The sequence below is a fragment of the Electrophorus electricus genome, chromosome 14 (assembly GCF_013358815.1).
Source record: "Electrophorus electricus isolate fEleEle1 chromosome 14, fEleEle1.pri, whole genome shotgun sequence".
NCBI lineage: Eukaryota > Metazoa > Chordata > Actinopteri > Gymnotiformes > Gymnotidae > Electrophorus > Electrophorus electricus.
Window position 1 is genome coordinate 8024444 of NC_049548.1, and position 144179 is coordinate 8168622.

General features: G+C 38.2%; 1 protein-coding gene across 1 annotated transcript; it reads right to left on the reverse strand.

The window, feature by feature from the left end:
- Positions 1-2206: 2206 nt before the first annotated feature.
- LOC113576448 (cadherin-18) lies at positions 2207-63457 on the reverse strand. Its single transcript, XM_027008511.2, has 12 exons — positions 63324-63457; positions 52195-52853; positions 41448-41742; positions 36587-36706; positions 26300-26467; positions 24840-25027; positions 23669-23922; positions 19586-19722; positions 16764-16885; positions 14830-14947; positions 6319-6570; positions 2207-3074 (listed from the first exon to the last, which is right to left on the reverse strand). Exons 2-12 carry the CDS (start codon positions 52441-52443, stop codon positions 2512-2514), a joined length of 2466 nt encoding a protein of 821 aa, XP_026864312.2. The 5' UTR covers positions 52444-52853; positions 63324-63457; the 3' UTR covers positions 2207-2511.
- Between the last annotated feature and the right edge of the window lie 80722 nt (positions 63458-144179).

Consider the following 144179-nt stretch of genomic DNA (forward strand, 5'->3'; position numbering starts at 1 on the left):
CAAATTTACCTGGTATCCTGAGAACTGCTGCATAGAGCAAAAACAGTTCAGTGATGTCAGACAGAGGGAAATGAATGCTTGACTAAATTTTGTGAGACATCAGTGTTAATGATGGCGCTCCCTGTATCAACCAGCCAATGACAACACCAAAAGATCTGGCCCCTTGCAGCCATCCAAATGCCTGGGTCAACATTCCAGGTAATGTTATTGGTGAGACTGACAAATCAAGATTTCACAAACAAACATGGAGGCAAATGTAAATGTGCGATTTTGTCAAAATACGCAATATTTATATGCAACATTTTATATGCACTAAGAACAGATAAAAAATAAATTAATTAACTTGGCCAAAAAATGAATTAATGAATAAAGAAACCAATGCCTATAAATCTGCTCTTCTCTTTAAATAATTTGATATTGCTATTGTTGCACCTACTTTGACATTATCATGATTAACCAAAGCAAAGCATTTTTAACACGAACTTCTACTCTTAGTGAACAGATCCATCTGAATATGCAGAATGTGTTGTGTGCAATGTGGACTTCCTGAACAACTTCGTCCACTTTACTACTAACAAATCAATGTAAATGAATCCCTGTAATAAGCATTCCTATTGCACCCAGCACCCTAGAGAATTCACATGCATCTACAACTTTGTTACATGCAGAGGGTCAAGTGATGGCACGTAAATAAATTGGGGTGCTCTCTGAAAAAGGCCAGAGGTCGCAGCATGTATGGCTGAACTACATCTTTGTGAGATATATCAGCCATAGAGTCAGGGGGAAGGTGAAAATATCCAGTGATAGTTTTGACTTCTTACTTGTAGCCTCTTATTAACAAGTATATCTGTTAACAATCATATGCATCTACAGCCCAACAGTATCATAACAATAATTATCAATGGCATTATTCCTTGACGGACTATAATTATTCTAGCATTTATTTGAGTGTAAAACCAGTGGCACCACTAAGTAATCCATGCAGTTTAATGTGCTGAAACTAGATGAGGCTCTTAGAGTTCTTATTGCAATGAGGCCTCCCCTTGTGTTACATCATCTACTTGGATTGGCCATTTGTCATGCATTTCAAAGTATGTAGGGCACAAAATTAGCAAAACGCAAGCAAGGTTACGAAAACACCAATATGTTGCAATACTACCAATATGTTGTAGCAACAGTTATTAAACACCCACGAGAAGAGCTTCTGTTCGAATCTGATCATATTTTGGCAACAATGTGATGACTCATTAAAATTCTTGTCAGAGTGAGTCTGTTTATATGGAAAAAAAAAATCTGCATTCTTATCTTTTGCTCTCTGAGCACATGGAGATACTGATAAGCACAAGCCAACAGAACTCAACACCCTCCCATCAATCACAGAATGATACACACACAGTAGCAGTAGGAGATGAGGATGTAAAGAAGCATCAAATTATTGATTAATATTTCTTTTCAATGACCTATTCTGCATGTAGACCCAGGAGGAGTCTGTCCAGAGGGTACAGAGGCTAATGTGTGGAGAACCCACCAGGAGGTCCAGATATCAACTGTAATAAAAGCCAACTGCTACAATGATAGTAGCCAAGCAAGCAACATATTTATCCAATAGCAGGATCAGATCACAAAGGGGAAATTTTGGTACTGCAGATATGGAATGTTCTAATGTGTTGGAGCATCCCAGTCGTACTGGTTTTTCAGGACCTACAGACATACTGTCTTTGTTGCTCTCATACTGTATCATTTGATCTTACTGTGTAAGCCCTACATTCTTCATATTAGTCTAGTAAAGTTTTTAGTCTTTGTTCTGAGAATTAGGCAGTTGATATTACGAGAATAAGCACTTTCAAATTAAAAACACTTCTATCTCTCGGTATATACTATAACTGATTAGCATGATTACAGAGTGCAAACAATCACATTGCTCCTTCTAAAATATTTCACAGCAGATTGTTAATTATCTAATTAATTAATCAGTTCATTCTTTTACTTGTGCTTGGTTGGCTTGTTTAAGAATGGTGAATAATAAAAAAATATTGTTTGTGAGTTTTCTGAATGTCACAAAAGTATAAAATGTTTCTAGGGTGCAGCTCACAGAAATGATTTTTTTAAATGATCTTCTTAGATATTTTACCCATAAGACAAAAAAGCAGATTAGACAATAAATAATCAGTTACACTTTTTATCACATATATCCATGTGTCCAGAATGTAGGACTTTATTGAGCAATAAAAAATATACACCAGGGAAAATATTTTCCTTTTTCCATTATTGTTTTACCTTTTTAATGATCTCCCATTCTTCCCTCTTAGGACCAACAGTTTCAAAGATCCACAGGCTTGAGAAGAAAAATGCAAGTCAGTCTATCTTTATTGCTGACTTGATTGTTCAGAGGGATAGTAGTCCAAGAACATTTCACTTTATTGATAAATCAATGAAAGCCAGGGTAGCAAAAGAGCATTTTGTCTTTTGTTTGTGTGAATTGTGTGACAGATTTTTTTTTTTTTTTTTTAATTAAGTCTGTTTGTCTGCTTCTTTCACATTGGATTCGGCATCTATGTCAATTTCTTCTCCACAGTGTCCAGCTAGTTTTTGAAATTCTTGACCCCAGTCATCCAAAAAATTGTAATCCTGTTCAAAATGGATTCCACCTGATCCAATGGAGCTGATTGAACCTGCTGGTGACCCTTGGCCTTCATATGCGTAGGTCTGTAATGAATCATAAGGCGGTACACTGGTGTCCTGGTCTGCCTCCTCAAGTCTCTGACTGAGAAAGTCATGAACATCCATTTCTTCATCTGTTTCCAGGAAGGAGGGGCTATGTTGCTCACTACCATGGCGACAGGGCAGTCTCCTTGACGACCCGGGGCGCCCACCCTCGGGCCGTATGTCTCTTCGGAACTTGAGTTCCTCTGCGGCAGATGGGTTGCGCAGTGCGATGATGTCAAAGGCCTCTGTGTCCTCCTCTCCACCCCCCTCATCATCATAGGTAACCACATTTTCCCGAATGTCCTCTTCTGAGATTACCAATGGCTCCTTCTTGCTTCGTCGCAAAGTGATGAACAGGATCACAATCGCTGAAGAGACAAGCAAAAAACTTTATTATTCAAACCAGCTTGTTATTGTTTTATATCTTTGCTTGTATATTGACATGTATTTGGGTTGCAAGTGTATCTGAATTACTTTAACTCTAAAGATGCAGAAAACCCACCTTTTAACACAATTAGACTACAGTACAGCCAGAGTCCATTCTACACAGTTAATTTCAAGAGAAGCTGTTACAAAAATGAATCATAAAGAATGACTCTCAATGGAAAAGTAGTAGTATGATATGACATAAATAACTGCTAGACAACCGTATGGTATGAATTCAAGTAACAGCAGTAAGTTAAAAGAAGTATCTGTGATTGATTCTGGAAAAACAAGGCATTATGATCAGACGCTTGTCCTCAGGCCACAAAGCACCCTCACAGGGAGGAGCAGAGAGCAAGGCAATCAACACACAAAGGAAACTCTCATCATTCAATAAATTCTGCAAGAAGAAGGTATGCATACTGCCTCATCACATACTGTAAATAAAACACATTCCATTCCATTCCATTATTGAGAACCTGTAGAAAACATGTACATACTGTACATTTAAGAAGGTCATCAGTAAGATTTAATTTCTCCTGCTACACTTCCAGTATAAAAAGTAAAAAAAATTCACCTAGTTGTAATGCTATTGTGCACTAAATTAGCATTCAAACATGGCCTCAACGTAATATGCACATCAGTGAAGATTCAAATTCTATGCCAGTGATCAATTGATGTGAATGATGATTCTTTGATATCCCATTAGGATGTATAGTTCCAGTGATGCATTCTGTTGCTGTAAGTCAATGGTATGCAGCAGCCTTCACTGACTTAAATGTCAGTGGTTAGCTTGGATGTAATTGATCAAATGAACTATTGTCACACTTGCTCAGGAGGACACCACCTCTGGCCACCAGAGGTCAGGCTCACTGGAGTACTGAGCACCCTTCCCCCTTGTCTGTCTGCTCATGGCTCTCACTTGTTCTTAGTTAAGTCATTAGTGGCAGTGTATTTAAGTTTAGTTGCAAAGCCTAGCCACTTGCTAATTTGTAGCCAGCATCTCTTGAGCATTTTCTATATCTGTCTTCCTTTGCCTAGGTTTGACCCCGTGTTTTGTCTAGTTATCAGGACTTTGGATTGTCTCCTTTGTTTTGTTTCCTGGCTACCTGTTGACCACTGGTATTTAGGACCTACACCTGTTTCTTGGAATATTGATAGGGGATTTGGGCCCTGGATTTGTCTACCTCCCTGTCAGTACTCCTCACCTGCTTCTGCACAAGTTGCCTGGTCTCGTGAATATGACAATCATACTATGGAGAGAATGTACAGTCCATTCTACTTTCTTCTTCTTGAGCTTCAGTATTTTAGTAATACCACTGATTGACATCTGCACAATCTATTGCATGGTGCTAATGGTGCCAGAATTAGAAATTTGAACACTATACTATTAAAGAGAAATGCAAAGAAACAAGTTTCTTCTGTTCCCTCCAAGCAGTGTGAGTTGATTGGTAATTGCTTGTGCCATGTGGTGTGAAACAGTAAAGAACGTTATATGGCACATTTGAGAAGGCTGATTTTCATTACTTTTTATTGTCATGCAGATGGTGCAAGGCGCTTTAGGCTGAAAAATCTGTTTTGGTGCAGTTCTGACTTGCTCTGGAGTCCGAGCTGGGCTATTTATACACTATTTATCTAGGATATCTGTCCTGGAGGAGTTGTCTAGGTGAACACTGTATGTCTCTGTGATTGGAGAGGATGATTCCCTTTCCAGTCTAGCCCAGAACAATGAAGGTAACAGGAGAGATAGGAAGAGAGAGAAACAGAGAGAGGGGGAGAGAGGAAGGAAGAGAGAGAACCAACATTCTTGCTCTGTTTTTAGCTCTTGCACTTTTTAATATGAACCTTTCAACTGTTGCAATCATACATTGTTTCTCCCACTCTCCTGCTGTCCACTGCCCCATACACACCTCCTCTGCCTCTCCATTTTTTTCCTCACATCCCACCTATTCCCTGCACTTCTGTTCTCTCTGTTTTTCAATAATCTGAAATATTTCTCTTCACTTTGTGTTCCATTCCCATTCAGATTCTATTTTATTGTCTTGTTATTGTATTTCTTTATCCCAGGCATTCTTTCCCTCTATGCTTTCATTTTAAAATTCTTATTAGAATTCAAGTCTTGCCACATCCAGCTTTCATTGTCCTGAGCTGCTGACCTAGTGTGTATATGCCCCAGTCTAAATGCTGGATATGAATATTTATAACCTTTGTACCTGACCAGATCTTTGGAACTTGGCTATGCACCACTCACGTGCATGCAGACACACACACACACACACACACACACACACACACACACACACACACACACACACACACACACACACACACACACACACACACACACACACACCCTCTACACCTTTCTGGAATTATAGCAGTCTTCCTTTTGCTTTACACAAAAGTTTCTTTTTCTTATTGGCATTGGACTTCAATTCTTTATGCTGGCACAAACTTATTTTCCACATCTGCAGTAATTGCACCTCTTGTGGATTTAACGGCAGATACCCATAACTGGTTCAAAAGCAGAACAGAGGGGGGAAGATAGAAATCCAGAGTTTCTTGCCAGAACTGAAGAAATAACAGTAATATAGTAACAAAGCGGTAGTAAAATTAATGACAGTGTTATATAGATGTGCAAAGGTTACCTTTAATAAAGTTATAACACTATAACTGTTGTCTTGGCACCAGTAAAATATAGACCCAATAGATCCTATCCAGCATTTTCTACTAAAGGTCAATATCTAGGGTTAAAGGGCTTTGGAGCCATTAACTCCATTGGACACTGATTACTGCAGACCTTCTGTAGAAAGCTCTAGCCTGGAATGACATCTTGTTGAAATAGTAGATACTAGGACTTAAGTGGTAATTAGGGTGATTCTTACATGGTAAGAAGATTAGACAATTAGAATTTGAATCTGGTCATCTGCACAAATGCTTCTTTGTGCTGCTAAGATCAAGATCACTTTAGAAAGAGAAAAATCAAATGTTAAAGTGGATTTTTTGATAAATTCTTCAAAGCTATTTGACCTACCAAAGAATTAATGTATAGCACAGTAACAGCCAAGAAGTCAGTGTTCAAACTGAAGATGTAAAACAGAATTAAACTTATTTCAAAGATAGTCAACTAAAACACAGCATGCAAGCAGGCTAGTGGAAGTGGAAGTGTAGCAGGTTCAGAAGACTCACCCAGTAGTATGAGCACACACAGAAGGATGGCGATGAGCGCCCCTGTGCTGAGGCCAGCTGAGGAGAGGAAGGCCTCACCCTGGCACACCCTAGGCCTGGTGCCACGCTGGCATGGGCACACATGCAAGGTTAGCGTGCTGGTGCTGCTCAGGAGGGGCTCGCCTCCGTCCCACACTACCACCGGCAGCTCGTACAGCTCCTGAGTGAGTCTGTGGAACCGGCGGCGACGGGCCACAATGCTGGCCGTACTGTCTGAGAGAGAGAGAGGAGCAAGATTGGTGTAAGAGAAAGAAACAAGGAGTTAGATGAGAAGAAAAAAAAGTGACATGATAAGGTGAAAGACAGAAAGAAAGCACAACAGATTGAGCCAGAAAAGGAGACAGAGACACAAAGATGATTGCCAAAGAGGACAGCAGGAGGGACAATGAAGGCAGGTGGCGAATGAGAGAAGGAGAGAAAGACAGCAAAGGGGAAAGTGTGGAATAAAGAGGCAGGGGAGTACAGCGATAGGATCATGAAAATAACAGAGGGAGAAGGACAGAGATAAAGGGAGGATGAGGGAGAAGAAGAAAAAGAGAGAAGAGACAGATCATTAGATTAAATTAGACTGGTTCGAGTCCAGGCCAGTCTCATTCAGGCTGTCTGGCTGCTTCGTGCACTTTCACAGTGCTTAGGAGCCCATTCCCACAGATGGGCTTTTAATGGGAGAATTAAGGTGAGGTGCGGGCACTTAGAGCACAGAGCAGATGAGTCCTAGCTAATACCTCCAACCTGGAGCACTGAAGGCAAGCCACTTAACCAGAACATCAACCTAACGAGGTTCCATCTCTGTCCCTCTCTTTCTCCCTCTCTTTTTCTGAAATGCTAAATCTTAGCTGAATTCTGTGTGGGATGGAGAGAGAATGCTCTACTGCTGAGAATGAGTGGAGCAGTGTTTAAAACAGAATGCAATGGTATGAGGCAGATTTTGCTAATGAGAAACAATGACCTGATCAGTTGGACTGAACAAGGCAGAGATGAGCTACAGATAGGGACTGGTAGAGGATGTTACCACATGCTGCAAGTGTTGAGATGAACCAGCGTACGTGAAGAGTTTCTGGCAAGTATTATAGAGTTCTATCTGAAATGTTGTACCTACTGAAAGGTTACATTTGGGTTACATTCTTCATTTCTTGCCAAAAGCTCTTTATATATGGCAACATTTCCAAAACAAACTAACTTAAACTGAGCCTAATCCCAAAATAGTTTCCATGGTGAATCACCACCAACAGTGCAATTTATGCCAATATTAGCTTTAATTTAGGTTTACAAAATGTATTAGCTCACTGACATCTATATTATACTTGCTCTTTCAGTATTACTGTTCATATACTGTAGAATTGGATTTATCTTCTAATCTGTAGATTCCCTGCTCTTTTGTAACAAGGTTGCCATGTTGGTGCTCTGAAGCCAAAACTTTGTGGTTAAAATGTTTGAAATTGTTTCACCTTAAACGGCTATTTGCAAATGGACTGAAGATGCTTTTATGTAAAAAGAAGGCTATAAATGTCTAGCCCCTGGAGTACTGGTCTCATGATAAGGGGCATCTGCACACAATTTGAATATTGTATAGTGGCACTCATGGTGCAGTGTGGTGGCAAAGGGAAACACACTGGTCCTAATGCTTGCATGGATAGAGTGCACATGCATGTTTCAATGCATGGAGACATGATGAAGGTCCCTGGCCAGCTGTTGGGTACAGATCCATAATGCTCACAAAGTTCACTTTTTCACAATCGTAGATCGGATTTTTTCCACATGAGCTTGCTTTACCTGTACAAATGTGCCTTTTCACATTTTTTTTTGTGCTCACTGCACCCATGATTGCATGTGTATGTATAATTGTGTGCATGTATGCTTATGTGTTTTTGTTAGCCACACACCTACACAGATGGTGGAGTGTCTCGAGCAAGCGGGAAGGTGTGTCTTCTGTTTCTAAGAACCGTTCCCATCAGCACACTATGAAATGACTGGACAGAGTATATACAGAGAATAATTATAATGGCCGACAGCTGAGGACACACCATGGTTTATTAACTCAGAAGATAGAGAGAGGGAGAGCAGAAAGAGAGGGAGAGAGAGAGCACCTGAATCTGGTCTAAGCTCCGCAGTGAGCTAGGAAGTGCTATGATGTTTGCACTGCTGCCTTTCATATTCATAATAACACACTATCCAATTTAACCTGACAGTCAGGAGCTGCAGGTGCACTGCCAGACCCTCTCCTGTCCACTCAAGAGAGCTGTTTGGGTCCTATAGGTCAGCACTATGCAAATGAAAATCAGACACATCCTGCAAATGACAGGTTCCCTCTATTACATGCAAATAATGCTTCAGCACAAGCCAATATTTTTATTAAAATAACAAATGATAAGATGCATTTTGTTTATTATGTAGGCCTGTATATTTACTATTTTAACTTGAATTGTAATGCCAGGGTGTGCAGGTAGTTGGAGACTTGGTCAAATGTGGTGAATAAGATATATCAGGAGAACTCTACAAAGTATTCATTTATTTGCTATGCTTAGAGCTTGCCAGGAGTAATCACATTGAGATCAAGCCTGGCCAGCCTGTATGTCTGACCCTGTGTGTGTGTGTGTGTAAGACACAGTCTGCAGTAACACTGTGTACCTATGAGAATATCCTTAGTGTGAGGATCGTTAAGCAACAGCATGAGTCACTGACTGCCAAATGGCAGCATTCTCTCTCTGTCTCACTCTCTGTCTCATCCTATTCTACTGAGCCAATATACATGTAATTTGTCTCCTTGGTAGTTTAGTGTGGGGAAAATTAGTAAACTTCAAGGACACCCCTTGTGTTGCTGTGAATGCTGGGTAGTGGGGTGTGGTTATTATTGATGAACAAATGGTTTGACTATCTTTTCTGCAGCTTCTCAGCAGGTTCTGGATCCATGATGTGTACATATGTGTTTCTGAATATTTTCTGACCAAAAGGCCACATCTTTAAAAGGAAGAGAGTTCATGAGATCCTGGGATAGGACTCTACAAGCCTCTTGGTTGAGGGTTATTCCAGCATTGGTCATTTACAGCAGTGCAAAGATGGCATAATAGGACCTCATTCAGCATTCTGTGAATAACCCTGATTTTGGATATTGTTCTAATTCCTTGAGAACCACATATTTTTCAAATGACATGGTCCAGGTTCCTGATGACACAATGACATGGAATTCAAAATGACAATAAAATAGCTTTCCATCCTAAAGAAAAATCATTAGCAAAGCACTTAAGGGACTGTTTTGTAGTGAGGATTTTCTCACAGGAAAATCTCACAAGTATGTAAAATGGCACTGCTCCATCCCATAACAACATTTCAACCAATCAGAGTCAGTAGACATGTGAGCAGCACGTGAACGACACATCAGCTAATTAAAATTCCCAATATCTTCAGCCTGACAGCAGTAGTTTTCAAATTTGTTGGAAGGTCTTTCTGTATTCAAATGTGCCTTTAGAAATAAACTGATCTATTAAAGTAACAATCATTTGGAAATCAGAGATTTGGTTTAATTGCCTGAAAAAGAGCAAAATGTCACCGTGATGAATTTGCACTTGAAGAAAGATCAGGGGAGAACATTCTTGAGCTGGGATATGCTTCAGCCTCTTTTATGAAAAGGAGTGAATAAAAAAAACCAAATTAAATAATATCTTTGTGGTAACACACAAAGCCAAATGATAAGTTGCGCCCCCAGGTTACCTAGATTTAGTTGGTGCACAATAGCCCCACCCTGGGAGTGTGTGAATGTGCATCATCTCAGCTTGTGAAGCTGTCCACCACCAATTTTCTGCAAAGCTTGTAATAAAAGGGTAAACTGCCCGGTTCTCTGCATGTGACTTAGAAGATGCCCTCCTCTGGCTAGTATCACTCTGCATGGACAGATAGTGAAAGAGATGGAGGATTCCTGGCCACCTAGTGACAGAATGGCAAGTTGTGCAGTCATGCAGTTCCAGCCAGATGGCATTGGCAGGCTTTGGCATTGCTACATTGAGAATGGAACTCTTAGCCAATTGCGGCACATGAGAGCTTGTGTAATTTAACACAAAGTTTATGGTGAGGTAATACTTAAGGAACTTATAGATTTTCAAAGGAAATGTGACTCACTTGAATCAAAAACTGGACCAAACAAAAATAATTTCTTTTTAAAATAAATATTACTAGCCAACGGATTGAAATGTGAGGGCAATCCTTGATGTATGGTTAGAAAACTGAAAGGGCAAGCAATATCTTCTTCTCTTAGAAGCATTCAAGAATAAGACAAACTGCTGAGGGTAAGTCTAATCTCCTGTCTCAGGAAAACATTAACATTTTTGTAATAGCTTCCAAGACTCAGAGTGAGTGGCCAACAAGTGCATAACTGTATTAGGGAAATAGCTGCAGACTGAGAAATGAGCCTGTTAAACTGCATGTGCAATCTAATGGGGCTTTAATATGGCTGACTGCAGTCAGCTGAAACAGGAGAAAAATGGCATCCTTAGCGAAGCCTAGCAAAAAAAAACCAAAAAAAACAAAACAAAACAAAAAAAAGTCCTCTTGGCTATATGTGTGACTAGGTGATAAAGCAGCAGAAAATACACCAGCAGTTGATCTGACTTTTTTGACATCCAAACTCTACTTGCATATTTGGAAATTCAGCATCTTCCTGTTCGGGTGTAAGGGTATTTTTTTATGTTTAGACTACAGAGGATTTGGGACCTGGCTAACATCTGTGTGAGCCGTCTGCATGTTGAGCAGGTAGGCAGAAGCTGTCCCCCTGAGGAGCCCAGGAGGGATGTGGTGTGGATAGCGCAGAGAAGGCTGCTGTTAGCCTCAGGGTCAGCCACTGTGAAGGCACAATGGGCCTCTCTGTAAGGGTGTATAAAGTAAAGAGAAATTGAGAGAAGGAAAGGGAGTGAAGTAAAGGAGATGGGACAGGAGAGAAATCATGGGTGAGATGGACAGGCCTTGCAAATGTTTCCTTTGCACAACATCCTTAGATGTGCATGTAATTGTGACAATGTGTCCAAAACACCATGCCATAATATTATTCCCTGTTTGGCTTGCCTGGCTATCAAGTTTCAAGTTTGGTTTATTCGTCACATACATAGTCATACACAGTATAACTCGCAGTGAAATGGTGGAGAGTGCTCTGTCCAAACTGAGGGAAAAAAAAACAGGGGTGCATAGAGAAATATAGATATTCTCTATATGTGAAATATATATATGCAAAGATAAATATATATATTCTATGTATGTACAAAATATATTAACAATGTATGTACAATATATGTATATTATGATTATATACACAATGTACAATGTATATGGTTGTGTATATATGTACACAATCTACAGAATGTACAGATCCATTTCGTACAATAACATATCTACAGTTGTTGTGTAACAAGGTAATTGAATATAAATATATATATACAGATATACAGTTATGTTACATGGTGGTGGTGGTCCCCACAGTTTATCAGTTTCCCTGATTCAGGGCCCGAATTCAGGCCATAGGGCTGGTCCTTGCACCCCTGCTCTGGATCATTGCTTCATCAATCAGAACTATTTAGGGACTGAGATTTGTCTCTCTGCAAGGTTTGCTAGTAGTCCTAGTCATTGCACTTGTATTCTGGTACTTTGGTATTTTTTGGCTTTTTATTCTGTTCTCTAGTGGGTTTTTTTTTTGAGTTTGTATTTGCTATTTAACCCTTTTTTTCTTGTCTTATGATTTTTCATTGCTCACACCTTATTTTCAAGCTTTATTAAACTTTGCATTTGCATCCCTAACTAATTGTTGCTATTAACATAATCAGATTAGATTTTCTCTGCTTTTCTGTCCAGGAATGCCCTATAGTGGACACAGAGGGAACTTTGAGCTTTTTTCATATACAGTACTGTCTTCTAATTGTCTTGTAATTGTCTTGGTCATGAGCACCTTCATGATCCATCATACACAGGCATGGAAGTTCAGCATCCATACCAATGCAGACACCCACAGACAGACAGCAACACAGGCTCTTTCCCTGACACTAACTGCAGGTTAACATGAGAAAAGGCTCTAGTGGAACAGCTCTACTTTAGCAAGGAGAACACATGGATGATGGCCTGAAGACAGAGACCTCAGTCCTCTACAAAGAGACAGGGGAAGAGAGAAGGAAAATAGTAATAACCAGAAGGTGAATCAACAAAGGAGAGTCGATTCTTGTTAAACAGAGAACAGTAATAATGAGGTATGAAGTAATGGGAGGAATGCGTGTGTTTGCATATGTTTGTGCGTGTGTGTGTGTGTGTGTGTGTGTGTGTGTGTGTGTGTGTCTGTATATATGTGTTTGATTAGCATTGAAATGACTCTGTGATTATGTGTCTGGTACATGGCAGGGTTATGAGTTTCCATGAGTAGTGATTGATGCCTCTGTGTTAGTGTCATTTTCAGCCTCTTCCGTGAATATTCCCTTGCTAATCACCCTTGATGCCATTCCAAAGTCAGGTTGAGTGGTTCACATAATCAAAGTGAATATCTTTAAGGGCTCTTGTTTATGCTTAAGGCCCTTTTTACCCTGCAATGTTATGCACTGAGCGACACTGTAATTACAAAGTAATTTTTGTGCTGAGAAAGATTTTGACCATTAAACCTTAAGGGTACTGAGGTTGCTGTTAATAAATTTACAGCAGTAAATGCTAAAGCATGGAGAGATGTAGACTGATGTCTTTCACTGAGGGTTTAGACTGACTGTGTGTGCATGTCAGGAAAGAAACTGAATGTAAAATCAGACAGAAGCTAAAACGCTTTTACAATACATCACCAATGCACTGCTGCTGCAAGAAAGGATGGAGTGTTTCTCAGTGACTCCTTCAAATGTGAAAATGACACACACTGGCTATTTTTGAACCTCTCCAGTACTTTGTAGTCATTTGAAAGGGTTGCAGGCACACACACGCACACACACACACACACACACACACACACACACACACACACACACACACACACACACACACACACACACTCCTCACTACAAACTTCAGCACGTCATGGACCAGTAGCAATAAAGACTTACACACTCTCTGCTTAAGACTGGTAGATACCAAGCATCCAAATGGAGGGAGGGAGGGAGAGAGAGAGAGAGAGAGAGAGAGAGAGAGAGAGAGGAGAAAAAAAAACTTGGGAACCCACACATTGTGGATAGCTCAAAAGGAGAAGGGCTGAAGCCAGAACACTCGAGAGAGAACACTTGGGAAAATTAAGTAACCCACACACTATGGATAGCTCAAAAGGAGAAGGGCTAAAGCCAGAACACTCTCAGCAATCCAACCATTTTTCTTTCCATTATCACATCGATCGCCCTGCCCCCACTACCATGCTCTGTGTATTTATGTTGAGCTCCTCCGTTCTGTCTGTCTCCCTGTATCTACACACAGAAATTCCTACCATTCCTATAAGCATCTCCAGCCCTGCCTATCTCTTTCTCTCTCTCTCTGCTCAAATACCTCACTGATTATTGAGTAGAGAGGTGGAGACCAGCACATCACACCTGGGATGAGAGCAGTCTCCACGGTAACCTCTAGCCAGCAGGCACACACAAGTATTAGGTTAAGGCAGGTGGTTTGGGTGTGGATGGAGCATATAATCCATTTGACAACAACGATGGCTGGGTGGCTGGAGTAATAACCCTACACCCACCACTGCCACTTTGCTTAATGATGGCTGGGTGGAGCAACAACCCCACACTCATCACTGCCACCTCACTTAACAATGGCTGGGTGGAGCAATATCCCCACACCCACCCACTTGTAGCACTGCTGTGTTAAAGCAAATATTAATAATAATAATGGCGCAATGAATTGTGTAAGAAAATGGACATAAAATGATAAAACTAAAATAAATATTTATGCTCTTTTTTTCCCCCTCTCATTTACTCAAACACATTCTGCACTGTAGTTATAGCACCCTGTTACACTATGACCAAAGGTTTTCTGCCTGGAAGTCCAACTTAAATTATTCTTTTTAGGACTGCATTTCTGATTTCTGGGATTACCTTATCTTTAGGCCAGATTTAATTACAGTTAAAGTGTTGCTCTTCTTCGTTACCCTGACTGAATCTGAATATTGTTTTCAGCGATTTACACAAGAGGATACATATTCTAACAATGCATTCTTGACTAATTACCAACCAGCATAAATCCATTCAGAGAGCTACAAATATTGCAGTGTATCCATGGTTTTTGTCATTAATTGTACAGTTTTTCCTCAGTGGAGAAGTTAGGAAATATACACAGCAAAATCCCAAATGTTGAATTATTACCTAGACTCCAGCTGGACTTAAATGAGCATTGTAGGTATTAATTAATTATTAAGGATATCACTGTATATATTCCAATATACACTTATATCTCCCCTCTGTCATTTTGTCTCTCTTTCTCTCTCTCACGCTGTCAAATACACAAATGCACACACATCAGTAAAGTTAGTATATTGCATACCTTCATTGTCCTTTAAGGTAAAGTTGGGATTAACTGGAATTCCCCCAGGGAAAGAGAAATAAAACCTCTGTCCATTTGCAAAGTCATCCTTATCCACAGCAGTGAAAGTCTGTATGACCTGTCATTAGCAGAATAAGAAAGACAGGAATTTCTGTAAATTATGGTGGTTTAGCAAACACAGCTGCTATATGGGAAGAAAAGCAATACTATTGTAAATCATGTTGCCTCTTCATTAGTCACCACATATCTCAATCTGGTAATGAGACACTTAGCTTGTAAACTCTATAGATTTGGAGAAAAATGACAATGATAATTAGAATCATCATTCGCAGTAAAGGCTGCCTGAAGTCCCTCACATATTCATTTCTGTTGATGTTTTGGCTGAAGAAGTTTCTAAGTCTCTTTAACTGGAATATGCTAATCACATCACATTTATCAGTCCCAGCAGTTGTTTCGGGCCATCTGCTTGTTGTGGGAGTGACTAGCACTCTGCTTCCTGCCTGCTTTTCATCTCTTCCCATTTCAGTACCAATATCCTAAAATGTCCGCAGACATCTCCTTGGCTGCCAGAGCTCTGCCCTTCTTGGAGCTCTGCTATTCCATTTGGCTGCTGGGCACAGAGATTCTCTTCCCTTGTAAGTGTTTGAGGCCCCCGCAGACCTCTTGAGCCAGAACTCCTAAGAACGGGATAGAGGCCTGTCGCTGGTGTCTGGTTAACAGGAGCATTGGGGGTGGGGATGCTGCACTCCATGACCTCTGTGCTGTATCTTGAACCCTTGTTTCTTCTTCCTGCCAGCATGGCCATGATCTCCACCATCCCAGAGAGACTTTTATTGGCACTGGGCTGAGCAGGTCTTGCTCTTAGCTTGCAGTGCCTTGTAGCCTGTGAGCATGCTAAAGGCTTTGTAAGACATGGGTGGGAATGAAATTATTTTAAAGGCAGGGATTTAAAGAAATTTTACCTGTTACTGTAGTAAATGATTAGAACAGTAAATTATGATTAAGACCTGTGATGACTGCCAACATGACATGGTATGTTTTAGCATCTAAAGTAATACTATTCATCCTTGATTTGTTCTGTTTCTTTTAATTGCATAGCATGAATTCTACAGTCTATCATGTGATAAGGGATCATGCTATTACCTTGTATTCCTGCTCAGTCTTGTGCTGATTGGATATAAAAACTGTGTTGATTGTAAAATGTTCTTGGGTTCTAAAAAAGATGCTATTTAATTTGTAAGAAAGAGGTGCAAAATATATTGGTGGATAAGGACATTGCTAAATATCAGATCCATTGCAGCTTCTCACAAGCACTGTCCATTTGGAAGACATGGTCATGTGCATAGACAGGTCTGAAAAACAGACTTAATCTAGTTTATTGACCTGCTTTTTGCATCTTAGCATTCATTGTGTTTAGTTGATTTTGATGTATTATTGCAACTCTATATCTTATGCTCTGGAAGCTGAATATTAAAGACACATTGTAGCCCTTTTTTTGTTGTTCCCCTTCTGTTTCCCCCCTCTGTCTCTCTCCCTCCTTCTTTCTCACTCTCTCACTCTTTTCTTTCTCCTTTCTTCTTTTACCAAAGCTCTCCCTCTAACTCCTTTACTTTCCTCTCTCTTTCTCTCTCAATCACTATAAGCTGTTCTTGTATATCTGCAGTGCTCTTAAATTAAATGAGAGTTCTGTTCAGAGAGGAAAATAGCCATGTGCTTGGAGCTGAAGCAGTCATGCTTGGCTGCTTGGCTTCTCATTCTGAATGACACATGATTAGCATACCCCTCCCTCACCTGCTCCTTCCCTCTCTGTTCCTAGTATCCTAGTATCTTCTCTCTGTACTTATATTAGTAAATAAACATTTTGGCTAATCCTGTGTGGTGTGTTTGCATATGTGTATGTATGGGATATGGAGACTTACTTTTCTGAGACTTACCTGTCCTGCTCTGGTGCTTTCACAAATTATGATTTCCTCCTCTATGCTGATCTCTGGGGCATTGTCATTTATGTCCAGTACCTGGATTGTCACAGGGACATGACTCTGAAGACTTGGGTTATCTGTAAATGACAAAAATATCCACTATAAAATTCATGGTGGTAGCTCAAGTTAGGTTGGTCAAGAATTATACATAACACATGGCTGGACATTGCACTGTTTCTGAATGGTACATGTCTGAACACATTGAGAGACTGGGAACACACAATTAAGGATATATCCTGTTCTGGCTTTACCACTGTCATTTTACTCTTTTAGCAGACCAGTTAGCTTCCTGGCTTTAAAAGGTCAGTTAACGCTTTTAAAAAATAATCAATAAATAGGTCCCTGGCCTAATAAAATGTTCAGTGAGGTTTTATGAACATCTGTTGAGCTGGATGTAAATGAGACACACAAACACTGAAACCTCTTGCCTCTGTCCTAGCATACACACTATTGTTGTACCTGTTAACAGTTTAGCTTATTCCAATGCCTATGAGGAGGTTTACACACAATAAACAAAACTGTCAGAGTTATACATACTACAACTGTAATGAAATTCTTAATACTTTTATAATAATAATGCATGTGACAGAGAATTACGATTTCTAAACACATTGGCTAATATAAACCTTTATTACTCATTCCTATGAGAATACTGAAATTTTATTACTGTGATCTTTATCTTTCACTCCTCAAAGAACAAATTTTGTATTTGTAGGAAATACCTTAGTGTCTTTGGTATCCTGGATTGTGAAATAGGTAACTGTATTACAAAATATCTAAATTATATAGCAAGAACAAAGAAAGCTGAGCTCATGTTGATTAAAATAACCTGAGCCACAACAGAGAAAAAAAGAAACCCAAATTAAAAATAATATAAAACATAAAATGATACATGGATACTCCTAAATGAGCATGAAAAAGACAGACTGACTGATGTGTCCCAGTGTTCCTGATGCATTTACTCTCAATCAGCAATGAATTAATAAACCATGTCTGTTTTCATCCATCCTCATCCATTTACTGCCCAGTAGTCAAGTACAGCACAGCAGTACTACCTGGGAAATAAGTAAGCAGTATCCAGAGAGGTGGCTTTTATCTCAGCCTGAGCAAGGGGGAAAAGGTTTGCTTTGTGTCAAAAGGGAACATAAATTCATGTTCCGAGTATTTAATTTTGGACTAAATCTTGGATTAAGAAGCCTTAACACATTTGTGTGTGCTCATATGTTTGTGTTTATTGTCTACCATAGGTTGCATCTGTGTGACCTCATTAGACTGAAAAAACCTACATTGCATTGAAAAATAAAAGGCAAAAAGGCAAAAAGCTGCCTAAATTGCAAACTTTTTCCCTCTCTACAAATCTAATCTTTAGGATACCTATCATTTGGTTTCATGGATGACTAACATTTGCTTTTCAGGTTGGCTTACAATTTGTTGTTTGACAGATTTGATGCTATCATGGTGGCTCACTACAACCACACACCTGAAAAGTGAGTCAGGATGCATTTGCTCCCAGGGGCCACTCTATATTGCCATGGTAACTGTTTATAGGTGCCCTGGCTGTTCTAGGCATTACACCTGGATTCCCTCTTTTTTACTACAGACATGGTAAAGTCACATAAGAGCTATGACTTTTAAGGTTTAAACTGTAAAGGGTTTGTGCTTTTGTCCAGTGCTAGGTTACCCCAGGAAAAGACTATTACATTGTCAAATAGGGACTAATTACTTCCTTAGCAATATGGCAATATGGACATGTTTTTGACTATGTTTTTGTGTGTGTGTGTGCAGTTATGTTATAAAACATCTGTCAAACCATAGCATGATCTATAAATAACAAAAATACCTCTTAAACCCCTACATACTAATGCAAAGCCTTAGCCAAAGTGACTAACACTTTAAACACATCATCCACCAGCAAACCATCTCCATGGCAACAAACAACACTGTGCCATTTGAAGATACAAACAAGGTTTTCGCAGTCAATTTAACTATAGACTAATATGGACAGTGTCTGCCTACAGAAATAATGAAAATGTCCACCTTGAATTTCCAATTTCAGCCACAGCAATTTTGTACTAGTGTTTTTTCAGTGTCTGATAGCAGTGGAATATCATTACCAGTGAATAGACTTTACTATTAGTTAAGCATTGGTGCTGAAGGCTAGGCAAGAGGGGAATTGCTTTGAGAAGATCTACAGCTGAACTGTAACATGGTTTGACTCATACCAGCCATGAAAAGGAGCCATGATTTTTTTTAATCACCTTTTTGGGAACTGACCCATGAGTGATGTTGATTTTGTCACAATATCTCAGCTGTTTAAATTCAAATACAAATACAAATCTGGATGCCACGTCACACACACAGACGCCTGGCCCCAGCCAGACACTTTTGAAGATATGTGACCCCCAAGAATCCTTTCTTGGAAGGCCACTCCCTGCCCAGAGCTTGCCCAGAGACGGTCTAAAGCCAGGCGTTCCAGCTAGAAGGCAGCAAGCCTGAGTTTGATCACACATTTGGCACTACCCGGAATGAGTGGGTAGCTATTAAAGTCCATGGTGATGTATTGATTGGCCAAAGTGAGATTGCTGCATGCACTTGGGAAAAGTAGTGAATCCAAACATGTTGTGTAACATAAAGTATAATGGAAATACAGGGCAATGCTACCAGGTGACAGAGCCTCAATATGAAGCATAAAGCACTCAGTGAATCTTGCCTTTGTTATAACTAATATGTATACTGTGAAAGCAGATTGCCCAATCAGAATCACCCATGGAACTTACCCTCTTCTGTTGCCATTACAGTGATGTTGTGCCAAGGTATGTCTTCTCTGTCCAGAAGCTGAGTGGTTCTGATGACTCCACTGACAGACTCGATGTTGAAATACCCCTCTCCCTTCTCATCACGTTCAATGAAATATCTATATATAGAAAACAGAGAGAAAGAGAGAGAGAGAGAGAGAGATCATTAATAATGCATAAATCCTCCCATAGCTTCCATCATCTGTACAGCATTAAAAACAAAGATATCATGGTTATGCATGATAATGGGAGTGCTCTTATTATTTAGGCTTGATATTGGTTGCCTGCCTACTACATAGAGGATCATTGGTAGACCCATACAGCATATCAAATTCAATTTCATATAAATTGGTATAGCAATCATATGCTAGTGTTTTTATAATAATCAAGAATTCTGTTTGGTGGACTGTCTTGCACCTAAGCAGGCTGGCTATGTGAGGTAATATAACAGAAAGTCCTCACTGGTGGATGATGATCCATGACTCACCAACACTAAGGATGACATTTATAAAAAAAAAAAAAGTCAAGCAAAAGTCATTGTGTGTGTGTGTGTGTGTGTGTGTGTGTGTGTGTGTGTATATATATATATATATATATATATATATATATTCTGGTTTTGTAGCATATATAAACCAGTGGTGATCGTGTGTACCAGCAGCAGTATAGTTCAATAGAGCATTACAGAGTCAATAGTGCATCAGCATAATCTCTGATCAATAATTTGTAATCTCCTTTCAATGTTTTGTGTTTGGACCTTGAGCTCCTCTAAACTGCCTATTCAAACACAGACACAGACAAGACAAAAGTCATTTGATTTGCTGGCCTAGTGGCATTGTGCTTTTCATGTAAAATAACACATTCATAAAATTTTATAAATCTTCCCATAAACTAGTTGTTTTAAAGTAAAACATATTTGTCTTTTCAGCAGTTAACACATCAAGGCCATACAATTAAATGTATATAAAAATATCTATTTTAGTTTCACAGATTTGAAATGATATACAAATCAAAAAGGTGAGAGGGAGAGACAGAAGGGAGACAGAGAGAGTGAGGGACATGGAGGGATCTGAATGAGAAGGAGATAAATGCTTCACAAATGGTGGTACTAAAATCTCATCTGAATATAAAGTTTTTCTGCTCTGTTTGTGCCAAGAACTATGATGACTGACTCATTGTAAGGTTAAGGTAATTAGAAAATAAATGTATATTGATATTGACAAGGTTAGCACCGACTGGAGCTCTTTGAGAATAACTTGGATAAAAATTGGAGTAATAACAAGAGCCAGAAAAACAACATAAGACATAATGAAGCATTAATTGTATGACAGTTCTTACTAATATTGTGATTATGTTCAAGAGAAGGACTGTCATGACATGGTGCAAATATGAACTTAGAAATGGCAAATATTTTTGTGCTACTAAAGAATCCACTGATGAGCTAATCATTCCGCATATAGCAGCTGCTCAAATGATCTTTTTTGTTTATTTAGAAAATAAAATGTATTGCATTTTCATTTTACTTTTCCATTTCGCTATATCAACATTACGTTGCATTCCATAATCTGCTAAATTATGATTGTTATGCAAGCCTATAATGTACATAATTTTCCATCAAAATGGTCCACAGTCAGGCTGTGACCTTTGTCCTGGATGACTTCAGGGGACAGATATGATCAGATGTCATTTACCAGGAGCAGGCATGCTCCATCAGAATCTTATCTTCTTCTTATCTTCTAAATCTACGATGTTATACAGTACTCCTTCAGATACATCATATGCTGAAGGGCAAAGGCATTTAGTCCTAGTTCAACCCCAATGGAACAGGCAGAGGCTTTCTTGAAGTGCTAGTGATTTTAGATTTCAACAATTATTATTGAATAATGAAAATAATAACAATGCATTTTATTTATGTAGTGGCTTAACTTTGAATACAAAGAGAACACAACAACACAATATTATTAGTAATAATAATAATAAATATACAATTAATCAATTTTTGAAAAGATACAGAATAGAAATAAGATGATAGAAGAAACTATGAATTTGAATTTTTGTTAATTTTATATATATCAGGGTAAATGGGGTATAATCAATTACTAAAGTAGGTTGTGCTAAGTGTGTTAAGGTGTGTCCTAAATTCTTGCTGCCATAGTGGACATTTCAGAGAATGGAATGGAGAGCAGTATAAGTGGAATGGAGTGTAGGGATGAAATTCAAAGAGGGAGAAGGAAGGAAGAAAACTCAGTGCTTTGTATGTAACACGGAGCTTAAATTGAATTCTGATAGGTTATTGGTAGCCAATGTAAATTAAACAGAATTGGAGTAATGTGCAGATTACCTTCTATGTATTTATAGGTGGGCAGCTAATGAATTTTAGATGTATTGCTGTATAATGGGGGATTTAGTAGTAAGACCAGAAAAAAGGAATGGCAGTAATCTAGATGAGAGTTGATAAATGATGGACTAGGATTTTGAAATAGTAAAAACTGAGAGTGGGGGTCATAGATAAGCAGCATTGCTGCTTTAGTTATGGAGATAATATGCGCTTGGAAGGAGATTGTGGGTGCAAAGATAATTCCCCAGATACAAAATATATTTGAGGGGACAGTTGGAAAAATTGTCTAAGGAAGGATATAAATCACTGACCCCAGAAATATTTGATAACATCCAGTGTTTGATTTCTTGAAGACAGTCTAACAGAGAAACAGGATGGAAAGAAAAAGTGGGTTGAGTGGACTGAGTATTAAGATAGATTTGAGTGTCATCAGCGTAGAAATGAAACCGCAGATCATGCTGCTGAATTACAGTGTCAAAAGGTAGCATATAGACAGCAACCACAAGGACCTATGACAAACCCCTGGGGAACATTTGGAGACCAGGGCATTGAGAGATTTAAATTGTATACTGGATACTATATTAAAAGCAGCACTAAGATAAAAAAGGAGTAGAATATTAATAGAACCAGAATCAGCCGAATGGAGGATATAATTGAACAATCTATGAAAGGTAGTTTCTGTGCTTTTGGGAGATTGAAAATCTGACTGTACAATCATTATGGGACATTTGTGCTTATAACAGACAGGCCGCTACTTTCTCATAGACTCTTGCAAGATAGAGAAAATTAGAGCTGGGCCTATAGTGGCTACAAGTATAAAAGCCAAAATAAGATAGTAGGAGTTACAGTGGCAATTGATAGAGGTGGAGGAACCACACTGGAGGCTGTAGAGAGCTGTGAGAATACAGAGAGACAAAATTTAAAAAGTAAAGATGGGTTGCTGGGTTGGTGAGCAAAACTGAATAAAGGATTGATGCTATAAGTGCAAGTGAACAGAATCAGCTGCAGGTCAGGACAGGACTTGATCATATATGCTGGGTATTTTGTCTTGGAAATTCTTAAAACAGTCATTCTATGAAATATAAAAGTGGGACAGTGTGAAGGCAAGGGATGAGTGAGCTAGCTGATAATTGTGAAAGTAGTAGTGGCTCTGTTGCTGTTCGCTGATGATTCCAGACTGGTAGCCAGGTCTAAAAGCATGAAGAGCATCTCTGTATTGATTAATGTGGTTAGTGTACGCAAGCAAGTTCTCTGTAAGTAAGGTTTCTTATTAAGATGCTCAAGGTATCTAAATTCAGGTATCTAAATTTAAGATCAGGGCTGTACCAGGGTGAGGTGTGTATACTTGTTTTCAGGGGGTTGGAGAAGAGATGAATATAGTTTGCCATTGGGAATTTTACTGGTGATTGGGATTTGGATTCTAAACCTAGAAACATTTAAACTCTCTATGGCCTTGCTTTCCCTAACTGGCATCCTGGACATTAAAGGTCCATATTTTTAGGAGTGAGGTAGGAAGGCCCAGGGGGAAGGCCAGAACAGAGCAGGTGATGTAAGGAACAGGTAGTAGTATAACTGGCAACAACAAATTGACCATTCAAATATAGTCCTATCAGATTGGTTATGAAGAAGACAGGCAGAAATGAATAGAAAATGTATGTCAGGTTCACTGGGATTTTGTTCCACATACAGTAGTCAAGCATGAATGAAGCCCTTAGGTCTCCAAGTCTTACCTGACTGGACTGTTCTTGCTGTCTGGGTCATGTGCAGTTACTGCCCCCACCTCTGTCCCGATCTGGGCATTCTCATACACATCCATAATATAGTAATCCATCGAGAAAACAGGAGGTTCATTCACATCACCCACTGTTATCTTGAGAGTAGCATCATCCTTGAATGTTCCCAAATAGGAGAAGCGAGGGTCCAGGTGGGTATTCTCGGCTACAATGTGAAGAGTGTACTGTCGCTTCTTTTCATAATTAAGGGGCTAGAAGGCAACAATGAAAAGATAATTAGGTGTTTTGGGGGCTGAAAAGCAGTGTAATTATTAGATCAGGGACAAATATAATTTCTGATGTAATAAATGTAAGTATAATAGTAATCTCCAGTGTGGTCATCTTGAACAAAAATAAATGAAAAGTTCACAATAAACATCCACAAAAATTATTTACCAGTATTTAACAGAGGTCAGAGAATCTGTGGCATAATTACTTCAATAGGGCCTGGGTGTGTTTGTGGGCAGAAGACTAGAGGCATTTAGTGATAGTACGGTTTTACATTTGGCCAAAATAGTTAAATTTTTTAATTGAAAAGACTTGAATTACATTTTGCTCAGCCAAATGGCTGCATTGCATAAAAGCTGAATTGTGATGCATTTGGATAGATTGTTTAATGGATGTCTTTCTTGTACATGGAGGCTGAAAGGTCTTCTGAATGAGGATTTGTCAATATGACCTCCAACCTTAGTTGGCTGGGTCTCTGACACGAATAAAAGGCTGATATTGGTTTTTGGATGAGCAACAGATTCACTGGACTCAAACAGAACTTTGACCCATGAGACTATGCTTGCTATTGTAAGTGATATCAGTGTAGCTGTAATATTAGCTTTTATTACCAGGTTTGCCCAAGAGGTTACTGCACTGAACTCTCTCTTTTACACACTCTCTCTTTATGTGTGCACGCATTCCCATGTGTGTGTGTGTGAACGATGAACAGAGATTGTGCATGAGTTTGGACAGATAGAATGAGTCTTCAGTGTGACTCCAAGAGCCAAGCTAACAAAAAGTATTAAAAGTACACAAAACTTTACACCAATCAATTTCATAGCTATGCATTCTTTTGTTTTACTTCAGAATTGTCTGCACCCTTCTGTTAGAAATGTAGGGTAGTGAAATGACTGGGTACCTTTCTAAGACTAATGATGCCCTCTTTTGTGTCTTTGTCTGTAGAGATGGAAAACATGCTGGCTCCCTCAGGGTTCAGGATGCTGTATTTGATTTCAGCATTGACCCCTACATCTTCATCGTTGGCTTTGATCTTTCCCACTGGCTTGCCCACCTGAGCCGACTCGGGGACAAACACCTGGTAGTTTTCTGCAGATACACAAAAAGGTGCCTGATGATATGTTGTTCTCACACAGAACCAGACTTCCTCACAGACTTTAAATCAACTGCCATTACAGGGTTTTTTTTAGCACCAGATGATTTTAGCACATGAAAAAGTTTAGTAAATTGCTAGCAATTCTTGTAAACATTTTCCTTCCCTAACTTGAAAGGAACACCCCCCAAAACAGTGTGTACTGAGGAACATTTCCTAGAAAATAGAAAATGGTGAAAGCATTCCTCATCCACAGAAAGGTTTTAAAATTTCACAAATGAGCATCCACTCATTTTTTTTTTTTCTGTGTTGGTAGATTATATGGGATTACTGTTTTTTGTGAATTTTAACTGCATTGAATTTAGATGAGATTATTGCATTTAAATATTGCATCTAAATTCATATCTTATAATCAGAGTGCATGCTGCTTAGACATCTGCTCTTCAGTGATTAAAAATGGCATTTTTGAGTACCAAGGAAGTGATGAGTCATGTTATCATGAAATAGCATCCTTACAAGAAAGAGGGATATTTACACAGTACCATTTCTAAAGAGATATATTGCTTTCTAAATGCTCTTAGAAATCATCCATAACTGACCTTAAAGAACTTGTGCTTAGTATTAACACATGATGTTTTCTATCTACATTACAATAACAATTTATACGACTGTTAAGGTACTGTGCAGTAGTAAAAGATGGACTGCGTTAAATGTGAATTCTTAATGTAACAATAAATGATACTGGACATGATATTGTAATATTAATGTATTGACTTAATGCTGTTTTCCCCAAAAGCCTACCTGTTCATCTAGATATATACATTACCTTAACCACTTTTGAACTTTTATTTTAATCTCCATAGCAGGAGTTTCAATTCTGTCCTCAGTCAGTTTTTTTGCTATTCCAGCTCCCAGCATGCTTTGGCCAGACAATCAAGTGCTGGTGCACCCTGTGAATACCTTGTTCAAACTGAAGAGCTCGAACAGGACAAAAAATAGGACTGGCTGGGGGTCTCTGAGGATGAGACTGGAAACCTGTTTAACCCTTTAAATGCATAGGATTACAGTATGTAATCCCATTTGTTCTGCTTACCATGCAAGAGGGCTTTGTAGGTAGGCTCTTGGCCATATCAGATATTGAGAAATTATATATCCTACTCAATGATCAGTTACTAGGGAACATTTCAATCCTGCTGTATCGGGTCTTGTGACTCATTTGTTACCTGACTAAGACATGAACAAAACATTGCACTTGCTGCATTACTCACTCTGGGGGAATTTGGGTGGGTTATCGTTGACGTCGGTTAGTGTGATGTTAACCATGGTGGAACCGGACAGCCCCCCCACCTGACCTGCCATGTCCTTGGCCTGGATAACCACTGCATAGTGCTCTCTTGCTTCTCGATTCATATTGGGCAATGCTGTTCTTATTATTCCTGGAGAAAGATTGTCACATGTTAAATGTTGTTTATACCTTGCGCTACAATTATTTTCAAAATATTTAGTAACAGTAATTTTAGTTATATACTTAATACTTTTTTGTCTACTGAGCAGTACAGTTTTAAACATATATGCTGTCACCACAAAGGTTTAGATTTGGACATTTCTTATTCATTTTTATTTATATATTTATATCCAGGTTTGGATTTCAAGGGCTTTGTGAGAAGTAATGGTTGAGCCTGACAGGTTATATAACACACAAAACATAAAACACAAGCTTCCAATGTGCTCTCTGTCTCAGGTTCTCTCTCTTCCAAGGTCAGACTTTCTCTACTTTTCATCAAATTTCAAATGACTACACAACCTTGGGGGACAGTCAACACAACCTTCCACAAGTTCCATTCTATCATATTTACCTCTGCCATGAAACACACCCATCTGCCTTCTCAACCATATACACAAACTGAGTTGCCAGAGAGGGTAAACATGCATTATTCATCATATTTTGAAATCAAAAAGCGATTAACAGCCATTGATCAGAAACAGTAAATTTTTGCTTCTGAGACTGTTCAGTATAGAATTAACTGAGAGAAAGTTTCTCTCTTTCTTCACTAGTATTTGTCATTTCACATATCTACTCATGGGACACACAGATGATCTCACAGAGGGATACACCTCCTGGAAATCCAAAAGCTGAAACTTTTAAAGTTAAACATATTTCATAAGTTATATTTATACTTGATTTGAAGAGGGAATACTGTTAAGCTTTAGTCAGTTCCACATATAATGGAGCTTCCAAAGTAGTTATCCGTATGCTAATACCTATGCCTAATAGATCTTGATCCCAAGACAGTACTGCTCTCATTTGTAATTTGTTAAATATGTGCCTAAAGATAAGCTGTTTCCATAGGAGTTTGCCCTCAGTTGACAGGGGCTTGGGGTCATGCTGCAGTAGCCAAGAATCTCAGAAGTCCTTTCTCCCTTTATGGTTGTTGTGATTGCTCCATTGTGGCAGTGCATTTAAACTTTGCTGCTATTCAGTTTTATGTGGTTACTGTGTCTCACCCTTAATAATCTGTTTGCTCTGTAGGCTTTTAAATATATCTACCATAAGGACTAGATCCAACTTTACACAGTATTATGGTTTGCTCAGATGTGCTTATTACAAACAAAATGAGCTTTAATGGATTTATTGAACAAATACTGGAGAAAGTTATAAAATATTTAGACGTGAAGACCCAGAAGTTAAATCATATCCTCAAATTAGCTCTAAGTACCTCTCATTCAACCCACAGACAAGGGCCTCAGAGCAAATGTTGAACCTCAGATGTGGCCAACATGTGAGCTCTCTTTCAACATAAACACATTATAGTTCACATATCAAAGCAAACATTACATACAAGGCTGTGTATCTTGCATTTTTCTTTGAATATTTGATTTGAATGTTTATCATTGTTTTATTTTAAAGATGTCTGCTCAAGAAAAAAAAATTCTCTCTTGAAACAGATGTGTTATGATAAAACCCTATCTGGATTTATCTTGTGAGAGCACAGTAGGAGAGCCTTAGGAGCCTGAGGATACTTTTGATGGAGGATATTGACTGTGCACATGTCAATGAATTCACAGCCATTGAGCAGTGGATTACCACTCCTGTAAAAAAAAAAAAAGTTGTTTAGGCTTGTTATTTATCATAAATAGTTTTTTTTTTTTTTAGTTTAGCCTAAAATATTTACAAGTGTGAATATACTATAATTTGTAATTCGTCCTTGACCAACATGCATATTTTTGGTTCACAATTGTGTTCTCTTGCAGATCACAGTGTATGCTATTCCATACAGTGCACACCCTAGATATCCCAAAGGTCTCTGTGACTGTGCACTGGCAAAATAATTACAGAAATAATTAGCTTCGATCCAAAAATGCAGAAACCTAAATTACAAATGGAGGTCTACTAAATGTATACTTAGGTTAACCAAATGTATTGATTAATATAGGTATATACAATTTGAATGTATCCCTAATTGAATGATTATTATTACACAAATATATGCATGCATAATTAATAGCCACTTACAGTTTTTTAAAAACTTACAGTTTTTTAAAACAAAACTGGAATGACCAGAACAATAGCCTAAATTGACGAAAAAGCAAACTAATGACATTGCTAAAATAATTTAAAATTACAACTGCTATTCCAAGACAGAAAGAAAGAAAGAAAGAAAAAAAGGAAATCAATATTTGCAAAATGTAAAGTAGCAATCTCTTTGAACATTAGCTATTTGGTGGGTAGGAGAGAAATACAATCATGAATTTAACCTGAAATTTACGTCTTAGCTATGCTCAGGTACATGGAATGACCTCAGATTCATAAAGCAATGCAAATACCCCTGAGAGTAATTTACATTCGGATGCCTGAGAGGTGACTTGTTTTTTGCCATTTTATTTGGTTATTTTTACTCTACTGAAATAAAGAACAATCTCTTCTCACTTTACTTTGTAGCACTGCATGGCTTTAGGCTGTGTAAATGGGAGTCGGAACGGAAATTGTTCTATTATTACATTAAACAATTTCATTTACATTTACATTTACATTTAAGTCCTAAAACATGTATTTTCTTTCCCATTTGCTTGATTTCAGTCAACACACTTGTTGCCCTGTCCTTTGTGGATGTCTACTTTGATTCTTAAAGGAAGTGTGAGGTTATTGCAACACTGAGTCCTCCATGACCTCATCACTGTGGAGTATGAACAGCATCTGATGCACTGGTGCCATGATGTGCCCTAGACTCTTCACTGATCTCCATGCGTTTCAGTGAGGGAGATGACAAGCAAAGCTGGGGTGGGTAAGCTTGTCTGGAGCTGATTAGACCATTAGAAGTGGGGCCAGGTTTGAGCAACTGTAACCTTCAGGCACAGTGAGGTGAGTTGTCACCTGCCACAAAGGGTCATGCCAAGCCATGCAGATAGGTGGACGGAAATGTGAAACAGGTGATGAGCTGAAGTTCAAATAGTAAGGAATGTGCTTAGAATAATATGAACACCACAGGATATATATATATATATATATATATATATATATATATATATATATATATATATATCACACAGCCCCCTGGCCACTCCATCTCCCAGAATGTCCAGGAGAATCAAGAAAACATCCTACAAGATGAACCTCTCAGGAAACAATCAATAGATCATCTTTTCCCGAATACTAATTGAACTCACCTGTTTCCCATTTACAATCCTTATAAAGACCAACTAGTGTCATTTAAACATTTCATGAGTTTTTCTGGTCTGGTCATGGTCTGGATAGCCAGCCTTTTTTAAAAATATTGAATCTGGACTGTTTCCTGACCATGGCTCTGACACTCCTTTGGCTGATATTTCCCTGCTGTCTTGTTTTATGCTTGTTTTATTTACTGAGTACAATTGTGGACCCCTGCTTTTTTACATTAAAACATCCGCTGTGAGCAACTGCCTGTTTGTGAATCATCACAGATGTAACTTATTGTTAATGTTACATCCTTCCATAAACCCATATTGTCAGCTGGGTATATACACTGCTCAAAAGAATTAAGGGAAGACTTAAATCATACATCAGATCTTGATTAATGAAAGATTCAATTTGAAGGTATTGCTGATATAAATTGTATACTGGAATGAAAACCAAAATGAACAACCCAATGAGGGCTGGATTCAAAATCACACCGAAAATCAAAGCAAAAAAAATGAAATCACAGGCAGAACCATTTTGCAAGAATTTCATCACAGCAACTCATAATGTGACTCAGTAGTATACATGCCCCGCCCCATTCCTGTATGCACTCCTGTCAACATCTAGGCATGCTCCTGATGAGACAGGATGGTGTCCTGGGGGATCTCCTCCCTGACCTGGATCAGGGCATCAGTGAGCTCCTGGACTGTTTATGGTGCTACTTAGCAGTGTCAAATGCACTGATACATAACATCCCAGGGGTTTCCAATTGGATTCAGATCTGGGGAATGTGAATTTGGACAGTCAATGGCATCAATGCCTATGTTGTCCAGGAACTGCCTACACACTCTGCTCATATGAGGCTGGGCATTCTCCTGCTCCAAGAGAAACCCAGGTACCACTACACCAGTGGAAGGTCTGACAATGACTCTGAGGATTTCATCTCAGTACCCAACAGTAGTCAATACTGTTGGCTATCATCTGGAGGTATCTGCGACCCTCCAAGGATATGCATTCCCAGACCATCACTGACCCACTGCTAAACTGGTCATGCTGGATGATGTTGCAATCAGCATAATGTTCACCGCAGTGCTGGGTTGTGAGCAGAGCTCCCACTAGAGGACTACTATTGCTACCAATAGTGACAAGGACTACAGAACTGCACAGCAGAATCAGTCAGAAAGGATAAGGAGGGAATAATTATCTGTGGCCATGTCCTGAAACCACTCCCTTTTTGGGGATTACTGTTGTTTGGTGTTGTACACCAAAGCAGGTGAAATTGATTCACAATCACTTATGCTTCCTAACTAGACAGATTAATATCCCTAAAGTTTTATATATATATATATATATATATATATATATATATATATATATATATATATATATATATATATATATATATACACATACACACACACACACACACACACACACACACACACACACACACACACACATGCACACACATGCACACACACACACACACAGTGTGGAAAAAAGTGAGGAAAAGGACCCAAACCCCTCTCTCTCATGCTCTCTCTCTCTTAGTTAGTGCCTAACTAAACCTCTCAATTTCTTCATTATCCAGTAGCTTTTGCTTTATTTAATACTTTCTTGTCATTAGCACTGCATTCTTTTTATTTTACACTGTGTAACAGTAACTCTAACTCTTTTCTCCCATTGGGCCTTGCCTTCACTCTTTGCAGTGTAAGGATCAAGCTGTGTCTGTATATATATATATATATATATATATATATATATATATATATATATATATATATATATATATATATATATATATATATATATATAATGCTATAATGCTCAAGCCTGTAGGTAAATCCCATTTTCCATTCTTAATGCCTTAAATCCATTTCACCACAGCTATTCTTTCCTTCCTGTGCTCCCACTGAGAGATATTATCCCAGCTGCAGTATTACTTAACCTGGCTCCTAAGGCATCAAATAGGCCTTGGCAGACAGCCATCCTCTCCATTAAAACAACACAAAAGACTGATGATCTGACCTTTCTCTCCATTTCTCTCTATTCTTTAGGCAAGAGGGAGAGTCTCCCCTTTACCATCTCCACCATCCCTCAATGTTATTGTGTGGAGCACTATGCACTCTTGAGGTCAAATGGATTTGGGGTAAATTGTGGAAAAAAATAAGCTTTATTTCTAGAAAGCAGAGGAGTGCTGGCATAGCTTGGTGCTGATGCTAAACTGGTTACAATTTATGTTGGTCAGAAGGATTTACATGCTCTGTTGTCTGTGCTTCAACTACACTGTGTTTGAGTACTCATTATTTTTCCTCCAAGAATGTTGGTGTTAATGATCAAAATATAAAAAACAACTGGTCTTTCATTTATGCATTAGTTGCTTGATCAATTCACTGATTTAATTAATTCCCAGTTAGATAGTCAAAAGCTCTGAAAGGCCACTCTAAACAAGGCATAAGTAAACATAATCAGCAATGCCAGTGTTCTCTTTCTTTCACTCCACAAGTCTGAATAAGAGGCATGTATCTGTGGAAACAGCCACACCATTAATTCCACATATCCATTCAGAGAGAGGCAGCTATTCTGACCTGGGGTCAGGTAGGCTGAGAGAGACTGTTAGCCTTTTTCTCACCCCTTTCTAAGTCATGGAGAAGGCGATAGCATCACTTTCTCTTTCCGTTTCTATCACAGGCTATACATTTCTAAAACAGGCCCTCTTGGCCCTCCTGGGTGAACTAAGGGGATTATGGTAGATTACGTTTTGCTCTTGTTCCTACTGCTAGGGCCTTAGGCCTAGGTGCTACTCAAGCATGGGCAGACTCTGCTGGTAATGAGGCCCATCTTAAATGCTCTCTCTTCAGTGCCTTATATTCCATTAATGGTCATCAATGAAAACAACAGTGAACATGAGAAAGGAAAAAAAAATCATGTGATCTCAAGTGATGTCATTCAATTAAAGTGCCTTTACTGTTTTGTTTGCAGTAGAAAGTGCACATTTGATCAAATTCATTGTTATGTTTAAAATGTGAATTTCCCAGTGGATAATACATGTGGTTTGATTTTGCATTTTTTTTTCTCAGAGGCTAAGAATTAGTGGCTTAGGATACGATGTCTTCTAAAATGTGATCAGTACAGGAAGTCAGACTAATGCTTCCTTTTAGAGACTGTGATTTGTGTCAAGGCAGCTGTAGACTCAGAGGATATAAACCCTCAAAACTCCCTGATCAGCAGTGAAATTAGCCTACTTATCTGTGTGTCTGTCTTTGTGTGTGTGTGCATGGTATATGAGTGAGAGAGCAAGAGAAAGCTTGTGTGAGAGAGAATATTCAGTGGTGTGTTAATATATGTGTGTGTGTGTTGAATGTGTGCTTGAGCACAATGTGAGTGAGAGAGTGAGAAATAGAGAGTGTATCGGAGAGAATGTACAGTGGCATAATATTTGTACGTGTGTGTGTGTGTGTGTGTGTGTAAATAAGAAACACATATAAACACATTCTTTATGAGCATTTGCACATATGTGGGAAAGAGAGGTTGGATGTCTGTGAAGTTGAGGAATCTCATTATTGTTTAAGACTTCTTGCCAGCAATGGGAAAACTAAAATCCTGTTTGCCTTATTAGTGTGCTTAGAATTTGGATGCACTGCTCTGTCATTGCTGCCATATGAGGATGTATTGGAGCTCTGTTAAGTCATTTTGGCATTATATAACAACTCTGCTTATAATGAACCTAATGCAATTTTTGCAAAGCAATTCACATTACACTGTCTAATACTTGGTTTAAGATCAGAGAAGAAAGAGACTCATTCATAAAAAAAAAAAAAAAAAGGTTTGTGGAAATGTTTCATTCCTGTTCTCTCAGAAATGCTATGTGTGATTCAGCAGGGGTGTGGGAATGGATGTAATTGTGCGAGAGTGAATGTCAGTGGGAAAAAAAAAAATCCAAAAGAGATAATGGAGTTTTTCACTCATTACTGTAGCACCAGCACGACAAAAGAAAATGAGGGTAACAAAAATGAGCTCTGTTTCAAAAAGATACATGTACATATGTGACTATGTGAGTAAGAGTGATATAGACATAAAAAGAGAGAGAGAGTGGAAGGACTGTAAACAGATACTGATTGAGCACTGAGACTGCAGCTAAACTCATGACATTAGACTGCTGTTTATGAAGGCTCTTTCCAGCCCAAGCCTCTAAACAATTATAGCCAGACTAAATTAAAGTGCACATTATTGAAACCTCAATGTATCCATAAATGATAGCACAGCATAGTTTGTTCTGCTGCCTGAGTAGATCTATTAGACTAATGACTGCAATCATCTCACAGCAACAAGCTACATTTCCCTTATTCTTACAGTACAAATAAGGACATTAAAGGATGGTTCAGCACTTGGGTTTGGCAAACAAAATTAAAAGTATTGTTAGATTTTAATTTTCTCTCTCTCCTTCTCCCACTCTCTTTATCTCTGGACTATGTGGTCATCTCCTCCATCTCCTAAGAGTAGAGTATAGAAAGTTTTTAATCTGATTGGTTACATATTTTTGTGTTCTTTAACATTCTGAGACAGTGTTTAAAGACCCACAACGCCATCTAATATCATAGCCAAGGTTGCAAACTGCTAGCATATCATGATTCCACATCTGCTATTGCTTTACAAGCAGCTTCTGAGTTTTATACGTTAATGTTATTGGTGCATATAAAAGGGATTTTAAAGAGAATTCTCAGTTCTCAGTTCTTGAAAAATAAATTAATCTCATAAATGAAACTGACATGCCTTTAACACCTTATCACTGTTATGAAATCGACAGCATTCAAGAATCTCACCAATAGTTATGTTCTGTTTAGTTATAAGGATGTATACACAGAGCTGTGTTACTGTATTTTAGAGCTAAGGACTCCATGTAACACAAAGTAGAATTCAGAATTCAGCAAAGCCAGATGTAGTTGAATTGTTAGGGCCCGCAGGGTCCTAGATCAAAACGACCAGGCAAGTGACAGCTCAGTGTAAAACAGGCTTTAGCAACATGTTCACCTGTCACTCACACTCCTTTAGTGTTCTGCTTTCCTGCTATGGGACTACCATGTCAGAAAAAAAAACACCTCTTACTTGCAGATGACAGTTTAACATAATTTGATAATTTTTCACACCTGACTGTGCAAGTGGAGGTGGCAAGGTTCAGACTGAGAATGGCACACACATATGACTAATGCATAGTGCTTTCTTTAGGAGGGAAGCTACTCCTGCTGCAGAATGCTCTGGGCAAAGGTAGGTACTGAAAAGAAAAGGATAATATGGTTTACTTCCCTCTCAATTGAGCGTCCTTTCGAGCTCTTGGCTCCTTGTTTGTTTGGGCTTTTGTTCCTCCAAGCTCCTAGAGGCATTATGGTCTGCATACTGAAAATAAACAGCTTTGGATGTTGTAGGTGCCAGTTTTTATTTGTTTGTCTTCCTTCTGAGTCATCAGCTCAAAACAACATTTGTGTGCCTCTTTGTGTGTTTGAGTGTGAGTGCATTTATTTGTGTGTGTGTGTGTGTGTGTGTGACTGGTTGAGACTGCATCTGTTTATTTTGTGCCTTTCTTGCCCTCTCTTGCTTGGATCTCACCTTGTGTGTGAATTTGTTCAGGCAGGTGGAACACTTCACTGATAATGTCACTCCAAACCCCAACCCTACCCTCCATTTCATTGTAGTGACTGGTGTAAGTGCTTACAGTTCATGACAGCAAAGCAAAACAGCAGTGATAAATTGCATATGTTCTCAAATTAACTGTATTTAATTGTAACTGAAGGTACTTGGGTCAAGTAAAAAAGGAAGTTGAAATAAAGGTCTCAAATAATACATATTGTTCACTTTGTAAGATGTTTGAGTAAAATTAAACACCTTAGTGTGGATGTTAGTTCAGAAAGTTTCAGTAATTATTGCAAAGTCAGTATGTAGTGACATTACTTGGCCCTGGTGAACTCTAATCATTCTTCTCTGCAGTGCCTCAGATAGGTACATAAAATTATCAGCAGCTGCTTCAGCACCATGGACAGTGTCAATGACGCAATGTACTGTAAAATTCTTTCTGTAAGGGCAATAATGCAAAAAATAATTTGACCTATACATAGTGAAGATAATTTTATGTTCTACTGCAAGAGAAAATAATTTTGGGATAGACTTTGACAAAATAATCAATTCTGCATTCATATGTTATGAAGGAGCATATATGACCTTTATATATAACCTTAGAGCAATACATGTGCATGGGCACATAGACACACATACAGGCACACAGACACACACACACGCACATGCACATATGCACGCACGCACGCACACACACACACACACATGCAAACATTTTGTAACTCCCTTAAATTTTAACTCTCAAACACTGGTCATGTTTCATGAATGCTCAAGCCACTGTGACATTTTTCTGTTTTTCCTTTCATACTCTTAAAAAAAAAAACCCAAAACAAAAAAATACTCTTCTTCCATCTAATTGCTCTCTCCACTCCACCCTCAAGAGATTCTCTCAAATATAGAGCAATGAGTAAAAATAGTCACAACACACACACACACACACACACACACACACACACACACACACACACACACACTCACTCACACACACACACAGATACACACACACACACACACACACACACACACACACACACACACACACACACACACACACACACACACACACACACACACACACACACACACACGTGAAGCCTGCACTAATTAGCTATGGCTTCCAGTAATACTTTTGTGCTGCTCAGTGCAAATTTATGTTTGTGGACTTCACTAGTGGTCTAAACTATATGCATTATTAGCTCTTTATAAAAATAGACACCATCTGAGCATAAATAATGTGACAGGAAAAGATCAGTTGCTGATTGAGCACTCTTGCCTGTTTTGGGGTCCACGGAGAAGTATGGCTGTCCATGCAAAATGCTATACACCACCCGTGCACTGTTGCCATAAGTGGGGTCATCAGCATCTGTTGCTGTCACTTGGAATACTGATGTACCTGCAAAGAAAACTCTGTAAGGGGTTTGTTCTCAGGGGTGGTATGGGACATTTATTATAACAACTTTTAACTTTGTAACCCTAGCTTCCATTTCTGAATTTTTGGTGAAATACACCTTTACACATACATTTACAAATACATTTACACATGTAGAGTAGATGAAGAAATAATATGCTGTTCATTCACTTAAAAGACTCAAACAGTTCATGTATTACAGGGAGGTGACAGAGTGAGCATGTAAAAAAAAAAAAAAAATCAGTAGTTCATGGTACTTGGTTTTGTCCAATAATTGTATGTGATGGATGTATATAATTATGTATATTATAGTGAATGAGATAGAAATGAAGTTTATTCTAAGCATGTGCAAAGTTTATGTATGTATGTAAACAAATAACCCAGGTTCAGTACCACTGAAATAGTTTTCTTAATGAGAAGTAACTCACAAGAAGGTGTTTTGCTTCAGAAAAAGAGGGGGACCACATGGACTATTATTTTTAATCAAGGCTTGTGAGGAACTAAACTTTCTGACCTATTTGAGCAATCTAATATAACAACCAAAATTTCTCTACCAGTCTCAAAAACTCCAGTCAAACTCAGGCTCTCAAACTCTCAAAACATTATTTTGTTCCCTATTTTAAAAAGTTAGGATGGTGAAAATTTGGTTTATTAAAGCAAACTCTTGTTTAATGCAGTTTATATTTTTCTATATTTCTGTCTATCTCTCTCTCACTTGCATACTCTTGCACTTTCTCTTATACTCTCTCTCTCTCTCTCTCTCTCTCTCTCTCTCTCTCTCTCTCTCCAGTAGACAGTAGACCCCCTTTTCAGACTCAGGTCACATATCTCATCTCATTCATACACTATTCTCATCCTTCTTCTTTCTCTCTCTCTCTTATTACTGCACACTGAGCTGAATCCATCTATCTGCACCGACTGATGTTGACTTATTACCCACAACACACACTGGATGCAGCTTTGAAGGCTCAGGAACAAAATAGAATTATTCCGGCCAAGACTTCTTTGCTTTCCTTCTGTATCTCTCTCTCTCTCTCTCTCTCTCTCTCTCTCTCTCTCTCTCCACCTATCTCTATCTTTCTCTCTCTTTCACTCTCCCTTTATGGTCAGTGAAGAAAAGAAACACCTTGTACCCATCCTCTTAGGTTTTTAGCAAGTGTTCTTAATAATATGTTTGCTGTATTGAGTAACTGAGTTTAGCTTTGTGCAGACAGTGATATTGCTCTAGAGAGTGTCTGTGTGTGCATGAGCTCCAACAGGTACAGCACTTAAATCCTGATACAGACTCCAAGAACATAGTCAGCTGAAATCCTCTTATTAAAGAATAAGATGTGTGATAAATGAATGATGCTTTCTGCTACATGACAAGCTAAGCTGAATATGAGGCAATATGGAATTGTAACAGTCCATGCAGTTAGATAATTAATACCAGCAAAATATACCTCTGTCAACACAGTTTCTATGTACTCATATATGTTTTATTCAAAATGTAAGCCATGACCATCTGATTACTGGCATATGTTTCAACAGCAACAGGTGCACATTCAATTACCAGGAACCAGAGAGCACCTAAAACTTTCAACCAACTCAGGTTGGTGTGGAGGTGACACTACTGGATGGAGAATGGTTCCCAAATTCCCAGCGTCAACATGTTCAGAGGAGATGTAAATGTCCAAAATAACAATTACAAAGGGGTGGGGGGCACAGGATGTTTCCTTGTTCATGACCTTTCTTTTTTCCTCAGCTCGCTCAATACTACAGCCCCCTCTTACAAACTCCTTATCAATAATGATTGTTCAGTAGTACATTCTACCAGCTGCTAATGAGCAGGGAAAATGTTCCTAGATCATTAAGCTGATGCAGTAGCATAATATTTATTTTTAAATATTTATCTTAAATAGAAATTATGGAGAAATTCATGGTAATGTGATTTTTTGTAATCTCTTGACTTTACGAAAGGTATTAGCAAGACAACCTGCGGTGATGTTTTAGGGTCATATGCAATGTCATGTGTTCTCCAGTAAATGGTTTGGAAATGTCTGGATTTGGATAATTTGCTGTGTAGAATTTAAAATTAAATAGGGATTGACTGCATGCATCTTGTGCATGTACACTGAATAGTGAATACAAACTCATTGCCTCTCTCATCTCTTTTGTCTTTTTTTCTCTCCATCTTTGTCATTGTAAAGTGACCTTGAGTCTGTGAAAGGTGCTATATAAATTCTTCTTCTTCTTAGTATTTTTATTTATTATTTGAGGATGAGGTGCTTGTAGTTAAGCATCCCAAAGCCATGGCTCCGTTCTTCTAGCTGGTGCATTGGGGAAATCAAGGATAATGTGATATTAATTCCCTTGAATGTCTGAATATCACCCATGACTACCTATTCTTTCTCTGATTAGAACATGGTGGTATTAATGCTTAGCTGTAATTTTCTCACCTGCTGTACAGCTATTACCACTATAGGCAGTTACCACTGTGACCTGAAAGAAATGGCATAGTTCTACCATTCCTGCCTGTACACCTTAAATCTGTATGTTAGCTGCTTTGTTATATTTGTCATGCTCCAGGCTAAAGCTCAGGGCAACATTTGAAATAGACCAATGAATGGAATACCAATAGGTCATACATCATTAACATAATGCCTCCCAGCAGTGTGTTTAATAATTGGTAGAGTATACACTACTGGTTGTGTCTGTGAGATAAAATAACACACAGGAATGCATTTTTGTTCTGTCTTTTTGGAAATGAATAGTGGAAAAGTACCTGAATAGCTGACCACAAATTCAGGACCATATGGTTGTTCTGCCATGAATGCTTGAGGAACATTATCTAAGTCCTCCCAAAAGTGTGTTCATGTTGAAAAATTATGTCATGTTTGCTTCTAGTAATGTGGTAAAGCTGAGACTTAATAAAAAAAAAAAAACACCTTGTACATGGGTGGACATGGTTAAAAATTAAATAAGTAATAAGTACACACTAACATAACTAGGGCATTCACCGACACTTTATATATGTTATGGTATGCCCCCCCGCCAAACGTCTCCGTGTGTGTGTGTTTGTCAATGTGGCCACGCCTTCCTTGTGTTGCACCTGCTCCTTATTGTGTCGTTATCATATGTATAAAGGTCTGTCGTTTACGTGTTTGTGTTGTCAGTTTTTGCCTCTGTTAGCGTGAATGTCTGCATGTTAAATAAACGTGTGTTGGTGTTCCATGCTACTCGTCCCCGCATCCTCCTTAAAGCCTCCGCGTTGCAGAAAAACCGACTGACAAAGGATGTCTGGGAAGGGCAGTAAGAAAAGGAAGGGGAGGAAGGGAGGTAAACGCCCTCCCACAACCCGCGCAGCGAGACCCTCTGTCATCCTGGCCTCACTCCGCACTTCCACCATGGGGGAGGCTGCTGGGCGATTTTGGGGGGCCCTGAGTATGGTCCAGGGTTGGATTCCGAGGAGTCCTACAGTCCTCAGCCGGATTATGAGGATTGGCACACGGAGGTGGACTCCGCTGTGTTTTACAACCACTATATGGACTTCCACGAGGGGCACGTGGATTATGGAGAATACAGGGAGTGCAGCGACGTTAGTCTGAGGTCGGATGGGGGGTTCGACTATGGGGAGGACCCGTCTACGGAGGTGGAGGAGGTCCTCTATGGGGATCCCTCCAACGGCAGTGACGTGGCATCCACGGACTCCGAGAACGACGAAACCCCTGCACGTCAGATATCACCCAAAGCTCTGCCTAGGAGGCGCTGCTTGGGAGTGAGCAAACCTTCTCGAGTGGTACAAAGAGGGGCGACCACGCTTGAGGACACTCAACCCACTAGGGTGTACAGCACCTGGAACTCGCGCGCCAGTACCTAAGCCTCGTAGAGGCAAAAGGGAGGCGTCACCAGTGCCCGCCCCAGAGACAGGCAAAGCAACTGGTGCATCTCCTGTAGCGGGTGCGCAGAAGTCACTGCCCCCCGAATCGGTGAGAGGCATTCTCCCACAGGTGGGTGGGACTCCAGCCCAGCCGACAACTGGGGGAAAGGCCGGGAGTCCTGCCGGCCCCTCCGGCACTTGTCAGAAGTCCTTTATGTAATTTTGTACCCATCCCTGTCACTGTGTCTGTCCCCATCACGTTGTCTGTGCCTGTCCCTTTGTCCCCCTTTGTGTCTGTGCCTGTGCCTATAAGCGTGTCCGTCTCTGTGTCTGTCGTTGTCCTGGTCCCCGTCCTTCCACCTGCTGACCTGCACGTGCTGGCCCGTGTCGGGTCGCTCGGTGTTGGTGTTCCACGCTACTTGTCCCCGCATCCTCCTTAAAGCCTACGCGTTACAATATATATATATATATATATATATATATATATATGTATCATGGGCAATGATGTACTGAATGCTAACTAAAAGTTAGTTTTAGTCCTCCTGTTGAAGGCTTCCTTCATCAAACAAAACCACAACCTAAACTTCATGCAGTGAACATGGAGGAGAGAGAAGGTGTGTGTGGTCTGAGTACAAGGCTCGAGTGAAAATGGAACAGTGACAAACTTTTGTGTCTGTGAAACGCAAACTAAACTCTTTTGGGGTTTGGAACTTTAGTACTCTTGTGTTTTATAATCTGTGAAACTTCAGAACACCATCAAAATGCAGTTTATTCATCAGTTTACCAAAGTGTCATGCTGATTTAACTGTAGAATCTGCAAAAGAGGACTTTTTGAAAAAAAAGGAAAAAAATTGGTCAGTTTCTCACCAACTTCTGACATCTCTGGCACTGATGTGACGAATGGGCCATCAGGGAATTTGGGTGCATTGTCATTAATGTCTTGTACTTTGATAATGAACTCTGACTCTGGTTCCAAGGGTTTGTTGGTGTTGAGGTCAATTGCCTGAGCATGGAGAACATAATGTGACTTCTTCTCCCGGTCCAGACTCTTGGTGGCATGGATATCTCCCGTTACCTCATTGATGATGAAGATAGTTCCTGCTCCATCTCCACTTAGGATGTACCTGACTGAACCATCCCCTTTGTCGGAATTTGAGTGAAGCTGTGGGGGGAGGGGGGGGGGTAGAGAAAAGCATAGAATGGAATTTTAATAATAAGCAAAAAGTAGACTGTTATTTCAACTTTCCAAAAAATTGGAAAATACTTTGCTAGAATATGTATATGAAATTGAAAATACCCTGTGGAATACAAATTGAAGATTTCTACTTTAAGTGTACATTTTGTGTGCCAAGAAATATAAAGACTAGAACTTGCATTGCTAAAAGATGTGAAACATCCTTTGAGACTTTTTTGGACTCCAACTGTGATATAAGACACCCTCAAAATATGCAGGGTGAGAGAGAAACAAAGAGGGAGAGGGGAAAGAGAAGGAAAGAGATGGAAAACTTTCTCTCTTAATTGACAGCAGGAGGATTACCCATAGCTCTCTTGCCAAGTGGTGTGCTGCATCTCAGTTATGTCTCATTGCAAATTCATGTTAGAAAATCATTCGTGAAAATAAATAACTCTGTGATGTAATCCTCCTAGATTTCACCTAGGCTTGTATGTTACAATCTGTATTTAAGACAGAAAAAGACACTACTATAAAACATAACAATGGACCAACTAAATTGTGATTTGTCCACTACAGTTTTTTTCTTATTATGTGAAGTGAATGATACTGTCCTTCTTAGGAAGAAGATGTTGAGGATGAAAGTAATGCATACTATTGGCAAAATCCTCAGACTAAGTGTCCAGCCAGACATTCTTGGCTCTGTGTACCACAGGTTGAGTGTTTCCTGAGTGTTGTCTCAAGGCTTGTTGGCTTTCTGACAATGGCTGATACTGAAAGGACTGAGCGCTCTGGAAGACAGTACCTCCCGAGGCTGTTAAAGACACCATCTACTAAGTGTCTACCTCATGTCTACTGCAATGGCATAATGAATACACAATAGAAGACTCATAGTCAGAAAGATTTGAGATGTCTGGTAAGCACTGTATGCATTGTGCAGGACGTTTGCAAACTATTCCACACATGGCCGAGTAAATAATTCTTTGGGTGGATCCTCATTTTTAGAATACTAAGAAGGAAGAAAAGCTTTTGGCCATGGTTTGTTCTAAAACTTTAAAATCTTTGTTGACCTGTTATGCACACATTATCAGCAATAACAGCAACCTTTGGAAGACTGACAAACTAAGTAAACAATAGTTTCAGAGATTACTCATTTGAGATAGTTAATTGTTATTAAATCAATAATTTCATCCATCTGAAATCCATCTGAAAAAGAGCAATGATTAATACATTAATGACCCTTTCATGCTACTGGGGTAGAAATCACTGCCTGTTGTTCTAAGACTGTCAGGAAGAGTGTGCACCAAAGTCAGTGCTGAGCCAAACAGCAATGCACAGATTAATCACTAATTAAAGAAAGTGAGAGCTGATTGCAGAGCAAAGCCCTGTACCAGAGTGAACTGTCCTTTACTTTCAGTAAACACAGCACTCAGACAGGCAGGCAGTAATTAGCTGAAGGGTCAGAGCCCAGACTGCAGTCAGATTTTCTCCAATCACAAGCTGTTAGTTTAAGGTAATGAGACTTTGTGTTAAGAGTCTGTAAACACACAGTAGGAAATTATGGTGGATCTGGAAGTAAATTGGAAAGGAAGGGCTTGTAAACAAAAGTAAAATAGACTTTGGAGTGATTTAGCCTTATTGTTTTTGCTTTTGAGGATGCATCTTAAGATTTTCAATGAATTCTAAAAAAATAATAATAATCTGGAGTGCATGAATATTTCAGGCTAAAATACCTTCAAATTGAAAAAAAAGCATATAAGCCAATTACCTAAGCTGCAGTAAGGACTATTCATTGTAGATAAATGGATCTTAGGGCATGTGATTTAAATTTGCAAACGTTTATAGAACCACTACTGAATCATGCAAAAGCTGCTAACTGGGCATTCATCTGCATTTGGATAAAGATTACATTTCGGAGACATTCTCCTCCTAGTTCGTGTGGATCTTACTTCATTAGCAGCATATTAATTGCAAATCCATAATTGTATATAAACATATTTACTGTATTTTAGCCATTTAGTACAGTATGGAAATACTGTAAGGAATGACCTCCTCCTCTTAAAACTATACTCCATAGACACCAAATCTAGCCATGGACTTCCTTGTCCATGAGAACACATAAATTTCACTTAACCTACAGTTGGGGTTCTAATTTGGCCACTGACCTACTCCGGCACAAGCTAATATATCACACTCTCCTAACAACAGATCCCTAGTGTGTTGCCAGTCCCACTCTAATGCCAGGAAATAAAAGTGTCATTCGGTCAATGAGGCTGATACTAACTTGCTACAACACAGGGATGGTTTGTAGTGATCACACATTCAGTTGCTTTTTCACTAAATACAGAATGTAGATTTTTGGCTAAATACATACTTTGGAAATATAGTTAATTAATGATTTACACACATGCTGCCTAAATACTACATAATTAATATGGCTACAAACCATACAATTCTAGTAACTGTTGAAGTGAAATTAAGCAAATAAAACTGAAGCAAATTAGGACTAAAGAAAATTTTGAATTGAAAAAGTGATAATTCAGATAATGCTCATATCCAGAATCAGCATATAGATCACTGAATAAAAAAAATGTGTGTGCACACCAGTAAACAATCAAATAACAAATCTATCTTGCACCATTTAGGTCCCAAACATTCCCTCACTGATGTATTTGATACATGATGGCAGAGCAAGTTCCTGCTGGGATCTATTGATTAAGCTACTGAGTATGCTACTGTCACATTTCAAAGGTAGTGCTGGCGGCCTTTGTCATTTCTTATGTTCAACTGCTCCTTATAATCAACACAGCATCACACACTGCATCATAACACACATTCACGCACATTTTGTATTGCTATGCATATATTCACATGACACACTGTGTCATTAACAAATGGACTGACCTATCACCTTTAAAAAATCACAGGTAATTTGTAATAAATGATACAACTGAAAGCCTACATTTCAAACTAAAGTCTGATTGTCAACCATGGGAAACCTTAGAGAAATTGTATCTGAATCACTTCTATACTGCATTAGACCACTCTGCAGCTGACAGACGTGAGGGATTGCGTTTATCTGTCTGTGTACGGATGGTTTACACCGAGCTGCAGTAGCGGGTGGCGGCTCTGATACAGCTCGTAGTGTCTTGAGGCTCAGCATTATCCCCGCGTTTGCATAAAAAGATCCTCCCAATCCCAGCAGTCCATGCCAAGGCCCAAGGAGTAGCAGGGTAAAGCTGGGGGAGCTCGAAGGACAGAACAGAGGACAAGATGACTTCCAGGCACCGGAGGGAGGGAGGGGAAAGGAGAGAAGGGCAGAGAGGAAATGACAGAATGAGAGAGGACAGGGGAGGAGAGGGAGGACAAGGAGAGAAAAAGACAGAGGAAGAGAGAGGGAGGGAGGTGCAGAGAGGTCAGAGAGTAGGATAAACTCATCAATCAGCACCAAGCCTCATATTCACAATTATCAAGGAGGGTTTGTGTGTGATTAAAGCCTCTTCGAAGGAGAGTGAGGGTTGGGACTTAATCAGTGTGTGTGAGTGCATGCGTGCATGTGTGGTGTGTATATTTGTGTGAGTGCATGTGTTTCCTTATATAGTCCTTATATATGTAGCATACGATCTGCTAATTATTCTCATTCCTCTCACTTTTTTGAATGCCTTGATCTTGTCCATGTCCACACTGTGAGTTTTCGTTATGAAGATAAATGAAGTCAGAAGGTTATTACTCTGTAATAAAATCCTGACTGGGTCCTTGAATTGGGGAGAAAGCCTGCTGGCATGTTTTGGGCTTTGTACTAAATTTACTTTTTATATCAAAAGTTTTCTTTATACTGCCTTCTATACAGCCAAGGCCTAAATGTCACATTTTAATGAAGAATGGTTCATTGAAACAAAATAGCTATGCAACTTCCTTGACACTGATATTCAGATAAAACTAATGAATGATGAGAATGAGGAGGTGTTGTGTACCAAAATTTCTCTTCTGTATTACAATGGGAGGTGGGGGGGGGGGGGGGGGGGGAGAGGTAAAATCTGTGACAGTGCATTATCTTGTAAATGACCTCTCAGCCTGTAATGAGAGTTCAGTACTGGTTGTCTACTTTCATGCAAGACATGGAATGAAAAAAGTAATTTAGCTGAAACCCCTTACTTCACTTAAAAATTATCTTGTAGCATTAAGAAAGGAGCTGGCTTTCTGATTCTATCAAAGCTTCTTCCATTTATAACTGTACGAATAAAACATGAATGAACATGAATGAAACCACTTTTGTATGGTGGATTTTACAGTTGAACATCAGCAGAGAAAAAACATATCCTTCGGTTCTAACCTGATGCTCTGGACACTGTCTAAAGCTTTTGAAAATATTACTGTAATTCTCAACCATTGGGACTGGCGCAAGAAACTGAGAAGCAGTCAGCCCTAAGCAGAAAAACACAACACTTTTATAACTGAGTAAAAATGTTTGTAGTGAATACCTGAAAACAGACTCAAACAATGTATTCAGATGATATTCATAATCTTTAAAAACATGGAAACACCACACTCTTTGTTTTCTAAAATGTAGTTAATCCCCAAACTTGCACAACATATCATAATACACAACATACAAATGACCAAAAAAGATTTATTTAAATGAAGATGATTAAAACATTTTGCTTTTAATGATTCTTTTAAAACAATGTTAAACTAATTAAAACTAGGAAACAACAACTTTAACTAATATGTAAACGTAATCCCTTTCAAAGGCAGGATTATCTAGATAGATAACCTAAACTATATGACCAAAAGCATGTGGACACCTGACCATCACACCTATATGATTTTGCTAGAGATCCCATTATGTAGAAACCTCCACTCTTCTGAGAAGACTTTCCATAAGATAATGGAGTGTGCCATTGAGAATTTGTGCCCATCTAGTCAAAAGAATCTTCCTGAGTTTAGACACTGATGTTGGATAAGAAGGCCTGGCTAGCCACTGATGTTTCAATTTATCCCAGAGTAAGTAAATTTATTTAGCACTTTTTTAGACAAGTCTCAAAGTGCTTTAAAAATGTTTACAAATACTATAGAATACTTCACAGTACAATACAATAAACACACACAATGGTGTACAACTCACAGTGGTGTACACAGTGCAAACAGTGATGTTCACTGGAGTTCAGGTCATGGTTCTGTGTAAGCCACTGGTCAAAATATGTCTTTATGGAGCTTGTTTTGGGCATAGGAGCATTTAATGCTTGTTGGATGTGTATTAACATTTTATCATCTAGGGTATTCTCATGCTGGAACAGGAAATGACCTTCTCCATTTCTAAAATGTCTTTGTATGCTGTAGTATTAATGTTACCCTTTACTTGAACTAAGGGGTCTATCTCAAACCCTGAAAGACATCTCTAGGCTCCTCTTTGACCGTTGGCACAATACATTCTGTTGGGCAGGGTTATGCTCACATCTAACAAACACAACCCATTAGACTTCCAGTGAAACATGATTCATCACTCCAGAGTCCAGTGGTGGCATGCTTTCCAACACTCTAGCCAATGCTTGGCATTGCACATAGCGGCCTTAGCCTTGTGTGCATCTGCCCAGCCATGGAAACCCACTTCCTGAAGTTCCTGATGCACAGTTTGTCTGCTGTATTTGCTTCCAGAGGCAGTATGAGACTCTGGCCTGAGTAATTCAGTAGATTCAGTTGTAAATGCTACTTTAGCTTTCAGCAGCTTGTCTGCTGCTCTTGCTCCTGTACGCTTCCATTTCACAATAATAGCACTTATTGTTTACATGTACAGGGCAGAAATTTCCCAAACTGACTTGTGGCAAAGGTGACATCCAATGACAATGCTAGCTTTAAATCACTGAGCTCTCCAGTAACTGAAACCATGTGCTCATTGAGTGTGAGGAGGCCCCTAAGCTTTTTTAGGAAGTTTGATTTTTTATATTGTATTTATACTTAATTTGTATCACACAACTGTGTTGCACACACAGCACACCTTCTTAAGCATGATGAAAAAGTTAACATTTTGGCAATTTTGAAATCATGAAACTGCAAATTATGAATTATTTCTAATGGATGCAATGACTGACAGAAAAAAGTTTGAAAGATTAATACACCTCTAGGGGGTAGCACCTCTGTTGAGCACTGGTACTGATCAAGTGGGGAGAGCACTAGAATCTATGACAGAGTGTAGCCTACTAAGTGTACTAAAGTAACAGTTTAAGTAACCTGACAGAATTGTTTACACCTGAGTAGAATTATTTAAAAAAATACACAAGTATACAGATGTATACATATGTATATGTACATATATACATGACATATACAACCAAGGATTCTTATTTAGACTTTCCTTTAAAGTGGTTTTTCTATTCCATCCAGAATCTCCTGTTATATTTTATTTATCAATTTATTCTCCAGGGATGGGTATGATGTGGTTCAAGGCAACAACCATGGGGATTAGATATTATAAAAAGGATTTTCCTCCCCAACTTGTTAATATGACTGAATGGTGGATAATAGCTTGTCCTGACTGTCTCCATGTTTTTTTTTTATATGCATTCTGCCAAGTATGGCTGAGTGCAGCATATTCTGTTTGATAGTATTATATTGCCTCCTAGGAAACCAACAGAAACCCTGCAGTGTTTGGAGGCTTTTAACTTCTGGAGCAAGACTTTTAATGTCTTGAGCAAAGCCATGTGCACCTTCTCTCACAATCATCACATGTGTGTTTGCCATTCATCTGCATGACTTGAACTGTTCCCTTCATAGCAGGATCCTATTACTCCTCAAAATACCTGTTTCTTACACTTTAGCATGAATCGGATACTATAAAGTCATCTCATACTGAGGGCGACTTTGCTCAGACTCAGATGATGTTTGTAGCAGGGCAATGAAACTGTATTAGAGGTTGGTTTGGAACACTTGAAGTCCTCTGATAACCCTTAAATCTATTTGCATGTCAGAAACACAATTATGTCATAATTCATATTATCTGACACAAGACTGAAACGGGTGGTGGTTTATTAAAAAATAAGCCATGCCAGTTTTTGTCTCACATTTGTTACTTATGTAATTTTACTGATTACAGGCAAAAAAGAAGAAAAAGAAGAAGAAACATTGTCCACAGCAGAAGGGCTGTATGTGTCATCCTTGAGACACTGAGGGGAAGCTCTCCTGAGCTATATGCATGCAATAGCATCTTTTAATTAAAGACACACACACGCACGCACACACACACACACACACACACACACACACACACACACACACACACACACACACACACACACACACACACACACACACACACACACACAGAGCAACCCACACAAACTGGAGATGCTGGGTGCTAAAGGATTAATTAGATCAAGTCTTTCCTCGATCTAATTAAGGGTCATTTTGCATCATGGCCATCTTTTTGCTGGCCCCTGTGATAACAGCTCTTGTAATTAAACATGGGGAAGTTAGCAGAGCTAACGATTAGGGACTTATTTAATCCCTCATAATGGACCCTGTTTATTCTTAATGGCGTGCTTTCATCGTGAATTAGTGCATTCTGTTGACGTTGTATTTGCATGGCTAAATTTTGGAACTGTCTTTGCTGTGGGGATGAAGGCAGGCTGCAGACTGGGACAGTATCTTGTCTCATCTCGGCACAGACCACCAGCCAGCCAGTCATGGCCCTTTAAAGCCAGCCGCTATGCAGCTAGCATGGGCCCATGAAAAGTAATTATTATTTCATGCAATTAGATGCCTGATAAGTTTCCATTATTCAAGAGTGCAATTCAATCAGCACTGTCCTGCTAATGCCCTTGTAGCTCTCCAGCTACAATGTCCCAGCCACATTGTGAAAATTATTTTGATCCCTCTCCTGGGATTTTAAGTTCACTCAAGCATTTTGAGGAACTGGGAATGCTTCATTTCATGAGCAAACAGAATGTAACCAGATTCATTAAGTTAAGGCAGTATCACAATTTATGCATAATGTATTAATTTGTGTTTATCTCTGAGTAAATAAAGTTTATTCAGAAATACAATGTATTTCACCCCAACCCTTTCCCTACATACATTTTGCATTAAGTGTTACATTGCTCACTCGAATAATGATCAGTGCCACCCAGGTGCACATTTCTACATTTCAGAGGATACAATAATCAGTTAGGTAATGACTTTCAAAAAGGTAATGACTTAACAATGTGAACTTTCTTTGATCTCATTGTGTGACTAACTGAGAAAACACAGAAGAACTTGGCTGACCTACTGAGCTGATCTCCACTTCAGAGATAAACCAGGTGAAGACAGATTGCAAAGAAAAGTGAGACGCCATGTCATGCCCCGTGACCCATACTACAGCTGCCAGGTGCGAGCTTCTGTCACTCCTAGTCCCACTAATCTCATTTTATCTGCCTCCTCTGATTATTAAACTCTTTCACCTGTTGCTCATGTCCTCCTCCTATTTATTCCTATGAGTTTGTGCTTGTCCTTCGCAAAGCATTGCCATGGTTTTTTTTTTTCCCCCATGTGTAATGAGTGTTCTTTCTCTCTGTTGTGTTGGTTACATTCTAGCCTGTTCACTGCTTTTCACTTTTTGCCTTATCCCTTTCTGGCTTGGACTGTTTTCACAACTGTGACTTCATCTCATCCCTGTGTCTTCTATATGCTCGCTCTGCCTTATGACTCTAGCCTGTTTTTTGATGCTTTGGAATATCCCATTTATAATAAAACCATCTCTTTTCACATCCACAAGTGTCTGACTCCAATCAGTAGCGTTACACACTGCACCACTGTTCTTTCTGTATTGTTCTGTGGAAGCCATTTAAGTGACTTTAAAATTTCAATTTGCACAGCCGTCTCACTGTGAAAGGTTGTCAGTCATGTATAATGCCTGAACTTGGACTTGACTGGAAGAGCTAGGAATACTCAAGGAGAAAAGACCAGTGTCTGCACTGCAGCCAAGTCTTACCAATAACCTACTAAAATGGTTTTAATACTGACATTAATGTCTGAAATTACCATTTTATTTTGGTCTCCATCCTCAACTCTTGTTTCATCTGGGCAGAAAAGAGGCATTACAGCATTTTCCTTCAGAAGATACTTGGAGAAGACATTAAAAAATATAATTTTTTGCAAAATCACACAGTTTGCACAGGCATGACACAAAACAGATGGCCTGACACACAAGCGCAGACATGTCACTCAATATTTTCTTTCTTCTTGAGCAAGGGAGATCCAATTGAGATTGAATACTTCCAGATGTCACTGCAAAATGTGCGACGACAGCGGGAATGATGACTTATCACTGAAAATGTCATCAATGCAAAGAAGCTAAGTGAGCCACAAGAGACATCTTTTATACCAATCCAAAAACAAATAGACCCTGCGACTGATAGGTTGTAGTCCTGACTCTCTGACACATTAAAGATGTGGATGTCCCATTCAGCTGCTTCATAATTCTGTTTGCATATAATGCATGGCAAAGTTTCCATTCTCACCTCAAGCTCTGTCCCATAAAGACATTGTGCTCTGATTTCCTCTGAACAAAAAAGGAAACTGTCATTATTGGTCAAATATATGGACACCCTGGAAATATAAAAAATAAAATATATGATTAATTGAGATTATAATATTATGTTGTGATCTATTATTTAGATTATAATAATTGATACGTGTTTTTTGATCTTCTTATTGGTGAGGTTGATTTATTTAATTTATTTGGTTAAATATTACTATAGTATTGATTGATAAAGGCACCTTTTTTAGTATTTATGAAAGACTTTTATTTACTTGGTCATGTTCTACCTGCCTCACTTAACAAGTTTGCTGGGGTCAAGCAGTAAACAGAAGCTCTTTACCAAGGATTTAGAACATAACATTCATTGCAGTTCAGTATATCAATATGCTAATGGTTAACAGCCCTATTTACCAGTTGGCATAGACAAGGGAGTCATGTTTCACAAAGCTGCCAAGGCTGAGGCAAACATAGAGAGCAGACGTGTCCGACCAGAATGATGATGGCTGTCAGAACTCAGACTCAGAGTAATAATTCATTGGACCCTTCTGAGCACCCAGCACCACATCTTCTGCAGTAAGGTAATTGGATACATATATGTTATCGACCAACTGTTGCACAAAGGTTATTACATATAGGCAGAAAATGAGAAAGAAGTGACTAGATTTGCAAACGTATCATATATGCATAATGATAGGTCAACTTTTCCACCAGAGCCTATGGGTGAGATAATTGTATGGCCTAACCATAATCTCCTTCTTTACTGGAGACTGAACATTTAAAGATTGATGAATGTGTATTATCATTTTGTTTTCACTTTGTGCATTCCTATTTGATCTTTATTTGATGTCCCAGTGTATTTTGGTTTGACATATTGAGCATCAATATTCATGAGAGCTGTCTGACCACAAGCAATAAGACACAGTGCTTACCTTCCCCACATATTGTGCCTCTGGACCCATGTGCTCCTCCAGGACAAAGAACTGGTTCCATATCCAGCCTCGCTTTGGCCTGTGGTGGACCTCTGTCTCCCCATCTTTAGTCTGGTTGTGATTATGGGTCAGGTTGTGGTTTCTGGAGATCAGTCTGGCTTGCCCATGGTGGGTTGCCCCATAACCCCCCTCCAGGAAACACAGACACAGAAGCACAGGACATAGGCAAGAAGTGCGGCTCACCTTCATGATGGCAAGGAAACAATATTCCTGGTATTCCAAATTATAGTGATTTCCCAAAATATCACAATATTCCAAATAATTGCAGTATTCCAGAAGCAAATATAATCCTGTGGATGTAGGAATCTTCTTTCCTCCACGACTGCGTCTTTTTCCTCTGCCTGCTCCAGCCAGCTCTCCTGCTGCTGTACCCTGCTTCAGTGGTGTATAAGAGGTGCTAGATCCGTGCAGACAGAGGGCATGGGCCAGAGGGCCACACAGCTTTGAGCACACTCATGTTTCAGTCTTCTGTCTCAGGAGGGCTGCAGGGGTGAATTTACATAATGGACTCCACGAGATCTTGATTCACAAAACAGTTGTTATTGCGTTTAAAAAGGTTATATCAGGGCCCTGAGAAGACTTAGGCCATGCTGAATCTTCTGAAAAAGCAAAAGAAAAAAATTCTAAGATGATTGTAAAAGACAGTTAGCAGCCTAATTTCATAATAAAGATGTTATTCATACGTCTGTTCATAACGCATCCTAGCATGTTAAGTTATACACACACACACACACACACATTCATATATATATATATATATATATATATATATATATATATATATATATATATATATATATATATATATATATATATATAATACATTTTGACTGTTGATTAAGACATTTTGCAATCAAATATGTAATAACCATCTTTTACTGTAATCAAGACTGTAGTATATGGAGAGAAGACTTATTATAGAACTTGTACACTGGCATTCTGAATAATAACTTCATCAGAGAGAAATGCAAAGTTATGATAAAAAGAAGTAATGTCTTACCAGGAGCAAGGGCAATACAACAGTCAAATATGGGCTGACATGAGACTTACTAGTTATGTCTTTGAAAATGACTTTTTTTCAGAAGCATAACCAAAAGAACTATCAGAAGAAACCTTACTAAACCATGTTACTTGTGAACATAGCTGTTTGACAGAACGCATTGAAGAAAGAATGTGCAGGAGTAAAATAAAGATATAACAGATAGAAAACTGAACAGAAGCCAGACTGTCAAGGGTGTCTGCTCAAGAAGTAAGGGTTGTGAGTAAATAATTAACAAAAGCGAAAAAACCCAATTCACATTTTACTCAGGATATTTGTAACAATGTATCTGTGATTCTCAAAGGTGTAATTGCCAAACCTTTACACTTGTTTGTTACTTTTTTAGGAAGAAAAATAAGGTTAGGAGAGGTGATATTGAGTAAAAACAAGTATTGCCAATTAGCATGACATTGGCATTAAAATTCTGGATCAGATACTGCACTTAAATGCCCCCCTGCCAAAGAAGCCAAGTGTAGCAGGGCTAGGGAGTAAAGTTCAGTCTGGTTTTGGCAGTGTGTGTTTAGGATTTGGAAAGCTCAGCTGTGGGCGGGAAGGCTGGCAGCCTCTGAGGTATTCTTTTGTCAGAAGCCTGTTGGTGTGATTATGCTACTGTTTGTAATTAAAACACCTCATCCCGTCTACTCTTTGCAACCTGTACAGACCCAAAGCCCCCTCTTTGTTTGCCTGGCTCCTGTTTCACAGCTCTGTTGAATCACAGGCAGCAGACAATTATAATTATAAGAGGAATCCTGTTTGTACTCTTGTTGCAGTCAACAGGATTCAGATTTTAGATGCTAGGCCTACAGATTTAAAGATCTAGTGTGTGTGTATGTGTGTGTGTGTGTGTGTGTGTGTGTGTGTGTGTGTGTGTGTGTGTGTGTGTGTGTGAGAGAGAGAGAGAGAGATAGAGAGAGAGAGAGAGAGAGAGAGTGCAAAAGTGAAATATATCAAATGGGAAGTGAATAAGATACATGATCAAAGTTAGACTAACAATAGCAAGTGACCAAATACTAGCTAAAGAGAGAGAAATGAAAAGAAAAGAATGAAGGAAAGAAGAAGGTATGTGTGTGCGTGTGTGAGTGTGTTGGAAGAAGTCAGTTTGATAGTTTGTCAGACAAGAGGAAAAGAGAAAAGGTCATATACATTATTACAAGATAGATAGATAGATAGATAGATAGATAGATAGATAGATAGATAGATAGATAGATAGATAGATAGATAGATAGATAGATAGATAGATAGATAGATAGATAGATAGACATACTGGTAACTAAATGAATGTACAGATAAAAGAGGTCTTGTTCAGATAATGTTGGTGAAGAAAAATTAAGAAGATAAAAAAACACAAAATCAGAGATAGAACTGATTTATTTCCCCCTCTTGCCTCTCAGAGTTATCAAAGTAGTCTGAACAGAAATAGAAACAGAAGTGAGAAGCTTGTGGGTGTAGAATATTGACACAGTGAGGTGAGAAAAGTCTTATGTTTCTCTACATTTTGCTTATAATAGCTAATGTATGTACACTTGCTGCCAAACGGTTTTTCAGACTCCATCATGAAATATACACAAACAGGTGGGTTGAGCATACTTATACAAAACACACCCCCTCCACACACACATATGGGATTGGTCTTGTTTTCTGACACAAAAACAAGGAGTGAAAAAATTATATTTTCTGGTCATCTCTATCCAGTTGGCAACAGTGGCGATGCTTGCAGAAACTGAAAAAGTTGGTGCAACCTTGAGTGAGTCATTTCCTGACTACCACATCCTCAATCTTCTCATCAACTAAGGTTATAAGGACCTTTGTTATTACTTAGGACTTTACATCATGATATGTGAATTTTTGCTTTCTTGCTGTTTTTATCATCAAGTTGAAAGGCAGGATAAATTTTTGGAGAGGGAACATTGTTTCTTTTCCTTTTGCACTTTCTAGTATGTTTGAGGCAGGAACCAGAAAAGAAGTGGCAAAGATACTTTGTAACATTCAGTTCTATATTTTAGATGAGATATTAGGTAGGATTTACAACACCTCTGCTTTCAGTGACACACATAAAAAGTACTCATGGTGAAATGTGGGTGAGTCAATGCTCTATTGACTATGAATCATGATTATTCACTTGCTTTCACCACAATCTCACCCCCTTTAACACACCCCTTCACGTTTTGACTCCTCTTCGACCTCTTTTTTATTCTGCTATGTTTTCCATATCCATTTATTTCAATATTGCCTCCCTTACAGAGCCTTTGGCCATGCTCTCGAAGGGCAGGCCTTTAGTGTACTATTTCACAATGAATTTCTGCACAGTAAAAATGCCAGCATTAAACACATTCCTGCAGGGTTAAATTGAGATCAAAGGAGTCACATTTTGTTATATTAAGTTTGAAGTCAGACCCCATAGGTGACTCCAGTGATTTCAGGTGACTGCTCATTTAAACCTGCCTGCCTTCTGCTCAGAGGGAAAGACAGAGACTGCCTCTGTATATGTCAGCTATGACACTTCCCTCTTCTGACACCATCACTCCACTTTCCTACTTCTTCGCAGCCTGTCTGCTCATCATGCTGTCAGTTTTTTTTTTCAGCCATCTTCCCTTCTCCTCTCGATTCTTCCATGCCTCTCCTCTTATTTAATATGTTTTTAAATGTGTCTAAATGGTAAATGTGTCCTTTGTCTTATGTTGTAGTGCTGCATGTCATTCTGTCAGAGAACGGTGCAATGCAGAAAGTGATGTTTTGTCAGAGGCGATGTCTACTCATAAACAAAATTGATATCACGTATTAGAGATGCTGTTAAATTTAATTCAAAAATGAAAGAATTAGCTGCAAAGTATGTTCCTCTTCTTCATGAGCAGAGTGGCCTAAACTGCTTCAGTACTCAATCTGCAAAGCATTTGATGTGGAGGTGGAAAGAGAGAGGCCATTAGGAAAGACATAGGTGTGGGGAAGAATGGAGGGAGGGAGGAACTGGCAAAAAAGTAAAGGGAGAATGAAAGGAAAGGGATTCTCTTGGCTTCCTCATCACAGAAGAACACTGCCTGTGGGACAGCATCCATCTGCTGCACTCTTACCAGATCCACTTATTCACCGACAAAATCTATTTACCTTTAAAACTCTCTTCATCTCTCTCTCTCTTTTTCTCTCTGTCTTTCCCTCTCTCTGCTGCATTGCAGCAGACTGTGAGGTATGAGATCTGGTAGAAGAAGTCATCAGTGATAATGTGCATGACCAAATTGATCTTCAGTACGTCATCTCTAACTAACTGAAACTCTGTTGTTTGTCTTGGAAGTCTTACTTTACCATATGTATTAGTACATTATGTAAAGGCCTCTGATACATATGCTAAGTGTATGATTAAGAGTGGTGTTTCTAAATGCTATTGCAGTATATTAAGTATATGATTGAATTCCTGTAGCATCTTTTTTCCCTAGTGAAGCAAATATCGCGTGTGTTCATATATGTGTACCTATATTTGTGAGTCGTGACAGCTAGGTGACAGCTATTTGTGCATGCTCTGGGGGACACAGGTGTGTTTTGTGTGCATTATAGAAATTGCAAGAGGTGAGCTCATTTGTACAGAAAACTACTGTGATTCAGCAGATTAGGAACTTCACTTATGAACAGCACTGCATGCACACATGCACATGACTCCCCGCCAATATTATGATACTGGCATTAGCTTGTAAGATAAAGCCAGTCTGCTGAAGGAGTAGGAATCCATTGTCTGTTTGAGGTATAAGGGACCTCGAAGGTGTCAGCTTTCATCATCGTACACTGAACTGCCTACAAGTGGCTAGATATAATAAAGTGTGTGTGTTATGGGTTTGTGAGTGAGAGTGAGTGTTTGTAGGTAGGAGAAGGTAGGAGAAGGGTGAGTATACAAGCCAGTTGCTGAATATTGTCTTATGTCACCATGTGCAATGCCACAGAGGCATCTGCTCACAGGTGCTGAGAGCGAGATAGTGGAGTAAGTGCTTTTGTGTGTACATGCAAGTATTTTATGTTGAGGCAGATGAATGCAATGCATGGTGATTTCAATCACAGATGTGTACATGCATTCATGTGTGTTTAAGTGCATATGTGTCAAGAGGAATTACTAAACAGGTAATGTATAGACAGATTTCCTTGTGGCACTTTTCTCATCCTATCTGGGAGTATAGAATCAATAAAGAGACTGTCCATTTGTCTTTCTCTCTTCCTCTCTCTCTCTCTCACACACACTCTCTCTCTCTCTCTCTCTCTCTCTCTCTCTCTCTCTCTCTCTCTCTCTCTCTTATTCATTCTCTGTGTCCTAGCTACCTAACTAAACCTCTCCATTTAATCATTACCCAATGCCCTGTTGCTCTATTTAATACTTTCTTGTCACTAAGCACTTCATTCTTTTCATTTTACACTGTCTAACAGCATCTCTGACTATTTTCTCTCATTGTGCCTTCATTCTCACTCTCTGCATGTAAGGACCAATTAACACCCTGCTCCTAGGCATGACGGCCTGTTGCTTTGCCACATCTTTAACACACACCAATGACTAACAACCAAGCTTTAGGAGTGTGATTAAATTGTATCTATTCTTAAGCTCAACTCTTTAGATCCTTTTTTGATGTCTGAATGTCAGGTACAGGTCTGAAGACCTCTCTGAAGACCTGTATGTTTTAGTGTCTATCCAATAAACTGTAATTTTACTCTTGAATAAAATGTGATGGAAATATATGGCAAGATAAGACATGCAAGGAAAAGATATAATATTATAGTTACCATTTTGCCATTTATTTTCTTGACAATGCATGTTTGCAGGGTGTAAAAATGATTCAGAGCCACAAAGAAAGATGGAAGAAGAACTCACATTCATGTGATTTTTTTTCTATCCAAAGCTTTTTCAGTTAAAGTGCACAATTGGTAAGATTACTCATGGCCATTTCTGTATCAGGTAATCAACAATCATATGCAGCCTACATACACGGCCCATGGTTTTACTGTACCATGAATGGTGAGATTTTATAAATGGTTAGAGCCGTTTAGCATTAAGCCCTTGCTAGTATAGTGCCTACTGTCATACACACATACACACCCACACACACACACGCACAGAGATTTATGTATATGTGAAATGTAAAAATTTGGTTTTATGTCCATTACATGCGGTACATGGAATATACTTGCTGCTACATATAGGCAATTGTCAGGAAAAAAAAATATATATATATATGTATGTAAACTTTCACTAGAATAACAAATAATCTTTGGCCTCAAAAATGTTCAGTTCAAGAGATTTTCTTTTCTCACTCTGAGGCCAGCAGGACCCTTGGGAAGCTGCAGGGGACAAAGTTTCATCAGAAATGGAAACTCCGCATCTCATTTTTCAGCAGGGAGTATTCCCTGCTGCCCTTAGGTGATGGCTTTCTGTAAAGAGCTCCCCATGCACTATGGCCACGCTGTAGACATATAAATAAACTGCAAGACATTCAATCCATCACACCACTTCCCTTTCCATCCCAAATACGTTAACAGAGCTTTATCAGCCACACAGCCACAACGAAACTGGACAATAACAACTAAGGACCATCTATATTAGTATTAATTACAATCACTTTACTTCTGAGGCCATGATATGAAGTACCCTTAAATGCCCTTAAATCATGGTTTGGGATGTGGTCTTTATTTGTAATTTATTGTGCAAGTGATAAAAGACTTATACACTGCTGCTCTGGGTACAGTGGTCTGTGGAGCCCTGATTTATCATATATAAGATGTATATACAAAAAAAGCCTTGGTCATTTGATATAAGTTGTTAGCTGACTAAAGTCTTCTCTATATTCATTAAAATTCAGCTATGTTATTAATCCACAAAATTGAAGTTAGGTTCCTGACATGCTAACATGTCTCAGAAGGTAGTGTCCAAAATCACTACCTTGTTTCACTTGCCGATTCTCTATAACGTCATGTAAATATATATATTTTTTAATGTAAGGAATCAAGAGAGTAAACAAGTCAACCATTCTGAGCACTACTTACCACTGAAGTAGGAGAGAGAAATTGTAGTAATCCGTTTTTACAAGTCTTGTGTAATACCTTATTGTTATATACTGATAACTATGGTGTTTTTAGATTAATAACAGAGAGTGGACAGAACACTCTCTGCAGATCCCAGTGCAGCTTAGCCGTGCCATCAGTGCAGCTGCTCATACCTGACACATGCTGTACCTGAGACATGCTGTGGACTGCCTCATACGACTCTTGTATCAGGTTTTCACTCAATACAACCATGTGTGACAGGACCTTAGTTGGTTTCAGATGAAAGTTACTTGTGGAGAGGCTTAGCTGAGATATCTGTAAATAATATTATTTCTAGAGAGACCATCTTCTTCCCCTGAAGAAGATTATCAGGAAAACTGAGAGGATAAAATACTCAGTTGTAGTAATGTGCAACTCCATTAGCTGGTAGAAGACTTATACAGAACTTGATTCCGGATTAGACTAAGATGTCAGTCATGTTATTATCAAAGTTCCTAGGATATTCGAATAAAGGCATTTTGTTGGGTCTGAGAACTTAACACACTTCTGCACACTTCAGAAAAAAATCATCCTGTTGCCGTTGGCAGCCACATCATCACTAAAGAGAAGTACGCCAGTACCAATGGCAGCTGCCTGAACCCTTGCCATCATATTTCACAGAAGAGGTGGCATGCTTTTGGATCATGAGCAAGTATTTTTTTAAAATCACTATTTCTTTTTTACCATCAATCTGGTACAAGTTCATGTTCATCTCCATCCGTAAGTCTTTATCCCAGAATTCCACAGGTTTTTAAAACATTTTTAAACATGATTTTTCTGATCTTCTCCATGGTGTGGTAAAACTTCTGAATATGTGGTATAATTTATGATAGCTGCTGACAAATCTAAACACACATCTTTGATAGTGTTATTCAGCATAATAACTGCAATGTATATGCTCTATGAGCTAAACATTAAAAGTATCTAAAATTATCAAAATTATTAAAAAACAATCATTTCTGCATATATAATTTAATTGTTCTATTTATACTCATCTCTCTGTGTCTTTCTCTGTCTCTCTCTCTGTCTCTCTCTCTCTCTCTCTCTCTCTCTCTCTCACTTACTCACTCATGATTTCTACTTACTGTTTATTAGTTCTGTCTATAAGGTCTCAAAGCCTACCAGTTTGAACTGTGTAAAAGGTTGCATCTTGTAACTGTTGCGTTTTAAACAGAAATCTAAACTACAGTTGACATCTTTGTGTGCAAGTGCACATGAATATAGAGGGTGTTTTTGATTCAATATCAGTCCTGAATAGTTTCCTGCTTGCTTGCACTGACAAGGCATGAACTTGGGTGGGGAGTTTTCTCTTTGCCATGACTGCAAAAAACGCTTACATTGAGAGCTCATTTTGTTATTTGGGTGCAGGACATTTATCTTAGTTTCAAGTTGCTAACATAGGATGAGATGGTAGCATTATATCAGTTCAGACCATGACCAGCTTGAGAGAGATGAAGAAAGAGAGCAAGCAATTAACTATAAATGGTGTCATTGCACATTACCATTCATCCAAAACACCCTGGAACATCTTCTGTTTTCAATTAAACCCCAGCATAAGCATGATTGCAGCTATTATGATGTCCACAAGCATTATAATATGTAACACAGCAGGTGTAACTGCCATGAGCAAGCTTTTACTCTTCATTTTTTCCGCTTAAAGGCATTCTTTCAGCAACTGATTTTCCCCAGCACGCCACAATGCAAATGACTGAAAAGCCTTATGTGAGCAGATCTCCAATCAGACTGAAATGTCTGCTTGGTGCCATCATGTTAAAGACTTTATTCATGGATCTGTCTGTGTTCACAATTGTAGTTTGTTTAATTAGAAAGTGTTAGGGTTTTAATCAATTGTCAAAGAGTGAACTATGGCTAGCTATTAATGTATGGTGTGAGCTATGTTATATTGCCTTTCCACTGATGACTCACTAGCATGGTGTCTGCATTAGGTGACCGAACTCAGTGATATGTACAAGTTTAAAGATGTACATATATTATGGTCTCAATTTAACTTGGCACGCCTACACAGGAATGGTCTTTTCAAAATGTGTTCAAATTAAGTACAGTTACACATTAGCAAACCTCTTTTCAATTGTGAATCACTTTATTTGAAAGAATTGTTTTTAGTGAGGCTTTTGGACTGGAGCAAGTACTGAATTAAACACTGACATGAATTAATGAAGAATAAAAATAAAAGCAGCAAAGGGTTGCTTTCAGTATCTACAGAGACATTTAATATGTGTATAATTAAAATTCCTGCATTATTATAGACTATGTAAAATGTAAGGAAACATTTGTAGCCGTCTACATCTTAAAATAAATTTTACAGTATCCATATATTTATATATTTAGGGTAAGTATCCACACACACATAGTATCTCTCTGTTATATCTCATATATCACACATATCTCGTGTGTGTGTGTGTGTGTGTGTGTGTGTGTGTGTGTGTGTGTGTGTAGAATGTGGGATTGCTGGTAGAGCCTCAGTCTAATGTGTTGGTAAACACTGTACACATATACAATGTTGATAAAACATTTTTTTTTTTAATAAAAAAGAGCATTTAGAAGGCAGTTTTGAAACCACTGCTCATAAGCATTTTAAAATCTTTGCCTGCCCTAACAGGGAAACTAACAAAAAATCAGGTTTACATATTGTTTGAAATTTGTTAAATTCCTAGGTTTTTTTTGCAGTTTGAATTGCTTTATTGCTGTTTTATTTAACTAGGCCAATTGTGTGTTCATTGCCTAAGGGTACTATGTGAGGCAAGACACTATCCCCACAGAATCCTCTTAAAGCCAGCTAATGCTTTACTGAATGCACTTGTGGAGTGTGGTCTCAGCCAAATCATTCTGGAACAAGGGGCCCAGTTAAAATGGATAGTGAAATCATTCTCCACTCACTGACCAATGAAGAGCAAATCCATGCCTTCTTTCTTCTTATCTTTTTTTTTGTTGTAAAGATCTTGCAATTAGCACACAGTTTCTTGAAATCCAATCCACAGCTATCCTTTCATGCTGTCAGACGGTAAACAGAGCTCTCTCTGTGTGTTCTGTGTATGCATGTCTCTATGTGTGATTGCCTGTGTGTGTGTGTGGGGGGGTGTGGGGGGTATGTTCATATGTGTGTGTTTGAATGTGTTAGGCAACGTGGCAAGACATAACACCACTAATATACTACTACACTAATACCGACACTGACATTTATAAAGAGACACACACCCAACCTGACAGCAGTTTAATCTCTAAATCATCATGAGTATGCATCTCTACTGTCCTCTCTCCCTTTGTGAACTAGCACAACAACATGTTTCACACTGGCTAAGTGAATACTCTGGTTAAAACCATAAGGCGATAAGCCTGATAAGCAGCTGATCCACTCTCAGCCATGCCTGCGTGCTGCTTAGTAGAACGGACACATGCTTGGTCTTCTCTCTCTCTCTCTCTCTCTCTCTCTCTCTCTCTCTCTTTTTCACACACACACACACACACACACACACACACACACACACACACACACACACACACACACACACACACACACACACACACACACACACACTTATAGGAAAGAGAACAGAAACTCCATAGATGCTTGTAGTTCAGGTAGCAGAGAGCAAGAGAAATACAGCAAGTCTGACAACATGCACGATGCATAGATAATGTACAATTCTCTCTCTTGCGCTCTTTCTTTCTGTCTCTCTCTCTTACACTGCTCACTTCTGCCCAGTCGTCTTAACTCACCTCAGCTACTTATTTCTTTTTTCAGTTTCACTCCATTGCCATTCTTTCTTTGATGTCTCGGAACATCCATTTAAACCACATTATGTATTATACTTATTACATGCATACGCAGATATTTCTTTTTTTAGACCCTCTCTCACTATTCATTGCACACACACACTTACTGAAATAAAAATGTTCTTTCAATATCCCAGATGTATTCTGAAACCAATTAGCAGTAGTAGAGGAATAGCTTGTACCATACCTCATGAGATGGTTCCAGAAAAGCATTCCCTCTCTTGCTGGATGCCTTTAACTGCACTTTCTGTGCATTTTGCACCATTTTACCCTGCTTCTCTAGTCCCTCAGTGAGAATCTATCCATTCCGTGCATTGTGTGTGTGCTCTTCTCTGTGTGTGTGTATATGTGCGTGTGAGGGAGAATCCTCACTGACTCCCCCACTGCAGCAGCTTAGGTAAACCAAAAGCTCTGATTGGCTGGCTTAAAGCTCACACAGCGTCTATCATGCCTGCACCAGCCTTCCAAGAACCCCCCCACCTCTCACTCTATCATTCTCTCACACACACGCACATGCACGCACACATACCCACACCCACACCCACAGACACACACACACGCACACACACACACACACACACGCACGCACGCACACACACACACACACACACACACACACACACACACACACACACACACACACACTTGATTTTCACACCTCCTTTTGTTATCATTTCACATGCCTCATGTATTTTTGTTTCTCATTTGTTTCATTATAGAGACTGGTAGTTAAAGCTGTCCATCATTCAGTTTCCAGTACTGGCAGTCACCCTTTCCTTTCTCATCAAGCTATCCTTGACTTTTGATATCTGGTCAACCTGCCAGTCCCTCTCTCTGGTCTCTCCAAACACTCCCACCCACCCTCTGTCCTTTGCCCGTTTTCTCAGGTACACTAAAGGCTAGCGGCGACTCGTCTCTCTCAGTGCCGTCGCTCTCTCCATTGCCTGCTCTGAGGGGAAATGTAATGAATAATAAAGGGAAGGAGATCAGGAAAGAGGAAGGAAGAAATGATGGAGAGTAGAAGCATCCTTCATCCTTCGAGAGTGCATCGCCTTGGGGGAAAAAAAGAAAGAAAGAGAGAAAACAGAGAGAGGTCTTCTCCATCAATTACATGGGCAGAGGGTGGAGAGTTGTTGTTGGTGGCGGTGAAAAGAAAGAGGGCAGAACTATCTACAAAGAACACCGACACACATTGGGAGAGGGAAAAGTGAAGGCTGAGCTGCAGATGAGAACAAATAGAGGGGTGCCAGAAGACAGGAGATATGACACAGTTTCAAACTGCTGGAGTCACCCCCCCCCCCCCCCCCATGCTTCATGGCTTCATCATTCAGCTTCACCATGCAAACCAACCCACAGCTAAGCATTCCCCATGTGCTTAATTCTTAGCTGTTGACTTACATGGTAATAGGCCCTTCATGTAATGAAAACGGCAGAAGAATCATGAGCACCTAACTTGCATGCAGGGTTCCAGACCATGATTATTCTATAGACTATTTCCAATGGTAAGTTATTATTGAAAATATTCACTCTAGGGCCAGGGTTAATCTGTGTGGGAGATTACACGTCAGCTTCTATACTGAAATCTTATTCTCCCACATTACAGTGCTGCTCACTCAAAGGTTAGTATAATGGTACAAATTATGTGCTTGTAATGGTAGTTTCTACTCTATAGTCATTTCCAATTAAGAACCTTTATCAGTAGAGACCTTTAGTCCAGAATTGGATTTAACCTGTTTCTGGAAAATTAGTCATACATTCAATGTACAATCAGACAGCTTGAACTCAGCCATGCTTAGAAGCATGTGTGATGTTGAAACATAATTTCTTGTTACTTATTGAATGAGGTCACGCTAGTTTCATCCGTCCTGTATTATGAGTTAAGTAGACAATACAGGGATCTCTAACATTTAAACAACTGAGCAGCTTTATGGACTCTGACTGATGCTTATCTATTGATCAGAAATGCTTTTTTCTCCCCTTTCTTCATCTTGTTCACTTGGCATACACTATTGAACTCCAACATCTGTAGCCTAAATGTAACAGTAAACAAAAGAGTAAAAGAAAGAGTAACCATAATATCTGTCAGTGACTACCAAAAAGGCCACTACGAAAGCCAAAATTATAGCTGTTGCAAACCTATAAAGCCCCGAGTGGCAGTTTGTGTCATCAATAAAGATAATAATAAATAATAACATAATAATAATAATAATAATAATAATAATAATAATAATAATAATAATAGTACACTATGTTACGCACCATTCAGCATCCAGCCAGGACAACACACATATCCACCAATCACACTCCCAAATCACTTTCCCAGTCCCAATCACCGGTATATTAGCAATTATCACTTTCAGTTTTATTTCTTTTAAATTCATTCCCCCAGGTCCTCTTCTGCAGCACTCTGCGTTAGCCTCCTAATGAAACTAATGCCATGCTATCTTTCTTTCCTGAGTATTGCCTGTATTTTGGGGGTATATTCAAACCATTCCAGTACATTCAATTGCTCCTTGCTCCTTTTACCATAGCTAGGATAACTATGTTAACATTGCTGAGCAGTTGTCATGCAAATAGATTTGCTGAATTGTGCTTACAATTATGAGGACAGTCATTTTACCGTTTAATGTCCAAGACAGATGTTAAAATGAGGAGCTAATTGATGGCCAATAATACAGATTGAAAGACAATATTGTTAGAACTACATAATTCAGACAAGACTAAACATTTATATTGACATTATGATAAATATAATAACTGAATAATAAATTTGAATGTACTTAATTCTACAAAATAAATAGGAGACATTTTCCAGCTTTCATATGTTGGCTGAAGCTAAAACCACTGTAAGCAATTATTTTTGTCAATTAGCCTAAGCACAATGGGGGAGGCATTATATACTCAAGCACATCAGATTTGAAAATGCATCTTCAGGCTGGTGTGTGTTTGTGTGGGCTGTTCCTGGGGGCATGAACAAATGGCCAGCAATGTTGTGCATATGTGAGTGTGAGTATATATATGTGTGTGTGTGTGTGTGCGTGTTTGAGAGAGAGAGAGAGAGAGAGAGAGAGAGAGAGAGAGAGAGAGAGAGAGAAAGAAAGAAAGAAAGAAAGAAAGAAAGAAAGAAAGAAAGAAAGAAAGAAAGAAAGAAAGAAAGAGCTCAGTAAGTCATGACAGCAGCCTCCTTCATGGCTGGATTGTTGAGATATGTAGCCTGTTGGGATGTACACAGCTATTGAGTTGAAGTGGTTAAATACCCATGGACAAATCATTTCCAGTTAACTGTCCTAAGGGAAAACAGTAGAATACACTCTGAAAAAAGCCACTCTCAATTGTATGGGGAAATATTATTCAGCTATTCTCATTTCATTCATGTGCTCCCAGTTAGCAGCAGAAAACCTTCTAGTGCCACCCCACTGGGCACACAACTTTATTTCAAAGACCATGGCTTCAGATTCAGTGAAACATTTATTAAGATTTTTAGAGATATCACAGCTTACATTTTTTTAGATTTGAAATATATATATTTCTTAAACATATAATAAAATGTAATACATTTTGGCACATAGTTTAAAATGGAATTTCATTTGATCATATAACTTATTATTTTAGTGTGATAGTGCATGGCAGGTAACCATTGCTTTGTTATTCTAAAACCAAAAGTCTATTTTAAGTAAATCAGTAGTTATTTGTATTCTAAAAGTATGCACTTTAGGCAGAAAGGGAAACAGCAGCACATGGAAAAATGAAGAAAGTCCATCCAAAGACACCTGTGAAGCAGCCATTATAGTGAAAATAAGACATCACATTATAAAGTAGGCCAAGGTCCACTTTTTTGCTGAGGTTAAAATAGATCTATTCATATATTTGTCTCAAAATGATTTTCACATGTTTATCAAATTCAAGGTAACCAAGGAAACACTTGGGATTTAATTATTTTGTTTACTAGCTTGTGGTGGGGAACTGATGTTTTGTGGAACATTTTAATTAACACAATATGTATGCTTTACATGTCTTATGACCCAGGTTGTAACAAATGCTAGAAATATTCATTGATATGTGTTATTTTGCTTTGTGTATTATCTTGAATAACAAAGGTACTGGTCAAGCTGGAATAGCCAAAAACATGAGCTTGTTATTAAAGGTGGATCCTCAAGTGGCCTTGAAATTTTCCACAACATACTGCAATATGTTAGGGTTGACTGTGTTTGTTTCCAATCTACCTTAAAGCTGCAGGGTAAAGGTTCCCAGTGTGAGACCATTACTTGCTTTTAGAGTTCCATCACTGACCTTGGTCCTCCTTTTTCCTCATTTTACATGCTTGTAAAATGAAATGTGGTCATACTGCATTCCAATCAACTCTGTCCTTAGTTATGTTATCAAAGCCTCACCTCTTAAAGACTTCTCTTTTAGGCTTCATTAGTAAGAGCAAACTGACTTGGAAACTTGAAAATGTTCTTTTGTATTAAAAAGTATTATCAGAAAGACTCTTATTTAAAGACTCTGAAAACGCAATGTGTACATTTGTAAGTCTGTGACTTTCCTTCTGTTTGTATCTAGACAGTGGTTTTGTTTCACTTAATCCTATTTCACAGGAAACCAGAGTGGAGCAAATGGAAAGTGTGAGAGCTGTCACTTACCCCCTTCAAAGTGGACACACCTTCCAGGTTTGTGTCATGTCAGTTTGGGGTAGAAATGCTTTAGAATAATTTTTCTGTACAGATTAAATATTAGCGCTCCTGACATTAAACATAAGGATTAATCAATTGATCTTTGGGTAATTTCTCAGAACCTGTAAGCACTACTTTTCTTGGACTGGTGTCTTGGCCAGGTAATTATATCCTCCATCACTGCCTAGCTTTATTTAAAATCAACAAATTTGCCCTACTGATGCCACAGATCATGAGCTTTTTATTCATGGACAGCTCATACTCTTGGTTCTTTGTGGGTGTGTTTGTGTCTTTTCTTGTTTGCTATTATGAGTGGGCTGATGGAGACTAGCATTGCCCTTTAGATGGAAGAAGAGATCAATATTTAGTCACTGTAGAGCAGTATTCATGCCTGCAGCTGAAATCTAATATGGAATACTGCATGTTAGGGTCTAGTTTGAAACCCACAACCTGCAGGCACAATGCTCTGTAATGGCATCTCAGTGAAGGTTAGTGCTAAGGTATCCCTTGTGTGGTGTAATGGGGTTAAATACATTCCATTGCATGCCTATTACAAAAATAGACATACATTATGGCTTCTAAACTTCTAGACCCAATATGTCCATATTGGGTCTAGAAGTTTAGAAGGTCTAATGTGTCTTGGAATTGTGAATATAGACAAGTTATGTATATAAAATATTTTCCTGAACTTAGAAACATGTTTTAATTTAGGAATAGGCATGGGTTCATGTTAACTTATCATAAAGGTATCTGTCATTGAACAAACAATAAACCTTTATTTCAATAAGAAGTACATCTAATTTTAAAGTTTGAAACAACCACAATGCACTGGGCTTGTTTGCATTTGTTGTGCTAGTGTCTTTTTCCCTGCCTAGAGGTATTTATGGTAAAATCCTTTGGAGTAAGACTCTGATCCTTTTACATGTTATTTGGGATTGGTTGCCTTGGCAATGTTATACCGATACAGCAATATGAAACCCAGAGTACAAAGCAAACTTATATTGTTGATATGAAAAAGTCATTGAACCCCTGTTCTCCATGCTGGGCTCCAAATATTGACTGATCTTTCAGTGCCATTGTTCTTTAGTAAGACTACACAAACAAGCACAAGTAAAATGTAAGTATTAATTTACACTGTACAAATTTAATTACAATTAAACTTGAATGCATATCAGTAATCTGGAGCACATTATCTGCCAAATGCCATAAATGCAAATGTAAATTTGTTTGGTTTTTTAATTTGTTTTTCTCCTCATTAAATACTGAAAAAAAGACTGGAGGATGACTGGATGAAGACTACAGGATGACATGAGGATGAATGGAATCCTTTGGATGTCTCCTTCAGCTGGGAGTGTGAGGATACTCAAGTATATATTACCACAGGGTAGAAATATATCTGTGGATGACACCCAGACATGATGATAGCATACCAAAGCCATCCCACTTTCTATATTAGGAAAGCATTCTTATCATTCTCAAAGACCATTGATTACTTGTGTTTGTGATGGACTGTAGCAATAATGTATTTTACATATTCACTAGATAAAACACCACATTTAATGAGTATAATATAGGCAGTCTTGCTTGGAGCTTGTGGTTCTGTAAAATGGAAAATAAAAATAATGTGGTTAATATGGCCTTCACATATGTATCAGTGCTACTAGCATATCGTGAGGTGTTTGCTGTTTTAAAGTAGATTTGGATATATTTCAATATACTCCCTTGCTGGGTGATGTTATACACAATAAATGCCACACGTAGTGACCTAAATGATACATGTATTTGGTTCTCATCCCTTCACTCCTCTCCACCCTTCACCTGCATTTGAACTTTATACTAGACAACATGGAGAGGAAATGAGAAAGAGAGAGAAAATAAGGAAAGCATTAGTATGCAACCCTAGTGTTTAGGGGTTAATAGAAAATGGAAATGATCTGAAAGAATCTATCAATTCAATAGATAAAAAAAATCAGCCTACTAATTAATAACATCTATAATTATTTTAACAGAGGTTGGCACACTGTAATGGGAAAATATTCAAGAGATACTACTCTTACAGTAGGTAATGTTAGTAAAAAATATTTCAACTTTCAAATAAAACTCTGCTGTATGTCAGCTTTGCTTCTCCTTAGGCATCTTAAAAAAAGGTTCATTTACTCTTATTCTTCCCTTGTATGAAATACTCTTTAAAATATAAACCATGCATAAAAACAGTCTAGGGAGTACTTTTAAAATCCCCTGCCAACCCCCAGCCAATTACCCTGTGACGGTTCAACAGACATCAGTGACAAATTCCTTTATTTGAATATAATTAATATAGATAGGCCTTGTGCCCTTGCATTGTCTCAAGCTTGAAGAACTTAAAATGTATTGCTCTGAACCAGTTATGAACAGAATCAAGACTATTTCCCCTCATTATTAATTTCTCTCCTGCCATTTGTTGTGCAATTAACAACGTGTAAATATTTTGGTGTAATGCTAATAAATATAAATGCTAAAGTAACTATATTTCAACTTTTAGGGTAACATTGAATGAGTGCAAGTACACTGAGTACATGACAGAGGTGTTGATTTTCAAAGTAATTTACTATGCATAAAAATGTCTAAGTTACACAGCACAGTGTTTTAACAATGATAAGTTGTCCACTGATTGCACTTTACCATAAGAATCACCACTTGCTCTTGATTGGTGCAATAGAAAAGCATTCCTCCTATCATCATGGGTTTGCTGGTTTGAGCAACACTGATGCCACAGTCAGTCATAGTGACCAAGAAAGCAAAATTGACACTGCTCTCTGGTTGGGAGGGATGACATTACTCCGTTGCCCGTCAATCATAGTGACACTACACTAGCCAGTTGTGTGGTCAGACTTGCTGGAGAGCACTTTCCTCCAAGTGGGTTCAGCTACCAATTGCATCAGCATGGACAGCAGCTCAAAAAGATGTCGTGCCTGGCTTCACATGTATTGGGAGAAGCACTCAATCACCTGCATCCTATGTAAGACAATGGAAACCTATCTAGTCGGTAGGTGGGAATTGGCTTGATGAAATTAATAATTGAAATGAGTAATTGAAAAAGAATCTACTTTTTTTTTTTTTTACTTTTGAATTAATTCTGTTTTTTTTCTTTTTTAGTGGTTTGGATCCAATTTGCAAAAAATCTGATTTTATGTTTTTTGTTTTGGTCATTTTATGTTGGGTAATGTGTTCTCTGAATGGCTTTATATTGAATTAGTTGGATATTGATGTTTGTACGCATTGTAAAAATATTCTTACATATTTCAACCCAGAAATTATTGTCTGTTTGAATACCAAGGTATTCTTCCAATTTACATATTGGTGCAGTGATATTTGGATATTTTGTTTTTTGTACAAAAGGGCATACAACTTGAATAGAACATTCGATGAGTTGATGAATTTATTAATAGGACTACTTTCAAAGAGTGGTGGTGGTTTCCTCTTCTATTGTGTTATTTTAGACTTTAATTACACAATAATATAAGAGATTCTTTTCTTGCGAGTTGATATTTACAATTCATAAGTTCCTAAAATCTGGATCTGGATTGTACCTCAGGGTGAGTTCATGTTTTCCATCAAGTTGTTAAAGTTGTTCTGATTTTAAAAATAAATAAATAAATAAAGATTGTGATGTTTTTCAATGTTATTAAGAAAAGGTAATTCTGATATTAAATATTTTGACATTCTGATTGCTGTAATTGTTGATAAGGATAGTGTTTAATGTCACTATGTATCCATTTAAACAAGAACTGTAATTGATTTGCTAAAAAATAATGATACAAATTAGGTGCAGCTAGATGTCCTTGCTGTTTGGATTTCTGTAAGGTCTGTAACTGTAGTCAAGGATTTTTATTCTTCCAATAAAATATGGTTATTAAACTGTTCAGTGTTTAAACCATTTGATGGTTGGTTGCGCTGGAGTCATTGTGGATACTTGATTTTTGGTAATACAGACATTTTATTTGTAGCTATACATCCGAAAAGAGACAGTGATAGGTTCATCCACCATTTTAGGTTGTGATCTATTATTTGTAATAGTGGTGTAACACTGACGTTAAATAAATCTGATCAGTTTTGACTGTCCTTGAAACTTCCAGGCACTTAGTAGGTGGACTTGTCGAGGTTGATGGTATAGTCAAATATTGCAGAGTAAGTGCTGATACATTTACTGAGAGCTTTAAGAGATGTTTTGGGATTCTGTACAAAAAGTAGGATATCATCAGCATAGAGGGATATTTTATGTAATTAGTGCCATTTCCAGTTGAAGCTTCTCTTATGTCACATGCCATAAATGTTATGGGACAACAATAACTGGGTTTTAATTTTCACATTGCTGGTATTTATATATACCCTTACTTTATTTGGTCTGCCTTAAAACTACACCTCTTAGTCATAATTACATGACTCTTAACTACCTAGAATCCTACTGCAGATTTGGCTCTGTGCTTGATTGCTTTAGACTCTTCATTGGCTATTGATTCCATGCTCTATTGCCTTCCTGGTCACTTCCTGGCACACCTATGTGCTCCCGTCATCCTCACAGAGACATGGGAAGCTAACAGAGGTTGATACGACCTCTTTCTGTGACACTGAAAGTCTGTAGTAAGCAGACAGTGCTGTCTCATGGCTCTGGATTCGCTCCCAAGCTGAATGCCTGAGTAAGGAATAGAAAGAACACACACACTCAGATTTATGAGATAGGGACTCATTTTTTTTCACAGTCCCAATTTCAAGGAAAGGAGGGAACAATAAAGTCTGATTTCAGAATGCTTATGTAGATTTAAGGTGATATTGCAAATCAAGAAAATAATTAAACCTGTTTTAAAGCTTATAGGCCAAGATTCTAATATTCCAATGTTATATAGGCCCTTTTCCCTATTAAATACTTATTTAAAGAGTGAACCTTTAAAACATGCTGCTGTATGGAGCCTGGTGATTGGCTTAGGAGTCAGAAATGATCAGTATGATTTATCCAACATTCAAAAATGTTTTGTTTTTGTCTAATTTTTACTTTTAATTCTCCAGAATGAGCATCTTTTGTACAACTGTGAGCGTTTAAGCATTTATTTTGAGCCAAGAACATGTTTCATCCTTTAGAAGCTCACAAAGATACAAAAAAATCACCCATGTCTCACAGACTGATATTAGAAATTACTGTTCATAATGGAAGCATGTAAAAGCTGTCTTGAAAAAATCCTTTTGTGGTCTTTGTATTTATCTGTGCCCTGTTTGGTTCTGCCTTCAGCAAGATAATGGAAGATAATGCAGCCCCTGCTTTTGAATAGGCTGCTGGTTGAATGGCCCATCATGGAGAATCTGACTTAAATCAACTCCTGGTGGGCAGTTTGTTAAAGAATTGAAGAATAACAAACATGAAGATGAAACTTAAAATAATATCAAGGCTATTGCTATTCTAATGTGTACAATAAAGCTTAAATAGAACAAACCAGGTACAAAAAAAATGAAATCACAATTACGTGTGTTTTGTGCTTCAGAATAAGTCAAGCCACCTGTAATAACTATTATGCAGTGTGGAAATTTGATGGTTTATATTTAAGGTTATTATAATCCTTATTTCTCAGTGTAGATGACTCTGTTACTCTCCAATCAAGAGACAAGTAACTTTAACCAGGTCTGATACAGGACAACATACGGCTTGGTGATGAAGAAGATTATATTGGAATCAAAATACATGTCTTCTCAGGGATGCTTAGGGAGGTTAATGAGTTTCTAAAATGATTAACTGGTGTTTTATAATGAGTAAATGTCATATTGTTATATTAAGTCTGTTTTATGGAAAGAAAATTACTCACTGAAATTTTATTTTGTGTTTGGGAACATTTTGAAAATTGCCCCAGTCCGCTTTGCCTCTTGCCATTGTTTAGTTAACTGCATGCACAGATGGCTTGTAGCAGTATTAACAGAATGGAATCACATGCTAATTATACCTGAGTGTTTTGTATGTTTTGCAACTTTTAACCTGGTATTTTTGTATAAAATTAAAACAACTAAAAGGGGAAGCAATATTTGATTCTAGCTGTTTCAAATTCAGGGAAGGTGAGACAGTGACTGGAAGCAATATTACCATGAAGGGAACTACATTTAAATTGCCAGGAGTATTATTTGAGAAATTTATTTATTGTTACCTAATTAAAATGCAAATGTAGTTTTTCTATCACTCTCTCTCTCTCTCTCTAATACTTTTTCATATATCTTGCATAGTTGAATTAAATGTAGTGCTCTTAATAAATACCTCATAATTATTCAATAACTATTAAAGAATATTGAAGATTAATAAAGAACTATCTCATCTTGCATTTTTTTCAATGTCTCTATGGAGTCATTATTCTGTTCTCTCTGTCTTTCTCTCTTGCCTCCTTTTGATACCATCTAACACAAGGTTGCACCACAAGATTCAGAAAACTGGGAGTTATTTGACAATGCAAGACTGCTCAAATTGCATTCATATCACCATTTTGCAGTTAGAGGTACAGAAATAGGTGTGTTCTTACATTGCACGACAACTAAATGAACTGGTTTTCATTTAACAAGGCCGTGTCTGGCAGTTGTATGATTGCTCAGTCAGTGCAAGGCTTTAATCTCACCCAACCTTGCTGCTCTGGAATGAGCCCGCCTGTCACATTCACTCTGTTTGCTCCTTTTCACAGACACAGTTCGTCAGGTTCTGTCTCCTACACACCCACTCAGGAGAAATGAAGAGGACAGAAAAGTGTGGCAGGGTGGTTTTTGTTGCCATCATAGGTGATCTGATTGCAGATTGTTGCCACCATACACCCTGGACTTCTAGCTGAATATGAGATGGAGTGAATATGTGTCTTTCTAGGCTAGAGCCGCTATGGTCTACAAGGGGCTCTAGTCTAGATAGACACAGAATGATGAGCTCATTTTTAATTTTCTTGCATAAAAAGACAAATATTACATACTGTGACAGAGTTTCTTCTCCAACCCCCCTCCAACTATACACTCCGACACCCATGGCCAAAAAGAGAGAGAGAGCATGTGTTTACTCCATTCTCTGTACTGCAGTTATCTGGGGCTAGGAAGTGCTCTCCCACAGTGAAGTGAGACAGATCACAAATGTTCTTTGCCTCTGTATCCACATGTGGGCTCAATTCAGCTCTCTCCCACACGCATACCCACACCCACACATCAATTCTCACAAAAAGCCACATCTTTATTCTTTGACCTCTCTCAAATTTTCTCTGAACAAATTGTCAATCTCAAATTCATTTGACTTGCTATGTGGGTGTTTGCTTCACATTGGGCATATGCTTTGATGCTCAGTATTAACAACACCTTTACATGTCAAAATCCCCATGATTAATTTTTTTGTTGTGACATAGAAATCAGAATGTTAACGTTGCAAAAAGCCAAAGGAGGGTCGAAAACCTTTTTTTCTGCTAAGAGACAACATTTTAAAAAAGATTTTTCATACCTGCACCATAAAAGTGAACATTGGCTACACTTCCTAAAAACACACAATTCTTTGGCATATCCTGTACCTAGATTATTATTTCTTGGTGTCATGTCCACGATGTGTTTTCTCTCTTTGTTCTTGTGTGTGTGGGTTGGGGGGTGGTTGTTTTGTATGTGTTGTGAGGGTGACTGCTTGATAATCTGCATGAAGCAGAGGAAAGATTAACATAGTGCTTGAGAAATGTGTATATAATCCTCATATCTGTTCTGTTTGTGTGTGTGTGTGTGCGTGTGTGAATCCAAAGGCAACCATATTAAAATACATGCACACAACTTAATAGTTAAACTCTTAAAACGATTAAAAAAATACAAAATTCTTAACATTGAGACCTAGTTAACAAGTGAAATATTGCACCAAACCTGCTTTAATACAACAGGGTATACTATCAGATAATAGCCCCTTTATTGTGGCACAATCTTATTTAACAGATCATATAATTTTATTATTTTAATTTTATACTCTTTATGGCTGCACGGTCTGCATGATTCAGCACTCTCAATGACCATCATTGTCAGTGACCATCACTGTCAGTGACCATCACCCTCAATGCCCACTTAATGACCATAAAATGCATCTTTAGAATTGTTGTAAACATCATATATGGACTATATTTTATAATAACAAGGTTATTATAATCCACATTCACATACCTGAGCCTAATAGGCTAGCACGTGGGTCAGGATACTATTGGCTGCTAACCTTTAATTCCACTGATCTCGTTTACAGTTTATCTTTACTAAAAGTTCAGCATCACTGAATTGAAACCCCATATAAAGTACAAGGTTCCATGAACAGCACCATCCAGCCAGTTAACGAGGTCAAACGCCTAATCCTTCACTCTCCACGATGCAAGGGCTGACTGGATGTTTGCCCAGTTAGTATTACCTACAGGCCCCTGGTCTTTTGGAGAAAAATAGCATAAGTGGAGTTCAAGCAATTCAGACCTTATTTAAGTGTATCTTAATAGAACAAAGTCTTAATCCTTAAGTCAAATCCTTAAAGTCCGCAATGCAGAAGCATAATGGTCTTATACATAAATCTTTACCAGTGGTTGTCCTAAATAAATCACTGTTACAAAAAACCCTGGACTAATGGCACCAATCACTGGATTGTGCTTGCTAATGGAGAGCTAACAGAGGGAGGCTAACATGCTCATCTACTTCATTGGCCAGCATAAAGTGGCTAATATGTCATGTCAAAACCAGGGAGGGAAAGCACTAACTGAAAGTGAGCGCCATCTTTTTATCATTCCATCACAAAGTGAGCATGGATAATGTAGATCATTTGAATAAATGTCCTGTTTTGTCTGCTATGGGCTGGACCAATCAGCATGCAGGAGCCTGTGTCCAGATATATTAATACATATCTCTAAGACATGACTGGGGGTGCTCACATGGTCTCTCTCAAGGTTGTTAATTAAAAGCTAAGTCAACGGTCTATACAGAGTTTTGCATTGTCATTTTGCTACAATGACTTTACAGCTAACACTATATTGCTAGTTGTATGCTTTTTTTTTTTTTTCACTTGGTGAGCCAGTAGTGTGTACCAACACAGTTCTGCTAAACCGTGTCTGTTAATTCCTGGTGTAGTCCCTCTTCATCCTCTTAAGGGGAATAAATAACATAAAGGGATTGGCTTGTTGATAAATGAGTTGCAACACGTCTGTTCAATGTAAAAATTTGGGCCACATGCCACTTTTCATTACACCACCTGCAGTGATATAGAGCCAGGAACTTCGTTGTGATATAATATGGAGGTACTGGCACATTGTTCTTAGAGAAAACTGATATTGAGAAACTGAACAAGATTCAGTGTTTGGTGTTTATTTATGTGGGACTGTAATGTAAACATTTTGTTCAGTCTAACGTTTTCATCTTGAAAACAAATGTTTGAACAACGATTCATGTCTACCTTGACCTCCTGTGGGTCCGTCTGTTTAAATTAATTTTTAAAAAATGTCCTTCCTTCCATCCTGCTTCCTTACCTCCTTGCAGTGATTTATCAAAAAATCACACCATGATATCATCAGACTCTTATGCAACACCATTTTGTAGAATATTGTTGATTAAATATGGGCTGCAAAAAGACAGCACTCAGGGGAACTTTGTGTTTCCTGCTCAAAGACTAGAGAGCAATAATAATGTAATGATAAATGATTAATTTTGGATGTAAACTCTGTAACTCTGCAGCTGCTAAGATTTGATAAGATTGATACGCTCTCTGGCTGGTCAGCAACATGACTCACAGTAGTAAAACATTAATAGCAAAAATAGTAAAACAATAAAACAATGACTAAAACCACTGTAATGGAAGAAAATCTAAATAAGAATTGATCTAGACATGCAGCTAGTGGTTTAAAACCAAAGACTCAAAAGCCTGGGACTATGAATATATTTTAAATTAGACTTAAAAACATGTTGTTCCACGGCAACTAAAAATGCTATTTCACCTTTAGATTTTAGTCACAAATGTGGAATGGCTAATAGCAACTCACTGGAGGATCTTAGAGCTTGTGAACTCGCAGGATCAGAGATGTAGGCTGGAGAAATACTATTTAGAGCTTTAAAAACAACTAATAAAAACTTAAAATCAATTCTATATTTTATGGGTAGGCAGTGAAGGGAAGCTAATACAAGTGAGAAGCTCTCTTTTCCTCATCCCTGTTAAAAAATTAGCAGCCACATTCTGTACCAGCTGGAAACGTGACAGAACAGATAGACCGATTCCCATATACAGGGAGTTCCAATAGTGAATGTGTGATTAAATAAAACTATGGATGGTGTTCTTTAGGTCTTTGAATGATAAAATGGGTTTAAGTTTAGCAATTAAGCTTAGAAACACTTGTACGGACCACTGAATTTATTTGTCTGTCACATTTAAGTGTGGTGTCAAAGGTAAATATGGGATTCCTAACATGGCTGTGTACATTTAAAGAAAGTGGTGCTAAATGATTACTTGTCGTTTTATGACATGTCTTACTGACCAAAATTAATAGCTTCTGTTTTGTCATCAGTTTTTTTTTTGTACATCTAACATCTAATATCCTGATGGCAGTCATGCATAGCTTGCACAGAATAGTTATCAGCTGGTTCAAGAGGCACATATAATTGGGTATCATCCATATAACAGTGATAGAAGATTTTGTGTTTGTAGAAAATGGTTGTTAGGGGAAGAAAATACAGGTAGAACAAAATAGGACCCCAAACAGTGTCTTGAGGTACATCATAGTTTATTACAGCTGAAGAAGAGAAAATGTTATCAAGCTTCACTGAATAGGTTCTGTTCTTAAGGTAGGAGGCAAACGACTGTCAAGCAGTTCCCTGAATATGAACTCCACACTTAAGGTGTTCAATAAGAATGCCATAATTGACTGTATTGAATGCTCTGCTACAGTTTAAAATATTTAAAATGGCACACTTTCCAGAGTCAACATTTACCAATATATAATTTGCTATATAAAGGAGGGCAGGCTTAGTGCTGTGATGTGCTCTAAAACCAGATTGAAATTTGTCCATAACATGATTCTTAGCTAAAAATGTGGAATTGTCAAAAAACACTTTTTTTTCTTTTCATTTGAGAAAAAAAGATAATTTTGATATTGGTGTAAAATTGCTAAGAGATGACAGAAGAAGAGTTGGACTCCTTAAAGTAAAGGTTAAACAACTGCATGTTTAAAATTAACTGGAAAAATACCATTACATAGAGAACCATTTACTATAGATAAAATGTTAGAACTAATTACTATGCAGTATTTTAAGAAAATGTGGGGATCACATCCAGTGTACAGGTAGTAGCACTCATAACTGAAACCAATGCAGACAGTGAAGACAGGGACAAAGGTTCAAACTGATCAAACTGAAAGCAAAGCATACCAGTAGGTCAGTGGGGTCATTTAAGAGTAATGAATTATGTCACCTTTTAATATTGATTTTAGCAATGAAAAACCTTGAAAACTCCTCGCACATTTCATCTGAAGCTTAAAATATGGTTTCATTAGGTAGGTTTAATACCTAATGTGTTAAACAGCATTTTAAGGGTGGGGGAATATTTGGAAATGATATTGGAGTAGAATTTCATCTGGCCATTTTTACAGAGTGCTGGTAATAAGCCATACGCTCTTTTATGATTTAATCTGAAACCTGTAACTTTTCCAATTTTCTTTCTGCTTTCCTGCATTCCTGTCTTAAAACCTGTGTCCCACTGTTTAACAAGGACTGCGCTTTTACTTTGGGTCTCTTGGTTTTAAGTGGAACAACTTCATCAAGAATGTCAGTCCTGGTGGCTTAGTGCTAAAAGCCCCAAGAGGATTTTCAAAAGAATGAAGAAGAGGTGCTGTAACATAAGCTTCTGAAAACAGACTAGCTGTATAAGACTTTAGAAAGTGTGAGTAATAAGCATGTGGATGACTGTTAAAAAGATAACTGAAATAAAAAATTAAAAACAATAGGCTGATGATTCGACAGGATTATATCGGCTATTTCCACATTGCCAACATCAAAACCAACTGATTAAAATAAGGTCCAATGTATCCCCACTCTCATGTGCTGGGCCAATAACAGACTACAACCGATTAAGAGTCAATGAGATATAAAAATTCTACAACCAGAGGCTTTGGGAGACAGCAGATATTTTTGTTAAAATAACCAAGGAAAGGACAGGTATAGATAAAATAAATATCAAAAATTCCCTAATAAAATCCATATTATTTTTGGTGTTGCGTAGTCCAAAGCACAGAGCAATGGGATTCAAAGTTCCAATTTACATAGTTGCACTTAAAAACAAAAGTAGTTGTGCACTGGCAGTGATTAGTAGCTAAACTAACATTTGAAGATTGTTGCTAACCCCGTACATGCCAGTAGTCCTGGGGGTGTTTATAAAGCTGCAACCATAGGGGAGAGTGCTCAGCTAAAGGTTTCAGACCCCAAATAGAAATCCAATTCACAAGAGACAAAATAAATAAATAAATAATTTAGAATGAACATCTTGTTTGCCAAAGATCTGGCATTCACAAGAGCCAATCTAAGTTTATCCAAGGTCAAACTAAGGGAAACATTTGGTGGTGTATACTGAAGATAGTGGAGATTACCCAGATTTACCATCCTGCTGGATCTAACTGAGCAGTGGCTGCACACGGACCAGCGGGATAGAATATACCCACTAACACCCACCATCTCTAGCCCACTGAAACTGCAGCATAAGCCCCGATGACATGTGCAACATAAGTGATTCTCTGAGCAACACAAAACTCAGAAACATGGTGGTATAGAGGCATCTGGAATTAAAATCACAGCAGCTCAGAACATGACTAGTAAAACATCATAGAATAAACAGGTATCTTTGCAAGGTGTAGCACAGTTCAGAAGCTAGTCCAGCAATAATTCCATACAGGACTAATAGCATCAGTGTCTGCTGTAAATATCATTGATTTTTATGTTATTACATTTTGGAAGGTACTCTATTACAATTTGCAGTAAAGGTTTGTAAACATCTGGGTTTATCTGTGAAAAGCTATGAGATCTGATCATCTATCGCAACAATAAAGCACACAGAATACAATAAAATAAATTATTTTTACTGCTATTTATTTATTGAACAAATGGTTTAAATAATCAAGATCAAGAAAAAAAAAAAGTATGGGGATTTTGTATTGGGTAATTGTTGAACCTCCATTATAGGAATTACCTTAACCAAATGATTTCTGTCACTTCTAATCATATGCAGTCATTAGATGGTAGCATGGTCCATTTCCCTATACAAACCAATTTCAGTGTATCTATACTTGGGATGTCTTGCTTGACTGGTCAGCTTCACACTCTAAAACAATGGACAACTTTGACTTGAGTTTACACTTTTCTGTTAGATTGTTATACCCTAACATCTTTTAAGTTTTTGATCACAAAAGCCCTAGAATTCTCCTGTAGCATTTCATGGCACAACTTGGAATTTATTGTTTTCTCTCAGTAATTGCAAGCTGTTCAGGCCCTGAGGCAGCAGGGCAGCCTCACACCATTATATTCTCTTCACCATGATTCATAGTAGGAAGGTTTGCTTTTCTCAAGATGATGCTTTACCAAAAACCTTTGACTTAATCGTCCACAAAACAATACTGCAGACAGACAGCAATGTTATTTTTGGGGGAATATGAAGCTAACATTTCTGTAGTTGTAACTTTCATTACCACCTTGCTTGTTTGAAATTTTTCTGCTTTTATTAGGACAGCCTGCTCAAGATAGATAAAATGCAAGACAGCTATTTAGATGACACCCTTGTCACGTTAGCATTCTTTGTCACTTATCTGAGGATGTAGTTCTAAATTTCTCACATCTGACTGGCAATAGACTAATGGTAGTTTTTAGAAATCCTTTTGTGACACTTTCCAGTTTTCTGGCTTTCCAATGTTCAAACTTAACTCAGATAATTCAAAAGCACTCACAACTTCCTTAATGTTATGTGTTTGTTGATATTATTAGAAGCATACTTTACTGCAAATAAACAAAAACATCCACAACAAAACCACAGCAACAAAAATCCTGAACATTTTCAAGAAGAAATGTACCAAAAGTGGCATCATGCTGGTCATTTCACATTGCAAAACCTTACTAGCATTTACATATCTCCATTGTCAAGTAGAACTACCTCTCCAGACTACGCCATTCTCTTGGAGGATCAGCATTTGGATATTGTGTGTTTTGCTGGACATTTCTGAGCAAAATGATGACTAGATGTGTGTTGTTACTGCTTAGCTTTTTATACACCTATAAAGTGTGACATAGTTGAATTGTGAATTGTTTTAAAATAGTTGAATTGTGAGGAAAGGGAAATTGTGAGGAAAGGGAAATTCCAAGGTATAGGTCTACTTGACATGAGTAGCATTGGGTATTGGTATAAACTAGTTTTTTTTTAGATACAATACAAACTCTGTGACCCATACTTCAGGTTTAAGAATGTGTCAGGTTTAAATTAAGAGTGTTCTTAATTTATATATTAGATGCAAAATACACATAATGCTACTCTTGAATAAGCTGTGTTCAAGCCCCTAGACTGTCTGCACAGTCAGTATTGGTTTGCTGTCTATTTGTCTAGCCCCCAAACAATCAGACAGATTGTGAATGAGGTTTGTCTCATGTCTTGAGTGTTCCTCTGCTGGGCCCTCTTTATGTTCTAGGCCAGGCTCTCCTCCAGGCACTACCCAGCTCTGGAACGTCTATGGGGAGCTTTCCCTCCACAGGCAGTATTAGCCCTCCATGGGGAAAGCTGGCACTGGCAGTCCCCAGGCAGAAAGGCTTGGGCATCTTTCTACTACTGGAATAGCTCCATGCTTTGGCTTAATGCGACCCCACTCCCCATGTGCCTCTAGCACTGTGGATACTCTGCTTTTCTCTCTTATTATGGATTACATTTGGGTCTCTATATATGTTTTTGTGTGTGTTTAGTTGTTTGTGAGAGAACCTCTGCAGTATTCTGGCAGGTAAACTTAGCCAGTAGAGTCAGCCCAGGATTCCGTCTTGAGCATTTGAACTCACAGTAAAGATACTGCTGCTTCAAGTACATTTTGTTCTACAAAAATACAAGTATTTCATACATACAAAACCATGAAAATATTAACTAATTTCTAGTTCTGTGCATACTGTGTATACCAAAAGACATTGGATTGAACTTTTTAGGGTTGAATCTTTTTGTGGATTAGTCTGGAGGAAGACCATAAGGACAGTTTTATAACTGCTAACTGCTTAATTTATCTGATTAGCCAGGTACTTATATGTGATCATGACAAACAGAAGCTCTGTTGAAGTTTTTTTTTGTTTGTTTGTTTTTTTTTTTGTAGGTATGCACTTGTAGAAGAACAGTTAGAGTTGATAGCCCATCTGTTTCTATACAAATCATGTTAACCATCCTCTAGCCCTTCATCCACAGTGCCACTGCTGACTCAGTATTTTCAGGTCATAGATCACTCTGAACCCAGCATGGACTCTGACAACTATAAAATACAGAAAAAACATTTGTGTCTGTGTAACACGCAGGTCCCACAAACCTGCTCTATCTCAGTACCCACAAACCATGATATGGCTTTTACCATGTAAGGGAATGATTCACCAGCAGTGGTCCTGTGCTCAGAAACTGACCAGTGATGAATGGGGTAGTGTTGCTAATGAACTGTGCACATCAACAAATGTCCCATGAGAGCAGGTACAACTTAGACTGTTAATAATAATACAGTGGCTGGAGTGTGTGAGGGGGTATCTGAAACACTAAAAACATAATCATGTTGAGTAGACTCAATCATTCTGAAATATAGTTTATTACTACAACTACTACTATGATTATTATTTTAAAATATCTCTCTTTGTGTGTGTGTGTGTGTGTGTGTGTGTGAGAGAGAGAGAGAGAGAGAGAGAGAGAGAGAGAGAGAGAGAGAGAGAATGAGAATGATTCAGAGACACAGAAAGCACCATATAGTAGTGTCATTAGCTGGTGGTTTAAGCAAATCATTAATAATTTGAATGCTCTTTTTAATTGAGTCCATTCATAGCTGGGGACATTAATTTAGCATGGAACTCATCCTAATCTGTTGGTCCTTGTAGAACTGAACCCATGCTACCCCTCTAAATCTGACCATATGGCAACCACCAGTGGAATATGCCGGTAAGCTAAGGTTTACGACCTGACACATATGGTATGAGCTAGTGCATCTGCTCCAATGAAAGTCTGTAGGAGGAAATAATCAGCATTAAAACCAATGACCTGTTACTATACTTTGGACTACCTTCCCTTTGAATATTTGAAATGGATAGTTAAATATTTATGGGTATAGGTAAATCCAATTGTTTGATAATGTTTGATACTTGTTTTATATTTGAAAGTCGAGTGTAGCCTTTTCAAAATTTTTTTTATGATAACATGGTTAATACTGGTTACAATGGAGGGCTTGCCATCACACAGTGATGCATAAATTTCAGTTAATCTAGTCATATGTTATATAAAAGCTTTTTTTTTTTAATTAAGAGCTTAGTATTTATTGTGTGACCTTTTTATAGCTTAAGGCTTTGCAATTCTAATAAAAAAAATGAATGGAGATGGAAGAAGATCTATTGAGTTTTATAACCCTCAGACACCATTAACCAGTTACCTCAGGGATATTATTTTTGAGAGTTATTTTTTGAGAGTACGAGGTTGGTCCTACCACCCAGAAATGTGTGGTGTAGAGTTCTCTTTCAGATATGAATAGGTTTTGCGTGATTAGTACACACAGGACACTGAAATCCCACTTGGAATTTAAAACATCTCTAGCACTTAGCTCTGATACTTAGTATAGCAATAAATGACTATACTAAAATGTAAAAATCTTAGACATCCAAGAAATGTATTTTTAAAGCTATTTATCATAGGAATAAGTTTTTATTTGCTTTAATAAATGGCATCCAAGTGATCCATAGCTTTAGTTAAGCAGGCTTAGTTTTATGTTAGTGAATATAGGTTTTAACTGTGGTCTAATGAGTTTGAGGATTCCATCATCATTTTTTGCTTTATTATCATTGCTTTATTATAGTATTGCTTATGTATACATTATACAGTATATAAGGCCACTCCATCCTCTCAACAGTAGGTGGAAGAAGCTTGATAAACAGGTCTTACTCTGAACTATTCAGAGCTGTGAAGTTTAGGGGGTATTGCGACTTCGTTTTGTCTTAGCTCAATGATACTCTAGGTATGTAGAGGGATGCAACCACCACTCAAGAGAGCTTGGTTAAATTATTCTGGCTATTATATAAATATAACACATCAATATCTCTAAAACACAACTAAGATTTTTTTGTTTGAAAACTGATGATCAGATTAATATAAAGGTAAAAAGCATTTTGGGCAAGTGGTCCAGGCATAGATTAAGCATAGTCTTTAGACTAAACTGTACCAATGATAGCTGTTTTTAATTGGTGCCTGGAGAAGATGTCATTGTAATGACACTGAATCTGAGTATAACTCAGACATAAAAAAAACAAAACAGGAGGCCACCTGCACACAGATTTACACAAGAACAAAACAAAACTGGTGTCTGATCAACAAGTATAAGAGACAGGGCTGTGTGTACACACCACAGCAACCAATCGATTACAATGAATCCAATGAGTCATTAAAGGCATCCCTTTTTTCAAGCACTGTGGGCCCATGATGCACCACAAAGCAATGGGTTCAAGCCCAGCAAAAAAAGCTCCAGAAATGTAGACATGACAGTAAATCCTGACTTATAAACATTCAGTGCACCATCAATTTTATCCAACCTTCCCAGTCAAACATGTTTTATGTGGACCCACTGAGGGACTAGCAAACAAAAGCACAAAAAATTTCCTTAATGTAATTTTCTCTTGCTATAAATCAGATAAATCAAATACTTACATCATATCTTTTTACATGACTTGTGCTCTGTACTAATTAACAATTGTACAGTCAAGGGTTTCCCTTTTCTCCTTCTCTACACCTTCTCAAGTCAGCTCATGTTTCCTTGTAAATCACATTTTACTAGCTTTGTTCCTCTTTTCTCTTGATAATCATAGATATGGTATTGCAAAATTATTTTCTTGCTTGTGTCACTTTAAAAGGATTACCCTTATAAAGTATTTATAAATACTTTAAAAATCATTCATTAATGTTTAATATTGATGTCTTTAACGATTGCACACACATTGAAGTGGAATCAGTTGCAGAGGTTTATTCTTGCAATCAAACTTATACGTGTAGTAGGACGGGTAAGCGTAGTGATGTCGGTCCGAGGTCGATGCACAGGGTAGCATTCAGGAGGTGTCCGAGGATCAGACCAGGAGACGAAGTCTAGAAAGCAAGCAGGAGTCAGTAACCAGGAAAGCACACAAGATGAGGAAACACTCGGCACGCCACGTGGGAACAATACTTCGCAACGTGTGCATGGGGAAGGGAAGTTTATAAAGGCGTTGGTAATGAGGGGAATGGGAATCAGCTGTGTGCTAGAATTCCGGTGAGTCAGATTGAGGGTGTGTGCGAGTGGGAATAGCTGTGCGGGGCTAATGATTGTTCCTGGGGTTCGTAACAATATCATAAATACGGCAGCAGTAATAGATTATTTTAGTTATCAATCGAGTATCCATGATATTTTCCCCCTCTCTTTCAATAGCTTATATGTGCAGAACATCCGTTTCTGAACAGAATTGTTAAACATTATTTTGACAAAGCTGGTTTAGACAGTGTGTTTCAATAAACTCTTGCATTTGGAGTTACAAGCCAAGCTCACTAAGCAAGAAGGAATTATCACCGACAGAGAACCATTCAGAGACTCACTAGTGTTCACCCATCTTCCTCTGCTGTAGTAAGTTTTCCAGGAGTTGCTGTGCTCAACCCAGCTGTGGTGCCTTTCTTTGAATGATACGACGGCTCGCCCGACCATTGCAAGAACTTCTTAATGCAGTGCTCCATATACTTTACTTATCACACTTCACAGTTTACTACTGAACCCCAGCGCATCAATTTTGTTCTATCCCTGCTTATTGGTGAGGCAGGTTCCTGGGGAACAGCTTTGTGGGATAATCAAGAACCCTCCTTAGAATCAGAGGGGGCTTTTTACTCTCTATTTAAAGCTGTTTTTGACCATCCTGCTTCAGGAAGTGATCCAGGCACCCAGCTAATTGAACTACATCAAGGGAGACGTTCTATAGTCGATTATGCTAGGGAATTCCTTACCATCGCCGCAGGCAGCAGGTGGAGCAAGACAGCTTTGAGAACCATATTTCGGAGGGGCCTCTGGAGGGATTTACAAGCCAAACTTGCCTGCAAAGGTGAATCAGTGGACCTTTCAGATTTCATTCAGATGGCAATCACCATCGATAACTTACAATGCACCCACCATCCTGGCCAAGACCATTGATTGGCCCGTGAAGGAGGCTCTCCAACGTGTTCAGATCCTAACTTTATACACACGGAGGAAGTAACGCCCATGCACGTGGACTGATTGAGCCTATCAGCATGTGAAAGAAGGCGACGTCTCTCCCTGGTTCTCTGCCTCTATTGTGGTGGTGAGGACCCTCCCCCCTCACAGCAGGATTTTTCTTTGTAAAAAAAAAGGGAGGTGGGCTGTGGCCTTGCATAGATAACAGGGCTCTAAACGAAGTGATTATGAAGTATATTTACCCTTTACCCTTGATCTCCGTCACCCATGAAAGATTGCAGGGAGTGACTATTTTCACAAAGCTGGACTTGAGGAGTGCATACAATTTGATTTGCATAAGGGAGGGGGATGAGTGGAAGAGTGCATTTGTAACAGCTTGGGAGCATTATGAATATCTGGTTATGCCCTATGGTTTGACCAACAGTCACTCATGGACAAGATATTCCGGGATATGATAGACAGGTTCCTTATCATATACATCGATGACATTTTGATTTACTCCCAGTCTCTATCGGAGCATCTCCAACATGTCGCTGCTGTTTTGGCCCGGCTCTGGCAACACCATTTCTATGTTAAGGCTGAGAAGTGTGAATTCCATCGAACATCCCTGACCTTCTTAGGCAGTGCTATCTCCCTGGCAAGATCCCCATGGACCCGGAGAAGGTTACATCAGTATTAGACTTGCCCACACAAGTTACAGAGATTCCTAGGGTTTGCTCATTTTTATAGGATCTTCATTAGGAACTTCAGCACCATCGTTTTGCCTTTGACTAGTCTTCTCAAGGGGCAGGCTAGTGGGAGACTATGATGGACTCCATCGGCTTAAGAGGCCTGCAAGAGACTGAAGAGGGTGTTCACGTCTGCGCCAGTGCTGCACTAACCAGACCCATTGCTCCCCTTCTTAGTGGAGGTAGATGCCTCTGGGGTAGGAGTGGTTGCGGTGCTTTCCCAGAGACAGGGATCACCACCCAAGTTATATCCTTGTGCTTTTTTCCAGGAAGCTCCTACCTGTGTAGGGAAATTATAATGTGGGAAATCATGAATTGCTGGCCATCAAGTTAGTTATTGAGCAGTGGAGACACTGACTAGAGGGAGCACAATACCCCTTTGTGCTCACAGATCATAAGAACCTGGAGTATTTGAGGACAGCCAAGAGATTGACATCCCAACAAATGAGATGGGCTCCGATTTGATGGGCGTTTCAAGAGGAATTAGAGGAGGCTCTGAGCAAGGATTCTGGCCCAACAGAATGCCCTCCAGGGAGACAATATGTACCCACAAGTCTGAGGTGTAACCTGGTGAGATGGGCCCATACATCTCTGTGTACAGGGCACCCAGGGATTATGTGGACTACCTCCTTGTTGTCCAGGAAGTATTGGTGGGGATCCCTGACTGACGACGTACGGGATTATGTTATGGTGTGTCCAACTCTCAGTCTCGCACTCCATGAGCTCTCCCCACTGGCAAACCACATCCCTTGCCCATACCCAAGCACCCCTGTTCTCATCTCTTCAAGGACTTTGTCACAGACCTACCTGTTTCAGAAGGAAATATGGTGATTATGGTAATAGTGGATACGTTTTCCAAGATGTGCCAACTGATTTCGTTCCCCTCTCTGCTTACAGCTAAGGAGACTGCAGATGCTGTATTGTCTTTTGTGTTCCAAATTTTCGGTTTGCCAAAGGAAGTAGTATCTGACAGAGGTTCTCAATTTACCTCTTGGTATTGGAGACAATTCTGCAAGAAGCTCAATATTGTCGCCAACCTCTCCTTAGGCCATCACCCACAGTCCAACAGGGTGGCAGAGAGAACTAACCAGGAGTTAGGAAGATTCCTCTGGCAGTATTACACTACACACTCCACCTGGTCACAATACTTACCATGGGCAGTGTATGCATGCAATTCCCTTACACACTGATCTACACAACTGACTCCTTTTCAGTGTGTCTTAGGTTTCCAGCCAGCCTTCTTCCCGTAGGATAATGCTCCCACAGACCTTCCTGCACTGGATCACTGGTTTAGCAACAGTGCCAGGACCTGGGAGGAGGCACAAGTTCAGTTACACTGTGCCATCCAATGACAACAGAGGTTTGCCACCGATGTTCCGTCCTGGTCAGAAGGTCTGAGTGTCCACTTAGAATATGAGATTGGGGTCCTCTTGCTGGAAGTTGAGTCCTCGCTACATTGGCACCTTCAAGGTCAGGAAAGTCAACCCGGTTTCCTATCAAGTGCAGCTCCCTTCTACCTACTACATTAACTGTACATTCCATGTCTCATTACTGAAGCCAGTACACTGTTACCCCTCTAGCCCCTTGGGATGTAGAGGGTCAGCCTGCCTATTTGGTATGTGAGATCCTAGATTCCCTCAGCCGTCAGGGTCGGTTAAAGTACCTCATCGATTAGGAGGGATATGGGCTGGAGGAATGGTCGTGAGAGCAGCTGAGTAACATCCTGGACCACTCACTCATCACGGATTTCCACACCCCCCATTCAGATCGCCTGGGTCAACTGAGGGGGGCTCGGGTTGCGTTGTCTGGTGCCGCCTGTTGGAAGGGGGATTCTGTGACAGTTTCGGTCCAATCCACTAGCCTTTATCTGCCCAGACGTAGATCCCCCTTGCCTGAATACTGATAGGCTACACTCGTCTCCCGTTTCAGTTTCCTTTATAACATCCCGGTTTCCCTAGCCTACTTGCGAAGTATTGTATTACTCTTATGCATACCGAGCATTCCTTGTTATTGTTGCTTCTCCTGGCTATTGACCTCTGCTTCGTCCCTAGATGACACCTCACTCCTAGCCCTTTGGATTACTTCAAATTCCGCCTGCTGGTTTTGACGTTGGACTGTACCCTTGATTTTCCTCTTCACAATTCCCCTTTCACTAACAACTGCCCTACCATTTGGATCTAATGCCCAACACATTTGGATCCGCACCTACCTGTGTCCTGACATTTCATTACAATAGGTTAAAACATAATGTGTGTTATGGGCCAGGTAAAAATCAGGCGCTTGCAGATAAAAAACAGGAATGTATTGTAGTAACAGGTAGTGGAAACGGTCACAAAAAAAGGAGTAACTCAAAAGCAGGGAAAACAGTCCATGTCAAAAAACCATAAAGACCATCCAATAATCCAGGAATCAGAATCCAGTAAGGCAGAGCCCAGTCCAGGATGAGAATTCGTAGCGGTAATGCGGCGAGGACGGCGCAGGACTTTCTGGGAACCTTGTGTGGAAATCTGAAAAGAGACAGGGAGCCAGAACATCACAATGGGGAACCCAGCTTTGTTCCTCAGGCCCAAATCCCTCCCAATCGACCAAGTACTGCAGCGAACCACCCCGCCTCCTAGAGTCCAGAGTCGTAGTCAATTGGCTGTGGAAGAGCCTTGAAACATGAAAGTGAGCAGGTAAGTTGAATTGATATGTGACTTCATTAATGCACTTGGTAATTTCATACAGACCTATACATTTGGGACCCAGCTTGTGACGTGACCCCAGCTTGCAGAAGTCATGTGTAGAGAGCCACACTCTGTCACCGGGTTGGTACAACGGGGTCTCCCTCCTGTGTCTGTCCACCACCTCCTTATATCTACGGAGAGCCCGTTCGATATGCAGGTGTGTCTCCTCCCATACTTTTTCGCTCCGCTGCATCCACTCATCCACAGTGGGCATATCAGCTGAGATGGCGGTCCATGGGGCCATCGGAGGCTGATAACCTAAAATACACTCAAAAGGAGTCAAGCCAGTGGATGCACTAGTAAGAGAATTCTGGGCCATTTCTGCCCATTGCAGAAACTTAGACCAGTCAGATGGATTGTTCATGCAAAAACAATGCAAAAACTTACTTAACTCCTGGTTAGTTCTCTCACATTTTCCATTCAACTGGTGATAGCCCAATGTAAGACTAATAGCCACCCCAATATGTTCAAAAAAGGAAGCCCAAACACATGATGTGAATTGAGGTCCCCAATCTGATAATATGTCCTCAGGAATACCAAATACATGGAACATTTGGTTAAACAATGCTTCCACAGTTTGGAAGGCTGTAGGCATACTCGGGAACGCAATGAACCGCACACCCCTGGAGAAACGATCAACTACAGTGAGGATCGTAGTGTTACCTTTGGAACATGGGATGTCTGTAATGAAATCTTAAGCAATGTGAGACCAATGTCTGTCTGGTATGGGAAGTGGCATGAGCTTTCCTGCGGGTAGGGTCTTAGGTCTTTTACTTTGACTGCAAACTGAACACAAAGAAACATTTATGAACATTGTCCATCATGGTCTCCCACCAGTACTGGTTAGCCAGAAGCTGTCAAGTAGGTGTCTCCCCAGGATGCCCTGAAACCAGCGAAGAAGGAGCCTACATAAATAGGTGGTCATGACACGAGGTAGGAATATATTGTTTCCCCGATGGACACTCCTTTAGGATGTCTTGCATGGCCTGTTCTATTTCATCATCTATTTTCTATTATATAGATAACAGGTGTAGGAAGGATAGTTGTCTCCACCAAGAAAATGTGGGATAAGGCATCAGCTTTAGTATTGCAGGCCACAGGATTGTATATGATCTTAAAATCAAATCTCGAAAAGAACAGAGACCAACGGGCTTGGCGTGGGTTCATTTGTTTAGCTGTATGCATGTATTCCAAATTCCTGTGTTCGGTGATAAGAAAGGGATGATTCGCCCCCTCTAAACAATGCCTCCACTCTTCTAAGGCCAGTTTAATGGCCAACAGTTCACATTCTTCTATTCTGTAATTACGTTCCGCTGGTGATAATGTACAGGAAAAATAAGCTACTGGGTGTATCTTGTCGTTATGAAAGTACAGCTCCTACCCTGATGTTAGAAGCATCAACCTCCATGACAAAGGAAACGGAAGGATCTGGATGCCTAAGTATAGGAGCCATGATAAAAGCTTCTTTCAGTTTTCTGAATGCTTGGTCAGGCTCCTGATTCCACAATAACTTGGTCATTGCTCCTTTCATGACAGCTGTGAGAGGGGCTGCAATACTACTAAAATTCCATATCAATCGTTGGTAAAAGTTTGCAAATCCCCAGAAACTCTGGAGCTTTTTAACAGTGACTGGAACGGGACACTGAATGATAGTTTCGATCTTCTTATCATCCATGGTGATCCTACTGTGACTGATCATGTATCATAAAAAAGTCATGGTAGGAAGGTCAAATTCACATTTCTCTCCCTTGACATATAACCCATTATCCAGAAGAGTCTTCAGTACTTTTCATACGTGTTGTATGTGGCTTTTAATGTCAGGGGAATAGATGTGGATGTCATCAATATAAGCACTAAGGAATTTACCGATGTATTCATGGAGGATATCACTGATAAAAGCCTGAAAGACAGATGGAGCCACACTGAGACCATATGGCATGACTTTGTACTCATAGTGACCTCTCATGGTGATAAAGGCGGTTTTCCATTCATCACCTTTCTTGATCCTTATCAAATTATATGAACTATGGAGGTCTAATTTGGTGAAGATCTTGGCTTCTCATAGTAGTTCCGGAGTGACAGGAATGAGAGGTAATAGGTATGCATATTTCTTGGAAATGTGATTGAGATTTCGGTAGTCAATACAGGGATGAAGTCCTCTGTCCTTTTTTACAAAGAAAAATCCTGATGCCATGGGGGAAGTGAATGGCTGAATAAAGCCTTGACTTAATGCTTCATCTATATATTCTTCCATGATCCTCTATTCTTCTTGGGAGAGAGGATAAATACGAACCTTGGGAAACACGGCTCCCTCCAGGAGTTCAGTAGCACAGTCATAGGGATGATGGGGAGGTAACAGGGTTGCTTTTTTCTTACTAAAGACCAAAGAGAGATCCTGGTATTCCGGAGGGAGAGAAAAGGCTTGTGTATCAGCAGGGCTCTCAACAGTGGTGGAACATAACTGGACAACTGGTAATGTCATACAATTTCTTAGGCATTGAGATGACCACTGAGAGAATTCCTTACATGACTCTGATATAATTAGGTCATGTTCTTCTAGCCAAGGAAGACCTAAAATGACTGAAAATGAGGCATCTTCGATGACGAGAAATTAGATGCTCTCTGAGTGGAGTGGGTTTGTGGTAACTTTTGTGGGTGTAATGCGGAGTGTAATGGAACCGGCTCCTACTGGTGATCTGTCCAGAGCTGGCCAGGTGAAAAAGCTTGGGTAATTGTTCCCCTGGGATGTCCAATTCCCATAAAAGACATGTGTGTATGAAGTTTCCCTCGGCTCCGGAATCAACTAAGGCTATAAACATAGACGATGGTGTGGGAGGCCCAACTTAAAGAGTTAAAAAAAATGACTTAGCGATCATCTCTGCCTTGTTTTCTGACGTGGGTTACCTGATCTGTCTATGGCTCAGTGATACTTGATTAGGTTGAAGATTACAATCCCTGATAACATGTTCTGAGGATCCACAGTAAAAACAGAGACCATCTTGGAATCGGCACCGCCTCTCCTCTTCAGTCAAGCTTAAAGAATCACATTGCATTGGTTCTGCTGTCTGCTCTCGTCTGAGCTCTGGTCTATAACTGGGAGAGGGATAGGTATGGTGAGAACTACTAGTTTTACATGGTTTTGTTCTTGGATGAAATGATCCAAATGTACAGAAAGAGCTAGAAGCTGATTCAAATCTATCTTATCATCTCAGCAAGCCAGTTCATGTAAAACCTCTACATTGAGCCCATTCTGGAAAGGGACGATCAATGCTGCCTCATTCCATCCACTGCCAGCAGTGACTGTATGGAATTCTCATGCGTAGTCAGTCACAGAACGATTGCCTTGGCATAATTTGGTAAGTATCTCCCCACAGGCTCTTCCTTCATGCAGATGACCGAACACAGCCTTCACTTGCTCAATAAAATCGTCATAACACGCCAATTGTACTTTAGCCCAGATAGCAGCTGCCCAGTCATGAGCTTTGTCAGTTAGATAAGAGGGAATGAAGGTAATTCTATCTTGGAGCAAGTTGGAAGGCTATTGATATGCAATGAACATTGCAACAAGAAACCTACTTGTTTGGGGAGCCATCATATTTTTTGGGTTTACTCATGAGTTTACTCAGGCAGTAGTCTTCATTTGTAGCCAGGAGATAAGTTCTCTAAGACTTTGTCCTAGTTCCAGCATTTGAGTTTGTTGGTCTGCTTGTTGCTTGGCTATAGTATCCATTGACCATGTGAAACCCTCAAGCAACTGGTGGTGTTGGTAGATTAATTGACCCTGGTTGGTCAAAGCTTCCTTCAAAGTATCCGAGTCTGCCGTCTGCATGGAGGCAAAATATTCTATTACAGGCCAGGCAAAAATCAGACACTCACGGATAAAAAACAGCAATTTATTGTAGTAACAGGTAGTGGAAATGGTCACAAAAAAAAGGAATAACTCGAAAGTAGTGAAAACAGTCCATGTCAAAAAACCATAAAGACCATCCAATAATCCAGGCATCAGAATCCAAAAGAGGCAGGCAAAAATCACACCAAGTCAAGGTTTGGTACACAGAAAAACAATCCAAAAGAACGCTCGGTATGCATCGGACTCTAGAGGCAATACTGCGTAGTGTCCTTCGTAGTGTCATAGTGTCCTTATGAGACAGGCTTAAATAATAAAGTACACAGGTGAGTTCAATATTCCGGTGATGACGATCTAACGTGAACTTCATGATTGGTGGAGTCCTGGGTTGGGTGACAAACAGCCTATTGGGTGTTGTACTGTGATGAGGAATCAGGCGATATGACAATGTGTCAATGTCTAACAGTAATTAAATGTATGATCATGTATATAATTTGAGTTTTTGTTGATTGTGGAGTTTCATTTTTATTTACATATAGTGATATGATCAGCAAACAGCATATCATACATATTGAAAAAAAATATAAACATTTGTCTAATGAAATCTAACAGAAAAAGTTCTGACACCGAAGTATAATTTCTGAACTGCTAGGGCTTGTGGGTATGGCTTGCATGATGTAACAAACTGTGAAATAAAAATGTGTCAGTTTTGTTGTAAAGAGCAAAATAAAAAATGTTCATAACAAAATTTTGTCAAATAAGTACAAAGCCAGACATCAATCATTAATCAATGGGGAAATCCTAAATAAAAACAACCAAACAAAAAGAACGCAAAATTCTGCCAAAGTTCTTGTATTTAATATAATATTTTTATATTATATATTTCTGCTTACATATTCAAGCTTTTCAAGCTTTTGATTTTACTTGCTTAAGAAAGGGTATGTGTTCAAATTGACATAGAAATGCAGTTTTCACTGAAATAAGATGAGGCACTTATATATCTCTAGTGTTGTATGCCACTTGAATCTTTTTATTATTGGCTTTCTTTATGTGAATATTAAATAAAATATTTAATTTCTTCAGGATTCCAGAATGCCCATTTGTATGACAGTTACTTAAAACTGCACAACATATAGTAGGGGAGCACTGCAATGTAAATAAAAGTAATACCTCTCTGATTTGATAGTGATAACAATTCACCTCTGATCCACAGGGATTGTTTACTTTACCCAAAACTTTACCTATCTCATTTGTTTCAGATCCAGCTCCTGCTGAACTTAGTAATCACTACACAATGGTAACAGACGAGGTGCTGGTCCTGCAAGAACATAGGCTGTTTCCTGATCTGTAGGTTCTTCAGACATTCTAATGGATGTAATAGAGCTCTCAATTCTATTTTAAATACATAGGGTAGAATGATATATGCAATCCACCACTTGTTTACCTTATCAGGATTCTATCCCTCAGTTTTAAGATTTGTATATGAATTTTCCTTTCTTTTTGTTGTAGAAGCCTTCGATCTCATTGCTAAGGAGAAGCAAAGGTACCCTTTCTGTCTCATCCTTATCACTATATCACTATATCACCATATTCCACATAACACTGTCGGAAGTACTTTGTGTCTCTGCATTTCAATGCTTGCAGTCTCAGAAAGCCACAATTGTTTTTTTTCTGTTTGGCACAGTGATTGGCTTATGGAGGAAAATATATGACATTTCATAGCTAATAAAACAGTGACTTTTTGAGCCAGTAAGTAGACATTCACCTGCTTTGGTTACATACACCGCCATGCTTTGGGCTACCAGCATACAGGGCTTTATTCAAGTTCTGGTTCCCCCACTGCTGAAAAACACTTACCAACATCATTAGAATGCAAACAAGCACTCTGAAGCATGAAGCCTATATACAAAATCACATGCTATTGTAAAAGATAAGACTGTAGAACAAGAAACATCCCCAATTGGCAAGTTCATGCATGCTCCTGGCTGATTATAGAGCAGCCTTCTGAAATCTGTCACAGAAAAGAATGGGATAGCAGTACTAGTATGCCTGAAGGGCAAAATGTCAAAGCTTTTAATCGCCTGAACATAAAATTAAGATTTAGTGTAATTAGTGCTTTCTGTGGCAGCTCTCTTAGGCAGAATTAGCAGAGTTCAGTTGCTGTGGTGGAGTGTGGGAGGTCTTACAGGGCTGGATTAGGGGAATAAACCAGAAAAAAAAAAAGTTGTTTAGCTCATACAACCACCACAGCATAAGAGCTTTAAGAAATAAGGTGTTAAGCAGGGAAACCTAGACATAAACCCAGTGTCTTGTTAAATGTTACAAACACACACACACACACACAGACCTGTTCTTATTACAGGCTTGCCTCTTATTTTGTGAGCAATTATACACAACTATTAGAAGCATCAGAAACATGACTAATGGTATTTAGAGACTGAATCACAAATGTTCCTCTATTGATGTCTACTATCCACTATCTGTTTCTCATTTATCCTACCTGAGTCAGCATTTTCTCTGCTAAAATCCATGTCGCATTACTCAAATTTATAGTTAACCAGTGTCTTTAATAACCCTTTGGGCTATATCATTGCTTATGTTGTACTTATTGAAACACTTCCACAATATTAGATTGATGTATTATTAAAAAAGTATATCTAGACTTTTGATAATCTGATCCAGTCTTGTTTAACTTATGAGTCATGAGTCTTGTGCCATCTCATGCAAGTTAATGAGGTCTAGTGTAGGTTGTGGAAAAAGTTAAGCACCTAAAGAGTAGCTGGTTTGATTCACAATAGAAGTCATTAATGAGAAGTATCAAATGGGCACACCCATAAGATCCATTAACTGATCTGATTTGCCTGTCATTATGGCACTCTGCATATAAGCATTGCTCATGGGAGACTCTTGAGCTGGTCAATTGATGAGCTGGTAACCAGCTGTTACGTTGAGTTTGTCAAGCTCCTAAGATCCCTATAAAAAAAACAACAAACAAAACTGATGAACTACATGTAGCACCAGACAGCATAAACTGCTCCTGACATTTAAATGGAAAACCATGATTATTTGTAAGCCACAGAGGCTGGTGGAAGAAAAACAGACAGAGGCAACATGAATGAGGAAAATGAGACCCTTGTGATAGAATATCGAGTGCTTATGTGTGGTATACCTTTGTGTGTATGTCTGCGTATGGTGTCTGTGTGCATGTATTTGTGATTTGTGTGCGGTGTTTGTGTTCACATGTTTGCATCTGGTGCTTGTGTGTCTGTACATGTCCATGGTCCCTGCTGAGCGAGGACTCTGGAGTAAAAATTCAGTATTGAAATAAATAGCTCTCTTTATCTACATGCATTTAAAAAAGCCTTCATGGGCATTAATGTAAACATGACTGAATTTTCTCTCTCACACGGTCTGTCTCTCTCTCTAGTGCTCACTTTCTGTGTGTTTATGTGTTGAGCAGGCAACATCAGGTATAAAGCATGTATATATAGTGTGCAATATCAGTGTGACCTGCTTTGAAAACAGACACATTTATTCCCACATGTGCATACATAATTATTTACCAACATCAGCAGCAGAGAATAAAAAAATGCACTCAAATGTATATGCAACCATGCCCACACATTGAGAGTTATGTTGTTAAAGTGTCAAACACACACACACAAGCAATGTTAGTATGCTATGTCATTATTAATCTGCCTACTACCAATAGGACCAGAATCATGCTTATCTGCCACCTTGAGGCTGATTTGTCTAAACCTGAGCATCATGTTTGTGAGAGAGAGAGAGAGAGAGAGAGAGAGAGAGAGAGAGAGAGAGAGAGAGAGAGAGAGAGAGAGAGAGAGAGAGAGAGAGAGAGAACTAGCTCATTGTAGAGAAAAAGGGCCTGTCTCTCTGGCAGAATTTATTTTAACAATTACCTGTAGCATGGGGAGAGAACACAAGGACTCTAATTGCTTAATTCAAATCCAGCTGACACCTCTTGATGTAGCCATGTTTTCTTACTCAGTAATTTGTTAGTAACACTGACACAATGGCAGTAAATAAAGGAATAAATTAATGACATATAAAGTGATACCGCTCACAGAGTGGGGCTTTCAAGGGCAGGTTTGAGCATTTGTTTAGCTTGAGCTCCACCAAGGGTGTTACCTACATTGAGTCACAAAGCAGGACAGTACTTTCGATATCATTAACCAAGGCAAGGAGGGCACCTTTCACTAGGACAGTGAAGCTAGGAGGAGAGCACTATTACATCCAGGTTTTTTTTTTTACAGCAACAGGATACAAGACCCAACAAGTGTTTCCAAGTGAGATATAATCTATGGAAAAGGCATTACAATAAGTAAATAAAGTAACTGATAAATAAATAACACCAAAGATGTCATATAGCAGCGAACAAATATTACTGAAAACTTTCTCTCAAAATATTCTTGAAAAATTACTCTCAAACTTTACAAACTGTCAAAGCTAAAACTTTACATTTGACCATTACAAATAATACATATAACACCAGCTCACAAGCACATACATTTTCTTTAACCTGATATTGTAATAAGTACTTCTATTGCTGCATCAATTTTAGTTGAGGTTTTCAACACAATACTAGCATGAAGGTTAAAGATACTACCTACCATACTGCTACTGTATATACTGCAACCAGGCCACAAGACATTTTATTGTGAATTCAGCCCACCTACTGTGTACTGAACAGGACAGGAGAACTGTAGGTGTTAACCTGGCAACTATACCTCTGATATGGCCCCAGGGATTCGTGCATTGTGTGTGGTACACCAGAATGTAAGTCAGTACACTTTGTGCAGTGTGTTGCACATGAGCTGAGCATTGACCTTGCGTGTCTACCTGCCTGGAACTGCAACTCCCATGAGCTCCTGCTCTCTCCAGTCCACTGGGTATCATTTAAAATGCAGCAGACCACCAACACCAGCAGCCTCTGAAAAGACTGTTATTGGAACTAACACAAAGGTAAAGTTTGTACATGTGCTCATTCTCTGTCTCTCTCTCTCATTCCAAATGCACAGTAAGTGGACCCCGAGGCATGGCCTGAATTCAGATGGATCTCAGCTTGCCAGTGTGACCAATGGCACATAGTAGGATAGTGGGCAAGCCTTAACCTTCAGACCAAGCGAAGATTAATGTCCCCATGTTCAGGGCCTATTACACAGTCAGCTATAACAGTAGTCTACTGTACGTGACAAATAACATTTTAAAAATGATAAATACTGCAACTTGGTTTCACATCTCAGAGGAAGAAAGTTTGAGATGCATGAAAAGGGCATAACAAAACCATTTTTTGTGAACTGTATATTAATGAATCCTGATTCATAAGATGAATTTTTGGTTATAATGAACACCTTAAGGTGCTTTAATCTAGATTGTATATGAATGAATATATGATAAACATAGTTAAATGAGATCCATATTCTTATTGTACATGTATTACAAGACCTACACCTTTATATTGACTTTCTTTTGTCTTTGGCAGTTAAAAAAGCAGAGGGAACAGCAAATGAATGAATAATGGAACCATCTGTTGATACCAAGCTACGGCAGCCATAAAGTTGATTTCTTGGTTCATAGTGGAGATGTGCATACAAGGAATAAGACATTTCAAAAGCCATTAAGGCCATCACAAATGGTCTCAATATTTCATATATATGCATTAGACTACTCCATCACTCTTTTTAAAATAGGTATTAATAGCAACTTAATTTTTTTCTTGTTCCACTCTCTTCTTAGCTTGTAATGAAGGTACTCTGAAATTGTATCCATAATATGTTCTGTCACTGCGAAAACCATGTTGCAGCTGTGCAGAGGGACATTATAAAAGGTGACTTTATTTCACACATTTAAGGTAAGATCTAACTCTACATTCTAACCCTTTTGCAGACTATAACACAGGGTCATCAATTAATGGTTCTTCCTGGACCAGAGAACACACAATCTGAAAAGTATTATGCTAATATAGTGCAGTTCATAAGTAATGGAACAGTGACATTTTTATTGTTTTGGCTCACTACTCTACTGCATTGCATTTGAAATGTAGCATCTTTTATTCGGGGATCCATATATACCTGTTGGATAATCAATATATGAATTACATCTCTTTTTTAACATATTCTATGGAATCATATACTATATAATTAAATATTTGACTGCCATGTTCACTTGATTCAAGATGTGACTTTTTCATCTGGTCGCTTTTGTCTCTGCAGAGAAGGACCAAAGGAGTGTCAATGCCATAAGGCAGGACAAGCCATTTAATAAAAATCATTAGAACAATTACAGCCAAAACATGTGCCCCGTCAGAATCAAGCGTTTAAAAGAAGGCACAGGTAAACTCACCAATAAAGCAAAAGGAATGCAAATCACTAGTGAGACTCAAGACATATCGACAAACAGTGGAATTACTCAAAATCCAATGCATACTACCTCATCATTATTGAGTGAATGCTGATGCTGAATCTATTGATGTGGAAGAGTCACTCAAGAGCTAACAAAGATTTGCATCCAAGAATTAAGCATCATGGTTTTTTTTTTATTATTTATAATCAAATTTCATCTTCTTATCTTTTTTAGTATTTTTTATTATTCAAGAATATTTTTTTATTCTGCAAACTGGTTAATTGTTCAGAGAATGTATTTACTGTTTTAGTCATATCTCACACATAACTCACTTCATCCTGTGATACATTTTACTCACCATGCCGCTGCCTCCAAAATTACCTATAGCAATTTCAAATTCTTCTTCTTTCCCTCGAATCTCTCCCAATGACCAAGGTGATAATTGATGCCTTTCCATTGAGACTGTGTGATAGAAAGAATAATTGCTTTGGTCTAAAGATGAAACATGTGTTTTACTTCTAGCTTCCATTAAAGCCGTTTTCCCTATCTGCCCTCATTCCACACCCTCACTTACCTTCCAGGCCTGCCAATTCTTTGCTAATTCACAAAATCAATGCAGTCCATCATAAATAATTCAGGGAACAGGCACACACTGAGTGATTGTGGTAGGTTTGTTTGCATGAAAAGAAGGTGTTCAGGTTTGCTTGTCCTACTCTGCTAGTCACATTTTGCAAAACGCAAATACATACGCGCACACACACAAACACAGACACACACACACACACACACTCACTCACAACTACCCACAATCACACACACTTCTACTCCCCCACCCCACAGTCAGTGCAAGCAAAAATGAATAACAGATGAGGACATACAATATTATCTACATACCCATCCATTTATAAAATTCTGGTGTATGGTCCTGAGTATTAAACCTGCATACCTGCAAGGCACTGACTTTTCAGAAGTAATCTGTTATATACTCACTATGAATCTATGTCATTTTATTGGTTCCTTTCTGGAACACTGACATTTTTAGCAAATAAACAATGCTAGCAGTGATTTATCAAGATCAGCCACAAGCTTAATGCTCTGACTACACTTCCCATTTCTAAATCAAAATATTGGACACGCATCTCAGACAGAATAAATGTATGACATCCATGGACCCCTGAAGACAGTCCACTTCATTCTCTTTTCCACAGGAGTAACCACCACTGCCCTGCTTACCCACCCATCACAGACACTTAACAACACTGATATGGGTGCACTCACCTCAAAATCATTCTCCTTGACCCAAACACAAATCTGAGACTGCTCTTTCACTATCAATGGAGTGTGTGAGTGTGTGTGTGTGTGTGTGTGTGTGTGTGTGTGTGTGTGTAAGGTTAATTCACATGTTGTATCTTGTTATAGTTATTACACAGACATATGATTGAAATGTGAATTTCAATTAAGAAAATAATACAATTTCTTTACCATTCACATTTTATAAACTCTAACATTTTAATAGTGATATGAAGTACATATTAACTAAAAATGCAGGTAACCTATTTTTCTAATGAGTGTCCACATGACACTCATGTCAGTGAGTGTTATCTTGGTATGCCAAGTTACTTTAGTCCACTGTTACTTTAGTTTTTATGCAAATCAGTATCACTGCTGAGAGTGGTCCACCATTCAGAACTACACTGCCATCAGTGGGCCTGTGGTCAGAAACTGACTACTTATTATGGCCTTGAAGATGAGTAACATAAATTATGCAATAACACACATGGGCTATGGTCTCTAGCTGTAACTATATATATAACTGTATTCTATGAAGTATATTAATGTACCTGTTACTAATAAACAGCTTTATGCATATAAAAATGTATATTAAGATTAAATAAGACATACAAATGAAAACCAGTGATTACAATTAATTAATTTATTTATTAATTAGTTTATTAATTAAAAAAGAGGACAGGTAAACAGTTTTAGGATTACATTCTGCCTACTTTTTAATGGACTGTTTTTACTTGTTTGTTTTTAAATCAGTATTGTTAAATTTTCTGAGAATAATCACAATGATCTGTAGAAATGAAATAAAGCAATGTATAAATGCTTGTATTCATTACAGAACACAACTGGCATGATCATGGGCCTTCCATTCATCAATTAATCCATTTATGAGGATTACTAATAGGAACTGAAGTAATATTGCCAATGTTGCAAATGCTCTTACAGCCCAGTTTCACTATGTGAGTGTAATTCTTCAAGATAAAGAAGTTAAAGAAAGAATTGATAACAGATAAAAAGTAAATGGTTATCTTTAAGCATTTTATGAACTTTTGATACAACTGGCTTTCAGAAATCGCTTACAAATAAGGACTTCAGTGTTTCTGTAAATATTTGAAATATTTTCTTCCAGAATTCAATCATATATTCCCTGAATATTTTTAACATTTTTCAAAATGTTAGTTTTATTGTGCTTTAAGCAGGTAATGTTACATTTATATAACATTATGGATTATCTATTCTGACTAAATAGCATATTACTGTTTTACGTAGCCTATATATGTCTGCAATAAGACACAGATTCTTAAAGCATAGTGAGCGCAATCTCAGAACGGATTATGGTTGCCATGGGGATGCATTTTACATGTTGCATATATGAGACAAAAAGAAATTGTTGATGTGCTCTCAATGGAATCATTTTAGACTATCCATTATTGTAGTGTTCACTGTGACCTACTTTATTAACCTATTTCTATTTATTGAGGCTAAGATTGATCAATTTAGGTGTAATTTAGATTATTTAGCTTCTCTTATATTTTGATGCATATTGCAACTTTGACATAATCTGCACCTTTCCGTAATCTGTGCTGGTTCTTCTGTTCCATTAACTTCCTTAATTGACTCGCTTCCTTAACTGCTTGCTTAAAAGCTTTCTCTGGCATCTATTGGGAGCAGGTTAGTAGATCTGCTTGGACAGTTGGCAGTGGACATTAGTTAGTGCTGACAGATGGGAAACGCATGATTTATGCTCACAGCTAGGAGAAGGCATGAACGCTAGCACTATGTGACTGAGATTTCAAAGAGCAGGCATTAATCTGCTTCCTTTTACTGCATGGGCAAGAATCAGGTTCAAGGTGGAATGGTTGTGAAAAACAGAATGTTGCAAACATTGTCAGTCATAAAGTAATGAGTAATGAATAAATGGAGAAAGGAAAAGAGAGAAAGAGAGCATCAGGAAAGACAGATGGTTAAACACAACACTTTTTCTTAAAGGTTAAACATTAACCACAACTTCAAAGGTAGAATAGCAATCCAGAACTATTTGTTAATATTTATATCTGGTTTTAGCAGTAGTTGATCACATTTGATGTCTAGCTCTAAATTTCACTGATATAATGTGTCCTCTTGAATGACACATGACACAAGACATGACACAAGACATTCTTAAGTGTTCACCATGAAGGAAACATTTTAAAAGAGTATAAAAAGTAAAGAGAGATTTTCATGTAAACAAATAAATAGGCAGATGAGAATATGTATGTTTCAGTCCAAGTAAGATCTCTTATGAAGATTATGAACCATAATTTTCTATAATTGACTGGGTTGTCTAATTGGCACAGCTTCTCTAATGATGAAGCCCAGGTGAGGCCTTTGATGTTTGTGTGTGTGTGTGTGTGTGTGTGCGTGTGTGTGTTTTCTCTTTTCAGGGGCTGATGAGCTCATTACAGTCAAAGATGCCATCCAGGAAGAGACAGAGGGAAAAAAAAAGAGTTTACAGTCAAAGATGACATTAACAAATAAAGCCATCACAGTCTAAGACCACAAATCTCATTACCACTCAGTATTATACAGGATGCTGCACTGTTATTATTTTGTGGATATGTATTCTTTGGCTAATCTTCATGTAGGTTAGCTTTGTAGTACATAGCATATAAACCAACAAGCTGGATTTTTTTTACTTAGATGTGCACAAGATGTAAGAATGTTTACCTAAACCCATTTCTCAAAGTAGATGGTTGTTTAACCTTTTGCAAAGGTCAATGTAATTATGATAACCCGCATGTTCTCACCACTATGTTCTAGAACTAAATTATGTGTAACACTTTCTGAAGAACTTGACAGAAAAAAGATGAAAATTGCTGCTTGTCCCATGAATGATGTATAACAGAAAGAGACTAGAATGTTTGCAGTTAGATTTCATGTCTTAATAGACTCATGTCTGTTTTCCAACAAGCCAACTGAACAGTGAGTGTTTTCACTGATCTGAAATTATGCTTTTAAAAATTTGTTAGCTAGTTGATATACACATGAAAGTATGCTCCAGAATGTATATTCATCACTAAGACTTGAGCAAGAACTGCGAATGAAGAACTTACTAACCTTAGGGATAAACTACAATGTTTGGAGATATCATGTCCTTAATCACTCATGATGAAAAGTGAACAAAAGTGTTTGCTATATATAGTTTTGTGAAACATAACCAACAAAAGTTCTTGAGCTCATGATTCAGAAAAGCAACATAACAAGCCTCACATTTAAAGCAGTTCTAAGTGGTTACCCAGCTGGCTGGGACCAGAGTGAAACTTAACTTTCCTCTGTGTTCTGTTCTGAGTGACAGCATAAGGTTTGGCAGAGAGAACTGCCTTGTCACTTTCCTTTACATCATTTCTCCTTCCTCTATCCAAAAACGTCTGGATTTATAAGAATAAGGATAAGATGTTAAAGTTTGGAGTGCATTACATGGCCAAACCTTGAGTCCTGTATTGATGAATTGTTGGCTGACATTGATGGATGTAGGTGCCAGCTAGACTGATGGGCAGGTCTAAATTATACTATATTCTGCCTGCTTTTCTCCTGTGTAGCAAGGCAAATGCTGCCATTCACAGCAATAAGGTAGCTAAGGGAGGAATGAAGAGCGAGTACAGGTATTCAGAAAATGAATGCAGTCCTACAAATATTGATCAGCATGCAGATTTCGGACACAAAGAATTTATTAAAACAGTAAATCTGCTAAAAAAAAAAAAAAAAAAATTTGTACAAATTGTTTGTTCTGTTCTTTTGGTAACCACACTGTGATCTAGGTGACATGTGACCTGCCCTTCAGTTCCATTGTATTACACTGTACTGCAGCTTCTCCTCTAAAAAAGTCATTCATATGTTAAAGAGTGTTACATACCTGGAGTGAAAGGAATCTTCATAAATCACAAATGCATTTATTAAGCAGTATCATATGAAAAATCAGATACAAAGTAATGCATCTATTGGACATATCAAGAATATTTCAAATTTAACACTGTGAATGGGTATTCTATTATTAAATTATTTGGACTGTGCATTCTAACACACTAATTTGTAATAACTGAAACTACTGAAGCTTTACATTTTTTTTCAGTTTTGCAGAACTGAATGTCTAGGATAAATAAGCAAATTAATTAATGTTAAGGGCAACAGTGACCAGTGAAAACTCCTAAAGTGTGACGAATGGCCACCCTCCTGGCATCTCTGTTTCCATGGTTTCCCTGTCATGTCTCTGTTTTCCTTTACGTCCTAGTTGTTCTGTTGCTTTGTTTCCTTTTCTCCACCTCCTCGTCTGTTTTTCCACGCCTGTTATTACTTTCAACAATTTAGCAATCTGGCACCTGCTCATCCAGACCATTTCATGTAAAGTGTTCAGAGATCATTCTGAGAAAGGAAAAATGGAGCCCACCCACTTTATTCCCCACCATACTGCTTAAATAGTATTATCACCATTGGGGGTCAGAAAAGGTGATTAATGGCACTATAACCTAAATTAACAGACGTGAAATGATGGTTTGACCTAGATGTGAAGATGGCTGTCAAATATGTGCTAATTAAATTTAGAGAGTGAGTTCACCCCTGATGCCTATGAAACCGATGCTTGTACTCAGTTCTGGTCAATACACACAAAAACGAATCTGTTAATGAGACAAACTAAATGAGAGGGCATACAGGTGCATGTGTGTGTGTGTGTGTGTGTGTGTGTGTGTGTGTGTGTGTGTGTGTGTGTGTGTGTGTGTGTGTGTGTATGCATGCATGTGTGAGTGTGTGTGTGTACATTCAGTACTGGACCACTGAAATCTTCACTGAATTCTTACATTTCACATGCAAGTAAATCAAAAACAATGACACAAAACCTGTAATCTAGTCTAGTGTCACACCTTACATCCTTAAAGTGGTGACAGTGGGACATAGAATTACCCCTGGAAGCAGAGGTTTTTACATTTGTAGGACAGCTGGCCACTGTCCAGGGTGCTGAAGGCTCAACCTCCGGCTAACCTCAGTACCCGTGTTTTGGACAGCTGGTCTCTCCATGGCCACAGGATGGAGTCTCATAATAAGCCCCATCTGGCTCATGCTCAGAAAGACCCCCTGCAGCCACTCAGCTTACTGAAGAGATGGGTACAAACCCTCTACCCAGGCGCAGGGTAGATGAGTGCTAATAAGAGCCACACCCTTACAGTTCTCTTTCTCTAATGTCCATAGCTTGCCAAACTGGCACAGAGACATCCTTTTTGCATCATTACATTGAGTCCCATTGACCACTGGCAAATATTCATTTCTGCTTAACTCTATGTTTTTTTACCTTTCTTTTTTTCTTACATACATACATACATACATTTTCTGTCCTCTGGGCTATGGTTTTGGCACCAATATTCACTTTTCTCCCTCTCTCCTCAAGGTAGATGATTGACTACAGAGTCACATTCCACTATCACTGTAATCTGTTCCTCTTTTCGTCTTTGGCTATCACTTTGCTTGGCCTCCAGTGGCATTATAGAGTAGACCAGAGTTGTTTTTTGTCTGCATGCATGCTTTCTCATGTCCACATGCACACATGTATCAAGAGTTCCAGGCAGCTAACCAGACAACCAAAAATGATAGCTGCATATTGCTCTTATATACTGTCTTATATACTTTTATTTTTTGCCTGGCTCACCCCGGTTTTCTTATAATCCCTTGTTCCTCAGTGCAGAGTGATTGTTGCTATATTAATATTTAAGGTTGATACTGACATAGAGGCTATGGCTGGGAGCAGCAAAGCAAATATCATAAGATCAAAAGTGCAAGGGGTCATCTGTCATCCTGTGCAGTCTATCACTAACTGCAAATGGAAGCTGAGTAAGAGAGAAAGTTACTGTTCACACAGTATGCATAGAGCAGTTTGCATACTGTGACTCTGATGTCCAATCGAAACTGACGTTTTTGCAATAGTGATACCGAGTGATACCGCTGCCCTACTGCTTTGTTACTGCTAGTGCTTTTGCATTTCTGTTTGGCCAGCTTGCTGCTGCTGTGCTTTTTCTTTGTATTATGGAGAATAAAGAAGCTTCAGACTTGCACTTGCATCTCCCTCCCTGAACCCTTCACACATGTATTAATCATGATTATAATATATTAATTATACTTTTTATTTCATATTTTAGTGGATTGTCAAATTCTTCAGGATGGTGTATATTTAAAGATCTTAATTTCATATATGTAAATATTATTATTTATTATTAACTACAGTTTATTTAATAGTATTTATCTTAATGCATAGTATTAACTACTGTGAAATATGCAGGTCAAGGAGCAGTACAGACTCCCTCTAGACATTTATTGACATACGTTGAAGACAATGGCACTCACAAAAACAGTGAACACGAACATAAATAACTTGGAACCGTGAGAATTTAAACACGACCACTAACACAGGCTACGATGAACGTATGACTAACAAAGACTGATACACCAACAATGGGTTAAATACACACAGACATTACAACACTAAACCATGTGCAGGTGTGCGGTAACAACAGGGACGTGGTTACCTAACAAGATTAACATTGAACTCCTACTGTACGCGGCAGGCCAAACCACGTGACTTGGGGAAGGGGAGCAATCCGTGACAGTGATCATACTGAAACTAATATGAAAAGCATGTAGTAAAAACTCTATGGAATAAGAGCATGAACTTTATCTGCAGATCTCTGGATTGTAAGTAATTAAACAGAAATATTGACCTTTGAAGTAGTTATAAGTGAGATGTTCATATTTCATTCAGTAGTCACCTTTTACTGGTTTTAGGCTGTCCACATATAAAGTGACATCTGTTACCTATAATAATAATTGTTCTTTGTTACTATTGTTTTAGATTTCAATTTCCATTCTTTTTTCATTTTGAACCTTTTTTGAGCCATTTTGTCATGCCCTTAAGCCAAAGTTAGTGTTGCTATTAAATAGTTTGAATCTATTTAAATGGACATTCTCATTAGTTTTGTTAGTAAAGTCCCCATAAACAAGTAGCAGCCCCATAAACAAGTGTGTCTATTACATCCCCAATATTTCAAAAGCATAAATAGAATTTGAACATGCCATGATGATAAGAAAAATAAATGTATTTGTAAAAGCCTGTATTTACACACTGGGTGATGTCAGTGTCTATTTTCTGCCTTTAGGACACAAGCTGACTTGTCCCACTTTAACACTGAGCATCAGTAAATGATGACAATTATTGTCAGCAATAGGAAAAAGGCCTGTGCTCAATGACAAGGAAGAGTGTGTGAACAATTTTGTGTACACGGCAGTCTGACAGTAGCACTGTTAAATGCCCTAGTTTAAACATGCTAGTTTAAACATGCATTATGACCTTTTTTCATATGATCTCTTTAGTCATTATAACTAATTCTGCATGTGTTTGTGTTTTAATGCATACAGCACTAACACACCTTCTTGTTCCTGGCTTTCGTCATCCACTGATAAAAGCAACCATATCCAAGGTAATCGGCTTTCCCAAGCTACAAATAAAAAAGGTCTCTGAGAGGTGTGTAAATGGATTGGGCCATACACTAGCTATTACAGTCTGTTGCTCCTGTTGTCTGGATGTCAGAGGGACAAAAGGAAGTGAGAGAAGAAAAGAGAGTTGAGGAGCAAGAGAGAGAAGAACTTAGGTCACAGGGATGACACTCGCACTTTTCCTTCCCTGCTGAGATCAAGATTGTGCTGTTAGTCCAAGGCAGCCTTAATGTCGTTTGAGAAAAATCAATGCCATTGGATCCTCACCATAGGTGTAGACTGGCACCTTCAAACTCTGCGCAGAGAAATACAATTTCTTTGCTGTGATGGCACAGTGAGGAGAGATTGGAAAGGTGGCATTCTTAGCTAGGAGTGCTGAAGGAAGTGTACATACAGGAGAAGTGCACTGTTTGCTGGCCATACAGCAATCATGCCTCGAGGTGTAAGAGATTTCCTTCTTTTTTCTATACTGTTTATATTCCAGGGCAGGATGTGTCCATGCTGTCCATAAGGTAGGATCTCTGGTTAGCTAGCAAAGGCCTCCTGGAGTAAGAACCAGGAGTAGCACTGTACCTTACAACTACATGCTGAATTGCTTTCATCAGTTTCCACATCTGGGAACTACATATATAGGAGCTATCAGCCAAAACTTAGGGATGCATCGATATTGAATTTCTTGGGCCAATACAATAACTGATAATTAGTATCTTTTTTATTAATAACTGATAATTTTACATTTATGATTTAAAGTTCAAACTATAACCTATATATGAACTGCAGTAAGTAAGACATGTTAAACTCTAAAAATTGATCAATAATTAATTCTATATAGCCATGTCACAGGTAAATCACATGTAAACATACAATAAGGTGAAGAAGACTTTTATTTTGGGTAAATCCATAATCAATATCCGGGAGTCAGGGAAACAATACCAAGCAACATAACGAAAGCAAGAATTAAAAAAAACAAAAGACACATAGGAAAACACAGAGATAACATTTTTTTTTTTTTTTTACTGAATTCGGTACATTAAGCCGTGCAGTGGCTTTCCGCACATTTCTAATCTTCGGGTATAAAATAATGTGACAGATATATCACAGATGTATGTTTGTGACAGATGTATCACAGTTGATATCTCCTATGCAAAGCATTAACCTTTAAACGGAACTGCTCTTTGAACACTCTCGTCTAGTACAAATACTGGGTGTCCACGATTAAGTGATGTTCAAATTATTAAATCTGAATAAATCGGGAAATAAATGAGCATCTTCACTACAACTCTCTTATTACTTTGCCATTTGTTATGCACAATCACCACTGGTGCTCATGACTTGCGGATGCGTTTGAACTACTGAGCCTAGATTGTTTTGATTAGCTATTATACATGATCTACCGTTAATGTCCGTCAGGCGCAGCAAAGATCTTTCTACCTTAATTTACTAAGCTATCTAACCTACTTCATCTATAGCATATAATGAATTTTAATTTAAAAAATGAGTGACTAAACAATCTGACTCACCTTTAACGATGGCCAGCTAACAATTAGCATGCTAAGATGTTTGTTTTTTTGAGTTACACTTCGGGGCAGCTAGAGTAAGGAGAAAAAATGCGCGAGTACTTTGACTCCAGAGCACACTTAAAAAAAAAAAAAAAAAAAAAAAAAAAAAAGTTTATGTTACCCTTCAGGGCGTCCGTAGGGTTTAACAAAACCTATGGATGGATACTAAAACACCCAGAAATAGGTTATACTTATTGGCTGAAAGGGAAACAAATCGATAAATTCAAAATTATTATTGGCAATTAATTTTTCGGCTACAGATGTATCGTGGTCCTCTAAAATTAATCATTTTATCAATCAATCCATGTCTCAGGAACACTTGACAAAGGATTTTCAAGTAGGTATATATTCTGCCTAACCAGAAATCCTTCTGAAATTCATATTGTTTTTTCCCCACTGAAGACCTAAAAGAAAGCACTGCAGATATAGTGAGTGACATATTAATATATAAAAAAGATTATTTATATATGTGATATGAGCCTGACATAATTCCTGCCTTAAAAATAATATTTTTTCACCTGAACCTGATGGCTTATCTTGAATATTTATTTTAAAATTTCAGGCCTCTTCCAGTTTTACTTCTAAACACACCACTGTGTCATCCATATCATCTTATTTCAACATTTTTATCTTATATATTAATATTTTGCTCATAAATTTATTTTACAAATTATTATTGGAGTTATACTCCAAGGAAGCAGTTCATATTTCTGAATGTGATAAAACAACACAACACTCGGAAAAATACAAAAATGATAATGATGTATTATATATATCACCAGGACTCCAGTAGGCTTTCATGTAAGAGGCTGTAATGGATCCTCTATATTCTGTCACTACAGAGAAAGCATGCTCCTTTTCAATCATCATTTATGGGACAGCAGTGGATGGGCAATATGAAAACAGTAATGCCTTATCATTGTCATGGGGAGACTTTTGCAGCAGGCAGTAGCCAGCACAATACTCAGAGGGTTTGTTATATTTTGTTTGTATTAAAAACTGTAACTTTATAAATATACACAATTCTTTTCAGCATTAGTATGCTATGACTTATTTTCCACTCAGTGTCTGCTCAGGTATAATGCACAGAAAGCATGACAGTTTGTGTTTTTTCTTTAAAGCTATAACAAAAGCTGTAGCTGTACTGGGCTATACATGTAGAAATACAAAGATGACATCTAATACAAATATGGTATAGGCTACGTGTACTACCCAGATTCTCTGGATGTGTGATACAGATAAGTCATATCTGTTATCAGCTTTAGTTGAAAGTCAAAACTGTCATATTGTCTGTGTTTATATTTAATGTGATATATTTTTTATCAGCCATGATAAATGACAATCGGAAATGCTGCACTGTAACATAAAACTCAAATCTGCAGTTTCCTTAAAAGATTTATTGTAGTAATGGTAAGTTAGGTAATAGGTCATATGAACATTAAAGTGGCAACAACCTGTTACTGAAAAGTATGCTAGGAGTTTGCAAATGTGTGACTGGCAAAAAGTGTGTAAATCTGAATCTGTGTATATAGAACTTTGTTTGACACAGCTTTCAGATACTCTAAATGTGTTACATCAGTAAGCAGAATATAAATGCATGCACTCAAATATAGTCCCCATTCAAAGTGAAACACTTTACAAAGGTCATGATATACAACTTGCTTTTAGGCACAGAGTAAAAGGCAGTGTTGGTAGAGCACCTTCTTAGTGGATACCTTGCCAAATGTCTCAAGAATATTTTCCATATTTGATATTATGCAGTACTTTTTGCAGTTTCCACTGGTTATTCTTTTATTAACAAACTTTGGCAATGTTAAAAGTCAAAACAAATACAATCAATGTCCTCAGTCTTCTAGTTATAACTTGAAAGATGTCACCTATGCCTCCCATAATATAGCTGTTCAAACAATCCATAAGATCTTGAAAATGAACATTTCATATTTCTAACTGTGTATTTATTAGATGCTTCCACAGCTGCTTTTATGTGTTAATGGAACAAAGGCAGGGAGTTGTGTCTTATCTGCAAAGTCATTTGTTTCTTTTCAAGTGGAATGTCTCTTTCTTGCACGCGCATGCTTTTTGAGAGAACATGGGGAGGTATTATCTAAGAACATCCAAATTCCCTTTCATTCCATAAAAGCTATTTTCCCTCTGACCATCAAAATAAACAATCCCCCCTCCCAAAAAAAAGAGAGCGGGAAAGAGAAAATAGGTAGCACTTAATCTTTGCTGGTACACTGAATTGTGTGCTGTAGAGAAATTTATTGATTTGTCAGAGGGAGAGAAAAAAATCAATTGGGCCAGTCATCTCACTTTAAGGTGATCCAAGGTGACACCTTGCTCAGCTTACAGAATGTAACAACTGTCTTCATTTAATTACATCAGAGTTACCACAATCTGATAAAGATGTAGTAAACATAATGGGTTAAGAAAATAAAGAGATTACTGGCATTAACTGAGGACATAGTAAATAAATGCTGCTGCTTGGAATATCCATATTGTGGCCAGGGCAAAGAGCAAAGAAGCTTATTACGCTGCATTTTGCTCCTTTTTACTAAGGGTGGCAATACATCTGAAAGGCACTTTAACTGACATCCAACCACGCTGACAGCCAGAACACTTCAATATGTGGATTTCGAGATTGGATCTTAATGTGGCCAAGATCTATGTGTGGAATGTACACACCTGACAGTTAACGCATCCTGGCATAGACGGAGGTGCCAGCTCACATTGATAAGGCAGGTGTGCTCTAGCTTTAGTGATGACACAAGATTGCTACAGAATTTCCCTTTATCCATAGGATACCAGAGTCATAATCTAAATTGTATGCATTTCTACTAATAAACAAGCAACAAAGCTTTAGGCAGTTCTTTTATGACCTTAAAATATGCTATTTATTTTCACAGTTGATCATAACATGTGACTAACAAGTAATACCAGTGCAAAAATATACTTTCATTCATATGTTCAGACATTGCAAGATTTCCTTAATTACCATTATTGTTGCTTTCCTCCAACCACATCCTTTCTTTCATTCAGCTTTCTCTTGTTGTCCCCATGTTGTCTGAGATCATCTGTGCTGAGAATTAGCCCTGCAGTTTCAATTTATCACCTGAAGCCTGCCAGCAGGCAACAGTCATTTTGACCATGGCCATGTGGTGCTGTAGCAGGGAGGGTCTGGGGGGTGGAGGAGAGGAGGTGTAAATGAGGCTCACTGCAGCCACCCGGGCGCTAAGCCTGTGGGCTGACTTGGCTGAAGAGTCCCAGTCTAAAGGGACATTCTTTGGATTCACTTGCAGGCTTGACTGACAGATTCAGACACCATCTGTGATTTTTTTCTCTCCGATTTTTTATTAATTGTTTTTCAATTATCAGTTTCCTCCTAAAAAGTGGTAAAGTGGTATCCCACTCAGTGGTATCTTACTCAGAATGAGCATTTAGTATCGGTACTGAGTTTTCTACCACAGGAGTGCTAAGCAGGTGGCCTGGTTAGGGCTTGGTGTGTTCATTTTGAAAATATAATCTTTTGTTAAAGGCAATGAAACAATAACATTAAAGCTGGAGTAAGAGAGAGATACATATGTCAAGCCAGTAAATTTTCACAAAAGTGAAGCTTTCAGAAAAAGTGAGACTTTCTCTGAATTTGAATCACCTCCTCTAGCCTAGACAATGGTACCTACATTTCCAAAGTAATTCAAATTGATCAATACAGAAATTACAATGCCCCCTTCAAGGAACAGCTGTCTATATTTGGCTTCCCTATATATATTATTCAGTTACTACTGTGAATGATTTAGGAATCTATACTAATATGAGGTAGTTACATGAATGAGGTATGAATTTATGTGCACTGGCAGGTCCTTGGGTTTAAGGGGTTACATCATTAAGTAGGATGCATTCCAGTCACTTTGTCTATACTGCACTCACTGCCAATGATGAGCAATGCAAATTGCATGGTTCATTAAATAAGTATTAGACACTGTTTACTATTTTTATGGCACACTTGATGGTGCTTTTACACACACTAATTCACCTAAATTAGATCAGGAATCACCTAGGACAACACAACAACAATCACGCAGCATGAGAATATTCAGGCCCACAGATATGGCAGTACACATGAGCATTCTTTTCAGACCTTATTTGATTTCATCTCAACAGTAATTTTCTTGATTCACGGAGGCTGCATTATACATGAGAGATTAATTTAAAAAATGGCCTACCTTCCCTTCCCTGGTAAAACTTTATTGTGGAAAGCTGAATTTTTTAAATAAGGGTCCAATGCCATTACTATGCAAACCCAATGCCAGAGCTATAGGCAAAAAGCCAACAATTGATCTGGAAATTGACATGCTGTCACAGCAAGTGCCCTTCACTCTTTCTGAGATAAACAAACTTGAGCTGGGAAAGCAAGGAAAACGATTGTAATTTTTTAACCCTGATGAACCCAGCAAGTGGCAACTCTTCAGTGTATATATTATTTACAAAGCTTGAGCAAAGTCTTAACTGCAAGAAATACAAGTTAGGAAGGAACTTAAAAATATCATCACACTGTACTTCAACACAGGAAAACTAGTTTGCATTTTTTTAAATTAAATCCACTGTCCTGCTCATTAAAAAAAAAAAAAAAATTGTCCTCTAGGATCAGTGGTCAGTTTCTGACCCAGTCACAACACTAAAAAAAACCAAACAAAAAACCCCAAAGAAACTCATGTGTCTAATAAACCTCTAAAAATTGAATAATCACAACTGTCACTACCTGTTAATGCTGTGCTGTGAATGGGCTGCTCTTAAGAGTTACTGTAATACATTTTAGTAAATTAACACAATGTAAAGCACAGATTATGTTATCTGATAAATTGAACAATCTAAGTTGACTTGACAAAAGTTATAATAGTAATAGACTGTGTCTAAAAATGTAACTGGTGAGTGTTTGCCATATAAAATTAGTATCCATTGAAAATAAAGTTAAATATATGCAGATACTTTTGAAATGCCAAAATACATTTATGATGTAAGCCTAGCAAATAAAAATAGCTACAGAAATCTCCATCTGAGTTCCTGGCTTTCATCTTTTTTTCCCCCATAAGAGGCATTTCACTAAGCACCAATTTAAAGTCCACATGTTAAAATGCCTCTTAGTATGAAAATAACAGAAATGCACAGAATGAGTTTTTACTGGTTAAATGTCTAGCTCTCATATCGATGAACCACAGTGACTGTTGCATACAACCTTAAGACACTTAAAAAGGACAAATTGTGTGGTTCTGCAAACTGAAAAAAAATGTACCATACTTCCACAGCTGTACATAGTTGAGAAAATATATGAAAATACCTAATCTGGGGATATAACCTGAGGGGGCAGAACTATTACTGATTGACATTATGTATTATTTTCTGTACTCTGTCATTTCCCCCATCTTAAGATAGGGACACGGCCAATGGATTCGACTATCAGCCAACGGAGAGTCTCGGGTTATTAGAAGGTGACCAACCGTCATCCATACTTACTGTATTTTGTTGCACACCGTTGGCTGAAGTAAGTCCTTGTCAGTGCTGTTTTGGCTAATTGTGATCATTGAATCGGCATCAGAGGTCGGCTGTGAGAGTTTTCTGATTGGCTGTTCAATTTGACATGAAACGAGATAATGTGCACATAAACTGCTAGAGAAACTAGAAAACAAGTGGAACATTTTGGTCATAGTGATTTGGTCCTCCATAAAACAATAAAAGAATAAGTTGAAGTCACTCAAAAATCAGTGTACTCTTTATAAGAAGCCTGCACATTCAGGGAACAACGGTTTCCTTTTAGATATTTTTGCACAGGCACAGAATGTACGTGCATGTCATTCATGTGTGTTTGAGTGTAAATCATAGTCTACAATGTAAATACACACAGATGACAACTGGTAACAATGAGCTGACCGATCACGGTCATCAGTTGTTTGCAGTTGACATTTATTTCTTCATTGTCAGTTTGGTGGGACTTTAGCTTTAAACTTTCTAACATGTTAAGACTGTGGTAACTTTTTCCTCTGGTCAATAAGAAAACAGAACTGAAAATAAATGAACAGCATAGAACATTCTGTTCTAGTTTGCCCCTTTAGTTGCACATCACTGCAGTGATAGGTTCTTCATATCAAATTATCTAACCTTAACACACAGACCAACACAAATGCTCACATTCTAATTCTAAGGATGAATCCCTCAAAACTTTCATTTGTAATAGCTTAGGCATATAGCTACCATGAGGCCCCTGACCCTGAATTTGCTTTATTACAAGTCACTTGCATCAGACCACAGTATATTGGATTTTGGTGTAGAATCTTTATGCCTTGCCTGTCTCTTCTTACCTCTCTCTTTCTCTCTCTCTCTCTCTCTCTCTCTCTCTCTCTCTCTCTCTCTCTCTCTCTCTCTCTCCCCTTTTCTGTCTTTCTCTCTGAATCTTTAAGTGATAACTCTTTAAAGTGCTGGTTCGATTTGTTACTGCTCCTTGTATAATGTCTCCATTTTTTGGCACAGATTTCTTCTAGAGCCAGAAAGTGAGCCTTGAGAAGCAGCAAAGCTGAAACACTGGCTGATTGTGTATACCTAAGTGTCACTGACTTCTAAGCTGAGTTTTATCATTCATTAAGTGTTACCATGTCTAATAATTAATAATTCGTTTATTTTTAGAATTAGTTGTATGTAGTTGTGGTTTTCCAAAATCATTAGAGGTTGTCTCCCAGCTGGCTAATTTCAGTGCTGCTTTTAATAAACCTGTTTTTTTCAGTGCTGCTTTTAATAAACCTGTTTTTTTTCAGTTATTTTCACCCAGTTTGTTAGTTATTTGTTTTCTGCAAGAGGAAAATCCTTCAGTGAAAGCTTTCTATTTATGAGTAATGCCTTTAATGTGATTTAATTGAGAAAAAAATGTTTGAAATAAAAAAGTTGACATGCCTCTAGGTGACTCATTCTGATGTGGTCATAGTGATTTGGTCATCCATAAAACCAACCATCCTCTAGAGTTCTGGCTGGACAGTTCAATGTCAAATAATTTATCATTCCACAAGAGGTCACTTCTGTTGACAGTGCTGCACTAACTTGGAAAAAAAAAACATATTAGTGTATGTGCATAGTTTCCTCTGAAATGTTATACGAAGCAAAAACATCTATGCACATTTCCAGCAAATTTGTGTTTTGAGCAAATGTAGAATATTCACTTTTGTTATTTTCATTTACTTTAGAATAAAAGTCTAATACACCTGTTGCACAGTGGGTCCTCTGCCTGCATTAATGCCCACATTAATATTTTCACACAAACTCATGCAATTGGATGGTACTCAAACCAGCAGTCATACGTTTGTAAGATTTAGGATTACACCTTGCATATCAGTCACCAAAGAAAAGCACAATGGCCATTAACATGCTAAGAGACAACTTCTATTATATGTGAAATACAACACTAGGTTTTAACTAAGGCTGGGTCCAATTTTGACATGCTGCATAGATTAAATGCCACATGAACAGCAGAGTGATCAGTAAAATTTCAAGTAGTTTAAACTCCCAAATTGGCATTTTACTTCATCCACAATGAATATGAATTAGAATGTTACAAGAATCACAGTGCTAAATGAGGCATTTGATGTTAATGGAGGATTAACTGAGTTTAACTATACTGAGTTTAACAAATATTTAGTTTAAACTCTATAAAAGGAATATCCTGTGCATTCAGTATAGAACTGTACATTACACATTAAAGTATGCCAAAAATAACTGAATGTATTATCTCATTTATTTAACATGCATTGCTAAAGAAATGCAGGATCATTATTTCCTTGAGATAGGTATTATAACACTACTCTAACAGCTCATGACTGGCCTTTAAACCACATTAAAGCTCCCCTTGTCTTTGATGTGGCATTCTAATGCGTTGTTAATGGTGAGCACATTAGTATACATGAGAGAGGGGTGAGATTGACATGCAGGTCTTGCCTTAGCTGCGGAAACAGAGTTTGCTGAAGCGATACTGAATTGAACTGACAGCTGTGATGACAGAGGAAGTGAGGAGAGCTAATCAAATAATGGTGACCATTCTCACCTTGAGCTTCTTCCAGCAAAATGGCATGCCAGCCATGTCCTTGGCGCATCTCTTTTACATGACAAAGAGACTGGCAAAATGATGGAATTTCTTTTTTCTAAAGTCAGTTAATTAGGTAGGTCTTTGGTATCTAATCCCTTGTTGCAGTAGGCATGAATATGGGGATTCATTTCATCAAAGTATGCATCAATGCTTTCACTGACAGCAGAGAGGGTGCACATGTCAATGTAAGTGATATTTTTCAGATCTTCTAATGTGGCATTACCTTGTGTCCTATGTCTAAATCCCACAGCCTTACCTTGGGCAGGAGTCATTATTTCTTAGCAGATTAACCTTTCAGCTCTAACTTTCAATCTTCCATGTTATTTTAACAAGTTGCCAGATCACTGACTTCCAGGAATTACTTATATAGATCATAACATGTCAGCACCAATCAGCTTTGACGTTTGTCTCATGCTCTCATTTGCAGCCACCACAACTGGGAAACTTAAATTCCCTCTGTGCTCTTGCTTTTTTAAATTCATTAAAGTTCAACCAGGATCTCCAGGGAAATCAACAGTAGTGGAGTCCACTAAGGTTCAACCAAATGCTCAAAGATGAGTAATGCAATTCCAACAGCTTCGGGTGTAATAAGGTGAACGAAAGCAGTTAGTGCACTAAAAGATGCACATAAGATCTATTAGTGAGAGAAAGATGGTTCCTATTGGTTTACTTTCCAGTGCATTGTGCTAAGACGTTTGGTATACTTTGTGCATTTTTGGTGGGATTTGTTATCTTTAATTGCCACCCAGGGACATCTTGATCCAGTGCAGATTCACACTAGAATGTTCTACAGTAGAATTTCCTTGGAAAGGAAACAGCTGAGAGACAGCATTATTCACCATCATCTTTGAGGAATAAAAGGGATATAAGCATTGCATTTTAATGAATGCTTGCTTGCTCTAAAGAAGAGGGCTGCAAATGCACTGGCTATCCATGAAAACAATATGAATTCTGAAGGGACATTTTAGATAGCACATAACTGCCAATGCATGTTAATATATAAACCCATTGTGACTGGGAACTAGAAACTGCACAATCATACCAGCATCCCAGGTGAATAAATAAATTAATTAAACACTCTGCACATTTCGTTTCTGTGGCTACTCTATACACTTTAACCTGTAATGCAGTTAAAGAACAATGACTTCTAAAATGAAAAAAAAAAGTATGAAAAGATGTAGCCAAGCTACAATCTGTAATGTGTTTTTTTTCACAGCATGCATTATCACAAAGTTCTGCATGAGGTTCTTTCACTTGCCACTTTATTTTGTTTGGAACAGAGATCTTTAAAAGCTGTGAAAACGTTTCACCAACTTTATAATTTTTCCACATGCTGTTTTTTTTTTTTTTGTTGTTAAAGGGGTCTCTATTTTGAATTGCAGAAACATGGAATGTAGGAGCTAGCAGAACATATCTCACTTCAATTTACAGCCAAACACATGGGTTAGTGCCAAGCCTGCATATTTTTTGCTTTCTTTTCAGACATTGGTGAGCCTTATAAAATGTTAAAAATGTTATATTAGGAAACGTATCTATGCAAATATTGTATGTCATGTTGTTTTGTGTAACAAACGTTTTGTGTGTTGGGGATGAGAAGCAAGTATCAATGAAGCAATAACAATAATGAAACAATAATATATCAACATCAGATTAGTAGTTCATTTCTTTCTTGGCTAGTTGTGTGCTGTTAGGTATTGTTAGGTATTGAGAAGCTAGGTCTAGTCTAGGTTTTAGATGTGGTGGTCAGTGACTCGTGTTATTAAGATAACAAAACATGAATAAGAGAAGTAACCCTCTATAATGTTCATGCATCAAAGATCGCAAAGAAAAGAATACATAAACATGACCATTAGTAAGCCTGAATACAGAAACAGCACAAAAAAAGTAATAGTTCAATTCACCTAACACTTTTATCCTAAGCAACTTACAATTATGACTGAATACAATTTGCGCAATTGAGGGTTAAGGGCTTTGCTCATGGGCCCAACAGTGGCAAATTTGGCAGTGGTGGTGCTTGAACTGGCAACCTTCTGATTACATGTCAAGCAGCTTAACCACTGAGATATCACTGCCATTATTTAGACAAGAAGTCAACAGAACTTTTTATATCATTCACCCAAAATAAACTCAATTATGTACAGCATTCTAGGTTTTTTTTTAACTTTAGTCATTGTTTCATTTGGAATCCATTTGGATGTATAAAGCTAAAACTTCAAAAATGTAGTCACTGTTCAACTGCTTAATTACTGCAAATTATGTTTATTATACTCCCATAAACCAGTAATGAAAAGGATATATTTTTCCTCTTTTCTCTTTATCTCCCAATTCTTCTTCCTTAGCACTGGTCAGTCTGAAATCGCAAAGATTGTTTTGTAAATTATGGGTCATCAACTTTATTCATCTCAGAGGACCATAAGTTCAGAAATTCCTTTTCTGCATTTTTATCACTAATGTCCTTGATTTATGTCTGTTTTATTGATATTTCACACTGAGGATAGATATAAAGCCACTTACAGTGTTTGTATTATTCCATTCCATTCTCAAATTAATATTAATATTAATTAATATTATTTTATATTTTCATCCTGGTTTAGATAATTAGTTAAATGTATATATGAAAATCCCATTCACAAGGTCAGTGTCACAGTCCAACGTGCCCACTGTCAAACACACAAACATACACACACACACACACACACACACACACACACACACACACACACACCCCTCTATGCATCTCCCCATTCCCAATCCCCTGATTATTGATTGCTTTTATCTGTCCCTGTTGGCCTTTTTGTTTCTCGTGTATTAAGCACACGGGAACTCTCATCCAGGCACATTGTTCCCTCACTGCTGTGAACTAGATGCCCCAAGTGTTACTGCTGCTCTGCTGAGTCCCAGCTACTTGAGTTGAACTGCCTTATGAACTTATTGAACTTATTATGGAAAATAGAGTCTCCCCCACTCCCTCCCTGCACCCATCACAGTTACATAAAGGATTTCACTCTCTAGCCAGGAAACGTTGCTTTTTTCTTATTGATCACTCTTTCTGGCATATACATACAGATAGCTGAACCTACATGAGTGTTAGAGAACAAATTACATCAATGATAAGCATTATTGTCAAACTTAAATGTTAAGTCAGTAGAAAATGCTAACATATGGACCACACAGAAGTCACAGAAGATGATAACCTTTCCTAAAATAAATAAATAAATAAATAAATAAAAATTATATATATATATATATATATATATATATATATATATATATATATATATATATATATATATATATATATAGTGTGTGTGTGTGTGTGTGTATGTGTGTGTGTGACAAAGGCCACAATATTCCCTTTAGTTGTGTTACTTTTCAGCATCCAAAAGCCAGAAAACTTAATTTGGCACCCTTTTTTCTCTCTAATCAAGTCTGAGGCATCCTCATTTTGCCTCCCCTGAGAGTGAAGAAATGTTCTTTGTGCCCCAGATTTGAAACAACAGTTTGCCAAAATGTGGGTTGTCTCATTCTCTCTTACTGCTGTTTGAAGAAGAGGCACTGGCTTAATAGGGTGGGGAGAGGCCAGTGGAAAAGGGATGGTCAGAATGTTTTAGCTAAAGCTAGTTGATTTATAATCTGTTATAGTTTTAGGAATCTGAGGGTAACTGCATTCTGTTATTGGCCACCGTTAAATACCTTAGTGACAGTGGCAGAAAGATGGCATGCCATATTAAATTCTCAATCACGAAAAGTGGCAAGCTAGCATCTGGTACTGTAACAACAACTGACCTCCAGTCAACAATACAGGTCCTAAGGAAATGCTTAGATTGCCACTTGACAATCTAAAATATATCATTTGTGTTTATAGTTTGTGGATATTATTTATGTAGTAGTGACATGAAGTGTTGATGATTTTGATTCTGATTACATTCTTAAGAAAAAGTATGTAACTCATATTGGTTTGTGATTCGCATCAAATAATCATAGTTTATAGATTAAATAAAACAAAACTGGAGGGGAAAAGATTGAAATATTTTACTTTGTATTTAGTGCGTGAAGGCTGTTCTTACACTCCAGACTATATAAATATGCTACTGATTAAATATCTATCACCAAATCACTGCAAGGGATAATGCAAAGTGCCCTAATGCAAGACTAAAGGCTAAAATAGATGTCTAAAAACCTCAGTTTTTGTATGCTTTGGCTGAAATGTCACTGTATTGATTCATTTTACACAGTGTTTTTGGGTGAATATGGCCTTGCTCTTTCTGTTTCCTAGAGGAGAGGGGAGTGGAGGGAGGAGGGGGAATGTGTGGTTGCGGGTGAATCTGTTGTAGGAGGAAGCTGTTAACCTGCAGTTTAACATTTTTGTTGACTCTCTGTCTAAATGGAAGAGCTACTAACAAACAACACCAGCAACATCTGTGTACAAAGCTGCTTAGTACAAGCTGGATCTTTTATAAATCTCTGTAATGATTAAACTGTTGTGTGAGACTGTACGTTGCAGATGTGTTGATTATCATTAAATTTACTTCAAAGGTTACTTAGATTAGACTGAATATGCATGCTAGTAAAGAAAATAAATTAATAATCATCCATAGGACTTCAAATGCTTACATTTACTTAATGAACGTAAAGGGGCACTTTTCCAAATTAAGACTGAGATGAGAAATGAACTACACTTAGCAAGCAATGGAGATTCTCCATTAAGCTCTTAGTCATGGACAATGTGAAGTCTACTGTTTATCTGAAAAAAAAAAAAATAGCGCCAATTAAACAAATTAATTGTTTTCACTATCAATGGGCACAGAACTATATCCATGGACATGTCTGAAGTCTTTTGTCCAATAAAAATGAACTCCTCAATGAGCTTAGAAACTGCAATGTAAATTATTATTTTGTTAACCTCATTGTAATGAAGCAATGTTCTGCATTTGTGACAAATAAAACATACTCAGAGCTTTCCACACGCTAGCCTCATAAATAATGAGCTCTTTATCATAAAGAGTTAATGAGCTTATCAAACAAAGCTAATGGTCTGTAATGGTTCCTTATTCACCCATGTACATCACAATGGGGCTTTGTGCCAAAGGAGCTCCACACTCATTTACATTTCTGGAGCACAACGAGTGAAAAAGTGTCATCTGACTCTCACATGTAGTGCAACATATTTCTGCTCCTGGTGAATTATTAACAGGTGCTTGTTATCCATCCAAACAGGTCCATGTGTATTATAGAACATGTCTATATGCTTATAAAAAATTGCCATAGATCTGCAAGTATTCCAAAGTGACATAAGATGTCATGGATGAGAAAATTAGAAGTAACATGCCCTTCTTTTTATGATCACACATAATAATAATAATAAAAATAATAATAATGGCGTTTGAGTATACATAGAACATTTTGAAGGTTTTGGGCAGCCAAATCATGAGAATATAAGAACCTAAAGCTCTTTTCTGATCAATAAATGTATGGAGGATAAGCACTAATAGCTTATATCTCTTCAAATTGCTGACTTATAATTCATGTTCTGAACGTTCAGTTATATCTTTGTCCATGTGACTGCGTGTATGCCTAGTTTGGCTTTTAGGGGCATTTTTTGGTGCTCCATAACAATTTGGCATTCGGTGGAAGAGCAAATTGATAGTCAGCAGACACAAAGGGAACTAAATGAGTTGAGCGTGTCCTGCCTAGTGAGTGCATTGAACACGGCTGCCGCACAAAGGGGTGAGTGGTTTGGAGAGGAGGGTGGCTGGCATAATCTAATTACATGGACACAACTTAATTCGGTCCCAACAAAGGACCAATCGATGATAAGGAAGTGCCGGCAAGTAGCTTTGACACCAGTCAATTGGTTATGTCAGTGTCCAGCACAGATCGTGCATGCTGGCACAGAGTCAATTGAATTAGCTTGTACCTCTGCTGGAGTGAAAGGAAAGCCCTTCGTCTCTCTCTCTCTCTCTCTCTCTCTCTCTCTCTCTCTCTCTCTCTCTCTCTCTCTCTCTCTCTCTCTCTCTCTTTCCCTCTCTCTCTCTCTTTCTCTCTCACACACACATATCCTGTCTCACTCACTCACTCATTCACTCCTCCTATTCTAATGTTATGCAAGGAAAGACCACTAGAATCATGTGCCTCATCATAAAATCAATATTCTCATATGGAGAGTGTGCTGCACATGAGCTTATGCATGCACACGCACACACACACACACACACACACACACACACACACACACACACACACACACACACACACACACACACTCACACACACACCACAAACACACACACACACAGACAGACCTACATACAATCTGCTGAGGGGGATAGTGAAATGTGAAGCTGCAGCAGTGTTACATCAGTCTATTAAATTAGAAAACTGTCAGATAGGTCGAAATTGTATTTAGCTACTGATGAAAAACTTTGAGCATTGTGAATGGGTGGAAAAGTCAAATGGATTCAGACAATATTAAATCACAGTCATCAGAATGATTTGTGCATAGGCACTGCCATGCTGGGAAATAAAGCAGAGTTTTAAATAATGATGCGTTAGTGGTATACTAAATAGAAATTTTCATCAAAGAAATCAAGTAAGAATTTCTGAGAATTGTAACCTTATAATCATTCTTGAGCTGCAGAAGTTTGAAGATTGACGATCATGCTGACGCCAGTTCTTAAATCATATGGTCAGCCATATGACTAGTAGGAAGCCAGTAATGTCCAACTTAGAAGTGAAATTTGTAAATATTGTAGAACTTAAAATGTTTATACATGTCTTATAAAGATTTTTAAATGTTACATTTCTACTGTATTTATGAAATGTAGAATGGTAGATGAAAAATTATAATAAACATTTCCGAATCCACTATGGCATACATGAATAATACATTTATGTACACATAACAGTGCTAGCCACCAAATAAGTAAGAACATAAATAAAAGATTACTGCAAAACCCTAATTGTATTGATTTAAATCATAACTTAATGGTCTTAGTATAATCGTTTTTCATGAATGGCCACCCTCCTGGCATCCCTGTTGTCATGGTTTCCCTGTCGTCTGTTTTCCTGCACTCCCTGGTTCCACTCCTTAGTTTCGTTTTCTCCGCCCCTTGTCTGTTCCTTAATTCCAGTCCGTGTTTTGGTTCTCCCTGTTCCCATGTTCAAGTGAGTCTGTTTAGTGCCCCATTGTCTTGGTTATTTAAGCGCTGTGTTTTGTCTTCTAGTGGGTTGGTTATTTTGGTAGGTCATGTTCCTTCTGTCACGTCTACATTACGCTCCTAGTACTGTCGTCACCATTGCTTTTTCATTGACTCCGTTCATTTATAATTTTTTAATGTCCAAGAAGAGACAGGCCCAGGGGCAGAACTACATCCAGGCTTAGTGGCAGGACCTGGGGCATACCTGGGATCCAATCTCATACCCCAGAGGGGTACAGGAGTCCATGCAGATTGAGGGACTGAAGAAGGCTGGGGAAAGGGAGTTGGATCGGCGATGCAGCCAGAACAGGAGGCAGGTACAGAGTTAGGAGAGGAGAGGAGAGGAGGCAAGCAGGTAGAGGGCACAGTTGTGGGAACAGGGACAGGGACAGAAGCAAGGGCCGAGGTAAATATTCTCAGCAGAACAGACACAGGAACAGGAACAAAATTCATGACCAGCATGGACACAGACACTGGGATGTCACAAGGCAGGGTAACAATCAGGCACTAAACAGACTCAGGTGACCATGGGAACAGGGAGAACCAAAACATGTACTGGAATGAAGGAACAGACGAGGGGTGGAGAAATGAAACTAAGGAGCAGAACCAAGGGATTGCAGGAAAACAGACAACAGGGAAACCATGACAACAGGGATGCCAGGAGGGTGGCCATTCATGACATCTAAGATCTATCTTATTGTAATTTATAATCATTAATCAATGTAAATCGGTGCACAACCTGTGTAAACAAGGTGATTCAGCATAAGTTACACCACATGGTCAGACATACACCACACAGCACATGGCCAGATGACTAGATTGCTTGTATTTTGAAATACTCATTCTGCAAAATATTCCTTCTAGCCTTCAATACTACTTAGTTATTGGACATATTATTGTCTTTTTTCTTTTTCCACATTAACATGGTTAACGGTGAAGTCACTGAGAGGAATTGGAACACAATATTATCATCATAATTGCTTGCCCCTTTCCATGGCAACAGGTAGTTTAAAAAATCCATCTGAACTCAACCATGTGCTGTGTTCACTGCTTGCAAAGCCCTCAAGGCTGCTGAGTGCTCTGTGTACAGTGTAATTAAGGAGCAGCTCTGTGATGATTGCCGAGGGCTGCAGTTAAGACTGCATTTCTGTCAATGAGTTGTTGTGTGTGCAATATTTTTATCCCCATATACAATGGTTAATATTTAGTTTGTTAGATGCTGGATTATTGTGTGTAGTTTGGGGGGTGGGGGGTGTATTCTTATCCTTTTCCTATGGGAATGTCTTCTGTGGATATTTCCTCTGAACTGAGTCCACACTGCATCACTTGATGCTGACACAGACTGTTAAAGTTATGTTTAGGTATAAAATACAGATTTGCATGTGTGGATTGTTTGCTGCAGTTTGCTACTAAATACTGCTACTAGTTTACACATTCTGGGAAAATAAGTTAACTGGCCAATCAACTATATACATCGACATATTACTGGGGTTAATGTTAAACTTTGATCTAATAGATAATGATAATGCATGCCAGCTTAGAGAATTTTAACCAAGGTAAGAGAGTGATGGGGCTTTTTAAAGAAGGCAATCTTAAACCTGTACAATGAATAAACTAGAAGATGAGAGAAATCGTTTGCCATGAGGGAGGCAGTTCTAGGTGGATGAACATGAGAAATGTTGGGTTGCTCTGGCCATAACAATGCATCACCGGTCCACAGTACAACACTTAATATCCAAATACAATTGTGCAGTACAACCACGAGGAATCCAGGAATGACTTCAGGAACATCTATGTGAAATGTTAATGGTCTGACAGCTGACCTGATATAAATCTCATTGAACTCAAAGACAGCCTCTGTATGGAGTTATACCACAGGTGGTCTAGTGTGGTACTGAACAAGGATTTCTGTCACTGAGTGAATATGTTTCATATTCAAATGAACTTGTGAGCCATCATCACCAGTTGTTCCCCACAGAATAAACCTCAAAACATCCAATATGTCAACATTAGCTATTTTCAAATTTGGCTATAGGTCGAAGAGCAGTTAATGAGGCTACTAGAAAAACAGGACATTTTGGTTTTTATTAAAACTTATATCTTCCTTCAAACCACTATTTCTATTCACATTGCTTTGCTCAAATGGTTATGAAATATGATTTAGAATCCATTTTATAATAAGAAATAGAATTTAGTATACCACGGGGTACTCTGTGATGCCTTTTTAAGTTCTCACCTCCTCCCACCTCCTTGAAATTGCTTTCTTTCCTCCTCATTTGAACTATTCGCAGTACATGAAACATTGTAATAAGGATTTGTGATTATGAAATATTTCATAGCTATCTTAAACTGTGACATTCAAAGGTGTGTTTATATTAATTATATAGCTATAGTTAATAAGCATGGTAAGCAAGTTAAGAAATTCTCTTCAAGTAGAGTAAGTTGCAGAGTGAAGAAATAGCTTAGCTAAATAGCTAACTTAGCTACCTATCTTTGTTACCTAGCTAGAATGTATATTGGCGATGTTTGAAATCATTCCCAATGAACCTACAGAACTAGATACCTTGCTACAAATCGTGAAAACCATTTTGTAGTGTTGTTTGAAATCCCCTGACTCTCTTTATGATTCACTATCAAATACCTGCAATGCACTTCAATTTATAGTAGTACAGTGTGGGCTATATTTTATATACATAAATTTTAAGATGTAAATTGGGTATACTAATGTACTAAAGTCAGCTTCCATGGACTTTTTTTTTTTTTTTGCTCATTAACCCTGTCACAAATTGTTAGCCACAGATCAGTCCCCTCCCATGAGACCAGTCACCAGAGCTGATCCAATTCACTTGAATTCTAATTATTCACACCTGACTCCTGACCCTGCACCCTCTTATATAGCTCTTCATTCTCCAAAGGCAGTTTCTGTTTCTTCTTCTGCTTTTTGATTTATGCTCTGTTTCTAGACTACACCTTCCTGACCCTCCTGTGCCTTCAGGATTTTTCCTACCCATGTTGAACCTGGACTTTACTGATGACCATCTGTATTATATTCTCCCTTGGACTGAGAAGTGCTGGGTTTGTGATTGATATTCTGTGTCTGAGTAGCCTGCTCTGTGTTGTCAATAAACCCTCTTGCAGTTGGATCCTCTGCTGAGTGTTATGCCCATATGTCATTTCATGTAGATAATTAAGTTGAATAAAACCACCCATTTGTCAAAATTGTAGCTAGGTAGGTTAAATCTATAAACCAGTAAAGTTATGACTGGTGATAAAAAGGCCACGCCCTAATTTTTTAAAGAAGGTATGTTACCAGCAGGGCACTAGCTAGCTACAAAGCAAATAAACATATTTTTGTAACGAACACCAGGAACGAACACCAGGAACCACACCCAGCCTCACACTGCTACTGCCACCTACTTCTTCTTGCACATACCTCCTCATTACTGCTCCTCTACTTAAGATCCCCTCCCTCGCATTTACGTCGCAAAGTATTGCCAACCATATGTTGCGTACCAAGCATTCCAGATTCATGTTTGTCTTCCTGGTTTTTGACTACTGCCTGTGTTTCAGACCTTGTGTCCCACCTGACCCCTGGTTACTCCCCAGACTCTGCCCAGTGTTATCGACTTCAGAACAGCCTGACTATAAATACCTGCCTGACCCGTCTAATCTGTTTGATTTCCAAAATAAAACCTCTTGCAATTGGATCTTCTCCCTCCTGTGTGTGTGTGTGTGCAATCATAACAATTAATGTGAGATAACAATTAATGTGAAATAATACATGTGAGAACGAGCAAACTGTTCTGAATAGAGCATTGTGGTAATTTTCAGAGTATCTTATTTGTATAATTTAAGTATAATTATAATTAATCATAATTTGCTTAAACACAAAGTGTCACAAAAACAAAACACAACACAAAAGTTATATGAGTTAGATTACGATGTTACAGAAAAAAAAAACTGATAACATACTGTGTCAAGTTACAAAAACTTTGTACTTGGTAGAAACTTGTGAGAGCGGCAGGGAGGGAGCAAGACGCGAGTGCATGATTGGAGCTTCTTTATTCTCCATAGAATGGAACAAAGACAAATGACAGTGACAAATTGGCACAGTATGATGTGTGTACTTAGTGTGTGTCAGTGGGCGTGTCCCTCGGGGTGGGTGCCTGGTGTACCGTGGCAGAACTGATATGGTTCTGATTGCTTTGGAGTTGCTGTAGGCCACAAGTGTGACCAAATATGTTTTTGCATATTATATATATATATAGGAGAGAGAGAGAGAGAGAGAGAGAGAGAAAGAGAGAGAGAGAGATAAAAAGACTATATTCCAGGTGAGTAACTGTAGTGTAATGTAGCAAGAGATGTACAGATATACAAAATTGTAAGTTTCAAGAGAAAAAGACCTGGACAGAGGTCTTTCATCAGCTATGCAAGCACTTGTTTCTTTGTAAATATTATGAAACAAATAGAACATCTTTGAATAATAAAGAAAAGCTCTCTAATAAATGATTAAGTACCAAGATTCAAAAATTGCATATAAACATTCCTAGAAGAGGTGTGTGCCAAACTCTGCCTGTGGGACACAGAATGTGCAGAGGATCTATCTATGCCTGAATGTCTGTCTTTTTTTTCAGAAATTCAAGCTTCAGTGAGTACCGATGCAGTATCTTACAGGACAACTGTTTGTTGCTAATAAGGTATTTAGGAGGCAGAGTCTAAACTTTTTTCCAAGGGATACTGTGAACAAATCGATTTCAGTAATACAAGACATTTGGAAGAGAGGTTACTTCTGCCTGAAATAACTGTCTAATCTTTCTGTTTCTACCACTGGGATTAGAAAAAAACCCAAATCCTCCCCACTCCTGTTTCATATGGATGTATAAGAAAACATAAGGAGATTAGATTCTGGCATGATGGAATCTTCAAAAAGCATCATTACTTCACTAGGGATTACATCTATTATTATAACAAATTCTCTTGGAGTAAGTGGGCTGTTATACTGGTGTTATGCTATGCTGCTGTCTAAGCACAAACCTGCTGTCTAAGCACAAACAATCCATAATGATGACATTCCACACTTGACCTCAAATCCATGAGTCACCCAATCATACAGAGAATTCTGGAGTCACCCCCACTGCATATAAAACTTATCAGGCTTTGACAAAATGCATAAAAAACAAATTTAAAGGTAGACAATAATGTAAGATCAAAGTTGGGATGGTAAAGGGGTAACAAGATAGTTTAGCGTTTAGACTACATAGACTACACATGGAAACATGGAAAGATGTCAATTTCCTGTATGGTTTACCAAAACGAAATTACCCCTAAGATTGACCTAATATTCTGTCAGTGGATTTATATCAAATATAAGTATGCTGGTGTACAAAGCCAAAAAAATGTAAAATAAAGTAAATAATAATTATTATCAGTCATTCATTTAGCTATTATTAAACTACTTATGGACTGCAATGTATTTCAGGATGGTGTACATGCTGGACAAACTCTTTTCACAATGTAAAGTACCTTCCTGGAAATATATTTTGCATTGGGCATACGTACACATAGACACACACACACACACACACACACACACACACACACACACACACACACACACACACACACACACACACACACACACACACACAGAAGCAGCATAGCTCAAAAAGAGGCTCAATCATTTCATTGTCTGTAGTGCCTTCTCCACTGACCAGAAACTAAAGACATTTCAAGTAAACAACTCTTGACAAACAAAGTACCATTCATTTAGTGCTCTGGGGAAGGTAATTATGTTTTTATGAGCAGTTCAACTCTAGTGACACTGGAGATATTCCACCTATTGAATTTGACAGAATAACTGGAAAAGAGATACTTAAAAATGTGTTGAGTGGTACACTAAAATTTGTATCTATTTCACTGTGTACTTTCCCTGATCCTGGTTTTGTGTAGGGAGTGCATTATGAATTAAACAACCTCATTTATCAAGTGCAAAGGTTAAAAGAGATGGTGTAACCTTTGAAGAAGACAAGTCTTTATACAGACCCAGGGCTGGAAATGAACATGCTAAGACTGCAAAGACATAAAGACTGATTTAATCCATAATGTCTTTGAATGATTCACAAATGGAGGTAGGACACAAATACTGTGTAGAGTGACTTACTGATGTCAAATACAGAATCATAGTCATGAGGACAGTCCAAGGTCAAATAACCAGTGAGTTCAGATGGAGAAACAAAACCAGAACACACAACAAATATAGGAAACACAACACAACTAAACACAAAAAACAGAGCTAGAAAGTAAACAAACTAAAGGAATGCACCAACCATAGGCTTAATAGTGGCACAGGAGAACATCGAATGATTATCAGCAACACTATCTAGAAAACACAGGGGATGCATAACAATTGCATACTAATTACTAGTTTTTGAGTATGTAGTATAGTTATATTTATCAAAGTTGAGTATTCTCAAATATCCACAATGCATACAAAGAACCAGTCATTTTTTGACTGGTTTGGATAAACATAACTGTCCCATAAGACAAAGCAAAGCGGAAATAGTGGAACTATCTGGAAAAAAAAAAAAAAAAAAAAAGGCAGACAATCATGCAAGCTTTACGGCAACGGTGGTAGGAGAATGTGTTTAAATGTACCTACAACTTAAATTTATTTTTACAAAAATAATATATAATAATATTAGTAATAAATGGTTACTATTTTAGTAAGAAATCTGTGTGAAATGCATGTTAAGTTGTGGAATTTAGCTAGAAATGGTAACCACCTACCTTAATGTTTGGTCTTTGTAACCAAGCTAATTATCTAGCTAAATAGCTAACTAGATGAGGGCAGCTAAATGTAGCTAACTTATTCATATTTGTAAAGGAGGTAGAATATCATAACTATTTTAGGTTTAATACTTATGTTGAAAGTAACCAAGTCATAGCTTGCAATAACGTAAGTTGATGTTATGTCATATCTTGTTAGTATGAAACACAGTGCTAATATTTTGTGCATGAAACCTGATAAACCCATGCCATTAATATCAGTATATAGTATATATCTTATATGTGTTGAGTGGTAAAAAACACACCTGTATTAATGTTTAGTGTGCAATTAAGAAACTAAGAGAGTTTAAATACACAAAGGAATTACAAGATGACAAGGAAGGCCTAAGGACAATTAGGGGCAAAGAAAACAAATAAATAATAACAACAAAACATGACAAGTAGGCAGAGAAAGAAACCAAAACCAAGCATTTAGCAAGGCATCATCTCCGAAATCAGAGGAGGGCAACGATAAGAATCTGAAACTACTGGTTGCTGGCTCCTGAGATATGTTGTTGGCTTTAGATTTAACAAAACTAAATTTTTGAGGAATATAAATAAATACATGATTTTTTTTTTCAACAGGAAAGAGGAACCATTTATTCTTGAATGAAACACATTCTTTTCAAGGAAGCATAATCAAAAATGTATAAGGACTGAACTAATGGAAATCTGGGTATGGTTAAAAAATATATACACATATGTCACATATATCAACAATTTAACAATGGCAATTAAACATTGCATTTGAACTAAATAAACCTGCCTCTTATACAGGGCTGCTACAGGATGATACTCGGATGCTCCTTCATGATGCAAGGGTCCTCCCATGACAACTGGAGCTTGGGGCAACATTCCTTCCTGTGGAATGAAATGTCAAAATCACATCCCTGGTGAGAGCAGCTCTCTCTGGCAGCACCAGTCGTAGGCTTACTTTTGACAAGCAATGGTGATTCCTGGTGAGCTGGTGTATGGTATGGAAATGTCACCTGTCTAGGTACATTGTCCTCCCTGACTATGGCAGACAGCTAAACATAAGATCTGTCTGTGTCCTAAGATCAGCATCCTGCCTATACTAATGTGCCCCACATCAAGAGGCCACCTCAAGCTACATGGCTCCTTCAGCTTCCACACATGCTGCCCAGGCACTGGCACCTAACACACTTGGTACAGCAATTCATTCCAGCCAGCATGAAGCACCTTACTGCCAGGCCAGTTCTCATCATGCTTGGAGACATCAATATGCCCAGGAGAGCTTTACTTCAGGGACTTAATAGCCTGGAATACCTAATCCAGGCTTGTGAGTGTGCCGTCAAGTTAGGGGCATGGACAAGCTCATAATCTAGATAAATGATGCACCAATCCTTGGAGATCACTTGTGCCATCAAACACATGAACATGGCCGGTGCATTACAGAGCCCAAATGCCACAGTTCTGCAGTATGAACATTATCTTCTCTTTGGTGTCTGGAGCAAGTGCCGATCCAGTGAGCTGAACCACATGGAGCAAGAAGCTGATCCAAGGTGTCATTGAGTGTGGACAGGTTTGAATTTTGAACAACATTGAACAACATAGTCCACATAGAAGCATCATATGATATACTTTTCAGGATAACCGGTGCTGCCAAGTTTTTTTTTTTTGATCCTCCTCCCTCACTTTCTGTTATGCAGCCTCTTTCTTGGACAATGGAAGCCAGTGGGATTGGAGCCAAATCTGTGTGTACAGTCTTTCTCTTTGGCTGTGAAGTGTCACTATAAAGGTGCAGAAGTTCTCACAGCCATTGTATCTGCTTTCCTGTTAAGGTGACCTGCTCTGCTGCCACAGTTCATGCACCACCTCCAATGTTGCACAAACATCCTCTTTACTTGCCACTGCTGCTGTCAAAACTTTCAGCTTTTTTGTCCACTGTGTCATCAAGTTGACAAGGGTTCTGCTCATGTGCACTGCCCACAGACATTGGGGCTCCACCAACTGGCTCTCATACTGCATGTTCTGCTTCTCCAGCAAAGATAAACACACTACAAGGATGGTAGCTATTTCTAAAACACTAACAGGTTAAAAAGAAGAAAGACGCAATGAATGACATGATGAAAAACACACACTTCATATAGATCAACAATTTAACAACCCAGAAAGACAGAATAATAAACAGAATGATAGGCAGATAGGTGATTAGGTAATTTTTTAAAAATGAGATTGTGCACAGATTCTTTTTTTTTTTTTTTTTTTACTTTGTTGCAATACATTACCCTCAAAAGTACTAAAGCAAGCTCCTAGTAGTTAAAGCGAAATATTTTTGTTTGGGCTGTCAGACAGCATTACTCAAATAGTCAACATGCAACTTAAGAGCAAAACTTCTAAAGTATATTAAATTTTTAATGCACCTGAGACTCAGATATGAAACAAAAAGCTATATATGTTTTTTATCAAACATATCAAATATATATATTGGAATCCATATTTATGTTGCATATTGCTGAAGATACATTTAAAATTATTGCTTAGTTTAATGGACCATATAAAGTTAATAATATACATATTATCTCAATCATGAGTAATTTAGTTTATGATCATGTGTTTCTACCCCTACTGACTGGATATCATTTGGGTGGGTGACCATTTAAAACATAGCATTAAAACTGGATTAATAGTGGGTCTTTAGCTGGTATGAGCATACCAGACACAGCAGAATTGGTAGTGTTTTTTATATATCAGTCTCACTGATTCGCTGAAAATGGTTTGCTTACCAAAAATATCCAGCCAGCTGTAATCATCTAGTCAGAAACTATCCATTCATGAAGAGTTGGTGGATAGCTGACATAAACTGTGCATGGCTACAGATGGGCTATGGTCTCTAACTGTGCAACTACAAGGTATTTCTAATAAATTAATGTTTCTAGGTAAGTGGGTTTTGAGTGTATATCTGTTTGTTCATCTCTAGCTCTATTATATTGCCACCCACTATAAAAAGTCTCATAACAGCTAAAGACATACTACCATATATTTAGTATAGCCATTTGGTGTAGGTCAGAGGCGGGATGGTTGCATCTTTGAGGAAACTATCCCCAACACTGGTCACATATTTGATGAAGCATGTTGGCCTCAGGTTGAAGTGATAAAATTGCAAGAAACTACTAGGACACAGAAGAACCTTCCCCTACCCACTAATCATGATCATTTATCACTGTGGTATGGTTTCTCTTTCCCACTGGCCATGAGACCACAGACCAGAGCCAGAGACTGCACCATGCAGCAATCAATTTGATAATAATATAACACCAGACAGTGTAGACCTCAGTAATGGAAATTGAAAGTTAAACACTGAATGTTAGACCTTCACTTACAGTACCTTTATGTTGCATCCCTACACCAGGTTAAGGTGAATTAAGTCTCCTCTAAGAGCACCCTGGGTTCCATAAATTTGTTTTATTAGCTCTGAGAAAATTATTATTACTATTAACTGAGTAATTTTAACTCAGTGTTTGCAAGTAATATGTGTTAGCGGTGCCTCCAGTCATAATAAGTGGGCAGTACATGCTTATACCCATGTTGGTTAAATACAAAGAACTTAACAAAAAACTAAAATATAGCATATCTAGCTAAGTATTAAATTTAATACATCCCAAAATAAGACATGACATGTCAGAAGATTTTCCACAGGATGGAGTATACCACGAACATTGCTTTGGCGGTGTACTAGAATATTTGGCTGTAGTCTATCATCCGGGTATCTTTCATGTATCTAGTAGGCTTTTGGCATAGCCTAAGTAAATGGTTTGAGTCTTAAAAATGAATTTAAGAATAGTTTCGTGAATCAGGAGGGTCACTGGTGGATGCGCTATAAGACTAAATTAGAAATTTTTGTTTGTTTGTTTTGACAAACTTGAGGCAACAGCTCGCTGGAATCACCCTATTTACCATAGCCATAGATTTACCATAGTTGCTCTCTTCAGAGTTCGGAGGGGGGTAAATGTACCCCCTTATGTTTCCTGCTCACAGCATCCTTCTGATTTTGTTTTGTAACAGTGCATTGTGTTTTCTACTGGCTGTTAGATTTGCCTGAAATTATTATTTTTAAACAATTATGGTTGTTTACAGTGGCGAGAGGAAGAGTTGCTGGCGGGAGGAAGAGTTGCTGATTCGCCTGCACATTCGTGTTGGGTGCCCCTCCCCTAACTATGGATAGCTGCTGCTGATGCGTGGAGTAACACCCGCAGTATATGTGCTCAGCTCTCGCAAGCATGGAAGAGAGGATGTTAGCCTTCAGGCCATGGAGATAGAGCTGTAAGAAAGACTGTTAAAGAGACTTACAGATAAAAAAAAAAAAGTAGTGTCTAGTTGGGATTAATGCATTGTGTAAATAAAGCTTTTGGGTTTGACTCACGCTGGTGTGTGTGTGTGGTGTGTGTGTGTGTGTGTGTGTGTGTGTGTGTGTGTGTGTGTGTGTGTGTGTGTGTTTGTTCTGAGCTTGGTTCAAGTTCTCCAGTCATCAGCCTCTCACTGGGCTGAGATCACAGTACTTGGATTTTCCGGCACGTCCTCACACACCTCTGATGCATGAAGAATGCAGTCAGCATTATCTTTTGTTCTTTTAGCAGGCTAGCTACACTTTAAAAATGAGGTAAACTGAACATGCTATCTGTAATAAAGTGAGACATTGCTGGCTTGTTACCTAGTGAAAGCCATAGCCCGTCCTTGAATTAAACATTAAAGACCTGTAGTATGGTAGTGTTGGAGTCTGGAGTTTGGTTCTATATTTCAATCATGACAAAAGTCTGAAGTGAAAAGTCACTATGATGACTTTAACAACCCCTACCTCTGATGGATAGCTAGCATGTTTGACACAAACTTGTTTTCAATCTGGCGCTAGAAATACCTCTCAAATCTGGCTAACTGTACCTAACTTTGACAGAGCTTTGTTTTACAGTCATTTATCAGTTACTGCTTTGTCTTTGTTAGCATATTACCAGTTTAAAGTACTTGGTGATTAACCTGCTTTAAAATGGCTGTACCTCGGTAATGCTTTTTGAAGTACATAATGTCCAGAATTGTCAAGTGCAGTCATTCGGTGTCTGTCTACAATACAAAATGAATGTCCTTGGCATCTTCCAGCTGTAGGAAATGTTGCTCCCTCCCCACCGCCCCCGCGAACACTGGTTTGGTCTGATCTAGGTCATAAGCAATCGGGTGAAGTAAGTTCAACTCCAACTTTGGCTCTCAAAAACTGTCAGGTGGAGCTTATTACCTTATTAGCATTTTAAAACAGCATTTTAATATAACATTTAACCACTGAAAAATTGTGTTTTTATGCATTTACCTATTTTACATACACATACATATTTTTTGCATATTTTACAGCATATTGAACTATAATGGTGTATAACTATATGGCAAAAAAAAAAAAAACGTCCAAAATTCCACATTTTACACAATTAAATAAAACATATTTGGTTTGAGGCGACTACTTTAGCTTTATGTATTGGCTAGCTAGCTAAGGTGGCTACCAGGGCAGTCTCCAACAATGCCAGTGAAAACTAGATTTTGTGATACGCCCAGACTGCCAACTGGTTATTGCAGAGTGTCGACTGAGGTCTTCAGCTTGGGGTGAAGAAATAAGGCTTGGTTGGGCTAATTAAACAGTCCAGTGTTAGCGTCTACAAACAATGCTGTCTCCTAGCATGTGCTAGGCTATCTAGTGGTTTTAATGAGTGTTGCGCTTACTAATACTATAAGTACAAATAATTACAAGACATTCACTCTACTTGTTTCACAGTAACAGTCATGAGGTCTCAGTAAGAGTCTGCAAATCCCATCTTTGTCTGCCTGCAAAGTCACTGACAGTGAGTTTAGGCCAATTAGAAAGGAAAAATGAATGATAGAAAATCTAATGTGGTTTATCAGTATTGAACAAAAATTACATAGACTATTTTACTGAGTAAAAAATTATTTAGTTTAACAACCTCATATTCTGAAATTAGGTATAGGAACTATAGTGAACAAGAATGATTTCATATGAATAAAGTCATTAAAACATCCATTCAACATGCTACTCACTGTATCTTATTACCATTTCAAACAAGTTATCTTATGTGAATTTCAACCAAACCATGACTTTATGAACAGAAAAGGGCCTTCACTGTTGCCCCAAAGTTGGAATCTTATAACTGTTTAAAATGTTTTTTCTTTACTTTAGAATTAACATTACTCCTCACTGCAATTAAGAGGCCTAACCCAAAACCTTAAATGCAGCCCTATATGATTATTGCCTCCTCCACCAAACTTTACTGTTGGCACTATTTCAGTAGGTAGCCTTTTCCCTGGCATCACCAAATTTGCCACATCAGTTTGCCTAATAGTCATGCATGACTCATCACTCCATAGAACATGTTTGTATGGCTTCAGAGCTTTACACCACTCCAGATGACTTGGCATTGCACTGAGTGATCTTATTGTTGTGTGCAGCTACTCAGCCATGGAAACCCATTTCAGGAAGCTCCCAGTGCAAAGATTCTGTACTAATGTTGCTCCAGGCACTATGGAGCTCTTTGGAGCTCTATCTGATGTAGCAGAAGATAGGCAACTTTTACATGCTCACTCAACAGCGCCTCTCTGTAATTTTGTGAGGTCTACCACTTTATGTCTGAGTTGTTGTCACTAGACACATCCATTTCACAATAACAGCATTTACAGTTGACCGTGGCAGTTTTAGACCTGTACTATTTTGTAAGATGTACAAAATAGTAAGAATAAACAAGGAGTAAATGTATCCAAACATTTGACTACTATCTATCTATCTATCTATCTATCTATCTATCTATCTATCTATCTATCTATCTATCTATCTATCTATCTATCTATCTATCTATCTATCTATCTATCTATCTATCTATCTATCTATCTGCAATGCAGGATGCTAAAGCAAGATAAAATATAATGATGCTGAAGGAAAATAAAACTGCCTATTGTCTATATTTTTGTACTAAAATGGGAGGATTTCTCTATCTACTTGCTGTGACTTTCATGGTGAGAACAAGTGATATGGTAAATACATATATCCAAAAAAAAGAAGCAAAAACAATCTAACCCTATGTGCATATGTATTCAGAATTTTCAGAAACACTTTGCTTGCACAGCTAAAGAAGTACTTCTGTCAGAAATATCCTGTTTCTCTGGAAACCATGTGTGTTATACTGGAATACTTACAATATCAGCAAACAAACTATAAACTGCTTTCCAGAAGGTGAGGTGTAGGCTAGGACTCTCTATATAACCTTTGCAAGTCCCATTTGATCAGATTAGCAATTTTAATAGCCTTCATATGAATATCTACAACATACCATGGATTCAGAAAGTATTCAGACCCCTTTATTTGTTGCACACTTTATTGTGTTGTGGATTTAATTTTGAATGGATACAATTCCCATAAATTTGCAATCTATCCATCAAACTTTCCCATCTTAATTAAATCAAATCTTTTTTTTCACAAAGTATTATTCACAATCATATTTACTATAAAAGTATTCAGTCTTTTTATTCAATACTTTGTAGAAGCCCCTTTAGCAACTATTACAGCTGTAGGTATTACTGTATATGTCTCTACAAGCTTTGCACATATAGATTTGGGCAGTTCCTCATGGCAGATCCTGTAAGTTCTGTCAGACTGGATGGCACATGTTTGAACTGCCATCTTCAGGTCTCTCCACAAATGTTTGATGGAGTATAATTCTAAGCTTTAACTGGGCCACTTAAGGACATTCAAAGACTTGCACTGAAGCCAATCCAGTGTTGTAAAATCATGTTGAAAGGTGGAGTAAGTTTGTATGCACACAGGAAGGAGGTTTTCTGTAAGGGTGTTCCTGTATTCATCCGTCCCTCAATTATTGCCCTGATTTTGCAACAATTTGATCACAAAGAACCACAGACAGTTCCTTGAACTTCAGGGCTTGATTTTTGTGTTACCTATGGAATGTAAATTGCATGCCATTATAGACCCAGGTGTGTGCCTTTACTGTCCAAACTGTCCAATCAGTTCAACAGGAGTACACCAGCTGAATTCTAGACACATCGCAAAGATAATCAAAACAAACGGGATGCACCTGACCACAGTCTCTAAGAATTTTTTTTTCACTTTGTCTTTATTGGTGATTAAGTGTAGCTTAAAGAGTAAAAATGAGTAAAAATATATTAATTCTGAATCAAATTCACAACAAAATGTGTAACACGTGCTTTGAGTACTTTTTGAGTCCATCGTATAACCCAGTTATAAGCCAGTTATGCATGTTTTATGAAGTTCTTAAATAGAAAATGCAAGCTAATTTGTATGGGAAAATACTTTTTCAAATTCTCTGCATGTCTGCTTTTGTGGTTTGGGGTAATGCAATGCAAGTTTAAATCATGAGTAATTAAATTTGAGTTTATAGAATGAGTTAATTAAGATAAGTACAAATGAAATGTAACTGCAAGATCTTACCCTGATCTTGCAAGATATTTATAGAATAAGATATACAAGAGAACTTGAGAACTATTGGTTTGTACTTTACTAGTCTTTTTGCACTCCTTATTTTGGCACATTGAACTAAAACCTGGAAACACATATTTCACATAGTATAGAAACCATAAAGAACTCACATAGAACTCATCATATTTCACTGGTCAGGTGTGCTGTAACTGCTGAGCCAGCTGTGAATACTGACAGCACGGCTACCTCAATACCCCAAAATATTTGTAACTACATTGTAAATGCATCTTACTTGGGCAATTGAACAAATCATATGACATATGAGGATGTGAAAAAACATATGAACAAACCTAGAAAATATCATATCACAAGTGGTACAAATGTTTTGTGTGTGTCTACATCTTTTCACATGATTGATTAGAACTCTACTCTGAGTTCTGTAATGGGAAAACAGCTCTACTCAAACTCAGCACTGGTACTATTCCTGAAATGAAATAGAAATTCTTAGCTTTCAGTAGGAGAGCCTATGACAATGTTACATTGCCAGCCAAAATGAAAATGAAGAAACCGGAACAAGCCTTGCTAAACGACTCAAAGCGGAAACCTCTGCTATACCTGGTCATAAAGTCTGTAGAATAATAATCTCCCTAATAGTCCATGCTTTTGCAGAAAGTAATGATCTGGGAATAGAGAAGGAGGCAGGCTGTCTGACTGCAGGTAGAATCAGAGAATTAATGAAAAAGATTAGTATTGACAAAACCCAAAACCATTAGATCATGTTTGGAGAGTGTCCTGGGTTTGGGGGTGGTAGTAGTAGTCTATTTCTGACCTAGGCACTCTGTGAGAATCATCTGTAATTACTTGCCAAACATTGAAATTCCCTAGGCACTTGTAGATAAAGCAATATATTGCAAAATACACAATAAAGCAATATATTGTAAAATTCATTCAGCACTTGGTGTAGGCTCATGCTTGTTGCTGTCAACATTAGTGTGGTCATTAAGCACTTGCATAATAGCCCAACAAAGAGCATTTAGCATGGCCACAAGTGGAGTGAGAAAACATTCAGAGGAGATAAGACATTAATCCAGAAAGACAATCAAACTGGAATTTACATGTTTGCACTGAGGGAATGGTATCAGGATACTTTTCTTTTCTACTTTCAGATTGTGTGGCACCAGCAGGTACCAGCTGTGTAATCATAGGTGGCATGCTAAGGGCATTTTAATCAGTGATTGTGGGATTCACAACCCTGTGGCTGACAATCTACAAAAGTGCTGACACACACTTGCACACTTAAACCCACAGACAGTTTTGTCTCAGTTCTCATTCAGGATTTTTTTTGTGAGGATAACGTTTAGTTATGCTTTGTTTTGTTTTTTTCTAATTTACAAGAGAACACTATATATTTTGTTTCTTAACACAAACCAGCAACAGCATTGTACTATAAGCTTCAAAGATGCCCCCAAAACCTACTCTTTCTTTTGCTTTTTCTGATGCTATCCCTGTCCCTTTTGCATCTGCTCTTGTTCTGACCCTCTGTTTCTAATCTCTCTCTCTCTGCCTCTGTTTCACACCCTCTCTTTATTTAGGCCTTTTCCCCTAATTTTGCCTCAGAGAGAGACAGCAGCACTATGAGGGTGTTGCTCTATGAGGGTTATTTATATGGGTGTTTCAGCTCTGTAAGTGGAGCTAATGGATGAGGTCAGTCTCAGAACTGCAAGTGGAGAGACACAGGGATGGCAGGAGTGTCTCCTGAAATGTTAATTATTACCTTACATCTACATACAGAAGTATGTTTTTGATTTTTTTGTTTTCTTATTTTGTGTAATTAAATATTCACATGCCGGTTTCCCTTTTCATTTTGATTTTGTTTTGTCATGCAGACTGATTGAAGGACTACTCCTTGGATTGCTGCAGCTACACTCTCTGAATATACTATTGTATCTGTGTGTGCATGCACATGTGTGTGTTTGTTGAATAGGGGCATATACCAGAGAGAAGGTGAGGGATTCAATGCAGGTACAGTTGAGAATAAGCAGCATATGTACACAAAAGCAGCATATGAACACATATCATTCACAAATGATCACACAGTATATGCTATCCTACTGCAGCACTATTTATTATGATGTTTTCAAAATTACTTTAATATCTTCACACAGAAAGGACAGGAACAGGGGGTTAACTTTTCTGCAAACCAGCTCTGAGTGCAAACAATGCAGCAGTAGCCGTAGACGAGTTCACTGCTCATCAACTTTAGACAGCATGCATTATCCTTTCTTTCTTACACACACACTCTCTCTCTCTGTTTCCACCTCTA

Excerpts from the sequence above, each read along its gene's own strand:
- LOC113576448 (XM_027008511.2), bottom strand. The coding sequence starts at position 52,443 with ATGAAGGTGAGCCGCACTTCTTGCCTATGTCCTGTGCTTCTGTGTCTG. Across the intron at positions 14,948-16,763 it reads AAAGCACCAGAGCAGGACAG|GTCATACAGACTTTCACTGC; the intron begins GTAAGTCTCAGA and ends TGCTAATGACAG. Across the intron at positions 6,571-14,829 it reads TACCTTAAAGGACAATGAAG|ACAGTACGGCCAGCATTGTG; the intron begins GTATGCAATATA and ends TCTCTCTCTCAG.